General features: G+C 40.7%; 1 pseudogene; it reads left to right on the top strand.

The window, feature by feature from the left end:
- The first annotated feature begins 29,309 nt into the window (after window positions 1-29,309).
- Window positions 29,310-96,536, top strand: LOC101544045 (40S ribosomal protein S3a-like; annotated as a pseudogene).
- The last annotated feature ends 47,643 nt before the right edge of the window (window positions 96,537-144,179 follow it).

Genomic DNA, 144,179 nt, shown 5'->3' with positions numbered 1-144,179 from the left:
GAGTACAAAGTCAAAAGTAATCCCTGAGCACCACTGGGTGTGGCCTCAACTACAAAACAAAAATAATAAAAAATAGAGAACCTAGGAAATAATAAAGGTAAAGGACATACATCAAATCTGTAAATCATTATACAATAAATAGAGGAATGCAGAAAACAAGTGAGAAAACAGTTCTTTTTCACAGATTTCTTATTTATCAGAATTAATGTTGTTAGATTGACCATTCTACCTGAAGCATTGTACTGATTTAATATGATCTCCAGGGGCCAGAGTGATAGTACAGCGGGTAGAGCATTTGCCTTGCACACAGCTGACCCGGGTTCAATCCCCAGCGTCCCATATGGTTCCCCCAAGCATAGCCAGGAGTAATTCCTGAGCATCTCTGGGTGTGACCCAAAAAGAAAAAAATCTAATCTCCATAAAAAAAATATTGGCATTTTTCAAGGACATGGAACAAATAGTACTAAAATATGCATGGGAGTACAGAATAATCAAAGCTATTCTATAAGATGGTAGAAAGCACTGCAGTCCCTGACTTTAAATTACAGTGAAAGGCTATAATAATTAAAACAATGTGGTGTTGGAATAAAATCAGACATCTGGAATACTGGAATGTAATTGAAAGCCCAGAATCAAACCTTCCTATGTATGGTCTGTTCATTTATGATAAAACAAGTAGCTCAGGGAATCACTACTGTCAGAGCTCCGGGGATCATATGGGTGTCAAGGATCAAATCCCGTCCAGCTGGCTGCAAGGTAAGCAGCCTGCCCATTTTTATTTGCTGTTTAGAAAAGAAAACTCTTTAAAAAAAAGTGTTGGAAAAACTGGCTAACTATATTCTGATAATGAAATTGAAACTCTATCTTATGTAATACACAAAAATTAATTAAAATGGATTGAAGACTGGGCATTACAATCAAAACCATAAAGTGCATTTAAAAAAAAGGTTAAACACTTTATGATATTGTTAAGTCTTCAGTGACTCCATTTCATTGGAAAAGAAAATGATAGCAAAAAATACACAAATATGATTACATCAATGAAAACTTCTGTACAATAAAATAAACTACTAAGACTAAAAGACAGTCTCCTGAATGGAAGAAACTATTTGAGCACTATATATTTGACAAAGAGTAATTATTCAATGTATGTAAAGAACTCATAAAACTCAAAAACAATAAAACAAACACATTTTAAAAATGGGAGCAAAAGCTGAACAAACAGTTCTCCAAAAGGACCACACAGATGGCCTACAGACACATAAAAATGCTAATCATTGCTTATTATCAGAGAAATTCAATTTAAAATGGCAATGAGGCATCACTCCACACCAATGACGATGGCCTTATGAAAAAGGTGAGAAACAATAGGTGCTGGTTGTTCAGGTATGGATTAAAAGGAAGCCTCATTTACCATTGGTGTGAATGCATACTGGTCCAATTTCTATAAAAAACCGAAGACATTTCTTTAAAAAATCTAAAATAAAGTTACTATATAATCTAGCAGTTCCACTCCTCATCATGTTTGCAAAAACAAACAGCATTAATTAAAGATGATATATGTATCCCTGTGTTCTTTGGTGTGCTGTTTTGAAAATCCAGGCTCTGGAAACTCAACTGCCCAACTGCTAAGGGATAGATGAGTGGATAAATATGAGTTAGATGGATAACTAGATGGATAGATAATGGAACACTACTTAGCTATAAGAAAATATGAAATCTTACCTCATATTAAGTATGATGGAACTGGCAGGAGTCATTATATATTCAAATGGAAACCAGAAATTTAAAATAGATGATTTTGTTCATAGGTGGTACATAAATAAACATAATAAGAGATTGGACAATGTTTTTAGTCTTTCTTTTGGGGATCACACCCAGTGATGCACAAGGGTGTCTCCTGGCTCGTGCACTCAGGAATTACTCCTGGTGGTACACAAGGGACCATGTGGGATGCTGGGAATCAAACCCAGTTTGGCCGCTTGCAAGGCAAATGCCCTACCCGCTGTACTGTAGCTCTAGTCCTGAGATTGGACAATGATTAATGAGAGAAATCCTTTTGACTCTGACCACTGAACTGAAGTTCTCATGGTGAAATGGGTAGGGTTTTTCATAAGTTGAAAGGGTCCACTGGCTAGTGGATATTAATTTTGGTAACGGGTGTTATATGGTAACACTGTACCCTTGAAACACAATTATTAAGGTCTGGAGAACTAATTTGACCTCTATTAAAATATTTAAAGAATGAGTTTGTGTATTATACTAACACACAAACTCACAAACTCATTTGTGTTTATGTCATGGGAGAGAGTTGTTGGCTCTAAGACTAGAGAGCCAGGTTAGTCAGGGCAAGTTTATTGGTGAGAGGGATTAGTGAGTGAAGGGTGTGTGCCAGCATCAAGCTGGATTTGTACCTGTGGGATGGGGGTACTTGGTGTAGCTGCACAGTCAGCAAGAAAACCAGTACCTCCCCTCTGGTAGATCATTTGCTCTGTTCTGCATAATCACAGGGATATTTTCAAAGCTGAGATTTCTATTTCTGGGTGTTTGTCCCTGTTGCTTTCCTTGCAAAGCTCCCTGCCTGGTCTCTAAGGAAGTAAGTCTGATCTTGTTTCCCCTGGGAGGAGTTTGGATGCTGGATGCTTCCTTCTGAGTTAAGCCCAACCTTCAAGACAAACCTCAGGATTCAGTGTGCTCTTTGGTGTTTATTTTTTTATATCTCAATTATTTGAGACATTGCGGTCATAAGATGTTTAAAAAGCCAAGAGAAAGATCTATATCAGAACAAGTCAAAAAGTATGCCATCCAACCTTCACAAAATGTAAATTATTTAAATTATTACTATCTACAACTTGCATGTTACCCATTAATATAATCCCTCTAATCAGATTAATCTTTTCTGATCCAAATTTGTTTTCTACTATTTTCTACTGTTTATGTCCATTTTTTACTTAATGGTTTCTTCTAGCTGAATTCTCATTATTATTACTATTATTATTATTATTATTATTACCCATGACATATCTGTATATATATCATGTATATATATCATGGGTATATATATATATCATATATGTACCTATTTATATATACATTACAAGTATGAGCACAGGAACCTTAAGTTCAATATTATGCCTTAATTATTATCCTCCATATAAATATGGACATAAATTTTTGTATCACATTTTTTCTCACAGTTTTAAAAATTGTGAGTAGTAAGATATGAAGTCAAATTCATTACTTGTACGCATTGCCTGTTCTTTTCCATGCCTTCATCTATAATACCTTAACTACAGAGAAAAATTTGACCATTTTCCTCAGTGAAGGACTCTGATCAGTCCATTATGCCTGACCTGTAATAATCCTTGTTACACTATCCTATAGGATCTATAGCTTATGTAATTTGTACCCCCTCAACGGTTCACCACCTCATTGTGGCGAGAAGATGGTAAAGGTGCCAACCAGCAAAGAGTGAACCAACAGGTGCTACCCAGAGATGCAGGCAGATGCAGGGATGGACTCCTTGCATCGACTGTGTTGATGTGGCCAGCACTTTCTGTATGTGAGGAGCATGTCCATGCACAAGATATGTGGCATGTTTGTCAGCGTACAGATCATTACAACATGCCACCTGCATGGCAGAGCCTGACAAGCTACCTGTGGCGTATTTGATATGCCAAAAACAGTAACAAAAATGAGAAACAGTAACAAAAATGGGTCTCATTCCCCTGACCCTGGAAGAGCTCCCAATACGGCAGCACTGAGAAGGACAAGCCAGGAGAGGCTGCTAAAATCTGAAGGCCAAACTAGGCTGCCAAAAGGAAGAAGGACCAAAATGACTGTCTGCACTTTTAATGCATGTACGCTGGATTGGAAGCATTCATCGAGGACCTGATGGTGCAAGAACAGAGGATCAAGTACGACGTCATTGCATTGACAGAGAGGAGAAGACATTAATCACATCACGCTGCTTTCTACACTGGTGAAGAACTGTTCCTCAGAACATGTGACAGTAGAGACATTGGTGGTTTTGATGTTCTATCAACACAAACTTGACTATGAGCACTGATTCATTCGAATGCCTAACAGTCCAAATTGGATGCTTATGTTTGAATAGATGTGGCTCATTGCCAGCAGTTTCTATCTTCGTTGTCTACACACCAACATCCAACTACGACGAAGAAGAAATTGAGAAGTTCTACATGGAGCTGGAGAAATTCTATAAAAAAGACCACAACTTCTACAAGGTCATTGTTGGTGATTTTTTTATTTTATTGAATCACTGTGAGATAGTTACAAGCTTTTATGTTTGGGTTACAATCAATGATCAAACACCCATCCCTCCACCAGTGCACATTCCCCACCACCAATATCCTTGGTATACCCCCACTTTCCCACCCTCCCCTGCCTCCATGGCAGACAATATTCCCCATATTCTCTCTCTAGATCTACACAATGGAATATTATGCAGCTGTTATGAGAGATGAAGTCATGAAATTTGCTTATAAATGGATAGACATGGAGAGTATCATGCTAAGTGAAATGAGTCAGAAAGAGAGGGACAGACATAGAAGGACTGCACTCATTTGTGGAGTATAAAATAACATCACATGAGGCTGACAGCCACAGGCAGTAGATACAAGGGCCAGAAGGATTGCCCCATAACTTGAAGACTGCTTCATGAGCAGAGGGGAGAAGGCAGATGGAATTGAAAAGGGACCACCAAGAAAATGATGGCTGGAGGAATCAGTCGGGATGGAAGATGCATGCCAAAAGTAGATAATGGACCAAACACGTCAGTGTTTTTGTTGCAAGTCATTGTCTGTGATTTTAACATCAACATAGGACCAAGAAGGTTGCCTGAAGAAACCCACATCAGGACCCGAGGCCTAGAATGGAATGAACAGGGTGAGACTGTCTGAGTTCATCATGTTGACCAAGACTATCCATGGTAACTCGAAGTTCCAGAAGGCTGAATCTAAATATTGGACTGTAGGAGAACATGGGGTTTGTCCTTTTAGCCTTGCCACAAGGAGTTTAGGTTTAAGTGCTCCAAGTCACTCCCATTCCTTTGTTTATCTGTAAACTCTTCTCTGCACCCTCCTTCCCAACCAGTAAATCACCTTTTCTCTAATCAGATTCTGTTATCTTGTAAGATCAGATTCTTCTAAAGACTCTGAATTTGTATTGCAAGTTAGTGTCTTTTGCATAGTTTACCTTAAAGCAATGTCTTTTCTGTATGGACACAGGAAGACAGTTAATATTATGCTTGTAACTTGGGAGTTGATTGACTCCAATAATATTTACTCTTAGGCACCTGCTATCTTGACTCAGTTGCCCTTAGTTTCTAGCACCCCAAAAGCAGGGTCCCGACGAGGGACGGAATGGACCCAGAGCAAGCTGTGAGCTACCCTGGCATCGAAATGGGCCAGGCCAAAGCACCACAATACTCAACTTTAAGTTGAGGGCATGATCATGGACAAATGCTGTCATGATCCAAAGGTAACAAGAGTAGGACTCTGCTGAGGTTAGGAAAACTAGGAAAACTAGCCTAGCCTAAGGACTGTGGTCTGGAATGTATAGTGAGATGTCCTCAGGAAGAACCAAACTTTATATCTCTTACTGTGCTCGTACAGAATGACATTGCTAGAAATATTAGAAGTAGATTTACTATAATTATTTAAGTGGATTACTAGCTCACACCCTGACACACCCTTGTTTGGATTCCTACCCTTGAGCGGATCTCCTTAGATGAGATTTCCTTAGATGAAATTTTGTTAATCTCCTCAAGAAATGGTTTTACCCTTCTTTGTTGATTTGTTAATGTTCAATCCACCTTTGTGTCACCACCCTATGTAATTTTCCATATAAACTAAGACTGTGGGGCACTGAGGGGAGATAGAAGAGACAGGGAGACAGAAGAAGACAGAGGAGACAGAGGAAGAAGATAGGGGGAGAAGAAGAAGACAGAGGAAACAGAGGAAGAAGACAGAAGAGACAGAAGAAGACTCAGAAGCAGAGACAGAGCAGTCAGAAGAGACCAGAGGAGAGACTACAGAGACAGAGACAGAGACAGAGACAGAGAGACAGACAGAAGCAGGGGATACACTGAAGCAGAGTTCAAGGCAAAAGAAGTGAGAGTGACGGGGGTGAGAGATAGAAGCAGAACAGGAATGGAGATTGGAATAAACTGCAACTGATACCGACCAGCCTGGCACTTGTTCCTTCTTTCGCCTGCCTTGTCCTCACCACCAACCTCCTCGGGGTGGGGGAAGCGGCATGAGACTACCAAACATGGGCGGCGGGAGAGATAGAGCCCCGCCGGACCCTGCATTCCTCTTTTGTGTTTTTACACATTGGACATGGGAATCTCCCCGGGACAATCCACAATGAAATTGACCACATCATATTCAACTGACAGGTTTGCCTGACTGATTTCCAAAATTCCAAAAAGGACCACCATCTCCTTCATGTGAAATTCTACTTCACGGAGCGGGAAAAAAGGGCTACAAAGTTTAAGGAGAAAACTCCCAGAATGACCACCAACAGGAGCTCATTGGCACTATTGTGGCAATATGGGAAGATGCCATCATTGACAACATCGACGAGGAATACGATTGACTGGTTCAGCACCTCCATGATTGTGCAAGGAACATCGACAGAGAAAGCCACAAAAAGACACCTGTCTTTGGAAACCCTCAAGCCCATTCACCAATGTGGTTTAGCGTGAGCCTCAGGTAATCACAAGCTAACATCCAAGCTTGCAAAGCTGTGCAGAGAAGCGATAAAGGAAGACCTCAAAGAGAGAAGAGAGCAGTGTTGGCTGATGCGGCAGAGGCCAGGAAAAGTATTTGCAATGCCTTCCGGTCCTTTGCCAACTCTAAGACCAAGATGACTGCCCTCCAAAGTCCTGATGGATCTATCATATCTTCCAGAAAGGCAATGGAAAAGGTTATCCATGACTTCTACTTGGATCTCTTTTTCCATTTGCTCTTCTTTTGCTCTCAATGGAATGACATCTCCGAATGCAGCAGTTAGTGTATCTCGGTCGAGAACTCAACATGACAAACGACCTGGCATCTGAGCTGTGCAGGTGGAAGAGAGCAGCGTCAAACAACTTCAAGAGTGTCGAAGAAGTTGTTAAAGGACCAAGAACCTCCAGCTCTAGGCACATCTTTTCGACTCCACCATTCTCCCTGCACTAACATATGCTCAGAGACCTGGGCCCTATGAAAACAGGATAAGGACGCTATTTGGGTATCCCAAAGAGGAATCAAAAGAGCTATGTTTGAATTATCACATTTCACTCAGATGAGAGATGGGATCCAGCATTCTGACCTCCATCGATGATCGAGAATCAATGACGTTCTGTCATTTGCCAAGACATTGAAAATCAGATGGGCCGGAAACGTAATGTGATTTTGAGATGACCACTGGACTAGGGCTGTTACCAACTGGATTCCATGGCACGTCAAAAGAATGGCTGTCCTCCCACGTACAAGATAGTCTGGCTTCTTTGTCAAGGCCCTGAACAAACTGTTTGAGGCTCTTCATGTTTCTGGAGTGAACAGACACCCTTGGGCTACACTAGCATGTGACAGGGATGAATAAGATGTTACTGGCACCTGCTCGAGCTAATCGATGAGCAATGGGATGACAAGTGACTATTGATAAATGATGTAATTTGTGCATATTAAGTGAATTTTTGTACATTTGCCATTGAATTAGACCAATAGCTTGAAATGGGTTTGGAATCCTTCAAACTCTGTCTTCAATTGGCTAACCACCATGGCTAAAAGTTCTATAAATGGAGGCTTATTCTTTAAGCCGGTCTCCAGAAAATTGTTAAAAAGCAGTCATTTGCAGTCATTTTCAGATATTACTCTTTCCTTCATTAGAATTATAAACTAAAAATTGACTAGTGCCGTGAGTGTCAAAAAGTGTGACAAGCATATATGTGAGAAGAGTGAATAGGTAGATTTATTTTGGTTGCAGTGATCACAAAGTAGAAAACATGAGAGTAAAATATGTAATATATAAATTATTGCTGCTATTTTTCTATTATACTTTCATATGTCAAAAAGAGACCTAGAAAGGGCTAGTAAATTGGTCATAACCACTCAAGAACACAGAAATATAAATTTGAAAAAATTACATTACAAATATACTATTTGCAGTGCTATTTACAATATCCAAGATATGAAAACAACATAGGTGCCCAACAATACATATATATGTATGTATGTATGATATATGTATATATGATTTATGTATATACATACTGGGCTGGAGCAATAGCACAGTGGGTAGGGCATTTGCCTTGCATGTGACCCAGGTTAGATTCCTTTGTCCCTCTGGGAGAGCCCAGCAAGCTACCAAGAGTATCCCGCCCACGCGGCAGAGCCTGGCAAGACACCCGTGGCATATTGGATATGTCAAAAACAGTAACAAGTCTCACAATGGAGACATTACTGGTACCTGTTTGAGCAAGTCGATGAACAATGGGATGACAGTGATACAGTGATATACATACTAAGTGGAACATACTAAGCTGTAGGAAAAGATGAAATCTGGTGTTTAGCTACAAATTGGGTATCATGTTAAATGAAGTGATAAGAAAGGCAAATATTTTACTGATACGTGTAATATAAAGAAAAAACTGACAAGTGTCAATGTTTAATGAAATAAACCCTTAACTCTATCAAGAGAACTGAGTTTACTGAGTTGGGCATAGGGGCAGGGTAATTAAGAGTGAGTTGGGGCCAGAGAGGTAGTACAGCAGGTAATGTGTTAGCCTTACAAGCTGCTGACCGGGTTCAATCCCTGGTATTTCACCAGGAGTGATTCCTCAGGATAGAGCCAGAAGTAGTCCTTGAACAGAACCAGGTGTGGCCCAAAATACAAAAGCAAAGACAGAAGACAAAAACAACAGAAAAATGAGGAAGTGGAAGAAAAGAGAAGTAGGCAGAGTGATGGAGACATATTGGTACTTTTGTGATGAGTGAGGTGCACTCATATTTTATGATTTGAATATAAATATTAGTACTGTTGTTAGTCATGTTTCACAATAAATTGGACTGTGATTTTCGAGAAAGTTGATGGCAGAGATCAAGCCAAGTGGCTTGAATTTTATATGTAAAAAGGTTATGAGAGGGTCCAAAGGCATCTGTGGCTGCAAGTATCTTTGCACTGTACTGACTGGACACATCTTATTGGAGGTCGGTCCCGCAAATGCAGTCCGTGTTCTCACCTGTAATACACAGTAGAGTTGCCAGGGCCAGGGCCAGGTCTTCACCCCAGGTAGATTCCAGAGTTCAGGGTCTTCCATGAGTTATGGATTCTAGTTCCCACCATAAAGGGTGCCTGTCAACAAGGAATTCAGGGTGTTGGCACAGTCAGATGTATACAAAACATGTTCAGGTAAGTGAACACCCGCAAGTGTGAAGACTGTAGATTTATTAGTCACGGTGCGAAATATGCCTTGGTTGGCTGTTTTTGAGCCGAATGGCAGAATGGTTAGAATAACAGAGTACATGTGTAATACACATTTAGTCTAAATGAAATTGTACTCTTAGGATTAGATCAGATTGCTTTGACCAAAACAAGAAATGAAGCTGTCAGAGCCATTACATATGTTTATCTATAAAAATAAGCCCTGCCTGAGTGGCCAGTACCTCGGCCAGGAGATGAACATTCAGCATGCTTTGGCTTTTGATTTTGTCTTCAATTCTGTATTCTCAAAGATAGAATGCACGCTCGCTTATGACATTTGTAAATAAAAAAAAATACTGAATGTAAGGACCTAGAATTAGATTTTAGAAAGAGTATTTCTCAATATTCATGATATTTGGGATCTATATATCAGAGCACTATGTCCGGATGCTCAGATTCCAATGGAGAGCTACTTATAGAGGAAACTTAGGAAATGTGACAAATACAAATGTAAATTAGCTGTCAATCATATTAAAATGGATTTTAAAGAAGAATTTATCTGCTTTAAAGGAGAGTAAAGATGATCCTTCTGCTAAATGATTTGAGAGTATAATTGGCTGATGAGGGTGTAGAGAAACAGTAATAAAAGGGAAGTGCATTTAATTCTAGCTTGTCACTTCCAGCTTTACAAATTGGTTTATTCCAAATGAATACTCACATTTTTCAAAAATTAAATTACCTTGTGTTTTTTTTAATTTATTTCATTTTTTTTTCACTCTCAGTCTATTTATGTGACCCTTAAGTCTAACAGCCAGTAGGCAAAACTGAAAATACGAGTCTCCTGTGTATGTTTTAAAGGTCTGTTAAAGTAGACCATCATATTTAATGAAATTGCATTACATTGTCATCAACTTGCAAAGCTGGTGAAGCATTTGGGCCTGGTGTGTCTTACTGAGATAAACGTTTACTTGTTTGGATAGGTTGGGTATCCTATTTCCATCATGACCTTTGTAACCACCAGTCTCAGCTCACCTCCCCTCCCCCTTGAGAAATCTTAACAAGTTTCTCATCACCACAGAGAGCAATTAGCAGCCTATAGTCAGCTGTGCTACCACACACACCTGGGACCCTCAGGCTCTTGTTCTTCAGATCAACCAGCCTGGTCCAGAGAAAGACCATGCCTGGCTTTCAACTGTGTGCAGACAAAACTGGGGTAGGTATGACTGTTTCGAATTCCTAGGAGGGAAAGATTGAGATGTAAACATTGATCTAGGTTAGGCATGTTAGTTAAAATGCAGAATTTTAACTGACTGGGGTCCTCGGATAGACTATAGTATCTTTACCTGGAAACATGACAAAATACACACTCTCAGGTTCCAGTGATGGAACTGATGAGAATCTAGAAGGATGGAGTCCGTGGGTCTGTGTTTCATTAAGCCCTCAAATGACCATGATATAGCTTAGATTTGAGCCCTGGTCTAGTGCACAAAGAGAGTAATGAGTCCAGTATAGTGTTACTGGGATTGAGTCTCAGTTCTACCCCCGTGACCTGTGTGGCCTGGAGCAGACACCTAACTTCTGAGTCTAAGATTTTATATATGTAAATGAAGATAATTAAACTCCCTGGGCAGGTTGCTATTGAGTGCATTCTCTGTTGTGTTAAATCCATTTCATGGAAGATTATGCCTTGGAAGTAAAGTGGGATGTTAAAATGGAAATTTTCCTGCCTTGATGTCATGAGAAACAACCAGATGATAGCTATCCCACACCGAAGCCAGCACTATATAAACATTTCAAGAAGTAGAATAAGAAAATCAAAAACAATACCTCAAACTTCTTGCCATATCAAAATCTAAAATGGTTGAGCTGGAGAAGTAACGCTGGTTTAAAGAAATGTGTTGCTATGCTTCTAGTCCCAGTGAGGGGGCTTCTCAGGGAACAGATATATGTCCCTTGCAATTGGGAAGCTCTCTTGGTGGTTACTCAAATTTGAAGGGCAGGCTCTGAAACCATGTTGAGATAGCTTGCACACCCCTGCTTATTCTTACAGTAAAAATTGGGAGGAATCAGATATAGCTCAGATAGGTGGTGGATAATAATATCCAGCCATTTTCCTGGAGGAGAGATGGACCCAGCACAAAAAGCTGGAGGCCAACAAAATTTTCCAGGAAGGATGCAGGGAACCAGAGAAACATACTATGATAAAGTTTATATTGCCAGGTTGGGAGAGGAGCATGACATGTGGGCAAGGAATTTGAAATATGCCCATAAGAGAAATAATTTGTTTCAGATATCTGCCAGGATGAATGGGAAGTAAGATTACAGTAATGCCAACTGAGTAAAAGCCCTTTCCTTGGTAGGAGTGATAATGCTAGGTTTAGGATATATGTAAGATAATCTTTCCCAGCACCACATGCTCACCAGTTCCACTTGCCCGAATTCAGTATCCCTGAGTGTGTAGCCCTTAACGGCCCCCAAACAGCCTCAATGAACCTTAGTAGCCTCAATGAACCTTAGCACTACAGGGCCTGCACAACACCACACCCCTAACCCTAGAACTGACCTCTAGCCCAATTGGTCGAGTATCATTCAGAGTCACTCCACCAAAAAGTACATTCCTTTCTCCATCATTCTCACTTCTTTCAGTTCTTATATTGGAGGAGGTAATAAGGAGATTGAAAGCTGGATATCGGAGAGGGAAGACACCATAGATAGAGAAATAGAAAACCAAAGGTAAACTTTTTCACTTTTCATGCTATAGGAGTGACAGAAGTAAAGGAAATTGAGTGGTAAGTCAAATTTGCAGTTTTGGTTAATATTTTTCTAAGAATCCTAACTTCTATACGGAGAGTCTTTTGTTTGTTTGTTTGTTTTGTTTTGACTGAACAACTCTCACAATGGGATGGAGAGATAGTATCACTATCTCTGGATAGTGAGAGAGATAGTTGGATAGTGGAGAGATAGTTCTATCACTAGAAACTCATATGGTCCCCCAAGCACCATCAGTGATCCCTGAGTACAGAGCCAGGATTAAACCCTGAGTACTGTTGGATGTGATCCCCAAAAAACAACAAGAAAAAGAGAACCCCATATTATCAACTAAACATGAGCACCTAAAGTCGGTCTTAGTATTACCTATCATCAAAAGTAAACTTGGGAACAGAGAAGCCAGGCCTTCTGGTGAACATCGCGGCCAGAGAATGCTCCGGACCCGAGACGGGGCCAGGAACACCGGGGATCCAGACGGAGGAGGTACAGCCAGCACACCTTTTCCAGATGGAGCCCCGGCGACACTGAGCAGCAACTAACACGGCTCCGGGACGCGGGACTGGGACAGCTCCAAACCGGGGGGGTGGGGGGGGCACTGGAATGGGGCAGTGCCAGCCCAGCCTCCAGGTTGCCCCGGCTGCCGGAAGTCACACCCTCGACCCACCCTCAGTGCCATCTTGCCACATTCAACAGAGAAGCCGGGCCTTTTGGTGAGCAACACGACCAGAGAATGTTCCGGACCCGAGACAGGGCCAGCAACACCGGGGATCCAGACGGAGGAGGTACAGCCAGCACACCTTCTCCAGATGAAGCCCCAGCGACACTGAACAGCAACTAACACAGCTCCGGGACGCGGGACTGGGACAACTCCGAACCATGCGGCCAGTAACATGGCCGTGCGACCTTTTCTAAAAACTGAAAACATACAATCTTTTAATGGAAAACTAATTATCAAATGCTTCCTTGGTAGTAGGGCTGTCTTTCTTGGTGGGAAACTCCAACAACAATAGTGAGTTTTGTGTTGAAATATGGAACGTAATGAAGGTAAAGAGAAAATGAAGTGAAATTCATCAGTTATAGAGTTGGCGGGGGCAGGGGGTATACTGGGGCGTTTGGTGGTGGAATATGGGCACTGGTGAATGGATGGGTGTTTGAATATTGTATAACTGAGACATAAACCTGAGAACTTTGTAAGTTTCCACATGGTGATTCAATAAAAATTAAAAAAAAAAAAGTAAATTTGACCTTTCAAGTTTTCTCTGGTGAAGCGAAGATCATGGTCTTGAAAACTTTTAGAGGGGCACGCATCAATCGTGAAAGAAAATTTACGTGAATGATGATGTCACATTTTTAGTGTGAATGCAGTGCATTCACTTTCACACATGCTTGCAGATAGTCAGAGGTTCTATCTATATAGAGCCAGATTTTATAGGTTAAATATAAAGATGGGTCTATCAAATAGAATGTTTTAATAAAGGAATTCTGAAAGCTCACAAATGCATAGAATGAGAGTACTACAATATTTGCTTGACTCAGTAAGATCAGAGACCAGCTTAGGGAGAGGTGGTTATGGGACTAACCATCTTGTACCATGCCTTGGGTACCGTCATGCCAAAGCCTTGGTGAGTGGCACCTTTGTCACTAGAGCTGTGTGTGTTCTGCAGAACCATCATTATGCCCCTAAAAATGGTCCTCAATGTAACACTCCCATTTAAAGTCCAAATCCCTCAGTACGATAGAAAACTCCGCTTCCCTTTAGAAACTATTCTAGTTTGGAGTCAACATGAGCACCAACACACTGACTTACTAGCCACATATAATTTCCCATACATGTCTTTGAAAAATTGGATCTTCTTATTACTATATCTTGATTAGATCCAATCTCTGAGGCTACACAGAACAAAGCTGACTTCTATGTTATATGGAAGCTTCTTCAGAAATGAAGAAAGCCAGTGTCTGCAGTAGCTTCTTATGTGAATTACTCTTTATTCCTAACTCCTCCAAGTTTGCATTGTCCATCTTAAATTAGAGGCAATGACACAGCCAGATGGCTTTGATATTCCTCTTTAGACGAGAAAGGTGAGACCCAGAGAGAATATTGCCAAGTCTGAACCCTCACAGTTAGTCAAAGGAATAATAAGCTCTGCTCCTTCCAAATGGCTGGGTGTGGACTTTCCCATCAGGCCATTCTCCCTCCAGGAACAGACACAGACAGAGCATCTCTGTTGCTTGGTTGAGAGGAAATAATTTCCCTCAGTTTTCACATTTGTGTTTTTTATTTATGTGTGTGTCTGATTTCAGCATGATCACATTGATGCTGTACTAAACAAGCTGGCCCTCAACCTCAAGAATACATTTCACAGATGTTAGGTAACTTTCTCAAAAACAAACAAAGGGCAGCATGCCATTTAGTGATAATGGCTGGGCAGGTGATGTAGCCAGTAGAGCCAGGGGACACTCCAGCTACAAGGAATCGCCATTTTCATCACAGGAAATACAGTTACACTAATGTTTGGTGACTTAGTTATAGTGACTGTCACTCAAAGATGTATAGATGCACTGCTCTGTTTTACTTACAACATTAAAACATGGAAAAAGTTGAGAGGAGAAATTTGTATTGGCTGATGGAGTATTTCTGAAGACCCACCTTGTAACTGTCACTCTTTAGGTGTTACTGTAATGCAAATTTACATTGGATCCTCCCGGTAATGCTCAAAAGTCATCCCTGAGAAGCTCACAGAGCTACATGCTTATGTCATAAAGCTAACAGTTGGCAGAGGTAATGTGCACGGAAAGAACCCAGCTTCAAGCCCCTCTCACTGTCTGTTTTCATTGCCTAGAATTGCATAACCATATGATCCAGAATTAACTATTCAGTCGGCATAAATGGATTATTATTTCAGAGGTTTTATTTTGTTTTTGCTTTTTGGATCATACCTGGCAATGCTCAGGGATTACTCCTGGATCTGCACTCAGGTATCACTCCTGATAGTGCTCAGGGGACTGTATGGGATGCTGGGAATCGAACTCAGGTCAGCCAGTCAGCCACATGCAAGGCAAATGCCCTACCCACTGTGCTATTGCTCCAGACCCTATTATCTCAGAGTTCTTGATGTTCAGGAATCTAGGTATCTGGTGTTTTAAGCACAAGATACCACAGGAGAATGCAAGGGTACATCTCCCTAGGTCTAAGCTGGCCTGGAATTTCTCTCTTAAGTGTATGAACTTAATCCTGGATTCCCCCCACCCCTCCAGACCCCATCACCCTTTTCTTTCTAGAGTGTTCCTTCTGGTGCACCGCTCCCTTAAGCTGCTTGAGTTTCTTCACAGCATGTTGCTGGTTTTGAATAAAGTTTGCATGTTTTTTTAAAGTCTGTTATTTGTTCTCTTTTATTAAAAAATTAGATTCTGGCCTTCACAAATGGAACAGGGGCAGAGAAGTCTAGCTTATAGGTGTAGGGTGGATTGAGAGTTCCTGATCATTGGTCTTGTTACTATTTTTTCTTTGATTTACCCTTCCAGGGTTTATCCCACTGGATATGCGGGTTCATGTACCAGGTGTTTACTGCCGTGGGACATAGACTTTGTTCTGGCTGCCCAACTTGGCAGAAGCTGGAGCCCTCGCAGACGTGTACCTAGAAGAGAAGTCCTGGGCAGGGGAGAGGGAATTCTGTATCCCAGGGTTGTATTACATTGGACCCTTTTTTCAATCCCCTAACAGACTGAGTAACTCAGTTGATATTTGGGCTCTGAATATTGGGCTGTGAAAGAACAGCAGAGTGGGAAGGTCTTGAGCAGGGACTGCTGTCTTACCTGCAGTGTTCAGCTAATACTGAAAATCCTGGCATTAGGTCCCCCACTCTATTGTCTTTTCTGTTGTTCATTGTGGTGATATCTTTTCTTCAGGCCCAGAAAAGGGTTTCCTTAGCTGCTCATTCTTTTGCAGCTTGCATCACATTGTTGGAGCAGCTGTTTTGGTTAAGAACAAAGACATGAGTCTATGTCCCCAAAAGTTCTAGAAATCAGAAATTAGAGAGAGAAAGGGAATAAGAAAGCAACACCTCCGACTCTGTCACCACTATCCACCCCCAAGGACTCTCTTCCCAGTACATGAGCTCATGTATCTCATGTACTTCCTCATAACAATCTTCATCATCTCCTTTCAATCTTTTCATTCCCAGCTCCCTCAATCACTACATTAACCATCACCCAGAGCCTCGGGAGAGTGGGGGTGAGGGGAGGTCATGTATGCTTAGGATTTTTTTTCTTTTTGGGTCACACTCAGCAATGCACAGGGGTCACTCAGAAATTACTCCTGGCAATGCTTAGGGGACCATATAGGATGCTGGGAATCAAACCTGGGTCAGCTGCGTGCAAGGCAAACACCCTACCGCTGTGCTAGCCCCAGGATTTTTTTTTTTCACTTGTTGAAGTAAGTATTTCCCAGGAACAGGTAGGTTCTGGATACTATGCTGGTTCTTCACCTAAAGTCCTCAGTCCTGGGTAAAGTCCTAGGATTCAGCTCTTTAGAATTGATGTCCTCATGGCTGGAGTCACAGACGTAAGACCGTGTCCGTGGAAAATGTCATAACCTGAATTAAAGGAGAGAGAAAGACCTATGAAGGCCCAGGAAAGGATGTGTCATTGTCCTTGGGGCGAGGGGTTGAGAGGATTAAGGAGGGCTCTCTGGGGTGGGGGGTGGGGGATCAAGGAGGTCTCTCTTTTGTGTGTCAATTTGCAGAAGATATGGGAGCTGGAGGACAGAGAAGTCCTGGGGGAATGAGACGGGGGAGAAAGTAGGAATTTTTCTAAAAACAAGACAGTTTGGTTAATACTTGAAGTTTTTCTTTTTTCAATAAATGTTCATTGTCTTTAATTATTGGAACGCCCCCTCAGTCTACAGAAATGAGAGAGATATTAAGAACTCATTTACAATGTTCATGTCACTCTGCCCTTGTTCTTGTGTTTCCATAGCATTTTGGAGGGAAATCAGAAAGACTCGATAAGGATTGTTAACCAGACACAAGTTTAGACAGAAGTTTGACATTCTGTGCGCTTGATGAAATCAAAGGCACTCTGAGAAATGTTTGGGTTAATCCTTGGTGTTTCAAACAGATTTAAAAAAAAAAACATACAGGACTGAACACAGTGATAAATGGAAACAATAGGGCATGGGTTCCCTCTCTGCTGATCCATATCCAAATTGCTATAAAAATGGTAATGTATGTATTTATAATTAACATATGAACCATAAATCATCTCAGAGCTAAATTATTAAAACAACAAAATGGCCATATCTCTATTAGGGATGAAAATTTATTTGTGGGAATGTTAGGGAATCAAAAGTAGACCTGCTGAGACAAACTTCCCTGGTCTTTTCTCATTAACATGGACAGAGAGATAAGATAGTCTTCTTGTAACCCTTACTACCGTTGGTTGATGAACTTGGGACAGTTTAAGCATTCACTCAGATTGGGTGTAAAAAATGTGATGAGCCCTAAACACAGTAAAGAGCAGAAATCTGACAGCATGACTGTGTGACCAACAGGAAATGCCATCATTTCATCCTTCAGACAAATTCTGAGTTTCCTGGTATCTTGGCATCTGTCCTTAGGAGAATAGGATTACAGATGTGCAAGGTCCATTTCCTTAGATCTTGCTCCCCAGATAATAGTGCCTGCGTTATCTAGAGGACTATCATAAAGGAGAATTTATTTCAGGACCCTTGCTATTGATGGGAAGACCTTATCGTGGAGCTGGGGTTCCACAGTATTGCAATGAGAGGGCCTGAAATTCCCCAGGAAGGCAGGGAAGCTGGAGACTGAAAAAGTGAAGTACTCAGTGGATCTGTACCAGGAACTCTTCTTGTCTAGAGCAGCTGGATGGACCCACATCACTTTGGAACTGTAGCCAAGAGTCCCATCTTCTCCATGGACGATTGCTGGCCACCACCTATGTCTTATACCTGAGTGCTTTGGCAGGACATCCTTTCCTGCACCTTTGGAAAATTAAATCTCATGGTGCTCAAACAAGGAATAATCCTCCAAAGACAGATTATTTGAAATGTAAGAAGGTATTTAGAAAATAAAAACATACCAATCACATGCACATTTGTGTGTAGGTGACATCAGTGCCTGCCTCTTATATATTTACTGTCTTCTTTTCTATTCTTAAATTCAAACAAAGATTTTATTTATAAGGAAAGGGGTAGAAAACCACAGTAGGAAGGGGTCCACTGAGCAGGATGACCTTTTATTCATTGATTGACTTAATGTATCCTCACAACTGGCATGCAGACATGTGGGTCATGATTATATTGTACAGTGTCTTAAGTAAAGCAGGGTTTGGATTCAAGTTTCATGAAACTGATAGTCATCAATCTTATGCAAGCACATTCATACACAGGTAGGCATACATATTCCTATAATACAGGCACATGCACATATAGACACAGACATTCATATACACACATTCACACATAGATACACAGGCACACAGTCACCCCTTGTTGTACATACAGAAAAAAATAAAGATATTCACATATACATTGACACATACAAACATACAGATTTTTAATTTTGTTTTTTATTTTAATTTTGTTCAGGTCTCTGTATTCCTTTTGCTCTCCATACCCTATTTCCCTGCTTACTGGGGTAGGATCATCTCCCCTAAGCCTCTGTCACACTTGATCAAGCAGAATTTATTGAAAGGCTTTGTATCCAGAGAGAAAAGATGGAGCTGAGATTCTGCACTCTAATTTTCACTTTCAATCTTTGAATATTTTTTAAAGTATGCTTATAGGGCCAGCGATATAGCTCAGTGAACTAGAACACTTGCTTTTCATGCAGGAATCCTGGATTCCATCTTTAGTATGGAATGGTGCCCTGAGCACTGCTGGGACAGATATAAGAGCACCAAGTCAGGAGTAATCCCTAAGCATTGTTAGGTATAAGTTAAAAATCAACCAAACAAACTAACAAAAGCAAGATGATAGCTTCAGTATCTTTTAAGAGGTTGTAGCCTGTACCCTGCTAATAGAAAGAGTATCAGAAAGAAGATAAACCCAAAAATTCTGAGTATCCATATGCAGCAGTTATGTTTTGGGACATATCACCAAGTTTTTGTTTTGGGAATATCACCTATATATATCAAGAGACAGCTATACCCTCATTTTTCCCCACTAAAGAAATCAAGATTACAGACATTCGATGTTTTGGTCAAGTTAACATTGCAAAGAGTTAAAAAGTGACCATAGGGACCACCTTTGTCCAATGTTGGGGCAGCAGGAATACCTTTGCAACTACCCTTTGAGCTGTGGTCAGAATCAAAGTCAAATGAGCTCATGTGGGTAAGTTTCTTTAAGAATCCCAAAGGAGGGGCTGGGGCGATAGCACAGCGGGTAGGATGTTTGCCTTGCATGAAGTCAATCCGGGTTCGATTCCCAGCATCCCATACGGTCCCCTGAGCATCTCCAGGAGTTAATTCCTGAGTGCATGAGCCAGGATGCACCCTGTGCATCGCCGGGTATGATCCAAAAAGCCAAAAGAAAAAAAAAAAGAATCCCAAAGGATCATAACAATGTCACATTTGACTTCTATATGTTTGGGGGTCACCGAGAGTGTTGGTGGATTTCGTTACATATACCCACAAATATTTTGATGAAGAATAAATCAATGATTGGCATCAATGGCCAATCTCATAGAATAAGAGGAGGTGGAAAGGGAAAACAGTTCAGTGTCTGTAGGTGTAAACAGGTCAGAAACCACTATGTTAAAGAAAGTGCAGTGCTAATTTTTGAAAAGGGGAAATGGCAGCGCACTAATTATTATGCACATCACTAGCCTTGGGAAAATTCAAATTATATAAAGACTAAAGTATATATCAGCTTCCCCAAGATAAACAGAAAAATAGAACTAAATCTATCATGTCTAGGTACAGATATAGCTGCATTCATAACATTATCAAAACACGTGGTGTGTTCATATGTATAAGACTAATTGTTAATTCCAGAAGTTAAAGTTCAACAATTCTGTTTACTTAGTTGAAATAATGTGAAGTGTAAGAATACCAAGTAATAGCTATGAAGAGGTCCTTTGCAAGTGACCAAGAGAAGCAACCTAATATCCAGGAAGTGGACCAGGATGGCTAACTGTGATTACGCTTTTCCTTATTTATGTTACTGATGAAGTTCAAGTCTCTGCCATTCGTGTTGCCTCCCATAGACAGTAGCTTCTATATAGCAATTGAATGTTGCTTTCAGTCTTATTCTCCTTCAAGAGCTTATGAGTCATGACACAGAAAAAGATGATGGATGTGCTTGCTTTGACTGTTGGGGTAGCACTGTGCCTGGGAGCAGCCCTCTCATGCAGATGGTGTTTTACATTCTCATGTGCTGCTCATTCCTCTCTGGGTGCTTTATTTTCTTTAAAGTGCCCCTCCCTACACTCTCTAGGAGGAGAACGTGGTAAGAATCTGTGATGGAGAAATGATGAGGTTCAGGACCCCTGAGATAGGTGTTGCCTTAGTCTATGGGAAAATCCATATCCCCTAGAGACCCATAATCTTTTCTCTTCACACCAATCACCTTCTCTTAGATGAGATGGTCTGTCTGGGAAATCTGAATGATGCTTTCTTCCCTGCCAGTGAATTTTGTGCTCAGGCTGTTGGAAGATTTCCTAGCATTGCTGGTGGTATCAATTTATGCCAGCCCCTGCTACCCTCTAATTATTTGAGCCCACTCTATCCTTGTCAGGGTTATTTCTTAGACTTAATTATTCTTTTAGTTTATCTCTATGCTTTCGATAAAAATGATCTTAGGGTAAAAGGATTACAAAACCAAAAACTTATTATAAGAATAGGCAAAATGCTCATCGTTCAATTAAAAAGAAGACTTGGTACTTAAATGACAAAAGACAAGTTGATCCATACATGCTCCTGTTTTAGCTTGGAAAACACAATCAAAACTAACAGTAGCGATGATGTTCCATTTGCTGACATAGATGGTTCAATAGAGGAAAGAGTGCACATGTTTGGGCAGGGCTGGGAGACTTCAGGGTAAGAACAGAGTGATTGTTGAGGTGCATTCTTGCAGGACTTCCTGTGTCCCCAGTGGGGACCTACATCTTTCAGATAAGGAATAGGTGATGGTCTTGCAACATTTTAATAAGAATGCTGATGTCATAATAATTTTGAAATATATTTCATTTCTAGTAAACTAGGGGCACATTGGAGTTGTCAAGTTACCAAGCACCTATTTTGCAATGAGCACTTCTCAGGTATGCCAACAAGAGGGTGGGAATGAGAAAAAGGTGGCTGATGCTAGTAAAATGTGTGGGCTTGATCAGACATCAGTTCCTCTTGTTTTCATTTTTCTCCAGAGGGGAATAAGTTCCACATTTTTGACATTTTATTGTGTGTGCCTTCGTGTACCGAGCACAAAGTGTGTCCACCCATAGCTACACACGTCCTTGTGCTATTTTAATAGAATTGTAGAAATAGCTTAGAATGTTTTTAATTTGCTTTCCCCTAATGACAAAGAATGTTAAACATATTTCCATGTGTTTATTTGTGATCCATGTATTCTTCCTTGGAAAATATTTCTCCATGTCTTTTCCCATTTGCTAATCATTGATTTGTCTCTGTTGATTTTGAGTCTTCTTCCTGTTGATTGCTGGTTTTGTAAATTAGAAATATTTTCTTTAAGTCTGTAGTATTATTTTTGAATCTACAAAACTGTTTATTTTTCTGCAGCACTGTCATCTCGTTGTCCATCAATTTGCTCGAGCGGGCATGAGTAACGTCTTACAATCCAGAACCATTTCTATGTAGGCATTTCTGACCTCAGGATAAAGGAACCAAGATCCCCCAAGCATCTGTTAATTTCCCCTAACTTGTGCTTTCCTTCTTAAATATCTGTTAGGACTGGAATGATAGCACAGCAGGTAGAGTATTTGTCTTGCAGCCGACCTGGGTTCGAATTCCTCCGTCCCTCTTGGAGAGCCTGGCAAGCCACTGAGAGTATCCTGCCCACACGGCAGAGCCTGGAAAGCTACCCATGGTATATTTAATATGCCAAAAACAGTAACAACAAGGCTCACAATGGAGCCCTTCCCATACAGAACATTCTACAACGTCGAGCGCCACCAGCATTCATAAAGGTTATGCAAGTGAGGGTCACTGAGCTTACATTTCCATGCATCAGCTTCATGTTTCAGCTTCTGCCTAAAAGTCTCTTAAACTCTTCTAAAGCAGCAGGACAGAGACCAGATCATGGGGTCAGAGGGAAACAGTCAGTTCCCCTACAGACCAAACTGGAGATACAGACAAGTGCAGCGTGAAAAGTGTTTTTAGTTTATCTCTCTTGCTACAAGGAGGCATCAGAGGAAAGAGCTTGGAAGCCCTGCAAGCCAAGGCTCAGATCCAGCCTCTGTGACTGATCCAGTAGCTGTGTGATGTTGAATGTGTTCCTGTTCCTCCCTGAGTCTTAGTCTCCTCATCTGTAACGTGGTACGCTGATGGATCAAGTAGGATGACAAGCAAAGAGGAATGGTCAAAGAGGAATGCCCGTTCCTCTTCTTTCAGCTATGTGCTTCTTTCTTCCCCTTCCATTCACTTGAAATCTAAGACAGACAGATCAGACCCTTCCTGCATCCCAGTATCTCACCAGAAGACATCAGTTTTCTTCTTAACTCAGCACGCTTTCTCTGAACACAAAGATGAAACCTGGCATGCTCCGTGAAAAATCATTTAATAAAGAGATTTATGAAGCCACACCTGGCTTGACTAGGGGCATGAGGAAAACTCCCACCACAGCTCTATCTGCATGGCTGGTGGTGCTTGAAATGGGAGAGCAAAGGCAAAGAGTGCCAGGGCAAAAGGTGCCAGGACAGAACTCAGGGTCTTAGCATGTGGTTCATCCCTTAAGCACTCTATCTGGACTTTATTTATAATTTATATGTAGTTTAAATCATTGAAAAATTTGCCCATGTTTTGGTGCCATGTCCTCCTATCCTTGGCTACAAATATTCTCTCTTATGTTTCCTTCTAAAAATTTTAGAGTTTTAAATACAAACATATGATAAATGTTCAGTTATTTTTGTGTAGGGGTTCACAGATTTTAATTTTAGAAATAACATTCTAATGAGTGGCAAGGATCCGAATGGGCAGACTTGGCAATGTTAGAGAAATAATGCAAATTTCAAAGATGAGAGATAAAGCAGGCAAGATGAGAATAACATGGGATAACTGGACATCCAACAAAACAGGACTGTGTTAGTAGTGGGGTGTATGTGCATACAAATAGGCATGTGAGCAATACCTACCAAATGCTCATGTCATGTGAATAGGAAATGCACATATACATAACTTTGTCTGTTTACATAGTGGCTTGATCACAGTTTTACAATTGTGTGCTAACGATCTCTTATCTTAATTCTTGTGATATTTTTAAACTTTAAAGAAAATATTTTATGGTTTGGAAATCTAGACATAAATAAAAATTTGTTTTGTTTAAAAAGACAAACTACTCATGAGGTGTTTGTAACATGCAAAAGTTCAGAGTAGTAATTTACAATATTTATTATTTTGTAGTTGTTAAAACAAGTTACCCCGGGCCGGAGCGATAGCACAGCAGGTAGTGCGTTTGCCTTGCATGCGGCCGACCCGGGTTTGATCCCCGGCATCCTATATGGTCCCCCAAGCACCGCCAGGAGTAATTCCTGAGTGCAAAGTCAGGAGTAACCCCTGAGCATCGCCTGGGTGTGACCCAAAAAGCAAAAAAAAAAAAAACAAAACAAGTTACCCATTCATTTCATAAAAGGAAAGGTCATATATGCCTGTTATGCACTAGTTTCTGAAAGCTGCTTTGGGCATTAAACAGTAGTGCCGTGTAATCTAGAAAACCAGGTTTTGAATCTTGCAGGGGAAGAACAATGGAGCTGCCAGCCATTGTTTTAGTGCTTTAGTGAAATTCCTTAAACATCATATGGATCCAAGGGTTTAGTGCCTTAGTGAAATGCCTTAAACATCGTATGGATCCAAGGGTTTCAGGTAGACAAAGTAAAAGGTATAAAGGGAAAGGCACAGATTCATATGTGACATAGAAGAGTACACTTAGAACAATGGGAAGGTGAGGGGGAGGTGCTGCCACGGCCATTTAGTATCTGGAGTTCCTGTCTGCCAGTGTGGACTGGAGCTACAGAGGACAGTGGCATCGCAGTGCCTGTATCCTCTGCTAATGGGTGGGTAACTTTGAAAATAAACAAAAATATTGCTAGAGGGTTGGCCTACAGAACTATGTTCACTAAGGGGGGATGGGTGGGAGGGGGCTTGGGGACATTGGCAAAGAATGTCTGGTGGTAGGTGTGGCACTGAAATATTGTATGTATAAAGCCCAGTCATTTGCAATATTGTGGTGCCTCCAATAGAAACTGGTAAATAAAATTACTACTTTTTTTTCAGTACACTTTTTAAGAATTTTCCATTTCTTCACTTACTGGACTTATATTTAGTGTTGGACTACAGCGATAGCACAGTGGGTAGGGTGTCTGCCTTGCACGTGGCCGACCTGGGTTCCATTTCTTCATCCCTCTTGGACAGCCCGGCAAGCTACCAAGAGTATCCTGCCCACACGGCAGAGCCTGGCAAGCTACCCTGATATATTCGATATGCCAAAAACAATAACAACAAATCTCACAATGGAGACATTACTGGTGTCCGCTTGAGCAAATCGATGAACAACGGGATGACAGTGCTACAATGAGGTGCTACATTTTGTGTTAATAATGCTTAAAGTTCTAGGCTGGGGATGCATTCTTTAAGCATTGTTTCTGGAAATGTTTAACCTAAACATGTGTGTCTTTCTGATATCAGCATTTTCTTTTCTAACTTTACGGGAAAACGCAAAACAAGCCATGAAACTGAGTCAGTTTAGACTTCAATTGTCCCTTACACTGGCCCACACCCTTTCTTCCCAGGACATTGAAACAGAGATGTTTGAGATGTTTAATCATTTCTGTCTTTTTGATGGTGTGGGTTTGGATAATATGAGCATCATTCATGGGTATCTTGGGCAATTATTTGGGGATAATTGCACTAATTTTACTTTATAGACTTTTTTTAGCTTCATTTGAGAGGTGATCTGAATGCTTTTTTTTTGATATGAGCATTTGAATTCACTGTGAAATTAATGAATGCAGAAACAGTTGTGTGGGGGGGTGTGCACACTTGTGTGTATGTGTTTGTGTGTGTGTGTGAGATAGAGAGAAAGAGAATATCTATTTCTTTTGTGCACAAAGTTCTATACTTCACTCTGTTCAAAAGAGGGGAAATTGTTTTCAAATACAATTATGACTTCTCTGCTGTTTATAATTACTTTCTATTGTTTTATTTATTTAATTTATTTAGTTAGTGAGTTTGTCTAGGGACCACACCCACCAGTGCTCAGGGCTAATTCTTGGCTATGTGCTCAGGAGTAACCCCTGGCAGTGTTCAGGGGACAGTAGAGGTCAAATCAGATTCAGCCTCAAGCAGGATAAACAACTTACCCCTCTCCCCCTGGACTATCTCTTTAATCCCAACTTCATTGTTTTATTTAAATGCAACTCTTCAAGTAGGAAGTTCTTCCTAATCTATCCCTTGCCTGTCCTCCTCTCCCCTCCCTTCCTCTCCCCTTCTCTCATCTCTTCCCTTCCCTTCCCTCCCCTCCCCATTTTTATCTACTCTCTCCCCTTCACTCCCTTCCCATTCACTTCCCTTTGCCCCTTCTCCCCTCTCTTCCCTATGCCTCTCCCCCCTCTCTCCCCTCCCCTCCCCTTCCCTTTCTTTCCCTACCTTCCTCCCCCCTTCCCTTCCTTTCCTTCTATTCCCCTTCCCTTCCCATTTTCCTACCATTCCCTTCCCTTTCCATGTCTCTTCACTTCCCATTTCCCTTTCCTTTCTATCAGTTTTTAGGTAGGATGACACATATGGTAAATATTTACTACAGGGTAACTCAGTATTGCATAAACATGTGTATCAATTTTGTCTATTATTTCTGTATCTTTATTTTTTCCATTTGATTATTGAACAAGAAATTACTGAATGATGTGATGTATTTTGCTCTGTCTTCAATGAACCTGTGATGAAAATCACTCTATGGATTTCTGTGCCACCTGTGCTTGTCAGGGGGGCTCCCTTAGGCCACAGCTATGGGTTTGGAAGAACATGCATGACATTCAGACTACAGTCCCTTACAACATATGACGATGAGTTTACAGGACTGTTTTCTAAGGCTGTGCATCAGTGCTCCCCTATTGGAATTGTGCACACCCTCAGTTCTGTACTGAGGAAAAAACAGCTACAATACACGATAAACCTCTTTCTCACGTTTTCTAGCTGTTAGGGGAGGAGAAGTTTCTGGAATTGTGTGTGTGGAACATTTATAGAGGCTTGAGAAATTTTTCCAAGAGTTAGACAACTTTCACATCCTTTGCTGTGGACTGAATGTTTGTGTGTTCTTAGAGCATTTGCTGAAATCTAACCTTATGCCATGACACCGCCATAGGCCGTAGTGCCTGGCCTGTGTGTGGGGTGGGATGGGGTGCAGTGGGAAGTTAGGGTAGGGGGTTGTGATGGGCTCAGAAGCCTGCAAGTTGGGATCATGTCCTTTCAAATGGGACCCATGAGAGTTAACCACATGAAAATACAACAAGAAGTTGAAAACCTAGAAGAGGGTCTTCTGTGACCACTGAGCAGCCCGATCTCCTGCTTCAGCTCCCAGGATAGTGAAAGATGCACGTTTGCTGTCAATTGGTTCCCAGACTGTGGGGTTGTGCTGCCAGTTTAAAGAGGACCATATGTGTGTGTCAGGACACATTTCCTGGCACATAGTTTTAACGTTCTGAAATTAAAGCATGACCTACTAAAGAAGAAAAAAAACTCCTATTTATCTTATATGCTTTCTAAGTGGACTGGCCAGTGTCAATACAAAATTATTGATTAATAGACAATAACTGTTTAATGATTAATGGGTTAAATAAGTGTCTGTTGCTAAGTGCTTAACTGGGTATCATGGAGGAAAATTACTAAATTGTAACATTTGCCAATTTCTATAGTGTAAATACTCACTGGTTTCAATAAACCAATGTGATGTCAACTGGCTCATGAAATTCGCATGAATTTTCATTGCTGTTTATGAAATATGGCAATCGTTCTTGTGCACCAGCTGTGCAGGAAATCATGGGATGTTTGTCGCTATCCTGTGTACTCAGATGCACACAGTAAAATCAGCACATGTGGTCACATCCAGGAAGGCTTGCAGAGACTTGTAGGAGCAGTCTTATTGGTTGCTCTGCTAGACTTCAGTTCCTTCCCTGCAGGAGTTAGTTATCCTACCATGGTCCCTTGCAATATTTCATCTCTGGGCTGTTTTTCACAAGTGTCGCAATTTCATATAAAATTCTAACTATTTCACTGCTTGGAAAAGGATGTTCTGCCTTTAAGATTTTTTTTTTTCAGAACGCTGTGTTTCCTGAAGGCTAATCTCTCAACACCTGGCTCAAGGTCACGGCCATAAGCCAGAATGAGAGAGGCACGCTTGTCCTTCTAGGGTATTCCTCTTGGCAAACAAGGGTGAGGGATATCCAGCAAAGCTAGGAGCAAAATTTGGAGTCAGTGACTCTGCACTGAGCTAGGGGCAGGGGACATGAGAACTCAAGGCATGGAGGTGTCTGATGCCAGGCAAGAGTGCAGTGAGAGCTGTGTCTGGGTGGCAGGGGTTCTGAGTGCAGAGGGGAATTGCTAGGTAAGGCCTCCATGAGCTCTGACAGTGATGCTTGTGGCCACTGACATTGAGTGAAGGAAGAGGGATGCTTCTCAGCTAGGAAGGTGTCTGGTCAGCTCTACCTCCAGCCATTTACCTGAGTCACCACTCCGTCCCTTCTGTACTTTGGTAACATACCTATCCCCCTCTTCCAGTCCCACCTAGAATCCCTTGAAGAAATTTGTACAGTCTCTTCACAGGGGCATCAGATTTCTCCAAGTCTCATTTGCAAGGTCTGGGCTTCTTGCCAGGGCCAGTACAGCTGGGGGTTCGACGTCTGCCACTCTCCCTGTTGCAGGCAAATCACCATCCTGAGTCAGGACTTGCCCTTCTTCTGCCTGTGTCTGCCGTGCCTGCTGCAGAGAATGCTCCAGCCCTGCGGGTGACTGGGCTAGCCCCATCAGCATCCTCGGCCATGGCAGGCCGCCTCTCCAATCCCCCTTACATCAGACCTCTGCCTGGACTCAGTCGTCAGTGCCTGTCTGCTGAGAATTGGGGGCTCTCTGTCCTCCCACTGAACCTACAGTCTACTGAGAAATCATCAAGACTGTTGGAGACATACCATCCATGGGGGGGGGGGGGGGGGAGGAAGGTAGGGAAGCTTGAAAACATACCAAGCCTCTGTCTTGGAGACTCAGAGAGGAATGGTTGTTTTGAATTAAAATAACATGTTTCAGTGCCTGGGATTTGGTCAGGAATGTTTGATATTAGAAAGGAAAAAAAATTAAAAGGAGCTTTGTGTAGTGAAGTGTTTAGGCTAGGTGGTATGTGTGCATGCCATGTGCACATATGTGTGTGCATGCCACGTGCACATATGTGTGTGTGTTTGTGTGAGTATATGCACACATTTGGTGTGTGTGTGTGTGTGTGTATTGTCTATGCGTGTGGGTTTGGGGTGTGTGTTTTCTTTTTTCTTTTTTCCTTTCATAGGAATGGCTGACAATCAAATTACTTGGAAGCATTTTCAAATTGACTTTCATCTCCGCTCATAGAAATGAGCCATTTAAGGCTTTTGTAGCTATTACTGATTCTGCCATTTCAAAGGGAGGACGCGTAACTCAGAAAGAAAGTCACGATCATACAACGGAGTGAAGAGAGAGTTAATCTAATTTTCTGCCTATCCTTGTGGCCTCCCTTGCCCTCTGTCCCTGGTGCAGAGAGCTCGTGGAAGAGAAAGTAGTGTGGGAGTCCAGAGCTCCTGCACTGACTCAGAGGTCACCCCACCTTCTGGGAAGGAATGGGGTTCCGGTTCCTGATTCAGCTTGGGTCCTCGTGAGATGGGGAAACCTAGGGAGTGACTGTTCCCACCATGGCCAGTGATATGATGGCCATTCTTCAGTTGGAAAGTTCTAGAAGCCCTGGGCTGCTGGCAGAGCCATTCCCAGCCATCATCAGTCTTTACAGAGAGATGGCATTTTGGAAAGCAGAAGATGCAGAAAGGACAGGTATGATGCTTGCTCAGGGGAAAGGGTGTGGAGAGAAGGAAGAGAGACTATGGGGTCTGGAGAGGACAGAGGTGCTTGCTGTGTCACATGAAGAGACACAGAACAAGTTTCTGAGAAGGATTACCACTACCTCAAACCACCCCCAAGAAGCCTACTTTTCATCATAAGAACTACCTCGGTGGTGTGTATTTGGGGTCCCCATCTGCAGATAACCCAGGGGAAAAGATGGTCCCTGAAACCCCCCTTATGACTCAGTGCCCCTGGCTGGTAGAACTTGCTCTTGTTGGGAGCCCCTTTTCCTCTGCAGAATCCTCTCCAGAGAGTCTTGTCTCCGTGGTGTCTGAGGGACATTCCCAGCACCTGTTATGATCTGTGGGGCTCATGGCCTCCTGGATCCATTCATTCTATCACCCAGGGATCACAGGTCATCAGTGAGCATCATCACTGAGCACTTTCTAGGAGGCACCCAGAGGCAGGGATTTTGTGTGGCATTTCCAACCCTAGACACAGGTAAAAATGCCCTGGCTATGTTGAGGGAGGTCCTCTGCTATCAGGTGGCAGACAGTGGGGACGCAGGAGAATGAGAAGCTTCCTGGACTGAAAGTAGCATAAACTCTTGAGGGGAGGAGAGCAATGTGAATATAAGACAGAGAAGAAGCTTGCCCTGCGGACATATTTGCTGGGTTTGTGTTTTCACTGCAGAGATAAGAGAGATGACCGTCATGCAGTGGCTCTGGCAGAGCAGTGGCCAGGGTTGGAGAGGGACAGGATATCTCCTTGGTTACTCCTTACATCAGGACACAGGGGCAAGGACATAATGGCAGGGACAACTCTGAGCCAGAACCTTAGGTGGGTCCACAGACAGAATATGATTGTGGGATTCTATTCAGAGAAATGAAAATACAAAGAGTATCCCAATGGGTTCTCTGGGTCAAGATGCCTTGTCTGGTGTCCTGCCAGCATGGACAGCAGAGAAAAAAGAGGTAGCCAAGATGGGAGTGGCCAAGAGGATGAGTGATAGCTGTGGCCAGGCTCTCACACATCTGTAGCTGTGTGCTGGTTGGTCATGCCAAACACACATTCATATCCAAGGGACAGGCGGAGGCCAGGCACCTCCACGTGGAATTGCATGAACAAGGCCAGGCCTATCCTGGTGTGGGCAGGACCACAATCTTGGGTGACACTCTAAGAGGGAAAGATTCTTTCCTGGAAAATCCCAAGGAAGTTCCATGAACGCTGTGGGCTGAATTAGGGAGAGGGTGGACCCAAGTGGGCATGGGTCAAAGCTGTGTCCTCAGACAGAGGAGATGTATAAATAGGACACATGATCCACAAATTGTCAGCAGAGAGATGACTTATTTGCAGCAGAACAGCATTTCCCCTTTGCCTGAGTCTGCTCCAAAGAGGGGGCACCTGGAGGGCTGAGAGGACTTTCAGGATGTAAGGTAGCTAGGAGTCTTCCCCATGGGTTATGGAACCTTCTTCCCACCCTCATGGAACCATGTGGAGTGCAGGCCAGGAGCTGGGGATAGGGCAGGAACCCAGCTGGTGTGCTCTCCTGAGTTACATAGAGTCCAGAAGACAGGTGATAAATACTCACGCGAAGTGACTCCAGACCATCATCAGTGCTCCAGAAAGAGTAAGCAGAGCAAGGACACAGCAGAATCATCCTGAACTGGGAGTTGGGATAGTGAAACAGACCCCATGGACTAACAGGAGCTGTTAATCAAAAAAAAAAAAAAAAAAAAAGCACATTCTAAGCCTCAGTAAAGGTCACTGCAAATGCCCTGGGGTAGGAAATGTCTGGAAGCACTTGCCCTGGTAGGCAGCTGGGAGGCTGAGCTCACATGGACACCACGGCACATCCAGGCCCTGAACTCTCTCCAGCTGTCTGCTTCTGCTCTCACCTGCCCCACTCCTAGAAGCTACACTGACTGCACAGATGGGGAGAGGTGGGTGGCATCTGCCATTCTCACACTCCCCACACTCAGCTGCCCTCCTGTGACTGACATCTATCTGCCAGTCTGTCTGTCTCGGTGAAAAGCACGGCTGTCAGACTATTTTCTTGTTTTTTTTTCTGGTGTCTATGGGACTCCCACTCTTCTTGAGGTCTTCCTTCCCACCACCCCTGGCCGAGAGCCTGCTCTTACTGTCTTGCTCCGAAATGTTGCCTCTCTGTGTTTTGGATCTTGTTCACCATCCAGGCGATGGCAAGGGAAAGGGGGTGGGGTATGGTCTTGAGGAATCAGCCTCCCCACCCTTCCTCCTAGATTCAGCTCAGGATCAGACTCTGACACCCCTTGCAGAGAACAGATCTGGGCTTGGCAAAGGTAGGAAGTGGGTTTCACAGCAGGTTTGTCCTGGGGCCACCTTGGTGGGAGCTGCCAAGATGCCCCAGAGCACTGGCAGCCCTGCAGGTGAGGAGCTGCCTCAGCTCCACCTGCGTCTCCACCCATCACTGTGATCTCAGGGAACCAGGGAGGGCTCCTGCCTGCCATGCAATGGCCTTACGGGGGGCTGTTTCTCTTTGTAGCCGAGGCATGCTGAGGTCAAGACCCCAGAGGAAACCCTCCTACTCCTGCCCTGAGAGTTGACTCTTCTAAAGACGCGGCATGATTGACTTTTTCTGGTGCTTGGGTGGGCAAAGACAGTTCCAAACAGAGACAAAAGGTATATCTGATGCAAGCACAGCCTGGCCACACATCAGCCCTGGTCCTGCCCTACAAACTGGCACCTTCTGGGCACATTGGATTCTGGTGGTCTGTAGAAGGCACCAAGGACCATCATCCTGGGAAGTCAAAGCCCACTGAGACTGAGGCCCCCCGAGCATCCCCCTGAGGGGCTGAGGCACAGCTGACACATCAGCAGCTCCCATGTCTGAACACATCGTTCCCTGCCAATCCTCCACTTCCAGCTCCAGCATGAAATTTATCAGCAAGTCGGGGGTGTGAAGGTGGGAACCTCCATCTCCAAGTCTCTACGGCAGTGTTCCATCCACCAGGGATGGTTCTGGATACATCCCCTGGCAGAATACTATTTTCTGAACTGAACACCTGCCTCCATGCAGCTCACTGCCAACTCTCTGATTCTCCCCTCGCAGCTCACTGCCAACTCTCTGATTCTCCCCTCGCCGACGAGGTCCTTCCCCGCAGTGTGCGGTTAGAGTTCTCCACATACATCCCGACATCCACGCTCATTGCCGGAAACACACTTGAGAGCCATCCGCTCTGCTGCCATAGCAGCCACAGCGCTCGGAGCTCTGAGACCACATCTGATTCCTAATGCTATTTCCTGTAAAATTCCTATTAATTGCATTATTTCTCTTGACTACTAGTCCCTGGAACATTCCGGTGGTAATATCATGAGCACACGTCCCAAGTCCCCTTGATTCACTGGCCTCTAGGCTAAGAAACAGGCCTGGACTAAGCTGCCCCTGTGCCTGCTAGATTGAGCAGCCCTGCCTGAGGGAATCTCATCTACGGCAGCACAACTGCCCGGCTCTGCAAAGGCCAAGTCTATTCGCTAAGCACCGCCATCCGGCTCCCAGGAAAGCAGTTTCTCAGTCGGCGTGGGTTAGTGAGGTCAGGGTAGATTCTAAACTTCAGCCTCCCCGGAGAGCTGTCTCAACTGCCCACTCTAATGAGCTCACACCACTCAGATTCTCTGATGAAAACTTTCCATCGCAGCACAGGGAGTGGCCTAGGAGGCTACCGTGGTGATACAGGAGGCAACCATTTTCCTCTGCTCTGGATATGATCCTGCTGACCTTCCACGTTGGTAATGAATCTGTGTCCTATATCCTTTCCTTTCCAGCACCACCAGTCCAGCATTCAAGGAATGATGTTTTTTGTGTGGGGTGGGGAGTACTAGGAGAAGTTGGTGTACAATCCAGCTCAAAGTTGGGAAACAGCCACGCCTGTGGCCATAGTCAGGGCAGGTATGTGCCTCAGTTGCACTCTTATAAATTCTCAAACTTTGCCCGTTAGTCTCTTGGTCCCTGTGTCATGGAGGTTCTGCCTTGTTCTGCCTCCACCTCCAAGAGACATCCTGAGGCCATTGTGGGGAAGAACATGTGAGGCAACCACTCAATCTACTAGGATTTTTCACATTCTGGAGTCTCCCCAGCATCCTCATCCATTCAGATTGTGACACTAACAAAATATTGTCTCCTCAAATCAAGGCACCATCTTCACCCTCTGAAGCTTGAAGAGGGTATAGAATCAATGTCCCTAAGCACATGTTTTACAACAGACCTTGGTGATCCAAGAACTACTTCCTGTTGGATCAGTGCTATGCAGGCCTAATAGGGGATGTCGGGTCAAGAATGACATCTGAATTCCCTGCACTGGATAATTGTCCAAACCACCACTCACACACACTTTTTTTCTTGTCTTCCTATGGGTGGGAGAGGGGGGCACACCCTATAGTGCTCAGGGTTTGTGCTTGATAGTGCTCAAGCACCCTCTTCACTGTACTATCACTCTGGCCTTCACTCATCAATTTTTATTTTTGGCACACAATGTGAACCTTAAATCTTATTCCTGAGTATGCAAATCCCCAGTGATGGCAAGATTCTAGGAAGTGAATTCCTTTATTTTATTTTGTTTACTTTTAATTGAATCACTGTGGGATACAGAGTTACAAAGCTTCCATGGATGGGTTTCCTCATACAATGATCCAACACCCATCCCTCCACCAGTGTACATTTCCCACCACAAATGTCCCCAGTATCCCTCCTGCCACCCCCACCACACGCCCCCCCCCACCTGCCTGTCTATATGGCAGGTACTTTTCTTCTTACTTTCTCTATACTTTGGGGCATTTTGGTTTGCAATACAAATAGGAAGCAAATTCTTCAAAAACGCCTTGCTGCTAGCTTTGGAACTCTGGGAACCTGTGAAAAAGAAGGCAGGCATCACATTTCACCTCTGTGCATCCCTGCCATCCCTCAGTTACTTCTCACAGCCATCCTTGACTTGCCCTGCCCCCTTCTCTCCTGGATACTGTCCTGGTGGCATGTTCTCCTAACCTGGTGATCATATCTCCTCTAATAAATCTCTGGCCTCACAGGCTTCTGCTCAGTGTGACCCATATAACCATTTCTGGATAAAGACTTTGCATAGGTTTTCTCTTCCAGGATTTTCGCCATCACCTCCATGCTCAAGTCATCCTCAGAGAGATCATCTTTGCCCTCCAATAGGAACAAGTGTCCATACTCTACTGGTCTGTTTCATTATCTTCCTTGCATTTACTGTAATTAATGACTGTGTTTTTTCTACCTGATCCTCCTACTATAAAGAGAGTGTTGGGAATCTTGCCTTGAGTTTCTGGATTCTTCCAGGTATGCTGGGACTCTGTGCATTTGAGGTCATGACATGTGGTGAGTTGGTAAGTCAGAGAGTAGGAGAGAGTTAAAACTCTTGCTGATTTTATGGGGGACACCTTCATCCCACAGAGCTCCATGATGTGATGAAAACAAGAAATAAGCTGTAAGTAAACAGCAGTTGTAGTAAAGATGTGCCACCAGACCATTGCTAATGACACACAGGATTGGAAGTTCATCTGAAAGGCAAAAGGGCTCTGAGTACTATCATAGTGTGGAAGACATGATGACCCACATTGAGCTCTCACCATTGGAACTTATTTATGATTTTCTAAGTAGCACTTGATCCCGCATTTCTTTGTCACAGATATTCCTCCTCCAGTGTGAGGTTGCCTCACCTTGGTCATGCATCCGATGCCATTAATGTCTTTGTTTGAGAATAAAGTATTGATTATTGGATCTGTGGTCCCAGTGGTGTTTAGGCTAAGGCAACACCACACTTAGGATGGGGTTGACATCAAAAGGACATATTTACACAAAGGGAAAACCTACAGAGTTAAGCTCAAAGTGTTAAGTTATTGTATTTCATGCAGAAAGCAAGTGAAATACTCCACAATGGGAATGGATATACTTCCTGGCCTCACCTGGTCTTCCAACTATGCTTTGTACTTCCATAGCTTTTAAGTAACATCAGGACAGTAGGCAGTTGAAATGATTTAATGAGAAAGAAGAGCAAAGCAAAAGTTATTCAACAGCCCTGAGCTCTGCCGAGATGGCTTGGGTATTCCCCAGAATAGCAAGGCCTGAGCAGTACTGCATTCTTAGGCCTTCACATCAACCAAATGGCCCTGTTGGCTGAAAAATCACCAGGAAGTGGTCCCACAGTGGCCTGAACACTACTCAAAAGTGTCCCCCACCCAACAAAAAGCCATTCACAAAATACTGATTACATTAAAGATACTTCCCAACAGAGTCACATGAGGATAAGCAAGTACATATTACGAGAAATTATTTCTCCTGGGATGTTTTTGTCAAGCAATAGAAAGGTGCCATATGAAAGATGATTACACTCCTTCAGAGCAACTTGCAGCAACTCTCTGAGCTCAGTGTGGAATTAGCCAAGTGCCCCAACCTTCCTGTGAAATGACTGTGTGGGCTTCAGAAGTGAGTGTTGGCGCAGGTTCAAGTCACCCCTAGGAGAAACTTAGTCGAGCCCAGGCCCCAGATCCTTCGCCTGCAATGTCTGGTCCAGCTCACACTTGCAAGATGAGTACCATGGTTAGTGCCTGTCCCTGCACAGTTTAACACCCATTCACAGAGGAGAGCAGCACACTTGGGTGTGGGCCCTGAGTCACCCATCTTACACCCACCACGAGGAGCAGCACACTGGGTGTAAGACCTACACAGTCCCGCTCCCCTGCACTGAAGAGCTACATCCCAGGTGTGGGGGCCTGCATACTCCAGCTCACACACCTACAGTGCTGACAAGCACACGGGGTATGGAGCATCTGCACAGATGACTTTGAAAAGGCAGCAATCTCATTAAGGACAGACCCAATGCATATTTGAACAGTACAATGCCGAGTGCACACAGCAATCATGGATGCTTTTTCAGGCTGTGAATCCCTTTCTGTCTAGCCACCTGGCGTCAGTGATGGATGCTGGAAATCCTTCAACCCTGCTCCCCACTTCAACTTTACTGCTAGGCCAAGATTCTACTCTGACCCTACAGGTCTTATGGTCAGGCTTGAACAATTGTTCCCAGGTGAGCCTCACCCTGACACCTGGCCATCGTCGATCCACTACAAGATGCTGAGGGACAGGGCCTTGGCATTAGTGGTGTTCGCTCCTTGGCTGCACCCCACAGCTCTGTACTCCAGCCCACTGCAGAGTCCCGCAGCCTTCTCTCCCCATACACCATGAATTAATTACCAAGTGTTATAAATGATAAATACTTAGCCCCATGCAAAGAAGAATGAGTCCAATTTATTTATAAGCTGCAATTGGGGAAAAGATGTGCCTAATACGTATCCCAGACTTATATCTATGCCGAAGCAAGTAGGCTGCCACCTCTCGAAGCACTTTACAATGTTATTTCAGGGAGTTAAAGAAAATGTGATGGAAAAATAGTCATGATGTTAAGCTAATGACTCCAAACAATAAAATAATATATATGCATGTTTAAAAAGATCAGGTTTTTAAAAATTGAGGCAGTGTTATTATCTAAATCCACGAGACCACCTTTTCCCCTAAGCATTGAAAAAATGTCTCCTTGGGAAGCTGCCATGCTATCATTCTTTTCCCATCTTGGAGGAGCTTTAGACTCACAGATTGGAGCAGGTATCCCAGATCTCAGGTATTTCCAACAGGAGTGCAGCCCACAAGCCTGCTTCCCGGGCTCACCCCATTTGGGGACCCAACATGGCAGGAAAATTGGGACTCAGAGTCTGGGGAGACATGGAAAATCCCAAGGGGTCATGATGAGTAAATCGAAAGGCAAGATAGGTGAGTCTCACTGTCTTCTGCTACCTTGAGCCCCAGTTCCCAAATCAGTCTCCACCTCACACATGCTACAAGCCCTGGTTAGCAGTGGCTTCTCTCTGTGTCTCTCTACTCCCAAGGAATAAGCCATGTCTTTACCCTCTACAGGATGGGATGCCTGACCAGGGCTGGAGCACAGCACAAGGACAAACCTTCCATCTCTGTCAGCTCAGGGGCAAAGCCAATCCTGGAGGCTGGGTTGTCAATAGTCAGGTTCCCATTACTCCATCTAATGGTTCTGAATTTCAGGTGCAGCAGAAGTGGCATCTCTGAGTCTCTCTCCCAGCCATGCAGATAATCATCTCCTCTTTGGGTATTACATGATCATGTTTTTTTGTACATGTGACTCCAATCTCCTTTCCTTTCAGGGACACCCACCAGATTTTATGAGAATCCCAGTTATCAGATTCATTTTTAAAAAAATTTTTTTATTGAGTCACCATGTGGAAAGTTACAAAGTTTTCAGGTTTAAGTCTCAGTTATACAATGCTCAAACACCCATCCCTTCACCAGTGCACATATTCCACCACCAAGAATCACAGTATAGCTCCACCCCGTCTCCCCACACCCCTAACCGTCCCCTGCACCCCTAGCCCCCCCACCCCTACCCCCCTCCACCTGTGTAACTGATAAATTTCACTTTACTTTCACTTTGATTGCATTCAATATTTCAACAAAACTCACTATTATTATTTGGAAAGCCTCCCCCCTAAAGTCGGACCTGCTGAAAAGGAAGCATTTGATAACTTGTTTTCCATTGTATCAGCTTCATTTTAATCTGGAGCACCTCTTTAAAGACCTCTTCTCGAAATACAGTTTAAATTAATGGGGATTCTGGACTCCTATAAGCTAATGAGGGCAGGACACAATTCTGACAATGATGCTTTCTGGGGAGGGGAATTTGGGCCACACCTGACAGCATTCAAAGATTACTCCTGGTGAGCTCAACAGATCACATGGAATTCTGTGGAGGGAATTCAGGTTGACCACATGCAGAGCAAACACTTTATTCACTACCTCTCCATCTCCCCCAAAGCATGTCTGATCAAACAGAGCTGTGTGAGCATGTGTCTATGTATGTGTACATACTCTGTGTGTCTATGTGCATGTATGTATATGTATGCCAATATTTTTTTGTCAAGTGTTTTTGTGTCTTTGTTTGTGCATACCCGATTGTCATTGTGTCCCTGTGTATGTCTGTGTATGTGTGCATGCATATTTGTGTGATAGTGTAATGTACATTCGTTTATGTATGTGTGTTTAGATGTGTATACACATATGGATATATGTGCATATGTGTCATAGTGTATGTATAAATCTCTATGTGTCTATGTATGCCTATGCATGTATATTTGTGTGCATCTTTGAATGTCTGTGTTAGTTATGTTTACGTGTGTGTGTGTATGTGTATGTGAGTGTGTGTCCTGCCCACCTTCCACTGGTATTTAGAACTGGCAACCTGATTTAGGAAGTGGGAGAGAGAGGTGAACTGCTAAACAGAGATGGGCGAGGAAGAGGTAGCAATTAGCAGCAATCACTAGCAGAGCTGCCCTAACTATGTGCCCCCGGGGCCTGATTATGCTCCAGGTGATGCTACAGCTTAATCCTTCTCTAAAATGAGAACCTACTGCAGCTTTGTTTTGACTATGGAGTCGATTCCGCCTCTCATCCCTTTCCCATGAGTGATCGTGTGGAGTCTACACTTTCAGGGAGTGTGGTCTGACCAGGGGAGCTTCCTGTGCTCTGTGTGAGACAGCTCTACTCTGGAAAGGATGCAGTAACTACCAACAAGACTGTCGTTCATGAAGTGTGGCTGACAGAAAGGACTCTGTGTGGATTCAGAGGTTTTGCCGTCTGCTCATCCCACATATCCGCTCTGAACTCAGATAGGGGCTTGTGGTACCTGTTTGCTGGGTGGTGTATGGAAGACTTAGGATTCTAGGAGAGTTGTGGAGAGTCTGTATCTCTGCATCTGAGAGGCAGCATAGCTCTGTGTTCTAGAGTAGTGTTTCTCAACCTTTTCCAGCCATAGCCCCCTAGTCCTATGCCGTGAGCCTTCAATTATGTAATTTTCTGCTTCTAGAACCATTTAAATATTCTGGGACCTATAGGTATCATATTGTGCCACTTGAGAAATGCTTCTCTAGACCACAGGACGAGGGTGGCACTGATAGCCACAAGGCTCTGGGCCAGGGTAACCCACGCTGAATGATCTCCATCTGTACTGACCTTGACCGTTCTTGTGGCTTTCACAGTCTGTGGGGACCAATTTACAGTTCAGGGCAGTGTGACTAGCACCCAACTAGAGGCAAGACCTGGGCATGCCCAGTGTGCAGAATCCTACTGCCCCAGCGCCATCATCATATCAGTCTTTGTCTCTAACTAGATACTGTCTTCATTATGTCAGGAACAATGTAAAGAAAAGAATCAGTCCAGACTACTCTTCACAAAGATGATGCAACCCTCCACCCCCACCCCACAGGATGAACTGAGATTATGGGTCAGCCCTCATTTAATAATCTGTACAATGTGAACTGAGGTGGGGAAAAAAGAACAGTCAGTGGTTTCTTCATTTAGGGAATTCAAGGACTTGAGGAACAGGAATAATGTTGCTTCTTTTTTATATATATTTTATTTTAATGAAAGGAGTTCACGATAGTTCATTCTGTCACCATTGTGAGTAACATCTCCATTGTGAGACTTGTTGTTACTGTTTTTGGCATATTGAATATGCCACGGGGAGCTTGCCAGGCTCTGCCGTGTGGGCAGGATACTCTTGGTAGCTTGCTGGGTTCTCTGAGAGGGACGGAGGAATCGAACCCAGATTGGCTGTGTGCAAGGCAAACACCCTACCCGCTGTGCTATCAGTCCAGCCCAATAGTTCATTACAGATAATATTCAAGCACCAATCTCACCATCGAGCACCTTCCCACCACAATAAGAGGTAAGTGTGTGAGGGTTGTTGTATTTCATTCTGAGCAGTTTAAGCTTGAATATAAGATAATACAAGCAAGAATGTTAGAAACCAAAATCCAACATGAGATTTCATTGGTAAAGAAGTGTACAGCACCCGGTCCAGACAAGGTCAGAATCTGCCACCAGTACTTGTCAATACACTGACTTGTCTCTTTACATGATACCGTCTGAATGCAAGGTTCTGTCACAATGTAAAAGCAGCAGAACTGTCCTGTTGTACAAGAAGAGAGACATCCATGATATTGGCAACTATTTCCTAACATATCTGTTGTCCATCGTATAAAAGTTATTCACTTGAGTCATCCTGAATAGGTTTTCATCCTGAATAGGTTTGGCAGAACACTAGACAAAGGACAACCAAACCATACAATCAAGCCAAGTTCTGAAAGGATTCAGCACAATTAACCATATCCACCCAGTGAACAAGCTCATTGAGGTTTCACAAGACCTCAAGATGCCATTCTGTCTAACATTCATTTTTGATTTAAAGAAGGCCTTCGATTCTGTTGAGACTGAAGTGGTCATCAAAGCCCTAGCCAGACAGGGTATTCAAACTCAGTACATCAGGATCCTTTGTGAGTTATATTATGAATTTACCACTAGGATCTCACCATACAAGGAAATGATCATTGACATAAAGAGAGATTTTAGCAAGGTGATTTCACTTTTCACATTTCATTGAAACTCTTCAGTGTCACCCTTGATAATGTCATGTGACGACTGGAATGGGAAGGAATGGGAGTGAGTGAAGATAGATCGTCGGCAACTACACCACCTCCTCTTCACTGATGACATCATTCTAATGACACCAAATATTAGTCAAGCGGTACAAATGCTGTGACTGTGAGTGTGGAAAGGTCAAATTGCAGCTGAATCTCACAAAGACAATGTTCATAAGAAATAGACTAGTTCCTGACATTCCATTTGCCCTCAATGAAACAAATATTTCTGAATGCAGCAGTTATGTGTACCTAGGTTGAGAACTCAACATGACAAATGACCTGACACCTGAACTGCACAGGAGGAAGAGAGCAGTGTTGAACTTCTTTAAGAGTTTCGAAGAAGTGGTTAAGAGGATGAAGAACCTCCAACTCTGGGCACATCTTTTCAACTCCACCACTCTTCCTGCACTAACATACCCTTCAGAGACCTGGGCCCTACGAAAACAGGATGAGAATGCTATTCAAGTATCCCAAAGAGCAATCAAAAGAGCTATGCATGGAGTATCATGTTTCATTCGAGTGAGAGAAGGAATCCGGAGTTCCGACCTCTGTGGACGATAAAGAATCAGGGACACTGTCTCATTTGCCAAGGCGTCGAAAATCAGATAGGCTGGACACGTAATGCGATTCAGAGATGACCGCTGGACTAGAGCTGTTGCTGACTGGATTCCACAGGACTTCAAAAGACCTGCTGGTTGCCCAACTACGAGGTGGTCAGACTTTTTTGTCAAGACACTGAATGAATGGTTTGAGTTTCTTTGTATTCCTGGAGCGAGCAGATGCCATTGAGCTACACTAGCACGTGACAGGGACGAATGGAGACATTACTCGTGCCCACTCAAACAAATTGACAAACAACAGGATGACAAGTGATACAAGTTATGTTAGAAACCAAACAAATGTGTGATGATTTTGATAAGTAAGTGAGGTAGATTAGAAGAGGCATTCCGGAAATTCTTCGGTGCTCTCTTCCAGGAGCTTTAGTTTATAGTCTCTGGATCTTGGCCATTGATAAGATTACATGGTGCTGGGAGCAGTTTGTGGGTGTGACTGCCAAACTACTGGAAAACTGGGGAGCTGGGAGGAGGAGGCCCAGTCCTGATCTGATTGGGCTTGGAGATCTTAGTCATAGGTTCCCAAGTACCTGGGTTTTCCTGCTTGTCCCCTTTCCAGAGAAGTTCATCTGGTTTGGAGTGAGGCTCGTCCCCTCTTGGGTGAGGTATTCTGAGTGAATTTTGCTTTTTTACTTCCACTTTCACTACAGAAATATCCAACATTTTTTTCCACCTTGGGATATATTCCCAGAAGTGGTATTGCAGGGTCATATGGAAGCTCAAATTCTAGTTTTTGAAGAACTGTCCATATTGTTTTCCAAAAAGGCTGGACCAGTTGGCATTCCCACCAACACTGGAAGAGCGTCTCTTTTCCCCCACAACCATGCCAGCACTGGTTGCTTTTGTTCTTTTGAATGTGTGCCAGTCTCTGTGGTGTGAGATGATATCTCACTGTTGTTTAGATTTGCATCTCCCTGATGACTAGCGATGTGGAACATTTTTTCATGTGCCTTTTGGCCATTTGTATTTCTTTTTTGAGGAAACCTGTTCATTTCTTCTCCCCATTTTTTGATGAGTGTGGAGGTTATTTTTATGCAATTCTATTAATGTCTTGTATATCCTAGATATTAATCCCTTATTGGATGGGTATTGGGTAAATATTCTTTCCCATTATGAGAGCTCTTTCTGCATTTTGATCACTGTTTCTTTTGAAGTGTAGAAGCTTCTTAGTTTGATGTAGCTCAGTAGAAATGACAACTGTACCTATATGTTCATTGCATCACTGTTCACAATAGCCAAAATCTGGAAACCTAGAACAGATGACTGGTTAAAGAAACTTTGGTACATCTACACAATGGAATACTATGCAGCTGTTAGGAGACATGAAGTCATGAATTTGCTTATAAGTGGATAGACATGGAGACTATCATGCTAAGTGAAATGAGTCCGAAAGAGAGGGACAGACATAGAAGGACAGAACTCATTTGTGGAGTATAGAATAACATAACATGAGACTGACACCCAAGGACAGTAGATACAAGGGACAGAAGGATTTCCCCATAGCTGGAAGACTGCTTCATGAGTGGAGGGGAGAAATCGTATGGAATAGAGAAGGGACCACTAAGAAAATGATGGCTGTAGGAGTCAGTTTGGATGGTAGATGCATGCCGAAAGTAGATAATGGACAAAACATGATGACCTCTCCGTGTCTGTGTTGCAAACCATAATGTCCAAAAGTAGAGAGAGAGTATGGGGAATATTGTCTGCCATGGAGGCAGGGGAGGGTGGGAAAGGGGAAAGAGGGGTATACCGGTGATATTGGTGGTGGGGAATGTGCACTGGTGGAGGGATGGGTGTTTGGTAATTGTGAGATTGTAACCCAAACATGAAAGCTTGTAACTATCTCACAGTGATTAAATAAAATTTTAAAAGAAGAAAGAAAAAAGAAATATCCAGCATTGAGCTATTAATGAGTGACTGCTTTTTTTCTAGGAACATACTAGATTTTCAGAGGGTTGGTTATCTCTTCTGAGAGAAATAGGAGAACTGTGTGATTCCTTGGTTCCTACCACTCTCTCTGGACCAATGGCAGGTAGATCACCCCCTCCCTCTGGGCACATTTTCCCAGCTATAGAGAAAAAGGGGTCTCTGTAATAGAGTAGCTGATTTTCATGAAGGATATAGAGGTTAATGGTTTCAACATTTGCTTGCTGCATGGAAGACCTAAAGAAAAATAAAATTAACATGCACAGTTAGGTACTATGTGGTAAGTTACACGTATGTTTGCTCATTAATCCTCATTGACACCAGATGCATAAATAATTTGATTCGTGTTTAATAGACATCAAATTCAGAAGCGGATCATTCCTTTGTCTTTAGCAAGGGGTGCTCCAAACAGATACTTAGCAAATAAGAAAAAGAAAGCAATATATTTAAAGCAAGACTCCAATGCTAAAGTATGTGTGTGGCATAGTTACCATTTAATTGTGAATATTAAGGAGTCGGGAGGCAGATTCAGTCCTGCCATGTACCACCTGTGCACATTTGGAATTCTGAACATGACTACTGTTTCCTTTATCTGTCGACATTAGTCTCCTAGGGCTGCTATAATAAATTACTCAAATTTATGAGGAATACATTTATTTTGCTGTTCTGGAAGTCATGACTCAGAATCATGGATTTTTTCTTAGGGATAGTCCCTCTGAAGACTCCAGAAGAGTAACATCCTACCTTTTCCAGCCCCAGGTGGAGGTCAGACATCCTTGTCATTCCTTGACTTGTGGCTACATCAATCAATTTCTGTCATTTATCATAGGACTGCCAATTTGGGTCTTCTTGTGGTCTTCTCTCTCTGAGTGCTTATTCCCTGTAAATTAATCACTTTACTGGAGTAGGGTTCTCTATTATCCAGTATGACTTAGCTGTACTAGATGGAAAAGACCCTATTTCCAGCCTCCGTCCATGCACAAGCATGAGAACTAAGTCTTGAACATGTCTTTTTGGTTGGATACAATTTCACCTCCAGTACCATTGATTATACTTCAGTAGAATTAGGTGAATTGTGGCTATTCTAGAACTGATGAGGTCGTGGATATAGGAACCATTTTGTATTTTGCATTCAGCCTCTTTACAGTAAATTTCTATTGCATGTTCTGCTCTGCAGTAGCACAAGGGATACACTATGTATCCCCTGCGAGTTCCCAAAAACCACCAGACAAAATTGCTTGCTACTGGCCACCACTAACAATGCTAACATCCAGCCTCCTTATTGGAGGGCTTCCCAATTTCCAGACTCAGGTGTGTCCAGGTTCCTCTGAACAGAACAGATGACACCCTCGATTAGTTTTTTTGTTGTTGTTCTTCATTTTTATTTTTGTTCTGGGCAACAACTAGCTTTGCACAGTACTTATTCTTATTTCTTCACTTAGGGACCACTCCTGCCAGGATTTGGGGTACAACATGTGGTGCCAGGGATCAAACTTAGGTCAGTTGCATGCAAGGTCAATACACTATCTTCTCTACTGTGTCTTCAGTTCTCTCTTATTTTGGTCATGGAAACACCAGGAGAACATTAAGCAGCTTGGAGAGTTCTATGTAGAAAGTGGTTCAAAGTCCAGGTTAGAGCTAGGATCAATATGTGAAACCTTCCACAAGGAGATGATCTCTTTTCAGGGGCAATTACTAGCACCCCAAAAACTATGACGCCTTAGGCCTATTTTATAATTGCTGGGACCCCTGACATTGCTTGCACTGGTCAACCTGGGTTCTATCTCTGGGAACTCTTTAAGGTATTAAGTCCCACTAGTGATTTTTGAGTGAAGAACTAGAAGAAAGTCCTGAGTATAGCCAGGTGTGGCCCAAACCCTTGCCCATTAAAGAACACACACAGCCAAAAACAATTTCTGGTTTTGAACAGGCACTAATGAACAAGAGAATATGTGTTCTGCAATACACACTCCCTGTGTCCTGAGATTTCCAGAGATTTTTTTCCCTTTTGCAGCTCAGAGGGCTCTTTTTCTGCAGGAAACTTATGTCCAAGAGCAAAGTATTGAGTTCAGAGGAAGACTAAGGAAGAGGATAGATGCAGAGGGCACTGAGGTAGGGTGAGGCCAGCTCCCAAGAGATGAGCATTAAAACTAATTGAAATGACTATTAACCAGAGAAAGTACATGAACTCAACTACAAAAAGCATAGGTGAAAAGCTGGAATGATAGCACAGTGAGTAGGGCATTTGCCTTGCATGCGGCCAACCTAGGTTTGATTCTTAGCATCTCATATGGTCCCCCAAGCACCACCAGGAATGATTACTGGGTGCACAGCCAGGAGTAACTCCTGAACATCGCCGGGTGTGCCCCAAAAAGCAAAAAAAAAGCATAGGTGAGATCTGGTCCCTGGCCATGACGTAGGGCGGCATGGTGAACACTTGATAGAGCCTAAGAAGAGGCCTCTTGTACCTGCCTTTAGGATGCTTGGAGTTTTATTAGAGAAATGAAATAGTGTTTGTGCCAAGTGCCTTATTCTTAGAGTAAAAGGTCCAGATGGGAACATAGTTTCTGCTTCCTGCTAGGCAGTAAACAAATGGGAAGCAGAGATGAAAGACTTTCACAGACTCAGTGGCTAGATGCTTTAGATCACAAACAAGATTTGCTTTCACCCAATAAAGTAGATTTATGTTGCCCCAGTGATGGTGTGGAAAGGGTAGATACCTGGAAGAGGGCACTGAGCAGGACAAATTATAACTGAGGACAGAGAAAGCAGCAGCTGTCATTCTATTGGCCTGGAGAAGATTCTCCATTAACATCACCAACCAAACAGGAGAGTGAGTAAGTGAATATCAATAAGAGATGTATGCTCCACTTAAAATCTATGGCCGTGCCCTAAACTAGTGTTCTTATAAGAGACAGAGAACAGCTTAATGAGTATGGAGACAGAGGTTGAAATGATGCAGCCAGAAGTGAAGGGCACCTGGGGCCACCTAAATTTGGCAGAGGTATTTTAGTCATCTCAGACTGCCATGACAAATTTCACAGACTTGGGGTGTGTTTTTAAGCATCAGCTACATATTTTGTACATTTCTGCAGTTTGGAAGTCCAAGATTAAGATTTTCTCCTGATTTGCATATAATGACTTTATGCTATGTGACAATATAATATTTATTGTCCACAGTAAAGTTCTGTTCATTTCTTATAAGCATACAATTTCAACAGTGTCAATACTATCATCTTGAGGATTATGAGTTTTTTGTTTTGTTTTGTTTTAGGGTCAAACCCAGTGGTGCTTGGGGTTTACTCCTCTCACTGCACTAGGATATAACTCCTGGCCATGCTCTGGGGACTCTATGGGGTGTCTGGGATTAAACCATGTTGGTCGTATACAAGCATCCTACTTGCTGTATTATCTCTCTGGATTGTGGCTTTCATAAATTTTTGGCCCTGGACTATGACTTTCATGTGTGTGGTTTTTATCTTTTAATTTAACTTTTTAGAGTTTTAGACACCATGATTTATAACACTGTTAATTATAGGGTTTCACACATGCAATCTTCCAATTCCACATCCCACACCAAATGTTTCCCTGCCCCCAATCTACCTCCTCTTGACTTCGCTGTGGCAAGGTCAGTTTTGTAAACCAGTTCTAAGACCTTCTTGTGACTGGCCATTTATTTTCTTACTATGATTATTTATATTCTCTATACAATAGAAATCATTATATATCTGTCCTACTGATTTCCTTCACTCAATATACTCTTCAAATCCATCCATGTAGTTGCAAATTGCATGATTTTATATTTTCTTATAACCAAGAAACCCTCTTTTTGTTTGTTTGTTTTGGTGTCTGTATACCATCATTTTTTTATTTAGTCATTTTTTTCTTGGACACTGTGGAGAACACCATTAGTTTTTAATAAGATTCTCCCCTTGAGTTAATCAAAAGATCATGGTTTGTGATACTGTACTTTAGACTGTGGTCACTATTGTTGTGAGGAAACCCACTTGGGTAACTTCCGGGTACTCCATTAGTAGTATTTTGATACAAGTCACAGTACAGGACCATAGCCACCCATGTCACTTCAGTCTTCTTCAGCTCTTTCAAGTTCAATATACTGTATGTCTTCTCCAATCCTGGAAAGGAGAGGGAATGAATGAGAGGAGGTGACAGAGGGTGGTGTTAACTTCAACAAGCAGAGACATGAATTCTAATTAGTCATCTCCTGGGTGAACTTACTCATTTTGTGGAACTATTGCCAAATTCACAAAGTTGTATTTTTTTAAAAAAAAAAAACATAGGAAGAATATTAAAGTTAAGGCTGCCAGGAAATAATTTGTGTAATTTCTAAAACCCTAGTCTTTCCTGACACTTGGAATATGCCTCATTTTCCTACTATATTTATAATCATTTTATTTTATAATCATCATTTCAAGAAAGCAAAAAAAAATGATGTCATTGTCCTAATGGAAATAGAAAAGTGTGGCTGGAGTGATAGCGCAGCCAGGAGGGTGTTTGCCTTCCACGAGGCTGACCCGGGTTCGATTCCTCTGCCCCTCTTGGAGAGCCTGGCAAGCTACCAAGAGTATCTTACCTGCATGGCAGAACCTGGCAAGCTACCCATGGTGTATTTGATAAGCCAAAAACAGTAACAAGTCTCATGATGGAGACATTACTGGTGCCCGCTTGAGCAATAGGATGACAATGACAGTGACAGTGACTTTATCTACGTCCCCTGATATTCTTTTCTCCTGGTGGTTACCCATATGAATATCTTGTCCCTGTCAATGGCAGTCTCCCTGTAAGATCATTTAGAAGGAAAGCTCAGATTGCATCTCTCCTTGCTAAACAGGGAAACCATGGGCAGACAGTGAACTCTCAAAAGCTTTCCTTTCTCATCATGAAAGAAAAGTGACCTTCATGTCAATTTTGTTGGAGCTCTGCAATAAAGTTGGGGAAGTATTGCATGTATTGTGGAGAGCTAAACAAGCAAGTATGACTTGAAGGACAGATTCAGGATGAACTTTATCTTTTTACCTTCCACATATTTAAAAAGTTATTGAGCATACACATCTCATTGTCTGGCTTTGTTGGACACTCTTAGACCTCCAATATTCAAGTCAGAAGCACAGTTTAACTTAAGTAGCTAGAGAACTCAAGATAACGCATGGCATTTTTTTCCCCACGATAATGTAGGTCTGGTTTAGATATAGAGATCACCTCCTCACCTTCATAAGTGAAGTTTGCTGGAACCTAAAAGTACCACTTAGAGGGATAGTCCCCTCTTCTCACCTACCCTGGCTCTGCTCCCCATATAGGCATGTGCTGCTGCATGTAGATATTACACAACTAGGGTTATAGAAGTTTTACTTTTGTATATTTAACTTTCAATTTTTATTTTTATTTAGGGACCATGATTGATACTGCTAAAGAGAAAGCTTTGGCATACAATGTTCAATGCCGTCATACACACCACAGGCATAGCCATGTCCTTTGACCTATGTCTCACGGGCCCCTCTTCCCTCCCATTAACTTTGGCTTGCATTTAATTCAAGAATGGGTAATATTTATCATACCATGGGGTATCACAATCTCACTGAATTGACAGTTTCCGCTAATGACACAGTCCTGCCATGGTCTCTGGTACTAAATTTGATTGATTCCATGTTTCCATGTTTTCCAATCTTCAGCTATTTCCTGGTTTTCCCTGTTTGAGACTGGATTTGGTCCTTGGGTGAAGTGGAGGAGTCCTGGGTGGTAGTTAGAAATGCAGACTCACAGACTATATCTCTATCTACTGAGTCCAAATTTGCATTTTAACCAGATCCCCTGGAGTTCTTTTGTGTATATTAAGGTCTGAGAAGCAGGCAACTAACTAACCCATGTCAACTAGGGCAGAGGCCATGCTCTTCATGTTTTGCATTCCTAAATTGAATTTTTTATTATTATTATTATTCTGCACCTTCCTTGCTGCAATCTGTGTCCTGAAACACATTATAAAGTGCTCGAAAAGCACAGAAGCACAAATCCTGGTGTTTCATCCTCACTGAGCAATTTGCAGGCCCAGAATATACCAGCTGAGAAATGTCTCCTTGCACTCTGAGAGCAATGGAAAGCTGGTGACCCGCTGTGCTTAACTGACCCGGAAATGGCTTTGCACTTCATTTTAATTTGCTATGGGTGGCAACTGTGCTCTTTTTCTGGAGAGACAACAACAACCCCCTGCCCTGGTGAGGGCTGCAGCTGCAATGATTGCAGAGACAGCTAATGGGGGAGGGCTAGAGGGCCGGCACCTTCATCCTGCACAAAGGGAGGAAGCCTGGCCACTGTCTCTGCAGATGCTGTGTCCCCATAAAGCAGAACTGTGGGACTCTAGGGTCTCTTGTGAGCAAGGTACCTTCGGGCTAGGTTCCTAGAAGTGAGGACCCTGCACTGAGACTGTGGAAGAGACTCAAATAAGAATAAATTATTTTATTTTACTGATTCATCATGAGATATAGTTACAAGTCTTCATGTTTGGGTTACAATCACACAATGATCAAACACCCATCCCTCCACCAGTGCACATTCCCCACCACCAATATCCCCAGTATACCCCCCCTTTCCCACCCTCCCACTGCCTTCATGGCAGACAATATTCCCCATACTCTCTCTTTACTTTTAGATATTATGGTTTGCAATACAGACACTGAGATGTCATCATGTTTGGTCCTTTATCTACTTTTGGCACACAGCTCCCATCCCGACCGATTCCTCCAACCATCATTTTCTTAGTGATCCCTTCTCTATTCCTGCTGCCTTCTCCCAGCTGACTAATGAGGCAGGCTTCTAACTATGGAACAATCTCCCTGACTCTTATATTTACTGTCCTTAGGTGTCGGTCTCGTGTTATTTTATATTTCACAAATGAGTGCAGTCCTTCTATATCTGTCCCTCTCTTTCTGACTCATTTCATATAGCATGATACTCTCCATGTCTACCTACTTATAAGAAAATGTCATGACTTCATCTCTCCTGACAGCTGCATAGTATTCCACTGTGTAGATGTACCAAAGTTTCTTTAACCAGTTGTCTGTTCTTGGGCACTTGGGTTGTTTCCAGATTTTTGCTAGTGTGAACAGTGCTGCAATGAATATACATGTGCAGATATCGTTTCTACTGTGCTTTTTTGCACCTTTGAGATATATTCCCAGAAGTAGTATTGCAGGGTATATGGAAGCTCAATTTCTAGTTTTTGAAGGACTGTCCATATTGTTTTCCAGAAAGGCTGGACCAGTCTGCATTCCCACCAACAGTGAAAGAGCATCATTTTCTCCACATCCACGCCAGCATTGGTTTTGTTCTTTTGAGTGTGTGTCATTGTTGTTTTTTTTTTTTTGTATCTCCCTGATGACTAGTGATGTGGAACATTTATTTTTTAATTTTTAAATTTAATTTAATTTTATTTTATTTTTAATTTTGTATTAGGTGGTGAAGAGTGGGCACTGGTGGAGGGATGTGGAGCATATTTTCATGTGCCTTTTGGCCAGTTGTATTTCTTTTTTGAGTAAGATTTAGTTCATTTTTTCTCATCCCAAATAAGAATATTTTTAACTTATGTGAATTAATTCTCTTCTACAATACAATCAAACCAAGATCAAGTAGTGAAGGGTTTAAAGGACAACTCCAGGTGCCTTTGAACTGCACATCTCTTCCTGAGGCTTGTCTCTCTTGTCTCCATGGTCTGTCTGTCTCTATGGTTTCCTCACACTAAAGTACCTGTTCTCATTCAGATTCCTGGGAGTCCCTGCCCTATGGAGTCTAGCTTATTTCCCAGTCCAAGCAGCCTCTTCAAAGGGCCTCAGGGTTTGAGGTTGGAAGCAGCTGTCTTTCAGGAGATAGAGCCATAGGCACCATGACCCTGGTCTGAATGTGCTTCTCTAGCTGGGCTGTGCATTCCTCTGTCTGAGTTGCCATATGCAGAAACCCTGACCCATTTTCAAGGCTGTTCAGGGCAGCACCAATAACAAAAGCCCAGGAAGCAATGAAGCACCTCTGTCTTTGATGTGGATGTCATTATGGAAATATTAAACACTGCCAAAGCTTAGCAAGTACTTCCTCCCTGTAGTGCTGTGTTAGCCACTAAATTGTGTATTTACTCATTTAATCCTAGAGAAGTGCTATCACTGCCCTTTAAACCCCACAGATAAACACGCCACACAATGCAGAAACACAAAAGAGTTGCACATACCTCTTATGGTGGCAGAGGCAGGAGGAAGTATTTTGAGCCCCTGAGTGGCCTCTATCTAGATCATGATCATAATCCAATAGATAAATAATTGAGGCAATAAATTTCTTTTTACCTGCATATCTTGGAGAAGTCTATGGTGAACAGTGGCAATTTGATCTTCAGTTGCTAGACTGTTTTGTTTGTAAACTACACTCAGCACTGCTCAGATATTACTCCTGACAGAGTGCTCAGGGATCACTTCTAGCAGTGCTTATAGGACCATATGGAGTATGTGGGAGGCAATACAGGTCAGTTACATGCAAGACAAATACTTGCTCTACTGTGTCTCAGGCCCCAAGACTAGTATTTTTGAGCCTTCTCCCACCGTGAAAGCATACTCATGTCTTGGAGAAGAGACTTTGAAGAAGAAGCATCTCTTCTTAGAAGAGATGGATCCCACTTTCAAACTGCAGCAATGAAAAGGTTCCAAGCACCCAGAAGGTTCCATTACTCCCAAAACTCTAAGATAGACTTTATGCATATATCCTGTCTATTGTATAGGTAATAAAACATTATGAACTAGGAAACACTATGAACTAGGAAAGGAGAGTTTTCTGCTTGTCCCGAGAGTGAGCTGACCATTGAGGCCTGCTAACTTCTTCCTCCATATTATTCATAACCATGAGTTTACCTACCTATTGGACAAAAGATAGAGGCCCTGGGGCAGAGAAGACCTCTAAAGGACAGCAGTTCCAACAAGATTAAAAGTCAGGGTACCCATCTGACCTTGACCTAGAGCTGTCAGTTAGGATCAGAGATCAGGGCAGGTGTATGACTTTGACCCATGGCTGTCAGTGAGAATGAGCAGTCAGACCAAATATCTGACCTTTACTTGGAGCTGCTAGGTGGAGACCTTGCTAGACAAAACCCTTTGAGGTGTGTAAGTACACAGTGGATCTGCTCCTGCAGTTAGAACTTAATTGAGATGCTGATACACATCATATCCAGAAATGCTCTAGTTCTCTGAAACTTTAGGCTAGTATTATGGAAATTTTGGAGTGGCTGGTGCATTTGTTGTATTTGTTGTATTTAAATACTGTTGTATTTGTCCTGGAGGCCCACGACACTCCCTGGGATAGACAAATATATGGAGAAAGGTTTGGCTCTATTATCCAATAGAGTTCCATGTTCTTTCTAAGGGACAGAGATCCTTTGGAAGGATTGGGAGACCCATCATACCACCCTCCCATGTTGCAGGGGTGCTGCAGGGAAGGTGGCATTGGGCTTGGGTTGTGTGGTTCTGGAGGAGGATCCAGGGAGATCTCTAGACTTGTTGGCTGGGGAGACTCCTCACTCTGTGCCTGTGGTCACATGCTCTTCACTCAGTAGGGGAAAGAGTGCTTCCCACCACACTGTAGATAGAGTGTAGTATTCAGTTGATAGAGCTCTCCTCCCTTAGTAGATATGCCCTAGAGCTGGGGAGCTGGCAGGAGGGAAGGCTTGACCCTAGAGGAGCACGGAGTGATGGAAGAAACCAATGAGCATTCAATCTGCAGAGTTGGGGGGTGGATAAAAGAAGTGAAATTGAAATACAGTTACCAAAGTCAAAGCAAGGTTTCTTACTAATCAAGAAAACCTCCTGCTGGACATCAACAGGAAAAAAATGTATGATAGTTTCATTTCCAAGTAAGCTCAAAGCCAAGAAGGTGCTCTGGAATTTGTGCTAGAGGAAAACATGCCATGAGGTCTGATTGTATCATTGGTTAAGAGATACTGGGATACTGTCAAACAACCACATGGAATGAGTAGGAAGATTGGGATGAAGGAAGGATGCCCTCCAGGCTACAGGTCAAGGATACTGGGGAAGAAAATGAGCCTGCACTGGTAGAAGTAGCTGGGCATTAAGATGAATATGGGTGTTTGTAGGGAGATGTGGTTCATTGTATGATATATTGGGTCATGCCTAGGAGTATGACTCCTCAATGGGTTAAAAGTCAGTTTACACAAAAGGTGGTGTGCCCTGGGTTGTATGTTCAGAAAGCGTGATGGAGGTAGATATGTACAGAGAAAGACTATTAGTTTGCTAAACAGGGGCATGCATGAAGTAATGTGGCTGTCAATTGGGCGGGGCTGGTCAAAACTATGATATTGTGTCTGGGCAGTGTGATGGAGGTGGGTGTGGCCAAGGCTGCATATCTGGGCTGTGTAATAGTGGTAGATGTGGTCAGGGATGTGCTATGGGAAGTGTGGTGAAGATGGACAGGTATACAGTTAGTTCTGAGATGTGATGGAGCTAGGTGTGCCCAGGGCGAGTAGGTCTGGTAGTGTAATGGGAATGGGCCTGCACAGGTTTAGTCTGATGTGGTACCTGGAATAATACTGGAGCAAGTACCACCTCCCCCCTTGCCACAGTGGTCTTTGTTGATGTTCCTAGTGATGGGATGGATTTTAGAATGATCATCAGAAGTAGAAAGCAAATAAGCAGAGAAACTAGAGGACAGGAGGCTGCTAGAGGCTCTCCAGTGAGGACATCTAATGGGATGATGACACTATGTCTTAAAACTAGCAAAAACTGCTTTAACTGCAGCCACAGAGATACCCATGCAACAGAGCACCAGAAGCCCTTCTGCCTCCCACATGACTAATATATCTGGAATACACTAAACATTATCTATAAGTACAACATGAGAGATCAGTAATTTCACAAGAGCTATCATTTTTAGCTACATGATATTGCTCCCTCAATTTCTATGCTTGACCTGTGTGATTCCAATTTGATCCCCATAAGAACCCTTTAGGGAGCTATCAGTATTCCCATTTCAGAGCTGAGGGTGCTGTGCTGACTTCCAAAGAGTGTGACTTTGCCAGGGTCACTCAGCTACCCAGAAGCAAGAGTGAAATTTAAACACATCCTTACCTATCTTCAGAACCTCTTAGTACTATAGTATTGTGTTTTGTGAAAAGCAACTTAAAGGATGTTTTTGTTTTGTTTTGTATTTTTTGTATTTTTAATTTTGTATTTTTGCAATTTTTTGCTTTCTTTTTTATTGAATACAGTGAGATAGAAGATTACAAAGCTGTTCATGATTGTGTTTTAGTCATATATGTTTTATTCCGACACCCTGTTTACTTTTCCAGCACCAGTGTTCACTGTTTCCCTTTCATCTCCTCAAGCCACCCTCCATCCCTGCCTGCCTCTATGGCAGGCACCTCTCTTCTCTCTCATTCTCTCTATTATTTTAGGCATTATGGCTTGAAATACAGGTGCTGAAAGGTTATTATGTATATTCCTTTACCTACTTTTAGCTCTCAGTTCTTGTCCAGATGCAGCGCTATCATTTCCAACTATTATTGTCATGATGGACCTTCCTCTATCTTAACTACCTGCCACCCTTCACATCCTTGTGGTAATTCCCAACCATTGACCAGTCTTCTTCTTCTTGGCCCTTTTTTCCTGGCCTTGGATATTTGTTTCATGCTGTTATATATATAATATATATATATATACATGTATATCACTGTATCACTGTGGGCACCAGTAACGTCTCCATTGTGAGACTTGTTGTTACTGTTTTTGGCATATTCAATATGCCATGGGTAGCTTGCCAGGCTCTACCATGCGGGCAGGATACTCTTGGTAGCTTGTCGGGCTCTCTAAGAGGGATGGAGGAATTGAACTCTGGCCATCCACGTGGAAGGCAAATGCCCTACTTACCAATAGCTGTGCTATTGCTCCAGCCCATATATATACACATATGTGTGTATATATATGTATATATATTGTGTATATATATGTATATATATACATACATTTAAAGGACCTTTATGTATAACACTATCAGCCCTTCAGTGAGTTTGACTCATTGATTTCTTACACAGGTACATGGTGTACAGATATTTCGCTCAGAGCAGAACCTGGAATAATCGTCTCTATACACGGTGCATGTTTGCTCTTCTATAGTCTTTGCAGCAGAGAACATTGGTGCTTTACCATAGAAATTTTCACTTTCTCCCTAGTGAAAAAAACTCCAATGTCTCAGTAATCTCATTTCCCCTCAGTGAAAAGCCTCTTTCCTCAGTATCTATGAAGTGAGGCCTGTCCAGGTGATGAGATTTTTGGCTGCTGCTATTAACAGAAGAGAAAGACCCTGATCCCAGGGGAAAAAAACCCACTTCTCCTTCCTGCTTCTTCTTGTCTTCCTGAACATGAGTGGAGTTGACAAAATGTGAATTAAAGCTTTTGTCCTTTGGGGTCCCACATCACTTGCCCTGGCAAGCAGAGAGAGAAGAGGCTGCATTCCCACTCTTCAGGGTAACCACCAAGGCCTGGACCCCCCTCCCCTCACTTCTTCCACGGGGAGGTGAACTTGTGCCTCATTCAGTCATTAGAATGCTGACTTTTCTATCAAATGGCACAGAACCGGTTACAACATGTTCCCCTTATGACAGGAAGATGAAGAATGATGTCTCAGATGAACAACTCACACATTCTCCTAGCCCCTGAGTGTGAGCTCGGTGGGCCATGAGGGGCAGAGAGAATTCACTGATCACCCAATCCTACCTCTACCCAAAGAAAACCTCTTTCCCTCAGGACTTTGAGAAGGGTCATGATGGTGACAGTTTGAAAGCTTGCCAGTTGGGCTCTCCCTCTGCTGCTGCGCTTCTCTCCCTCTCTGTGGACTTGACAACTATTAGAAAATTTGAGGAGACTGTTCCAAACATTAATTACAGTCTCTCTCTCTCATCCCAGCTTCTGTGATCATCGCTTATTCTCCACCCCTTTCCCAACTTCCCTATTTTCTCACAGATGCCACCCACTTGCCTCATTCATGTAGAATGATCTCAATGTATTCTTCCCTGGCACCACCACCCCTGTGAGGAAGGACTGGCATCTCATCATGTCCTTCTCCCGAGCACCTTCTCAGAACACCTCTGGCTCAGGGGTCTGTGGTAACAGTAGATATAGATGAAAGACATTTATCTCGCCACTTCTTTGGGACAGACCCACCCCTCAGATAGGAGTTCCAGAGGAGTTCTCTGGGACACTTCTCAGGAGACAAGTGCTTCCAATCAGCCACCTACTCCACTTTTCTGTCACCGTTTTCTCCCCAAGTGTCAGTAGGTTGAGAACATGTGTAAACCAGCCTCTCCTGAGCAAGACAATGTCATTTGAGCAGTCTGATGTCTTCCTGCATTGGCTTTCCAGGCCAGCAGAGCTTGGACAAACAGGAAGGCTTGGGAACTGATTATAATGACATTCTCTTTTTGAATCATACTGATCATAGGGAAATGGATTCTTTAAGTTTCATTGGGTTAAATCTCTTTGACTATAGATTGTTGGCAGTAACACATGTTCTAAGAATTTGTCCAAACTGGAGCGAGGTGATGGTAGTAAGTGCCCACGTAGTTCTGTTCCTGGAGTGATCTGCAAGGGGTTTGATTTCTCACTTCCTCGAGGCCCTGGCGTTGCTTCCTCCTCCCTTTTCTCTTTCTCTGTGCCCTTGCTTCTCCTCCACTTCTCTGAATGTGAATGTACTGGGAGTTCTCACTAAGAAGTCATCAGAAATTCACTGGGAACTCTGGTAGGTAAATGGACCAACACTCTTCTTTTTATTATTTATTTATTTATTTAATTGAATCACCATGTGAAAAGTTACAAAGCTTTCAGGCTTAGGTCTCAGTAACACAATGCTCGAACACTCATCCCTTCACCAGTGCACATATTCCACCACCAAGACCCACAGTAAACCTTCCCTCCATCTCCCCACCCCCCAGCCCCCCACCCTGCCTGTGTAGCTGATAAATTTCATTTTACTTTGATTACATTCAATATTTCAACAAAAAACTCACTATTATTGTTTGGAGTTTCCCCCGTCAAAGTCGGACCTGCTGGAAAAGAAGCATTTGACCATTTTTTTTCCATTGCTGAGAATGAAGAGATATGAGGTTGTGTGGCCACACTAGCTGCCGCAAGATTTTGGAATTCTGTTTTTTAGTAACTAAGTCCAGAGAAAATTCTGCCAGAAGTTGCATCATTGCAAGCTCGTACCTCTCTGCTACTTTATATTCCAAATATGAGTGCAATCTTTCTATGTCTGTCTCTTTCTTTCTGACTCATTTCACTTAACATGATACTTTCCATGTTGATCCCTTATATGCAAATTTCATGACTTCATTTTTTCTAACAGCCACATAGTATTCCATTGTGTAGATGTACCAAAGTTTCTTTAACCAGTCATCTGTTTTGGGCACTCCGTTTTTTTCCAGATTGTGGCTACTGTAAACAGTGCTGCAATGAACATAGAAATGCGGATGTCATTTCTACTATACCTTTTTGCCTCTCTGGGATATATTCCCAGGAGTGGTATTGCCCTTTTGGAAAACAATAGGGATGATTCTCAAAAAATTAGAAATTGAGCTCCCATTTGACACTCTTCTTGATGGTTTTACAAAGGAGCTTGTAAATCTAACCAGATCTGATGAGAGAGAGAAAGAAAATAAATAGGTCTGAAGGTATCAGAACAAAGTCTGCGTATAGGTACGAAACTTCATATGCTTTGCCCTCTCACTCCAGCTTCCAGTGGGCTCTGGAACCTGTTTCCTAACAAGTTTCCTGGGCTATCATAACTGGACCACGAGTGCAGAGAGCATGGCTCCAACTACCTGCACTTATGACAGTTTCCTAGGGAGATATGGGTCTTATTCATGTGTGAACCCCCCCACCCCGGAAGGTCTGGCACCTTTACTGTACAGCCTAGCAAGCAAACAGAGGGTTTTTTTTCTTTGAGTAGGGTCTGGGCTACGTCTGTAAGCTGTTGTTAGTGGCTGGAGATGAAGTTTTGTAGATTTGACAAATTTTCACCATTCACTTAGGACACATAGTTTATGTGCTTGACAGAAGTTGCCCAAGTCCCTGCTGAGGGGGACCCTATAGAACATTTCTTGGAGGACGACATATAAACCTGAAATGGCCCAGCAGGCAGACCTGCTGTTCCCAGTCCTGATCTGACACAGTTGAAATTATTCTCATCATGTGCTTCCTCTGGAAAAAAAGAGGACCATAAATCATGTGCATGTCAGTCTTTTTCAGGGTCATTTGGGCCCTGAGGTAACTGGGCTCTCTGTGTGAATTCACAGACACCATGAGTGACCTGCTTACCTGCAGCCTTCTTTCCTGTAATCTCTCTTCTCCAGAATTTTCAGGCTGTGAACAAGAGACACAAATTCTGTTCAGGAAGAGTGTGTGTACAAAAATACACATTGTGAGACATCACGATTATAAGCTAAATCATACAATGAACACCCAGGCTTGTAAGACTCAACACTCTCTAGCCTTGTCTGTGAGGCTTTGAATTAAAGCAAAGAATTAAGTAAAATTGGAGGTATGGCATCATGGCTTGTATATGGTTAACACACAGAATCCTAGAATAGCTGCTTTACCATAATGAAGCTGAGCTATAAGAGTTGGAACAATTACTGCTTAAGATTTTGGTACCAGGAAGATTGTATGAAGTGAGATGGAAGATCACTAACACCCAGCTAGGCTTGGGGGCTTGGGGTCAGGGTGTGTGTGTGTGTGTGTGTGTGTGTGTGTGTGTGTGTGTGTGTGTGTGTGTGGCAGTATGGCTACTGGATACTTGCTCTGTGAGTCCTTACCTGACTCAGTTTAGAGAACAGTTATGGGATTTCCTAGTATTTCTTCAGATGAAGTCATGCCAAGGCAAATGTGAAATTCATGTTATGCTCAAATTGTTCTCTAATTTATCAATCATGTTGGAACGAATTTGCATTTTTGAAACAAGGACTATGGTAAAATAGGTTGTGTGTGTGTCCTAGCTATCTGGGGACAGCCCCAAATAATGAGTCTGATCATTTTTTACTAATTCCCTTGCTTTACTCTCAAAATACTCTCCTTCCAACCCAGGGATTCTTAGGCCACTCTGTTTTGGGGGGTGAGGTACTGAGGACATAATATACTGCTTGAAAAGTACTTACTTAAATAAAAATACTTACCTAAAAAAAAACTTTCCTGGAACTAGGGCTGCAAGGGTAGAAATTCTTCTCACAACATGTATTAAGGAGAGAAGATATTGTTATTATCCTTCCTCTGTCATAATTCTTAATCTATTAATTCCTCTCTTCTTAACTCCCAGTTCTCTCTCCTCCAGCCCAAAGTCAGATACACCTGCTTTCAGACAGTCATTGTTTTAGCATAGTCATTATTGAAAATTATTATCTTGTATAGTATTACTTCCAGCTGGAGCGATAGAGCAGGAGGTAGGGCGTTCGCCTTTCACGCAGCCGACCCATGTTCGATTTCTCCACCCCTCTCGGAGAGCCAGGTAAGCTACCGACAGTATGGGGCCCGCATGGCAGAGCCTGGCAAGCTTTCCGTGGAGTATTGGATATGCCAAAACCAGTAACAACAAGTCTCACAATGAGAGATGGTACTGGTGCCCGCTGGAGCAAATCGATGAGCAATGGGATGACAGTGACAGTGACTAGTATTACTTCTGGAAAATAAGTTTATTTCTCTCTGAGACAGCTAAGTGTTCTTCAAGTCTGATAGTATCTATTTCAAAATCTAAAAATCTCATAATATTCTCCTAACAATGTATGCCTTTTGAGTTGTTTAAGTTTTGTATGCAGAAGGTCACTGGAATGCTTGACAAAATAGAGACAAATGGACACATTCATGGGGATTCAAGCGATATAGAGAATTTAGAGAATTTTTCTTTTAATAAAAACAAAACTTCTGGGTACTGATAGTATAGGGACTAAAGCACTTTCCTTGCATGCAGCTGATGTAGTTAAAATCCTGAAGCTGCATATGATCCTCTAAGCATTAACAAGAGTGATCCCTGAACACTGTTGATTATGGCCCAACTCTTCCCCCCATAAAACACCCACATGGTGCTATTTTAAGGTGGGTGTTCCATGGTCCAAGCAAAGGGAAATACTGCTTTATGCACTCTCTTAGTCCTCTCAAAGAGTGCCTGACTAAGAATGTTTAGTTAAGTTCTGAAAGTATCGGTTACTCCTTCAAACCTTGCGAATATTTAGAAATTCAATGAGGGTATTTATTTTAGGGGAGATAGCAGAAAGAAAACTTATGCTTATTAACATTAAACACAAGCAAGCAAACAAGCAAAACTGCTCTCAATTCTTTGAGCCTTGGCTATCTCATCCGTAAAAGTGGCCTATAAAATTCATGACTCTTAGGATTATTGTAAAAACTAAAGGAAACTCTAGCAGCTATCCAATCTGGCAAAGCACTTATTTAGTGTATAGCTAATGTAACCTATTAGTGGTTCAGCTATCCTTGTAGGTTTAAAGACCAAAGTAGTCACTGGTCTACCTGCTCCTACCTGCTCCTACCTACCCTATGGACCCTGAGCATAGAGATGCATGATGGGAATGGGGTCCATGTTGGTGCTGATCAGAGAATCATTTGGAGCCAGGTGGAAGAACAGACTGACTAGAGACCCCCATATACATTTCTGACCTGATCTGCAGGTGCTTGAGATATACTCTTCAGATATAAATACTTCACTATATTTTTGTCAGTGGTGCAAACAGCGACACAAATTGACTCTGAGAAAGTGGGACAGAGAGTCAAAGGCGACTTCTGCAAATGCATCAGAGGGAAATGCACTTCTGTTGAAAGAAAAAATATATCCAATAAGTTAGGGAAGACAGAGCCGAAACCTATAGCCTTGGTAAACCTAAGGTTTATTTTATTTTATTTTTTTTATGATCAGGAATTGCTGGGGGAAGAAACACTTGATCATTTTTATATTTGGAAAAAAAGCAGATGAGCAAGGAGCGTAATGAATTATGACTCCATGGAATCAACCTCAGTGAGATGGAATGGCACAGGTGGAAAACCAGTCTAGTGGAGTAGGCAAGGCAGAAATCTTCAGCCACAAGTTCTGCACATCTTTGCTTGCTGATCAGAGGATTTCAGTGACTTTGTCTTTAAGACAAATATAGCAAAAAAAAAAAATTACTATACCCCTCTCCCACCACCCCCCATATGCACACACACATACACACAAAATCTGCTGCTGCTTATTGGGCTAGAAACATTCTCAATTATTTATTTCTATCTTTGCTCTATCTTGGTCAGGCTGTCCTATGGCCAGTCATGTTCTTCTCTCCACTGCCTGGAGGTAAGAAAACACTGTTCCAAGTTGTGAGTAACTGGGAAAACAGGATGTGTTATTCCTGGATTAAAGACTTTTTTCCTAAGAGTGGTGGTGAGGCAAATTTGATTGGTTCTACAATACAAGAGGGCAGCTTTGTGGCAAAATAATATGTATCATGCGGAGAGTGATCCAGGGACAAAATCATATGAGAGATAGATGTTCAAGAACAAGAAATGGGTCAACAAGTACAAAATACTGTAGGATTTTATCATTCCTGGGCATTATTTTTCTAGATATGCTTTCTGCAATGCATACCTCATAGGACCATGGAATTTTAAAAGCAACTATAATCACATTCAGAGTGCTTCCACTCACAATACAGATTAGCCTGCCCAAGGAATTTGGTGCCCCAGGACACTCCTGTTTGTGCTGCTGATCAGCCCTGAGAGTTCTGTTTTACGTCATTCGCATTACAAGTCAGGAATATGGAGAAAGGCTATCACCCAGACAAGGTAAATCAGTAGGAGCTTTGGAAATGTGCAGATATAATATGTCCGAGGGGAGCTGAAACAAGCCATTAATTTTCAGAATTGCTGGCAACTGTTTCTGAACATCCACAAAGGGAGGCAGAGAAATTGTAACTTGCACAAGAACAAGAGAATTTAAGTCTTTCTCTTTCTGAGTATGACATTCATTGCTCTTCTTTTGCCCTATCTGTGCTCTGATTCTGAGGATTCTTTCCATACTTAGAATCTAGCCAAGTATTTTTACATATCAGGACTCTTCATATCAAAGAAATAATTCAAGCTTACTGATTTTGCTGATATAGATATTACTTATTACTCACAATCTAGTCTGTTCAGCAGAAAATCTGATTAATATTAGTTTTATTTTGACTTTTCTTGTTAATGTATGCATGCAATTGACTAATGTGAATTTATTTTTTGTTTTTCATATTAGGGACTGAACCAAGATCTTACACATACCAGACATGTGCTTGACCCTTGAACAATATTCCCAGGTCTGGAAACGTTCTTGTTTGTTTTTGTTTACTTGTTTGTTTCTTTGTGGGCACCTGCCCACCAATGCTCAACAGTTACTGAGTATTTATGGCTGTGTACTGAGGAATTATACCTGGCAGAGCTTGGGGGACCATCTGGGGTGCCAGGGATCAAACCTGGGTTGGCAACATATAAGGCCTATTGGGTGTTCTATTCTGGCAATATTTCCTTCCAGGAAATATTTTTAATTTCCAAACAAGGACAATGACTATTTTCTACTCTTCCTACCGTTAGACATATATGATCCATTCACTATAATGAGCACTCTGGTCATGCATATTTTTATTTTGTTATTTATGGCCCAATTTGTGAACAAAGTTTCTGTGCCCCAATGACGTTCAGAGATCAGTTTAACATATTCCACAATGGCAGTGAGTATGGCAACCAAGATCCTGTAAGCTATCAATATCTTGAGAAAAAGGGGGGTCACCATTCAAGGGAATTTTAGTTTTAATGGAGATCATGCCTGAGTATGATAAACTACATCAGATAAGGGCTTACTAAGGCAGATTGCACAGACAAGCGAGAAGCTTACACAAGTCCGTTTCTAGATCATTTCCCAACACACATTATACTTCTTGGCGGTCTCTGCCCTGAGGTTACTCAAAGAATCATTCTAAGAGTGCATTTTGGGAGGAGGGAAATTCATGCCCCTAAGCATTGTGATCTGATCCCAGTATCTTTTTTTTTCTTCTTGATAAATTGCTTATCTCCATATAACTGGCCCTTCTGACATTCAGATCAGCAATTTCCGTATACTATTTGATTCCCAAGAGATCACAGAAGAATATGGTCAAGGGAAAGATTCATTTCAGGGAAGATAGTAAGAATTTATTTTATTAGCATAGAAAAAAAGAAAAGAAAAAAACTAGAGCCCAGACTTCTTGGGTTGCTGGTCCACCATTGAGTTTTTTCCAGGCCTGGAACAGCAGTCTGAATGCCCTTATCTAACACAAACCTTGTGGGTAGAGATCCTGCATGACACACCCACCATCAGCAGCTACTCCTGAGTGTGTGCTGACCTTTCAGAGCACCTGCCAAGGAAGCGGCATATACTGAATAAGTTACAGGCTCTGCACTCACACGTATATTCCTGAGTTGCAGACTCTCATGCCGTAGGATGGTGAACAGTGACAGGACCTTTGACACCTGCTCTCACCTCCTGCTCTTTTTCTTCCTCCTGGGGAAGCCCTGTCCCTCTGTCTCAGTAGAGGTCACTCTGAATATGTGTGTGTGTGTGTGTGTGTGTGTGTGTGTGTGTGTGAGAGAGAGAGAGAGAGAGAGAGAGAGAGAGAGAGAGATTGAGATAGAGATTGTATGCACCTAGTAACAGATAAAACATTAATGAATCCTGAATTTCCAGAAATCTTCTGTTTGGAACTCAATATATCCTGACTGCGAACACCACTTCAAACCTACAATCAATTCATTACAGGTCTTTGAAACAAGAAATGTAATATTATGTGATATTAAATGTTGTGATATGTCATGGTTTCTTTTCTTTAAAAAAGTTTAAACAAATTCTATACATTTTAATAAAGTTTAAATATAAAGAGTTGATACTTCATTTTCACCTTATTGAAACATAAATCTACCCAAGGCACAGTAGAAAATACAACATAGAATTTAAAGATGTATCTACAACAAAATTAAACTGTAGAACTCTCTTTCTGACACCTAACACACACTACTTTGTAAAATTTCAACATTTTTAACTTTAAATTTTTTCCAAAGGGATTTCCAAATTCTATGATAAAAGGGAATGCAAATATTTGGATAAGTTTTCTTAAATGTCTGCGGTGCTGCTCTTCACAAGAAACATATACTCAAATGACTGAATGTAAAATATAATGGATTTTCCATAACACAAATGACAATGGCACAGCACTGCATTTCTATCAAAATGTGTAATTTTTTAAAAAAATTCATTAATCCAAGTGTTGGAGATGACCCGGTACTCTCTCCAGCAGGAACATGGACTGTGTAATCACTTTTGGAAATAATTGGTATTTTCTTTAGGCTAAATGCACACCTACTATATCACCTACCATGTCACCTACATTGTCTTGCCATCTGTTTTCCAAGGACAATGCAGTATATGTATATGCCAAAACCTATGCATGAATGTTTATAGCAACTTTATCTATAATTACTTTAACTTGATTACAATCCAAATATCAAACAATAAAGGGACAATCAAAAGTAATCTCTCTGTAGATGGGAGTACTATTGGGTTAGGGTAAGGCATTGGTTATTCATAGACACACAGCAAGATTTTGTCTCTAAGCAATTATGCTGTATTCAAAAAGCCAGGCAATATATTTTCCATTTGTATTAAGCTTAATGGATGAAAATTCAACTAAATGAACGAGTGTTTGGTTGGAATGGAGAGGGTGATGAGAGAGTAGGGGCAGAGGTGGGGTGAAGGACGTGGTCACAATGCTGATTGTAACAATGACTTTACAAGTGTACACACGTTAAAATTGCTCAAATGTACACTTTAGGTATGTGAGTTGAATTCTATGTCAATTATCCCTTAATAAAGCCATTTAAAATTTCCTAAAAAGGGAGATTTCCTGTTGTCACAAACAGCACTAATGTGTGGTTCAAGTCCATTAGCAGGATGACACCTCATAATGAAAGGTTTTTGGTTTTTAGTTATAATATTCTACATTTCAAGGAGGGAAAGGACACAGCATTTTTACATATTCCTGGTATGAGTGCTAAATGGACCACATTCTCGGGAGGGCAATTTGGCAAAGTCATCCAAACCTTACAAATGGTCACAGTCTTATTGTAGCTAACACCTGCTAGGATTGCAGCCTCTTGAGATAACAGAGGTGCACACACATATGCATTTTCAAAATGATCTGAAAGATAGTTCAAAGCAGTGAAAGTAGAAAGCTACCTAGTGCTCCACACTGAGGGGTGAGTTTAATAAATGAGCTTGTTGTTTATTCTCTTCTTAATCTCTCTGTCTCTCACACACACAACTTTTGAAAGACATGACACCAAGATTTCTTAAAAAATAAAAATCATATTTTTAATTATATTTACAATGTATTTTGAGACTACTTGCATCAGTAACCAAAAAAAAATTCTTTTTCTCACGATTTCATTGTATATATAGACAAGTAATTTTCTCATTGTTTTAACTACTTTAAATAGTGCATAAATAAGAATACATATAGACTTTATTATATGCATACTCAAATGCAAATATTGTCCATGCAGCAAGAATATAGCCATCTATAGAAGGAAGTCTAAGCAGAGTTTATGAGTTAAAGTGTATATTTCTTTATATAACATAAATATTTGGTCTCCGAAATTTTTCTGCCAGTACACTTACACTCCACTATCCTGAATTCATATATTCCATCCAATAGCATATATTATCAACAGATATTGTCAATAGCTACCAGTACTAATGTCTATAATCTGATAGGTTAAAATGGATTTAGTCATTGGTATAGACATCATTTCATTAAGTTTTAGTTTGGTGAATGCATGAAAGACTTGTCCTAACTGTCCCGTGGTCTGCCTGACTGATGGATTTTGTTTTGTTTGTTTCATTTTGCCTGGGTGTCTTTCCTAAACAAAAAGGATACCTCAGATGGTCCTTGTAATCCTGGTGATGCTACGGATCTATACTTATCCCTTCAGCACCAGGAGTTGGTTAAGGACTCAGAAAAGCTATCATCAGAGGTAGACCCATAAAGTAAGGAGTTTGGGGCTGGAGCAATAGCACAGGCTGGCAGGGCGTTTGCCTTGCACGCGGCTGACCCAGGTTTGATTCCCAGAATCCCATATGGTCCCCCAAGCACTGCCAAGGGTAATCCCTGAGTGCAGAGTCAGGAGTACTACTGTGCATAGGCGGGTGTGACCCCAATAAACAACAAAAGAGTTCATATAGTCCTTGTAATCATCAACTAAAGATTAAATCCTTAAATAAACAAACAAAAAAGTTTTTATTTTATTTAAGATTAAACCCTTAAATAAACAAACAAAAAAAAAGAGTTCATATAGTCCTTGTAATCATCAACTAAAGATTAAATCCTTCATATCTCTCAAACTCTTGTGTGAAGGGTGACTTCTCTTACCCTGTGATAACTTATAGAAAATTTCAAAAAAAAATTTGTTGAACAATTTTTTTTCCTGCCAGATGGATTAACTACGGTTGTAATGGATGAAAGTGATTCCTAATCAGAAAAAAGCACCAGAGATGAGTAGAGCTGGGGAGTGGCGACCAAGCTGTTGATGTTAGAATTCCTGGATCCAGCCATGCCTGAAATCAGACCATTCCACATCACCTAAGTCAAATGAGTTCTTCCTTTTTGAGTGAGTAGAACTTGGGCCTTTAGACTTTTATCAAATATCCTCTTAGCATTTTAAAAAGTGTTCCTGTGTTTTCTTCCTGACTACTTGTAAGAAATGGCCCCTTATTTCCAATTTCCTTAACAAAACAAAATCAACCTTAGTTCTACAAAAAAAATAAGGCTTTTCTGGGTCTTGCAAAACCAATCCTCTTAATTTTTATCAGAAATCTACTTTTATTAGAAGCAAATTAGAGGAAAATAAGTCAAAATAAAAGAATATTATATTATTTATTAGCTTGAAGGCCTAAGTAGCTAAAAGAGTGAGAACAAATTTAAACATATTCCAAAAACTTTTACTTGGTTTTTTGAATCTGAGTGAAGAATGAAACTCTTCCAGCAGCAAAGACATGCTTATGTGTATGAGCAACCTTGAAGTATCTGACCTTCATTCCTATCCAGGTCAAACCTGGGACCAGTTGGTGGCCGCGCCAGCCAAAAAAGAGCATATGCAATATGAATTAGGTGGTTAGTCAGCTTCGAAGACATTCAGGACTCTCCCAGGCTAGATCTGCAGCCAGACGAGATAGCCAAGTGTTCCTGAGACAGGAATGGGCAGCCAGCTCCCCCTAGTAGGCCGGCAGCTCCATACTCCACCAGCTGTGGCTGCCATGTGGCTATCTATGTCCGTGCCAGGCTGCAGGAGGCTGCAAGATGAGCCCTGGCTAAATGTGACTCCAAGGACACATCCTTGCAGCGTGACTGCAAACAATCCTCTCACACCAAGTTTCTCAGGTATGATGCTGCAGACATATGTTGTGTGCATAGGCACACACACACGCACATGCACACACACACACGTCCACACATTTCCTCAAACAGTTCATGGCTGCTGGTACTCAAGGGAGAGAGATGGTGTTTATGTCCACAGAGAAGGAGATAATGTTCTCCTGTGGGGGACCAAGGTGCTCCACCTTGACATTCTAGGAGAACAATGGCCTAATGCAGGTCCTGGCTGACAGCCAATTCTTCCTGGCCTGGGGGGCTGCTGGAATAGAAGTTACTCTGATCCCATTTGGATGCAGCCAGACAATGAGCTATGCATTTCCTCTTTTGAAAAAGATTTCCAGAAACTCTGCAGCTGGTGCCATTGACACCCGGAGCCGAGTCTGACTCTTACTGAACCATTTCTACCAGAATTCGTCTTTAGTGATAGCATGGTGGGGGGATGCAGTCGTCAGACTACTCAGTGGAAAATAAATTTTATAAAGCACATGCTGTACGGAGAGACCATATGAAGGCTGGGTGAATATATGACAAATACAAACAGGTCTGATTTTCTCATCCTGGCCTCATTTCTGTCCCTTCATTGTTCTGTGTCCTCCCTCTGTGTTGTCACCAGGAAGCATGTCTCTCTCATCTTCAATTACTAGAGACCAGGCACTCCAATCAGTTTCACCCTACAGATCTTTGGGTGGGCTCTAAGTGTTTAGTTGTTAACCTTTAGTGTGAAAAGACAAATTTTGAAAATACGTCATGGAGGGGAGAGAACACTGATATTGATTCACGAATTTAAAATCATTGCCATTGGGGCTAAGGAGATAGCCTTAGTGATAAGAGCACATGATTAACATGGATGAGGCACTGACTTTAACTCTTGCACCTTCAACATTCTCCAAGCACCACCGTGGTAGTCCTGGAGGCCCCCAAACACCAAACTGTCATGCCTACACTGTTATCCTTAGCATACTGGTAATGGTAACTATAAAAATTAATGAATAAAGAAATAACTCCAAGGTTCTTTTCTTTCAACTTCTATCATATTATTGGTATTTACCCAAAATAGAGCTGGAGCGATAGCACAGCGGTAGGGTGTTTGCCTTGCATGCAGCCAACCCGGGTTCAATTCCTCCACCCCTGTCGGAGAGCCTGGCAAGCTACCAAGAGTATCTCGCCCACTCAGCAGAGCCTGGCAAGCTACCCTGGCGTATACGATATGCCAAACACAGTAACAACAAATCTCACAATGGAGACATTACTGGTGCCCATTCGAACAAATTGATGAGCAACGGGATGACAGTGACAGTGATCCAAAATAAGGTTCTCCTGCACTCATTTGTAGAATATAAAATAGCATAACATAACATGAGACTGACACCCAAGGACAGTGGACACAAGGGCCAGAAAGATTGCTCCATATTTGGAAGCCTGCCTCATGAGTGGGGGGGCGGGGGAGAAGGCAGCTGGAATAGAGAAGGGACCACTAAGAAAACGATGGTTGGACGGATCAGTCAGGACTGGGGATGTATACTGAAAGTAGATAAAGGACTAAACATGCTAACATCTCCCTATCTGTATTGCAAGCCATAATGTCCAAAAGTAGAGAGAGAAATTTTCTGCAATGGAGGTAAGGGGAAGGTTGGAATAGAGGGGCATACTGGAGACATTGGTGGTGGAGAAGGTGCACTGATGGAGGGATGAGTGTTCGATCATTGTATGATTGAAACTCAAACATGAAAGCTTGTAACTGTATCTCACGATGATTCAATAAAAAAAAATTAAAAAATAAGTTCCTTTACACACCGATAGCTAAGTCTGAATCACATCAAAATAAAGACACATGAAGTTGGAGAGATAGTAAAACAGGTTAAGGCATTTGCTTTGAATCTGGCTGACCTGGATTTCATCCTTGACACTTCATATTGTCTTAGGGCCCCACTGGAAGTGACCACTGAATATAGAGCCAGGAGTAAGCCTTGAGAACTTCCAGGTATGGCCCCAAAGCAAATAAATACAATTAAAAATAAAGACACATACAAATTAAGTGTCTCACTTTTTGAAATCCTGATTTTTGTTGTAAATATTCTACTCCAGTTTGGGCACTTGTTCTTATGAATCTGTTGTTAAGAATTTTTTTTGTTACAAGAACATCACTGAATATAATAACACATAACTTAATGGTTTATATTGCTATAAACCTTGTCTGTCTATGTATCTATCTTCATAATCTATACTCTTGTATATCTATCATATACATTCATATGGACTGGAGCAATAGCACAATGGGTAGGACGTTTGCCTTGCACACGGCCAACCAGGGTTCAATTCCTCCAACCTTCTCGGAGAGCCTGGCAAACTACTGAGAGTATCTTGCCCACATGGAAGAGCCTGGCAAGCTCCCCATGGTGTATTCGATATGCCAAAAACAGTAAGAAGTCTCACAATGAGACGTTACCAGTGCCCGCTCTAGCAACTTGATGAGCAATGGGACAACAGTGCTACAGTGCTACCCGTACAAAACATGCAACTGCATCTGATGCCTGTTCTACATCCCTCTGACCCCAATCTCACCCCGCTTGCTCTGAGATGGGAGAGGACTGAAGATCCTAAAGATGAGGGGTAAGAGCTCAGTTTGATTTAAGGTGACATACCCCATGGACACTGACAAGACTTGTCTCCGCTCCCTTGCTGTGGGGAGCGTTTTCATCACCTTTCTTATGGTTAGGAGACTTGAAATTCTGGCAGAGAGAAAAAATCCAGAGAAAAATGTCAATTAATTCCAAATAAAGGGAATTAAAATATATATTCTTACTATAGGACAGGATGAGATGCAAAATCACAAATACTGGAAACCATGCATCAGCCTCGAGTGTACTTTCCTTTAATGGTACACACGGTCAAGATGGCAGTCCTCAACAAACATTAACTAAAATAGCAGCTTTTGCATTATGTATTGTATGTATCATATATGACTGTATTAGACAACTTGCATGTGATACATCAAAGTCTCTTGGTCCGATTTCTTACTCAACAATGAATGCATGAGTGAAAGCGCATTTATGTCTCATGTAAAATCCATTTGATGGAACCTTGTATTCTGAAGAGCCAGGTTATGACTTTGTTCCTCAGGGATGCTCGCCTTCTGCAGATAGAGGACAGTGAGGAATGTGGAGACCACCCTTCACTACTGGGAGGTAGAGGCCAGTAAACAATCTTCCATTGACTGAGAAGACAAGTTTGAGATACCATTAACGTGCATCTTTAGAAATTTTCTCAGACTGAGCACCACTTACCCATAGTAGTGGCCAACTCAAAATATGTCCCTATTGTGTTCTTTCCCCTGTCCCCCTTTCCTACTCCACATAGCCCTCTATGGTTCCTTCAGGTGACTTTCAAAATAAATTACCTAAATGTGTTTAGGACTGGAGCGACAACACAGCGGGTAGGGCGTTTGCCTTGCATGCAGCTGACCCAGGTTCAATTCCTCTGTTCCTCTTGGAGAGCTCAGAAAGCTACTAAGAGTTTCCGGCCTGCACAGCAGAACCTGGCAAGCTACCCATGGTGTATTATATATGCCAAAAACCAGTAACAACAAGTCTCACAGTGGAGATGTTACTGGTGCCCACTGGAGCAAATCGATGAACAGTGGGACAACAGTGCTACAGTGCTACAGTGCAGTTTTTTTTTTTTTTAAAAAAAAACAAGAAAGTACAATATTCTCTGAACACAGAGGATGCCCCAGTAATAATGTCCCTCCCAGGGTTTACAGCAACATCACTCTGAAGATGGCCAGGTTGGGGGGCATCTTGTGTGGGTTTTCTGCATGGATTCCCCAGGGACTTTAGTTCTTGAGTTAACATTAGTTCTTCCAGCGAATTTCCACCCCCCACCACTGTTTGTTCATTATCTACTCAGTGCAACCAAATTCATCTTTTGTGGCTTCAAATTTCAGCCTCTTTACTGACATTCACTCTGTGCCATGGAAGAACTGCTTATGCTGCCCTGAGAAAGCAACAGGTTTTCTGACTTTGCGCTTCCTGGAATGTGAGCATACAACTAATATCTTCACAAGGGGTGTGGGGAAAATATCACTGTATTACTGTATCATTGTCATCACATTGTTCATTGATTTGCTTGAGCGGGCATCAGTAATGTCTCGATTCGTCCTAGCCCTGAGATTTTAGAAGCCTTTCCTTACTCTTCTTTCCCAATGATAGAGGCTCTTTCGGGGCCAGAAGAATGAGACCTGTCATTGTTACTGGATTTGGTATATTGAGTACGCCCCGGGAAGCTTGCCAGTCTCTTTTGTGAGGAAGGGATACTCTCAGCAGCTTGCTTGGTTCCCCGAGAGGGATGGAGAATGTATATCAGAAAATACAAGCAAGTATGTTAAAACTAAACACATTTGTGCTGTTTTAGGCACATCAGTGGGTTAGACTATAAGATGTCTCGTGGCCACAAAGCTTCCAGGGTGGTTTGTTTTTTATAGTCTGCATTTTGGCCATTGATGGGATTACATAGCATGGGGAGCAGTTTGTGGGTGTGGCTGCCAAGCTACTGAAAAACACAGAGTCTGGGTGGAGGAGCCCAGTCCTGGTCCAAGCAGGCTGGAGACCTCAGTCCCAGGTCCTGCATGCCTGAGTTCTTTTGCCAGTTCCTCCATGCATGAGTTTTGTCCGAGCGTGTAGAGAGTGGCCTTGAGCTTGGCTGTGGCTGGGTTCCAGAGGTTTTTCGGTTGCCAGCACTCTGCTTGGGGCAGGGAGGGAAACTCAACCTGCCCTCATTCAAGGGGCCCGGTGGAGAAAGCCTGGCCTGGGAGTAGGAGATTCTGCATCAATCTCTCATCAATCTCTTCCGGGAGCTTTGTTTTATATAGTCTCTGGATCTTGGCCGTTGATGGGATTACATGGCGCCAGGGGCAGTTTGTGGGTGTGACTGCCAAACTACTGGAAAATGTGGGGAAGATAAAATCATACAAATATGTTAAAGCACTTAGCAAGAGTAATTTTCTGGGGGACACACCCATTGGTTCTCAGGCTTATTCCTGGCATTGTAGTGAGGTCTCACTGCAGGGAACTATACAGGGTACTGGGGAGAAGACCTGAGTCAGCCACATGCAGTGCAAGCACCTGACCCGCTACACTATCACTCCTGCCCAGAAACAGTAATGTTTAATCCTGATATTCATTATCCCTTATTCATGCTCCAGGGAAACAGTTTTTCTTTTTTTTTCTTTTTCTTTTTTTTGCAGATTCATTAATAATACTGTTCATGAAGTTTTAAATCATAATTAAATGTGAAACAGTAAAGCTCTCAATCATAGGTACTTGGAGGCCCAAAATTGTCTCCACCTCGCAGTTGATAATGATAATATTAATAGCAAGTATGCCAATTACTTGTTAGAACCTATATTATATAAAGCACTTCTATATCTCTTAATTTAGTTTCAACTTCATCACATTGACTCTGAGTCCAAAAAAAAAAAAAATTAGGAAGAAGAACCATGACAACATAGCAAGCAGGACTGGTATAGAGGTAAAGGGAATTGAAATAAATAACTTTTGCATTTTTGATTTCACAGCAATTATGGGACAAAATTTAGCACAGGATTGTGCAAGCAGGAATCTCAGCCATTTTTCAAATTTAGAGAGGCTGTGAATGACAGTGACCAAAAAATGGAGCAATGAGAAGGAAAGCTTATGGACTCAAATTAAGAATAATAATATAATAAATGGAATTAGAAGGCCACAATCAAGCAGGAAAGAATCACATAGCTATTAAAAAAAACTGGGGGTTGCATATTGAAAGCCTCTTCACAGGCAATGGATGTTTAGCTGATGAGGCAGGAAATAATCTACTTCTCTTTATCTTGGTGACATAATGTACCACCTCAGCTGAGTCACCATAATGCTGTGGACCCTGGAACACAATATCCACCTTTGATCTTTATGTAGCAGTGTAGGATACAACTTAGTAAGAATTTGAACTTGAAAGATGCCTCATCTAGTCAGAGGGACTGTGAGAACTCTTCTACTGATACTGTAGCCAAACGTTGGCTAAAGCTACAGGCTGGAAGGATAAGTAATCTATCGTCAATTAAATCTGTGCTCTTGATCAAGATACTTAGCTTCTCTGAGCATTGGTGTTCTTATTTTAATGACTTAAATGGTATTAGTCTTCTGCTTGTCCAAGGATTTTCATTAAAATAAAATAAAGAAATATATGAAAACCTCTGGATGTATAGTGGGTAGGGCGTTTGCCATGCATGTGGCCAAGCTGGGTTTGATTCCTTTGTCCCTCTCAGAGAGCCCAGCATGCTATGGAGAGTATCCCGCCCACATGGAAGAGCCTGGCAAGCTCCCCGTGCCATATTTGATATGCCAAAAAACAGTAACAACAAGACTCACTTGGAGACATTACTGGCATCCGCTCAAGTAAATCTATGAGCCATGGGATGCAGTGATACAGTGATCTTGAGTATTGCCAATATTATTTTGATGTATGTAATATTGATCACCTTAAAGACAATTAATATTTATTTAATTATTTGTGTTTATTCTAAGATTGAGGAACAGAGAAATCTAGGGGGAGGAGCACTGTGAAGAGATTGTGTTTAGCCTCAAACATGCTCTGGGTCAGTCAGTGCTAAGATGGGACAGGGAAGAGTTGATGTGGGCAGAAGCAGATTTAGAGGCAGAAAAATGAAGAAGCAACCGAATTGAGCAGAGGACACGTGGAGACAAGCACACAGAAACCAGCACTGCTCTGTGACCAGTACCCATACTCAGTATATGAGAAACAGATAGAGAATATCTGCTACCTAATAATGATGAGGCAACCTTAAAAATATCAGAGGGGGTTCAAAGAGATAGTACAGCAGGTAAGTACTCTTACCCTATGGACGATGACCCCCAGGTTTGATCCCCAGAACCACAGATGGTATCCAAAGCCTCATCAGTAGTGATCCCTTTATGCAGAGTCAGGAGTAAGTCTTGAACATGACTGAATGCTTACCGCCGAAAATAAAACGAAACAAATCACAAAACTGTGGAAGTCCCCCAAGACAGCTTTTCTAGAGCTGATAAAATATTATGCAGAAGAGATACTACGGACAAGTCACGTAAGAGTCATTTGTTGACTAAACATTAGAAATTGTTAATTGAATTTTATTTTTTTAACTTCACCTGGTGGTTTTGCTGGCTGACAACACTTAAAAACACACAAAAAAATGCTAAATATTCTCTTAAGGCAATTTAGAATATGAAAGAATGGTCAGGTTTGAAAAATGCCTTAAAATTATGTTATCTTATATCTTTTATTTTGTTGATGTTATGTATCATATTGATTGCTTTGTGAAAGCTGAGCTCTCTTTGTATCTTTGTGTTATTAGTGGATTGTCAATATTAGCAGATCAAATCTAACAGCACATTGATAGCCTTCTCAATGTGCTATTAGATTTGATTTGCCAATATTGAGGATTTTTGTTCATTAGGCCTATTAGTCTTTTCTTATAGTATTCTTTTTTCTTGTTTGTTTAGCTAATAATAGGATGATGGGGACCTCAAAGATGAGTTTTGAAATCCTTTCTCCTGTTCTACTGTTTGGAAGAGTTTAAGAAAAATTGGTATTAATTCTCCTTGAAGTCTTGACTAGAATTCACTGAGACAAGCTTTGAATCCATCTAAAATTATTTTTCAATGGTTTAAATGGTTTCAATGGTGACACTGTCACTGTCACTGTCATCCCGTTGCTCATCAATTTGTTTGAGTGGGCACCAGTAACGTCTCTCATTGTGAGACTTATTGTTACTGTTTTTGGCATATCCAATATGCTACGGGTAGCTTGCCAGGCTCTTCTGTGCGGGTGCAATACTCTGGGTAGTTTGCCGGGCTCTCTGAGAGGGGCAGAGGAATTGAACACGGGTCGGCTGAGTGAAAGTTAAAAGCCCCAGGGGGAGGGTGGGAAACGGGGGTTATACCTGGGATATTGGTGGTGGGGAATGTGCAGTGGTGGAGGGATGGGTGTTTGATTATTGTGAGATTGTAACCCAAACATGAAAGCTTGTAACTATTTCACAGTGATTCAATAAAATTTTTTAAAAAAATTAAAAAAAAAATAAAGGCGAAAGCTATTGCTCCAGCCCCATGGTTTAAAATGGCAGTGCTAAATTTACCTGTTGCATTGTGTTATTATATAGAATTAACCGGTCACTTGGCAGACAAGACTCCTGATAAAGTAGCCTGAATCCAATTGTTTTCTGAAAATCTTCAATATCAAATAGATGCTTTCATAGAGACAAAAAGATCCACAGGAGAAGGACATTAAACAGAAGAATTAATTGGAACTAAAAAGAACAAGTGCACTATCTATAGCAGTATTCTGAAGTGTGTGTTTCATTTCAAGCATAGGAAGTACACGTAGTCTCAGTAGTATGTTGAGGAAGGTAATTGTATCTTTCTGAATAGCCTTGGAAAATACCTACCCCCCTCCCCAACTTCCCCACCTCATTGAAATATATTCCTGGAAGGTCACTCTCCTGGGAAGCTTCCTTCAACATTTTAAAATTTCAATTAGTAGAACCAATAAGAAGCCTTTACCCAGGAATAGACTCCTATCTAAATTAATAAAATTAGTCTAACGAGGAGGTTCCTGCAGTCCCCAAACTAGGTCTTGTCTCACCCAATCAGCAATGGACATCCCTTCTGTTGCCAAGACTCCAAACTCGGAATTCAGGAAAACACGTTTTTGATTCTATTCTGAATCATAGTGTGAAATTATAAATATTCCTTCATCTTTGTGCTAGTGATGGGAGAAAACTCAACTCAACTTGGGGGTAAGTTTTTTGGGGTGTGAGTTGTGGTGTAGAGTGATACAGATTATGCTTTCTTTCAAGTTCCTAAGGGGTTAGGAAAACCTCCACATCTCTTCTGATGTTCTGCTTAATGGAAAACCACTATCCTTCCCTGAATCCTTTCTTCTTCTTCACATTCAGTTGGTAAAATGAATGTGTTTGGGAATGTTTCTGAGTGGTGGTGAGGCTCTGAGATGCCCGATACATGTGGTGCTATGGAAATCAGAGTCATCTTCAAGGGCACAAAAGATTAACAAGGCTCACCACTGAGAAAGTGCTGCCCATCGTAGACTCAGTACTTTTTAAGAATCCATTTCCTCTTCCTCCACTTTCTCCAGTCCACAGGGCATTAGACCAGAGCGGAGGTTCCATGGAAAACAGAGGGTTGTCCCCTGAGCACTTGAAGAGACGTGGTCCTGGATTCTCTGTCCAGCTGTTCAAGACAGGGCTTTGGAGCAGCAAGGACTATCCACACATCCAGCAAAGGCTCTAGTTCAAGGTTTGATTTCCCTCTGCTCCATCCGGCACTTTCTCATTTATTTGGCTTCCCTGGTTGAAGAGAAGCAAACCCGTTGTGATGTTACACATCTGTGCAGCTCCCTGTATGGGTTCGGGTACTTTCCTTTTTTAAAACCTAGGAATGTCGTCCACTGCACACACATCTCGGTCAGAGGCCAGAACGCGCCAGCCTTTCCTGCATTTACAGGCTCTCACAGGCTGAGACAGAAGCACTCCCAGATCTGTTCCCTCCCACGCTTTTTAATTTAAGAACCCCAGGCGATCAGCGTGGGGGTGACAAATGGCAGTGGCTTTACTGCTGTTGGTATTCTGAGGTCAGGATGTGGTTGGAGCCAGAAGCCCAGGGATGAAGTATAGCATTAAAAATAATAAAGATTAAAAATATGTAGCCTCCCAAGTCAGCAGAGCAGAGCTAACAACCCCATATAAAGAAGCTTCGTGTGGGATGCGCCTGTGTCTGGGAGGCAGGAGCAGAGCATGCAGCCACTATAAATCTTCTTTCTGCACCCACTGCAGAACCACAGCCTGGAGGGATGCAGACAGCAGAGGAGGGATGAGGGTGCTGAGGTGGGGGGTAGAGAATGTATGTCTGTGCGTGTATGTATGAAAGAGAGAGTGAAAGAGAGAGAGGGAGAAAGAGACAGAGAAAAAGAGAGGGAGAGGTGGGGCAGAAGAGAAAAGAGAGAAGACTGTGGCGGGGGTGTGTGAGAGAATGTGTAAGTGTATGTGAGCTTGTGTGTGTGTGTGTGTGTTTAAATATGTGAGAGGGAGAGAGAGTCACAAAGAGCAAAAGAGAGGTGAGACCGATACAAATAAAGAGACAAGAGACAGAAAAGCACAGAAATAGAGAAGGGAGAGAGAGAAAGAGAGGCAGAAGGGCAGAGTAGAGATGGATGGAGGGAGGGAGGAGAGACAGCAGAAGCAGAGAGACAGGATCCCGGAGGGCTGGTGAGGGCAAGCAGGGTAGTCACAGACTGATCTGAGTAGGGATGAAACAGCATTAACTGCTCTCTTATGTAACCTGAAATGGCAGTTCTGCTTTCCTGATTTCAGTAGTCTGTGTGTTTATCTTTTAAAATTACATTTCATGTAAATCAAGGTTCCTCAATATGTATGATTTTTTGGTTTTCATGTAGGAATCTCTAGTGAACTTCCTTATTCCTCCTTCTCTTCTCTTTTCGATATCACTTGCTCTCTCTTTCTTTTTCTCCTTCTCCCATCTCTTTATCTTTCCCTCATATCTCTTTCATAGACCATATACAATGAGCTCTCTTCTCTGCAACTTCAGCTATCAAACAGTTTTCAGGCAACAACTTGCTTCTTTAAGGGTGGAAATCTAGCTACAGATTCTACGAATTACACACACGTATTAAACAACTGTGTGTGTCTGTATGTTAGTTTACATATTAGATGCTCTGAGGGGTGGGCTGGCGTTGCTAAGAATTAAGAGCTAGTTTGTAGTATTTAAGGTGCTCTTATTAGAATGGGGTGAGGGCAGAGTTAAGGTGGAGTTAAGACGCATTCTATTCACATGACTGTGTGAATAGGGAAAAAATGCACGGAAAGTTTAAAAAGTCACATAATCAAGGGAGATGATGTGGAGCTTGAAAGGCTAAGAAATCAGCATCCCATTGTGTGACTCTATCTTGTACAGGGAGCAGGGAGCATGAGCTGACCAGGTCTCTAGGCTCACCGTGATGGGAATTCTACAGGGACCTGCAATCATGTGTACCCCACTGGTGCTCCTGATGAATGCTTATTAAATTCATTCATTCATTGCAGAGTCAAGTAAATAATTAAAAGAACAGCACTTTAGTTTTCAAATTCTCAGAGGGACAAGGGTTAGAATGTTACCTTCATCATAATTAATTCTGGAAAATAAATTATTGTGCCTTCAAGGAGCTGTCCCCGGCGCTAATATTCCGCACAGACTTTCCTTTGCTAAGCAAAAGGAAACCCCTGCTTTCTCGGCAATGCTCTCGCAAAGTGGTGGTCAGGGGAAGGCAGAGAGAAGGACAGCTGCCCAGCTCCCTGCTGCATCCTGACTATCATTTGTATTCCCTCAATTTACTAATCTTCAGCTGCTGGTTATAAAAGAAACTTCTGGATGGAATTGTAAAGATTAAAGGATGTGACATAAAAGGCCTGTTAGAGTGGCATCCCACACTTAGATCTTGGTTAGTCTATCACTAAAGGGTCTTCAAACTCTCCATACAATGAGTCATTGTAACTCTATAATTTAAGTAGTATCATAAATGTATCTGCTGGGAGTCAGGGATAACCAGTTGTTGCTGATAGTAAGCTCCTTGCAGACAGGAAGGAGGCAGAGTACTCCACTGAGCAGGGCAGAGATCCCTTTGTTGTGGTTCTTTGTTATGGGTCTTTCCCCCACCAGTTTTATAAATATTTTTTTGTAGTGTAAATAGACGTAAAGATTTTCTTGATATGTCTTGGTTTTAGTTACCATTTTTCATTAACTTATAACACAGTTTTATGATGAAAACCAGCTATTCCTAACAAATTTCAGTCTCTATTCTTACACGTCCTGAGAGGCAGTGACCTTATTCTTACTGTTTGCTATAAAACACAGGGCCTGACTCAGGTGTGAAATGATAAGTATGAATATTTATAAAACTTAAGATAAAGTCCATATGACCCAGTGATTTCACTTCTTGGCATCTACACCAAAACACAAAAACATTCGTTCTAAAAGATACATGCAAGTTTATGCTCATTGCAGCACTTGATATAATGGCCAGAAAATGAAAACATATGAATCAAAAATAAAATCGATAAAGAAGCTATGGCATATATAAACAATATAATACAATGTAGCAATAACAAAAGATGGAATCTTGTTGTTTGCATCTATTTGGACAGAAATGAACGATATAACGTTAAGGGAAAAAAGTCAGAGAGGGAAAAATACCACATGATCCCACTCATCTGTGGCATAGAGATAGGTAACATAAAGGAATACTCAATCTCAGAATGTTATGGGTATTTTTAGTGGAATGTTTTTGGTTATTTTTTCTTGAGGGTGATCAAAATGTTATAGACTTTTAATTATGGAAGGTGCTCTAGAGTGCAGTGAATAAGTGTTCTTAGTTATGATATCAACAATAAAATTATTAAAGAAATAAGAAATCACAGAGATTTCATGAAGTTTGTCCTTTTAATTCTTCTTAATGGGTGACTCAAGACTGGTTTCTTGGATGGTTTTCAACACAAGTCTGCTAGAGAGTGAATGAAAGGATAGGTGGATAGGCAAGATGGGCAGATGGGTGCTTTACTTTTGATTTATGATGGCAAAAATATATTGGAGGAGGCTATTCAAGGCTCCAATTTGGCAAAAGACTTCCAAGGAGAATCAGACAAGATTTATAGATAAGTCTTTGTAGGGAACAGTAATGTGAGTCCAAATTTATATTTTCAGAACATAAGAAATTCAAGGGTATCCAGGGCTGGAGAGATAGCACAGCAGGTAGAGCATTTGCTTTGCACGTGGCTGACCCAAGTTTGATTCCCAGCATCCCATATGGTCACTGAGCACCACTGAGAGTAATTCTTGAATGCATGAGCCAGGAGTAACCCCTGTGCATCGCCAGGTGTGACCCAAAAAGCAAAGAAATTCAAGGGGATCCAGGACAAGGAGGAGCCTAGGTTTTTGGATGTTAGGGACTGAACTGCCCCCCAAATTCCTATCTTGAAGTCCTAATCTCCAATACCTCAGACTATGATTGCATTCAGAGATAAAGTCTTTGCAAAGGTAATTAAATTTAAATGAGGTTGTTAGGATGAGATCTGATCCAATAAGAGGGCTGTCCTTATAAGGGAAAGAAATTGGGATCCAAAGAGAGATACTAGGGATGCATCGAGGGAAGGTCCCTTGAGGATACATGTTCTCTCTCTCTCTCTCTACTCCAAGGAGAGAGTCTCAGGAGAAACGCAGCCTGCACACAGCCTGATCTCAGACTCCTAGCCTGCAGGACTGTAAGAGATACATGTGCTGAAGCCTCCCTGTTCTGTGGTATTTATCCCAGCAGTCAGAGCTGGCTGAGACAGTGGGGAGTGGAGGAGCAGGGACAGAGGTGCACATATATGTACCAGATGCACATGAAAGACCCAGCAGCATGGTTCTCTGAGTTAGTTCTGCCCATGCCTGACAGGTGATGATGACTTGTATTTTACACTTAAAAAAAAAGCATTTAAATAAATGAAATAGGAGAGGCAGAAACTATGAAAGGGTGATTTCTAGTGTGAGTACAACGTTGGTTTCCAGCTGAGATTTCAATCCAGGAGGTATCACTCAAGGGAAATGCCCCAGAAAGGCAGGCACGAGTGGCCATGCTGTGGAGACATTTGTAGGAGAGGCTATGTCATATAGGGAGGCTGGAATGTCTTCAGGATTGCAACCTTTCAGGTGGCATCTGTCCCTGTGTGGGGGGACTTGGAAGGATAAAGCTGCTGAAGTCAGCTACATAACTGCCTTCAGCCCTTCTTGCAATAGGAGAGCTTATGGCTGTCTGGATGCAATCAATCCCTGTCTGAACAGCCCCTAATGGCCTCCAGGCTGCTCATTCTTGATCCTCTAAGCACCCTGCCCTGTGCCCTAGGGATCAGACAGGGGCAGCCTGCTGGAGGGATGGTAGTACAGCCAGTCTCTCCTCTCGGGAGCCATGAGGAGACAGCCGCCCCTCCCTCCTGGAAACCTCCAGACCTGCAGGCTGCATGCCTGCCAGAATAAAATGCCAGCCCAGTGCCAGGTGCCACAGCTCAGGCCCTGCAATTTGCACAGGGGTAGTCGAGATATTTCAGGCACCCAAGGTGCTTGTAATTTCAGAGTGAAGGGGAAAATATAAATGCCTTCAGCATCTCCTCCCACTCAGCCTCAGATTCCAGGGCAATGCAGGATGAACTTTCCATCAAGGTGACATTGGTTTAAAATAGAAAAAAAATGGCACTGATTCTTTTAAAGGCTGGACAGAGAATGGGAGGATCCAGGAGATAGCTCAACTCCCTTTCCTTTCCAGGTATTTGCAGAGGCCAGCCAGCAACATATCTTCCAGAACTTCACTCTCAGCTCCTTGGGTCCTGATGGGATGCAGATTTCTAAGGGTAGTTCTGGAACACAACTGGGCTTTCCCACAAGCTTCCCTAAGTCAGGGTGACAACTTTGTCCCAGGGCACTGTTTTCCAGTACAGTCTTGGGGCTGTGTCCTGTAGGCTCCAGCATTCAGTGAGGTCAATAGGGGCTGTAGTCCATAGTCAAGGGTAGCAGCTGTGTTCCCAAGTGACAGCTTTGGTGGTGGTCAACAGTCAGTGTTGATGTCTGGTAGACTTGACTCAATTGTGTTGTACAGGAAAGAGGGTCTTCTGTTAGCAGTCCCTTAAGCAGTTAGGGCTGTTTAATAATAAATAATTATTTGGGCCTGACCTCTGAATAACCCCACTTGCCCTGGAAAAGAAGCCTCCTGATTTCTTAGTCGGGTTGTTCTTGCTCAGAAGATCACAGGAATCAAGGTTTAATGAGGGCTTTGGGGAGGCAAGGGGAATAGTTTGCATGTCCAGTCCCAGAGTAGAAGCAGAGTATAACCAATCAGGACACAATTCTAAGTTATATGTCAAGTGATTTTCATGGACATTCTATCCCAGGCCAGGATGATAACAGCTGCGATCATGAGTGAAAAATATTCCAAAGACTCTGAATTTCACCATGGAAAGAAATGTTCTGTTGCCTTTTACTTTCTCTCCAAAATGTTTCTGTTATGGTAGCTTGAATTAGAGAATAGAGAAAAATATTAATTCCTAGTTGAATGCTACAACTTTGTAAACTTGAAAATTGAGGAGTCTGGAATCTTCTCACCTCTGAGAGCTAAGAGCTGTTTCTTAGCTAAGCTAAGAAACAGAAGCTTCTAAGAAATGTGTCCTCAGACAAATGTATGTGCAAAAAGCAAGACTCCATAACCAAGCAAATGTGGCTAGGTCCCAGACCCATCTTATTCTATGGAAGTTCTTGGTGTAAGAGAGCATAAAGTGTGGTCATATTTGCCATAATGTTAAACCTTCACAAAATCTTTTCAATGGAGATGGACTATGATTCCTATGTCTAAATGAACTTTGCAAAGGTGGACTATTCAATCACTTTCCCAAGAGCCAGTAGCTAAAAAAATTAGGTTAAGACTTGAATAAACTGTTCTGGTATTTAAAGGCATTCTTTCTTTAGAAAGAACATGCTTCACACTATTCACAATAGTCAGATTCTGGAAACAACCTTAGTTCCTGAGAGCAGACGACAGGTTGAAGAAACTTTGGTATATCTACACAATGGAATACTATGCAGATGTTAGGAAGGATGAAGTCATGAAAATTTCTTATAAGTGGATGGACATGGAGAATATTATACTAAGTGAAATGAGTCAGAAAGAGAGGGACAGACATAAAATAGCTGTACTCATTTGTGGAATATAAAATACCATAATATGATATTGACACCTAAGAACAAGGGTCAGGAATACTGTTCCGTAATTGGAAGCCTGCCTCATGAGCTGAGGGAGAAGGCAGATGGAACCGAGAAAGGATCACTAAGTCAGTGATGTTTAGAGGGATTGCTCAGAATGGGAGACTTGTGCTGAAATTAGATGAAGGACCAAACATGATGGCCTCTCAGTATCTGTATTGCAAACTATAATTCCCATAAGTATAGAGAGGAAACTGTCTGCTACAGAGGCAGAGGGAGGGATGGGATGGAAGGATACTGGGGACATTGATGGTGGAAAATGTACACTGTGGAGGGATGGGTGTTTGATCACTGTATGATTGAAACTCAAACACGAAAGCTTTGCAACGGTATCTGATAGTGATTCAATAAAATATAATTTAAAAAGTGCTTCATCTCTTTGTAGACCTATTGCCGTGTATAATCATATTCTAACTCTATTGAGGCTTCTACTCTCTCCAACACACAAGGAAACTTGCTTCAAATAAGAAGCAAATGGAACACAAGGTTTGCTGAATTAAAACATAGAGTTTGTTTTGTAAAGGTCTCTCCTAAAGACAGATTTCTTTTTTATATTTTAAATATTCATGGACTCCAGTACCCATTTAAGACAGAAAATGAAAATGAAACTGATGAAATTTTCAGAAAGGTAAATGGAAACTTCATGAAACCTGTAGGGAGAATTCTATTTTTGGATCTGGTTGTAGAAATTACATGGTGTGTAGTGATGGGCACCCTATGACATTGGAAGCAATGCAAAGCACAAAGTTAAGAAACATGCTCTTACAAATTATTGTTTCTCAAAGTTCTTTTCCAAAGAGTTAATAGTGTCAAACCTCACATTCACTGTGTATTTGGCAAATACTTGAGGATATAAATGTCATTAATTCAATTGAGAAAATTTGTGTCTGCTGAATACACACCAAAATTTCTTTTTTTTTATTTGCACTTTCCTTTCTTTTCTTCTTTCTTTTTTTTTAACATTTTATTGAATCACCATGAGATAGTTGCAAGCTTTCATGTTTGGGTTACAATTACACAACGATCACACACCCATCCCTTGACGAGTGCACATTCCCCACCACCAATATCACTGGTATACCCCACCTCCCATCCTCCCCCTGCCTCCATGACAGAAAATATTCCCTATACTCTCTCTCTACTTTTGGGCATTATGGTTTGCAATACAGAAACTGAGAGGTTATCATGTTTGGTCCATTATCTACTTTCAGCATATATCTCCCATCCTGACTGATTCCTCCAGCCATCATTTTCTTAGTGATCCCTTCTCTATTCCATACGCTTTCTCCCCTCCACTTATGAGGCAGGCTTCAACTATGGAGAATCTTCCTGGCCCTTGTAGCTACTGTCCTTGGGTGTCAGCCTCATGTGATGTTATTTTATATTCTACAAATAAGTACAGTCCTTCTATGTCTGTCCCTCTCTTTCTGACTTAATTCACTTAGCATCATACTCTCCATGTCTATCCATTTATAAGCAAATTTCATGACTTCATGTCTCCTAACAGCTGCATACTTCTCCATTGTGTAGATATACCAAAGTTTCTTTAACTAGTCATCTGTTCTAGGGCACTTAGGTTGTTTCCAGATTTTAGCTATTATGAACAGGGCTGCAATGAACATATAAGTACAGATGTCATTTCTACTGTGCTTTTTGCACCCTCAAGATATATTCCCAGAAATGGAATTGTGGATTCGTATGGAAGCTCAATTTCTAGATTTTGAAGGATTGTCCATATTGTTTTCTAGAAAGGCTAGACCAGTCAGCATTCCCATCAACAGTGAGCATTCATTTTTCCCCACATCCATGACAGCACTAGTTGCTTTTGTTCTTTTGAATGTGTGCCAGTCTCTGTTATGTGAGATGATATTTCATTGTTGTTTTTATTTGCATCTCCCTGATGGCTAGTGATGCGGAGCATTTTTTCATGTGCCTTTTGGCCATTTGTATTTTTTTTTTTGAGGAAGCTTCTGTTCATTTCTCCTCCCCATTTTTTTTATGGGGTTGGAGGTTTTTTCCTTATACAATTCTACTAGTGTCTTGTATATCCTGGATATTAATCCCTTAACAGATGGGTATTGGGTAAATATTCTTTCTCATTCTGTGGGCTCTTTCTGTATTTTGGTCACTGTTTCTTTTGAAGTGCAGAAGCTTCTTAGTTTGATGTAGTCCCATTTGTTTATGTTTGCTTCCATTTGCATAGTCAGTGGTGTTTCATCCTTAAAGATGTTTTTAGCTTCAATGTCATGAAGAGTTTTGCCTACATTTTCCTCTATGTAGTTTATGGATTCATGTCTGATATTGAGATCTTTAATCCACTTTGATCTTTTTTTTTACACACCAAAATTTCAAAAGCTCCTTGTATATAGTACTTCTTTATAACCAACAATAATATGCAGGAATTCCTTTTATCTCCTTAGGTAGAAGGCTAGGTTTTAGTGTTCTTTATCATATGACAACAGTATACAATCATTTCATAAATGACTTTCACATAGTGAACAACCCAAACACGCATGATCACCTTGGACATTTTATGAGATATTAGTGTTTGACTAGAGAAATAAGACAGTGGACAGTATGCTTTCTTTGCATGAGTTAGACCCAAGATTCAATTCCAGTACCCCATATGTTCCCCTAAGACTCATGAAGAGTCACCCCTTGAATTCAGAGCAAGGTGTCAAATATGAGCATTACTTGGTATGGCCAAACCCCTTAACACTCTGGCATTACGAGAAAGAAAGGAAGGAAGAAGAGAAGAGAAAGAAGAAAAGAAAGAAAGAAAGAAAGAAAGAAAGAAAGAAAGAAAGAAAGAAAGAAAGAAAGAAAGAAAGAAAGAAAGAAAGAAAGAAAGAAAGAAAGAAAGGAGGGAGGGAGGAAAAAAGGAAGGAAGGAAGGAAGGAAGGAAGGAAGGAAGGAAGGAAGGAAGGAAGGAAGGAAGGAAGGAAGGAAGGAAGGAAGGAAGGAAGGAAGGAAGGAAGGAAGGAAGGAAGGAAGGAAAAGACAGAAAGAGAGAGTGAGGAAAAGGCAGAAGACAGTGGAAGGATATGAGGCTAGGAATAGTTTCTGGTCTTGCCTAACCATGCACAATTTTTCAGTGACAGGGGTTGGAATTTCTTTCTAATTAAATGCATTGCCCTTCTAATAATGTGAGATTCTGTTAACAATGTTAAGAAGAAAATGGAGGCTGGTTTTAACAAAGGACACTCTTTCTTTCTTTCTTTCTTTCTTTCTTTCTTTCTTTCTTTCTTTCTTTCTTCTTCTTTCTTTCTTTCTTTCTTTCTTTTCTTTCTTTCTCTCTTTCTTTGTTTTTCCATTCTCTCTCTTTAATTTTTTTCTTCTCTCTAGTGCTCCAAGCAGTGCAAAGAAGGCCAGGGATTATGTGGTGCTAGGTGTCAAGCCAGAATCAGTGTTATGCAAAGCAGGTGCCTTAACCCATGTACTGTCTCTCTGGTCCTCTCCTCCTTCTTGGCACGGGAACATGTTTGTAATGGCTGAGCCCCAGTAATTATCAGTAGACAGAGAGAGGAAAAAAGTTCTCATATCAGAGACATCAACCCTAAAATCCTTATGCATTTATGCATTGGAACCAAGGTTGAGTTACCACTCCACTGTAACATTCTAATTATGCACAACTCGATATACAAGCACAGGAACAAAGAATTGCAGCAAACTCTATAGCCTCTACACTGTTTTTATTACCAACAGCTAAACCTGTTCCTCATTGGTGTTTCTATCTGCACCTGTACTGCTTAGAAATAGGGTCAGAGCAGTGGTCACCTTGTAAAGAAAATCCTTGTCTCTACACAGGTCAGAAAACAGGACATAGCAGGCATTTCATCAGCTAGCTCCTGGGGGAGCTGGCCATGAAAGGAGAAACTGATTGCATGGCACAGGTGAGCCTTTGTTGAGTTGTTCTAACATAGATAAATAGGAACACTGATATTGTTAAAGGCTTGGTGAAGTAACTATCATTCCAGAAACTTATTGAGCAATAACCAAGGCAAAGTAGCTGTATTTTAATTAAAGACTCAGAACAATCAAAGACAATCAGGATCTTCTTTCCCTGGAGCACAGACAACTCTCAATGGCTCTCAGCTGCAAGTCTGAAAACTCATAGTGGGGACAGGAACAGACATGCATGGAGAGGAGTGGCTGTCCCAAACAGGCCAGGACAGGTGTACCCTCAGGGCCTACCCCAATTCTTCCATAATACTTTTGTGCTGTGCTTCTCAGTCCCCTTGTCTTATACCCTGACCTGACATATTCCATTCTTCTGGAACTTGCTCACTCAGCACACTCAACCAAGACCCTTTGACCTGATTCAAGAAATAGATGAGCAAATCTAACTATACATGAGTCCTTTGCCAGAGTGACAAATGATCAGTAGACTGTTGTTAGTGTGACTCTACACAGATACCTGGAAAACCCACATCTTGTCACTGATCCTCAGTTTACTAAACTGGAAAATAGGGATAATATTTTCTTTCTCTATTTATATCATTTCTAGGATCAAGTGAGACGATAATAAAGGAATTATAATCCATATAAACTTCAACACAAAGATTTTTGGATTGGTGTATTTCTTCCTAAATTAGTACTATATAAGGACTAAACACATCTTTTTAGAGGGTTTGAAGATAGCTCTTTGTGTGTTTAGAATGACTGATGCCAACACTACAATGTTAGAGAACTCTGGGTCACGTGAAGTAATACAGTACAGTGCCTTCATTTTTACATATGGGGAAACTGAGGCTAAAGGGAGCCAAGACCTGTCCTAGGACACATCTCCTGACAGACGGGAAGAGCTTAGTTTCCTTCTGAGAGCCTGATCTCAGTGCTGGGCACTGGTCATGCATAAATAAGACATCATGCCCTTCCCTAAATACGCAGTCCTCGTGCCATCATGCCATCGTCCAGGTCAGTCATCTTGGCAGAGAAGGGGATTGTGTCTGTAAAATCAAGCACTATTTTAAATCAACAAATGTGGTGTTAAAATATTTAAAAGAGGATAAAAATTCAAGGAAAGAACAGTGAATGGACCAGACTCTTGCCTATGATGATAAATATGACTTTAATATAGTCTTGGTAAAACAAAGCATGTATGGTTAGAATTTAGAAAGCCAGAATGATGAAGATAGTATCTTGAAAGCAGGGAGAGAGACAGACAAATAGACAGACAGACAGACAGAGACAGACATAGACAAAGACAGAGAGAGCACTCCAAGACAGGACTCTAAACCAACATGTGACAGAAGACGACCTATTTTGTGGTGCTGAAAAAGATGCCTAAGAGAAAGAGGCCATCAAGGGCTGTACGGGATGAGGGAACAGACCAGCAGGCCCTGGCCGGCTAATGACTAACTGCATTCAAGTTTCAAGAGTAAGGAAAGAGACTGATAGTGGGCTTTGATCTAAATTGAGGTAGGTTAGGGAAGGTCAGAAAAGTGAGCTGATGGAGGGAGCCAAAGGGTGGGGCCACTGAGTCACTGATATGGATGGGACCAGAACAGAAAAACACTGTAGAGAATGATGTGACTCTGGTAGTGATGCAGCCCTGGTAGCCATGTAGGGAGGATGTTCAGAATCACTGTATCACTGTCATCCCATTGCGCATCAATTTGTTTAAGCAGGCACCAATAACATCTTTATTGTGAGACTTGTTGTTACTGTTTTTGGCATATCGAATACGCCAGGTTAGCTTGCTGGGCTCTCCAAGAGGGGCAGAGGAACTTCATAACCATAAAAATTTATTTTAAATTCATGGAAATAAGATGTTAGACTTATGTCTATAGATGCAGTGGATCTCTGAAACAAACTGAAAGCTGCATTTTACGGTAGCACTGTTGTCCTGCTGTTCATCAATTTGCTCAAATGGTCACCAGTAACATCTCCATTGTGAGACTTGTTGTTACTGTCTTTGGCATATCTGATACACCACTTTGTTGCTTGCCAGGCTCTGCTGTGTGGGCAGGATATTTTCAGTAGCTTGCTGGGCTCTCCAAGAGGAACGGAGGAATTGAACCCGTGCCGGCCGCGTGCAAGGCAAACGCCCTACCTGCTGTGCTATCTCTCCAGTTCACATTTTACTATCTCTTCCTAATGTCTCTCCTGCTATACTTAAAATTTGTGTTCTCAGTTGCCAAATTTATAGTGAAGAAGTTACGTTGCAGATGCTGCTGCAGAGAACAGGCAACGATAAGAGTTCCCTTTCCCATATTTAAATAAAAGTCATACCCTGCGATGCTGGATTGGGAGTATAGGTGAGCCTGACCTGCCTCTTCTGGCCTGTGTGTTGGGGGCTAGTAGGGCACCGGGACACACCTGGTGTTTTGCACTGAGACTACCCTCAGTGGTACAGAGTCGGGAGGATCCTATGGTGCGGGGGATCAAACTCAAAGACTTTTATGCGCTCTGACTGTGTTTTACCACTTTATCTCTCTGAACGGCAGAGCTCATTTCCTTATGCCCAAAATTTGCAAACCAATTTAGAGGATATTAAACCATGGATCTTAGTGAGCCATCTTCTCGATGGATATTCTTGGTTTTTCTCAATGAGCAATAGAATTGGGGTGATGGGAACTTATACAATTCCCTACATTCTTAACAAGGAACTGAACTGTTCTACCATATACTCTCAACTATGGATCCTGTGTATGAGGCCAGAGTGCATAATCAAGGAAGTCCTGAATCTTTAGGATGATGGTAGAGGTATAAGTGAACTTCTATTGACTTGAAGCAGTTTGTCTTCTGTCACTAAAGCAATTCTAATCAGGCAGGAGGCAAGAAAATAAATGTTACATGTACTACATTGGCAAGGGTATTCCAAAGAGCAAATAAATCTTGAGACTTGGTACCTTTGGGAGAAAGGTTACCTGTTAAACAAACCCTGAGAGATGAGGCATATATTGAAAGGTAAAACTTCAACTATGGCTCCTGTTCATGCACACTTTATTTATTTTTATGCTATTTATTTATTCTGAGTATTATGCATTTCAAATATGTATTCTACCACTGAACTACATCCCTGCCTATCATACACACTTATTTTCTCATCTATTTTAAAGCAGTTTGCATCTTAATAAGCAACCATTATGGTTCAGTCACTTTAACTTCCCTGAATTTCTGTTCTGACTATAATGGCTATGGCATTTACTTGTTTTAACATAGTAGTTGATATAATATCAGAATAATTGAGAGGGCTTACTATTGTGTGTGTGTATACACACACACACATACATATATAGCTTATAGCACTATGCTCTAGAAACTGGATTTAATAAACAACATATTTAAAATAGTCACTTTCATAAAAATGTTTTTCTGGGATGTTTATTTCTGTTGGAGCTTCTCATGTGTGGCACAAGGGCCCCGTGGACCACTCCCAGCAATTCTCAGCCAATCAAGCTGGTTATGGACCAAAGGATGCTAGAACCCATGGATGAAGAGCTACTCAGGCTTGTGTTTCCAGAAACTATGAGGGTCGTCCTGGCAGTTCTCAGGGTCCTCTAGGACCATTGGGTGATGTTCAAAAGACCATTCGGTGTTAAGGCTTGAATCTGGGTCAAGTGGTTGCAAAGTTATGATCTAACCTTTGGGCTATCTTTTCAGGTCCCCCAAAGTTCAATATTGAATAAAATTTCTTAGATTATTTTTGTTCCCTGTATCTCTCCTAAATCAGGAATGGTATTGATTTTTATATTTCTTAGTTATTTGTCTTTGAACTGTAAAACTAGTAGTTGTTACCAACTTTCTGAAGAATTACTATCTACTTAATCTGGTCAATACTAAATAAAATGATGACTATAAGACCCTTAGCTGGACATCAGAGTGAAGTATATTCAAATTTTACATTTGTCTATATAGGCCTAATTATAAATCCATAATCTGTTCAAATTTCAGTTTTTCAAAATATTAGATGTAGAAGGAAAAATTATACCTTTAATTGAAGATAACTACACCAATAACAGTAATGATGAAATCAAAGACATAACAAAAGAAAGTGAGTAAATTGTGGAACTATTGCATAAGATACTGTTTCTTTGAAGTGGTCAAAATGTTCACTCCAATTCAATGTTCATTGTAAATATTTAATAAAAGACTTGAATGAATGAATGCAGAATTAATCAGAAGATCTTATAAGTGGGTAGATATTGGGTGCAGCCATCTAAGGTGAGATTATGTCCCTCACTAAGTTATTAGCTATCCTGCTTATCTGAACAGAAATGTATTTATTGTCCTCCAGAACTAGAACCTTATTTTTACCAAGCATACTAAGATATGTATATTTAGTCTAAATGTATGTGATTTTCTTGACAACTGTCTAGCTACCCACTCCAAAATAACAATCTATTGGGTACATAAAACCCAATTTATGTGTTAGGTATTACACAATACAGTGGAATAAGGTAGAAAATTGCAAAATTCACTTTGTAAATAAGAAGACAGATAATGTTAAAAAGAACAAGAAAATGCTATTATCACATAAACTCTTTTAAAAAGGAAATATTTTTTTGGAAGTAGCAGTTCTAATAATTCATTCCTAACATTGGCAATAACTTTTACTTTCTGTCAAATTTCCAATAATGTAATCACTGTAAGTCTATAGTTTTATCCAGCTAGCATTAATTTACATAACTATTGGTCAATATCTCAAAACTGAGAGGTGTTTGTAAAACTATTTATATTATTGGAGAAACTTTAAAAGTTTGTAGTTGCTGACCAATTGTTCTCACATTAACTCTTAGATCACTTACTTGAATTTATCCTAAGTATAAAGCTTAAATTGCTATTTTGCAGATTAGCAACCTTTACTTCATGTTCGCACATTCAAAAGTATTTAAGTGACTTCTTCATTTTCTTTTTTGTCATAATGGATAAAAACTCTTCATCATAATATAAAATCAGTGACAGGAATGGAGAACACATTGCAGTTGTAGGACAGAGTCTGTAACATCACTGAGAGTATGAAGAAAGCATGTGTCTATACTAGAATGGAACACTATTCAGCAACATTTGAATTTTAATGAGTCAATACAGCATAGAGGCCATACATAACACTTTGTATGTGTATCAGGGGTGTTGGCTATGACAGGGGCACACAGGAGGTGAAGGAGAATGGTGGAGGAGCACCAAGTCTGTCCCTTCCTGATGTTAGCTTTATTGAGACTGTGAATGCCACGTTGAGATCCTAAACAGAGAGCTAGTTTGTGCTTGGCCAGAGATGTCCTCAGCAGTGTCATGGAGTAGATGACCTAGGAATGGAATTTAAGACAGATCTGTCTTGGAACAACACCTGTGAGGTTTCAAAGCAGAAACATGGGTAGAGAGAAATTGGCAGCTGGGGAGCTGTGGGGGAATTCACCTGAGCAGCACTAATCCTGAAATAGCCTTAAGGTTTTCTTTGTGATGATAGAGAACTGGTTCTTGGCTGTCCTGCAATGAGCAGAAATTAATGTGAATGATCCTTCTCCCGGCCTCCTCATGGAATGATTTTGAACAAGACAGCTTTTCTCAATGAAGGGCAAAATCTAGAGAGGGACTTCTGAACGCCAACACCAGCACACAAAAGGAGGGGAACTGGTATTAAACTCTGAAGCAAGGACTTTGAAGGAGTACTTCCCACATAGTTATGACATCATTTATAGAAAAAGGTAAATAACGGGATTTAATGTGCTCACCATTAGTAGTCCTAGTATCTATTATTTATTGAATATCTTATGTCATCTACCCACTATAAAAACCCATCAGTGGATTTCAATTAATTGTTAAATTTTTATTATTGTCATTTCATTGTAGAATTGTATGTTTCAGAAGTGAATCATTATAAACTATCATCTCTATATACAATAAAAATTTCAACACTGAAAATGTATTTCTATCTTTTACCATACAATGAAAGAGCCTGACAAGCTCCCCTTGGCATATTAGATATGCCAAATGCAGTAACAATAACAGTCTCGTTTCCCTGATCCTGAAAAGAGCCTCCAATTGTTGGGAGAGATAATTAAGCAGAGGCTGCTAAAATCTCAGGGCTGGGACAAATGGAAATGTTACTGGCTCCCACTCCAGGAAATTGTTGAACAATGGGATGACAGTGACAGTGATACAGTGATACCATACAACTTATCCCTTTTGTATGATCTGGCTATACTTTTTCCTTCTTGTGACCTGGACTTTTATCTTGGAGTTCTAAAATTTTATTTTCATCTCATTTAGTTATTTTGTTATTTTATTTTTCTATGAGCAAGCCATGTTTTTGTCTATATTGCACTAACATACTATCCTCGAGATCCTTCCTTGCCATTTGAAATGACAGTAATTTACTTTTTATAGTAGTTTTTCTTTTTTCTTTTTTATGCTTTTTGTGTCACACCTGGTGATGCACAGGGGTCACTCCTGGCTTTGCACTCAGGAATTACCCCTGACAGTGCTCAGGGGACCATATGGGATACTGGGAATCAAACACGGGTTGGCCACAAGCAAGACAAATGCCCTACCCACTGTGCTATTGCTCCAGACCGTATAATAGTTTTTCATTGTGCATATAGTATGTCTTCTTAGTCTAGTTATAAACACTGGTTACTTCCTCTTCTTGATTATAGTAAATGTTTCACTGAACATGGGAATGCACATATCTCTTCAAATTAGTAGTTTTGCATTCTGCAGGTAAACACTCAGAAATAGAATAACTAGATTATCTATAATTCTCATTTTCAATCTTTTGAGAAAACTCCACGGGGATTTCAGTAAGTATACTTCCAATTTATATTCTCACCAACAATGAGCAATAGTTCCTTTCTCTCCACGTTTTTCCCAACATTTTGTCATTTATTGGTTTTTACTTATGACATTTTAATAAGAAAAGAAAAATCTTCAGTCTTCCATTGATGTCCTACACATGGTCTCCACGTACACCAACAGCCTCTTTTCCCTCATGGAAACCTTCTCACTATGTATCTAAATGCTACTCTCACACACTCCCTGTTTCTGAGTAGAATATTGTTCTCCTCTCTGTGCCCACTGAACTCCTATTATTCCACATGACAGCACTAGTTTAAAACAAATACTGCAGTGCTTTGCGTGTGGGAAACCCAGGTCCAGTCCCCAGCACCATGTGATCCCTTGTACAGTGCTCTTGGAGAAACCTCTAAGAACCATTGGGTGTGACTTCCTAAACAAGCAAAAATACCTTACATAACTAATATACTAAAAATGATGCTGAAAATTTTGTGCATTGTGAATGGCCAAACTTCCTTGATCTCATGTCTGCAAGTGTCTCCTTCAACTTGTTATGGAAGGGATTTCCTACTGATCTATAAAATTATCAAATTAAAACCCTTATATTCTCGTACTTTAATCTTTGGGAGCATGCATACAATTCAAATAAAGTGCTCAATTTTTGCAAGGATAAATTGGAGTGTTGTGTAACAAATTAATTCAATGACATGAGAAATGCAAAAGAAAAATTGATTTTAATTTTAGAGGAATAATTTTCCATTGAAGCAATAGCACAGTGGGTAGGGCATTTGCTTTGCACATGGCTGAACCTGATGACTCGATTCCTCTGTGTCTCTCGGAGAGCCCGGCAAGCTACCGAGAGTATCCTGCCTAGAAGGCAGAACCTGGCAAGCTCCCCATGGCATATTCGATATGCCAAAAACAGTAACAACAAGTCTCACAATGGACATGTTACTGGTGCCCATTTGAGCAAGTTAATGAACAACAGGATGACAGTGATACAGTGCTACAGATGGATAATGTTGAAGAAAATATGCCTTTGTCCCCTTCGGCTCTCCAAGCGACACCATGTTGGTAGGCCTTACACAAGGGCCTTACGAAAGGCGGCAAAAAGGAGCCTAGGAGAAAGTGGTTGATCCATTTTCTAAGAAAGAATGGTATGACGTGAAAGTACCTGCAATGTTTAATATAAGAAATATTGGGAAACACATGACACTACAACCAAAGCAACCAAAATTGCATCCAATGGCCTCATGTGACACGTATTCAAAGTGAGCCTTACTGATCTGCAGAAGAATTAAGTTACTTTTAGGAAATTCAAGCTTATTATGCAGGATATTCAGGTTAAAACCTGCTGGACAAACTTCCATGGCATGGACCAAACCCATGACAAAATGTGTTCAAAGGGCATGATCAAACAATGTCAGTTTGACATGGTCAAACAATGTCAGAGCATGTTTAAGCCTCCTGTTGATGTCAAGACTACTGATGATTGTTTGCTTCGTCTATTCTGTGTTTATTTCACTAAGAAGTGCAATAATCAAATTAGAAAAAAGATGATAGAGATCATGACTCGAGAGGTGCAGATAAATGACTTAAAGGAGGTGGTTAATAAATTGATTCCAGATAGCATTGGGAAAGACATAGAAAAGTATTGCCAGTCTTTTGATCTACTCCAGGATGTCTTTCTTAGAAAAGTAAAAATGCTGAAAAAAACCTAAGTTTGAATTTGGAAAACTCATGGAGCTTCATGGTGAAGGTAGCAGTTCTGGAAAAACTTCTGGGGATGAGACAGGCACTAAAGTTGAAGAGGCTGATGGGTATGAACCACCAGTCCAAGAATCTGTTTAAAATTCAGATGTTCATTGGTAACAAATGAAAGTTTTATTTCTGCTGGTGTAAAAAAAGAAGAAAAAAAGAAAATATGCCTTTGTGATATCCAAGTACTATATCTGACCTGTGTCCAAATATAGGTATGGGACTGGATAAACATATTCAATGGTCATGAGAACTTAGTACAGAATCCTGCAAGTTATCAAGCAAGAAGATAAAATCTCACAGAGAAGATTGAATGCTGGAGATTTGACCGTGTCCTCCAAACCTCAGGTTGTAGCTCCAATGCCAATACTACTGAATGTGGTGAAATTTGGATGTAGGATCTATAATGTTGTTATACTTTAAAATTCATATAAGTTAAAGTACAAATGCAATCTGGCAATTGTAATTGTAATTGGTGCCCCATAATAAAAAGGATTTTTGACACACAGAGAGAATGCGCACAAATGGAAGGACCCAATTAGATCTCTTCTGCAAGACAAGGGAAAAAGAGAAAACTTAGGTCTCTATGCAGTTCACATGTTGATCTTTACCTTTCAGTCTTCAGAAATGTGGAAAATAAATTTCTGCTGTTGAAACTCCCAGTTTTTCTAAGTTCTAAGACCTGGGCATCGAGTGTTAAGGAACCCTGGAGGAATGATTCTTTAATAAATTAGAATGACCAGCATTCTAACATTGCTAAAGAACTGAAAATCTTCCATTCTGTTAACAATAAGTTTCATTTTCTTGTGATAAAATTTCCAGAGAATTAATGATAAACAATTTACCACACTTGGAAAATGAAGCCAACTCTGGAGGAGATGTTCCAGTGCACAGAAGAGATAAGACAAGACTGTCATTTAAACCTATGTGGGGCTATTAAAAATCCTTTTTGCTGAGATAATGCAAGAGATCTAGTTATGGATGGGATTGGAGATACACAGTCTCCAAGTAGACAATGGATATTCCTGAGAAAGAACAACTTCTCAAAAACAGGCAGAAAGGCAAATGGATGAACAAAACAGGCAATCAATGGGAGGCAGAAGGAAAGGAGTATGGGGATCTAGAGAATCTTAAAGTGAGGTGTCAGACAGAGTCAGAGAGTTAAGGTCATCTTAGCTGAAGAATTCAATTTCTTTTATGAAGTCCCAGGGATTCCATTTGTTTATAGAGGTTGCTGCTGATAAAGTTAAGATGGAGGAAACATCAGCAGTGCGTATTTCAACGCACAAAAATGCACATATCAAGGGCTGGACGATAGTATAGCTGGTAGGGTACTTGACTTCCAGATGACCAACCCCTTGCCTTCAATTCTGGGCACCACATATTTTCTTCTGAGCTCCACCAAGAGTGGTGGCTGAGCAAAGAGACAACACTGCCAGGTGGATCAAAATACAATAAAATTTTTTAGTACATATGAATAAAATAATTGTTTTTGATACCAACAGCATCCAATTAACTATAATTAATTATGTACCAGATAATATTACAAAGGCTTAATTCATAGCCTACAGGTCAGGGTATCAGTTCAGCAGTGGAACACTTGCTTTTCATGTGTGAGTCCCCTGGGTTTGGGTCCTGACACTAATCCTGAAACAAATAAATCAATATCTTATTTTATTTAATTTGCCAAGTAAATGAATGGGATCAGCTTATTTTAATTTTTCAGATTTTAAAATAAATTAAAATACTAGAAATATAGTGTAAAGATGGAGGTGTAAGTCTTTTTAATTTCCGGCACCATTTGGTCCTCTGAGTATTGCTGGGTGCAGCACTAGTGGCTATTTCTTTTTATTTTTTTTTATTATTTAAATTTTATTGAATCACTGCAAGATAGTTACAAGCTTTCACGTTTGGGTTACAATGTCACAATGACCAAACACCCATCCCTCCACCAGTGCACATTCCCTACCACCAATATCCCCGGTATACACCCCCATTCCCCCTGCCTCCATGGCAGACAATATTCTCCATACTCTCTCTCTACTTTTGGGCATTATGGCTTGCAACACAGACACTGACAGTTTTGGTCAATTATCTAATTTTTGCACACATCTCCCATCCCTACTGACTCCTCCAGCCACCATTTTCTTAGTGATCCCTTCTCTATTCCATCCGCCTTCTCCCTTCCGCTCATGAAGGAGTCTTTCAGCTATGGGGCAATCCCCCTGGCCCTTGAATCTACTGCCCTTGGGTGTCAGCCTCATGTAATGTTATTCTATATTCCACAAATGAGTGCAGTCCTTATATGTTTGTCTCTCTCTTTCTGACTTATTTCACTTAGCATAACACTCTCCATGTCTATCCATTTATAAGCAAGTTTAATGACTTCATCTCTCCTAACAGCTGCATAGTATTCCATTGTGTAGATGTACCAAAGTTTCTTTAACAAGTCATCTGTTCTAGGGCACATGGGTAGTTTCCATATTATGGCTATTGTGAACAGTGCTGCAATGAATATATAGGTACAGATGTCATTTCTACTGTGCTCATTTGCATCCTTGGGATATATTCCCAGAAGTGGTATTGTGGGGTCATATGGAAGCTCAATTTCTAGTTTTTGAAGGATTGTCCATATAATTTTCCAGAAAGGATGGACCATTCCCACCAACAATGAAAGAGTGTCCCTATTTCCCCACATCCATGCCAGCACTGGTTATTTTTCTCTTTTGAATGTGTGCCGGTCTCTGTGGTGTGAGATGATAACTCACTATTGTTTTGATTTTCATCTCCCTGATGACTAGTGATGTGGAGCATTTATTCATGTTGTTTTGGCCATTAGTATTTCTTTTTTGAGAAAACTTCTGTTCATTTCTCCTCCCCATTTTTTGATGGGGTTGGCGGTTTTTTTCTTATACAATTCTTCTAGTGTCTTGTATATCCTGGATATTAATCCCTTATAAGATGGGTATTTGTAAATATTCTTTCCCATTCTGTGGGCTCTCTCTGTATTTTGGTCACTGTTTCTTTTGAAGTGCAGAAGCTTCTTAATTTGATGTAGTCCCATTTGTTTATGTTTGTTTCCATTTGCTTGGTTGGTGGTGTTTCATCCTTAAATATGATTTTTGTTTCAATGTCATGGATGGTTCTACCTACATTTTCCTCCATGTACTTTATGTATTCATGTCTGATATTGAGGTCTTTAATTCACTTTGATATGACTTCTGTGCCTGGCATTAGACAGAGGCCTGAGTTCATTTTTTCCAGTTAGCTATCCAGTTTTGCCAGCTCCACTTGTTGAAGAGGTTTTCCTTGTTCCACTTCACATTTCTTGTTCCTTTGTCCAAGATTAAGTTGCCATATATTTGGGAGTCTGTGATAGCATATTTAACTCTGTTCCATTGGTCTGCAGGTCTGTTTTTAGCACAATACCATGCTGTTTCAATTACTACTGCTTTTTAGTAGAGTTTGAAGTTGATGAAGGTGATGCCACCCATCTTCTTTTTCCCAAGGATTGCTTCAGCTATTCATGGAGGATTATTGTTACATATGAATTTCAGGAGTGTTTTCTCTATTTCTTTGAAAAATGTCATGGATATCCTGATAGGGTCTGCATTGGACTTGTATAGTTTTTTGGGGCAGTATTGTTTTTTTGATCATGCTAATTCTCCCTATCCATGATTAGGGGATTTCTCTCCATTTCCTAGTGTCCTCCTTTATTTCTTGGATTAGTGTTTTGTAATTTTCTTTGTATAGGTCCTTCACCTCTTTTGTTAAGCTGATTTCAAGGTACTTGATTTTGTGAGGTATTATTGTGAACAGGATTGTTTTTTTAATGTCTCTGTCTTCTCTTTCATTATATGTATATATGAAAGCCATGGACTTTTGGGTGGTGATTTTGTAGCCTGTCACTTTTGCTATATTGACTTATTGTTTCTAGGAGCTTTTCTATAGTCTTTAGAGTTTTCTAACTATAGTATCATATCGTCTGCAAATAGTGATAGCTTGACCTCTTCCTTTCCTGTCTGTATGCCCTTGATATCTTTTTCTTGTCTAACAGCTATGGCCAGGACTTCCAGTACTATATTGAATAGGAGTGGCAAAAGTGGGCAACCTTGTCTTGTGCCCAATCTTAGAGTGAAGGCTTTTAGTTTTTCTCCATTGAGAATGATACTTGCTGTGGGCTTGTGGTAGATGGCTTTGGTTATGTTGAGGAAAGTTTCTTCCATGCCCATTTTGCTAAGAGTTTTCATCATAAATGGGTGCTGGATCTTGTCAAATGCTTTATCTGAATCTATAAGTATAATCACATGGTTTTTATTATTGCTTTTATTGATATGATGAATTTTGTTGATTGACTTGCAAATGTTAAACCATACTTGCATCCCTGGGATGAATCTTACTTGGTCATGGTGTATGATCTTTTTGATGAATCATTGGATTCTGTTTGCTTATATTTTGTTGAGGATCTTTGCATCTGTGTTCATCATGAATATTGGTCTGTAATTCTCTTTCTTTGTAGTATCTTTTTCTGCTTTGGTACCAGGGTGATATTTGCTTCATATAAACTGTTTGGAAGTGTTTTTGATATTAAAATCTCCTGGAGAAGCTTAAAGAGGATTGGGAGTAATTCCTCTTTAAAGGTTAGGAAGAATTCACTAGTGAATCCATCTGGACTAGGACTTTTGTGCTTGGGGAGATTTTACTACTGTTTTCAATTTCCTTGATGGTGATAGTTCTGTTCAGTTATTCCAGGTCTTCTTGATTCAGCCTTGTAAGTCTATAGGAATCTAGGAATTTATCCATTTCCTTGAGGTTTTCCTGTTTTGTGGCATAAACATTCTCAAAGTAATCTCTGGGGATCCTTTGAATTTCTGTAATTTCTGTTGTAATGTCACCTTTTTCATTTCTAATTCAGTTTATCAGGGTTTTCTCTCTATTTTTTTGTGAATCTTGCTAGAGGTTTATTGATATTGTTTATTTTCTCAAAGAACGAGCTCTTGGTTTCATTGATCTTTTGGATTGTTTTTTGGGTTTCCATTTCATTAATTTCTGCTTTAAGTTTTATTATTTACTTCCTCCTGTTTGGATTGAGCTTCTTTTGTTGGTCATTCTCCAAGCTGTGAAGTTAAGTTGCTTCTATGGGCTCGCTCCTCCTTCCTGATGAATGCTTGTAGAGCTATAAACTTTCCTCTTAACACAGATTTTGCTGTGTCCCATAAGTTTTGGTAACTTGTGTCCTTGTTTTCGTTCATTTCCAGAAATCTTTTGATTTCCTCTTTGGTTTCCTTTCTAAGCCACTCGTTGTCCAATAGTGAGCTGTTTAATTTCCAGGTGTTTGATTTTGTTTTCTGTTTGTGTGTGTGATTTACTTCTAATTTCAGTGCATAGTGGTCTGAGAAGATCGTTGATACAATCACTATCTTCTTAACTTTATGGAGGTATGTTTTGTGGCTCAGCATGTGGTCTGTCTTGGAGAATGTTCCATGCACACTTGAGAAGAATGCATATTCAGCTTTTTGAGGATGAAGTGTCCTGTATATATTTACTAAGTCCATTTCTTCCATTTTTCCCCTCAGATGAAGTATGTCCTTGCTAAGCTTGAGTCTAGTTGATCTATCAAGAGGTGATAAGGCAGTGCTGACGTCTCCCACTAGTGTTGTGTTGCTATTGATGTCTTTCTTCAAGTCTATGAGTAGTTGTTTTAAGTACTTTGCTGGTCCCTCATTAGGTGCTTATATATTTAGTATTGTTAGTTCTTTTTGTTGTACAGATCCCTTTATCAATAAGAAATGCCCTTCACTGTCTCTTGTGACCTTCTTCAGTCTGAAATCAATGTGGTCTGATACTAAGATGGCTACACCAGCTTTTTTATGGGAGTTGTTCACCTGTACGATTGTTTTCCAGCCTTTGACTTTGAGCCTGTGTTTGCTCTGATTGTTGAGATGTGTTTCTTGCAGGCAGCAAAATGTTGGGTTCAATTTTCTAATCCATCCTGCAACTCTGTGTCTTTTAATTGGTGCGTTGAGCCCATTGACATTGCGAGAGATTATTTTTATGGGGTTTTGTCCCATTTTTCTGCTAAAATTTGGTGTATTTGAGGAGCCTGTCTTGACTTAAAGTAGCCTGTTCAGTTGTTCTTGTAACCATGGTTTTAAGTCTATGAAGTTCCTGAACTGTTGTTTATCTGTGAAACTGTATGTTGTTCCTTCTGTTATGAATGAGAGTCTAGCCAGGTAAAGTATTTTTTGGTGAGGCATTTATTTCATTGAGTTTTTTCACTATCTCCCACCACTGTTTTCGGGCCATGAGGGTTTCATCAAACAAGTTGGCTGTGAATCTTAAGGATGCTCTTTTATAGGCAATTTCTTTCTTTGATCCTGCTGCTTTCAGGATTTTGTCTCTATCTAAGGTTTTGGTCATTTTGATCAGGATGTGTCTTGGGGTATTTCTATTTGGATTTCTTCTAGCTGGTACCCTTTGGGTAGAGGCCATTTCAACATGACCCAAGTAATACTGCATCCTTGAACCCTCGCATTGACCCACTGACCTGGGTGACCTGACTGAGGATAGCTGAGAGCTGTCCTTGGATTACTGAGCTTTGCCAGGAGATTACCTGAAAAATTTGTTAATTTGAAATGTGACATAGCTTCTGCAAGGTTAATCCAACAGACTGATCTAAATGTAGAAAGCATAAGCAGAAATTTCTCTTATAAGTAGGGGATAAAAGGAAAACTGGTTATATACCTCCAAATATGTAAAAACCTGCTTTTATTAGTGTAGAAATAGGATAATTTTATTTATTTATTTATTCATTTATAGAATCACCGTGAGAGATACTGTTACAAAGCTTTCATGTTTGAGTTTCAGTCATACAATAATCAAACACCCACACCTCAACCAATGCACATTTTCCACCACCAATGTCCTCAGTTTCTTCCCCCCATCCCAACTGTCCCCCTGCCTTTCTTTATAGCAGACAATTTCTCCCATAATCTCTCTCTACTTTTGGGCATTATGGTTGCAATATAGATACTGAGAGGTTATCACATTTGGTCCTTTATCTACTTTCAGCACACATCTCCCATCCTGAACAATCCCTCCAACTATCAGTGACTTCGTGATCCCTTCTCTATTCCAGTTGCCTTCTCCTCCAACTCATGAGGCAGACTTCCAATTATGGAGCAATATTCCTGCCCCTTGTATCTACTGTCATTGGGAGTCTATCTCATATTATGTTATTTTATATTTCACAAATGAGTGTAGTAATTCTATTTCTGTCCTCTCTTTCTGACTCATTTTAGTCAGCATGATACTCTCCATGACCATCCACTGATAAGCAAGTTCTATGACTTCATCTTTCCTAACAGCTGCATAATATTCTATTGTGTAGATGTACCAAAATTTCTTTAACCAGTTGTCTACTCCCAGGCACTCGGGTTATCTCCAGATTCTGGCTATTGTGAACAGTGCTGCAATGAACATACAGGTGCAATGTCATTTCTTTTTTTTTTTTTGCTTTTTGGGTCACACCCAGAGATGCTCAGGGGTCACTCCTGGCTCTGCACTCAGGAATTACCCCTGGCCATGCTCAGGGGACCATATGGGATGCTGGGAATCGAACCCGGGTCGGCCGCGTGCAAGGCAAACACCCTACCAGCGGTGCTATCGCTCCAGCCCCGCAGATGTCATTTCTACTGTGCTCTTTGCACCCTCAGGATATAGTCCAATAAGTGGTATTGTGGGGTCATGTGAAAGCTCAATTTCTAGTTTTTAAAGGAATACCCATATTGTTTTCCAAAAAGGCTGGACCAGTTGGCATTTTTACCAACAATGAAAGAGAGTCCCTTCTCCCCACATCCGCACCAGCACTGGTTTTCCTTGTTCTTTTTGATGTGTGCCAGTCTCTGTGGTGTGAGATGTATCTCATTGTTATTTTGATTTGCATCTCTCTGATTAGTAATGTAGAGAATTTTTTTCATGTGCCTTTTGGCCATTTGTATTTCTTTTCAAAGGAAGCTTCTGTCCATTTCTTCTCCCCATTTTTGATGCAATTGGAGATTTTTTTCTTGTATAATTCTACAGTGTCTTGTATATCCAAAACAGGAAAATTTAAGCAAAAAGGTTGGGATTACAATAACTTTGAAAACTGCACCTTGGAATCCGGGGGAGTCCATGATGTACCACAGGGTCATGCAAGAGAATCTAGGACTCCGCTCTTTCCACACCCAACCCATTGCATCTAGAGCATCTGCATTTCCATTTGCTCCAATGTATATTAGTGTCACATGTACAATTTCATTTATAAACAGACAATGTGATGGCTAAGAAAAGAAAGACCACTGAAATGAAAGACCATTAATTTCTGTTCTAGTCAGGTGATTGGGTGAGGAAAAAAATCTTCTGGCAGCAAGGGTGTCATGATGCCTGGAACAGCAGGTCTTTCCAAATAGCTTTGCCACCTGGGTGCCTGACTGCTTTTGAATGCTCTCTCTTTGCACGAAGTAGCACTCCCTCCTTGCTCTGGGAGAATCACTTAGAAGTCCTCATAATCCGCAGGGGATGTGTTAAAACTGGAAGGTCTACACCCATTCCAGGAGTTTGAGGTTCAGTGTCTCTTCCCTGCTGTGTTTAGTCTTTTACCAGCGACCTCTACTACGGCAGGGAGCTCTGGGTCAAAGGAGTGACCTCTAGCTACAGGTCCAAGAGTTCATGCTGACTGTGGGGTCAGGCCACTCCTTACGTCCCTGATCCACCAGCCACGGAAAGAAACCCGCTGATTCACTGCCTGAGTTGTTTCCCTTCCCATCCTTTCAAGATAAGGGCTGTGAAGAATGAGCGGGCAGACATGCTCTCTGCTCCCACCGGAAGTCCTGATTCAGCTGTTCCTGCTGACTCCAGCAGAAACCCCGAGAGTGGGAGAAGGGGAGGGCAGCCGTGGGCAGTCTTCTCTCCCCCCACCCCCGCTACGGATGAGCTCTTTACACCCGTCATCCTAGTGGGTCCCCACTGCTGAGTAGGGTTACCTGGGCATGCACCCCTTCACAGATGGACCGCCGAGTGCCCTCAGGGGTAGATCCCTACAGTGCTGATCAGGCTGTCTTCCGTTCCCATGGTGATTCCCACAGAGCCCCACACAGACTGGCTTTCACCTCCTCCCATTCTCTGTAACCTCCATTAAGTAGGAACAAAAGATGAATACGCAGAAGCTATTTAATGAACTCAGCTGGTGTGCAGGGCTTTCAGCTCTTCGCTGTAGCAGGTCTGGGGTTGAGAAGCAGCTGCCTCTCAGGCTCTTAAAGTCCTACAGCTGGGCTGTCCCTGACACATCCCTCCTTTTGTCAGATACCACATCCAGCAAATGCTGCTGAGATGCTTTCTGGTTTGGGGGAAGACCCCCTTGCCCTAAATTCTGCGTGCAACACACCTACAAGAGAAATGAATAGGATGTCAAAGGAAGGAGGGAATGACTGCAACCCCCCTCCCCCTCTCCCAACACAGGGAAGGGAACCCATGATGGAGAGCATGAGAGTATGTGGAGATCTGGTTTTCCTTTCAACTTGGTGCAAGGCTCATGAGAAAGTCTTGTGCTTTCCACCTGTGAAATGGAGTGAACAGGGGGTTACCAAACAAACAAAAAAAACTGACAAAGATTAAAACCAGAAATTGGAGACACTCTCTTGAGTAGAGAATGTGAGAGGTAGATATCCTGTTACACTGTGTTTTATGAGCTCACAACCACTTTTCTCTAGAAATTTTTTCTCATTCCTTTCCCATCCTGACTCAAAGATTTCTGACAGAAGAAGTCCTGGCCAGTTTCTTTGGTCTTTGATGCAATTGTATTCCGTCTCATTTTCCTGGTCTGTCCTTCAGGACCTTCACCTGCCAACCTGAGCAGCAGATCATCCACATGAGCATGGTGTCACCCACAACTGTTCTACCCGAGTCTGGATGACATCACTATTTACTGACCAAACCAGAAAAACTCATTATGCATACCTGTCTCACCTGAACTTGGGGGTCACCCACACTTACTCACCTGAGTTGCAGGGTCATCACACAAATATCGGGGCACTATGCTTTTTTGAAATGATACTGCAGGAACTTCTTAAACTTCTGTGGCACTCTGTTTAGGAGCAGACTAGGCATGTTTTCCAGTGAGTATCCCCTGAGAATTGACAGAGAATCAGAAAGCCTGTCTTTCCGGAATTGTTTGGATGATTGAGAAAAGTTGCAAGAAATGCAAAATAAACCCAAGAAACCCACAAAACCACACAAACAAAAAACACCCTACTGAAATAGAGGTGAAGTAGGAGAAACAGAAGAAAATCAATTAAATATTAGAGCAGAAGCCCAATAACAGATGAGACTTGATGTTCTCCAGCCCTGGTACAGATGGACCCACCCTAAGATTTTCAATGCCTTCTACCCTGGGTTGAAACTCACATCCATGTCTGCAGGGCATGTGATTTAAGGGACGCCTTGAGCCTCCCATAGAGATATGTTTGAGATAAAGTTACATATGCCAGGTCCAAGCACATACATGGACTATATAACTTATCAGTGTTCTCCTTTTCCTCTTTTACTGAGATAGACTTGGAAAAAAAATTGCCCACTCCTGGACTTTTCCAAGGTCCTCATAAAATATCCACTTTAAATCAGTTCTGTGTTTTTGCCATCAACCTGTTTTCATGTCTTCTTGGGAGCCCTACTGTTTGGCAGGGATGGAGAAGTTCCTGGAGCTGTGGAAATCTTGGGTCTTTCTCAGAACAAAAGAAGTAGACATTTCCCAAGTGAAAACTAGATACTGTAGAGAAGGGAGGCATGACCAGAGTAAGATGGGCAGCACTGGCACCAAATCCCCTGCTGGAGGAAAATAACAGAGGAGGGAAGTCACAGTAAGTATGAGGCAAACGCAGAAAGATTTCTATGCTTTATCCCTAGAAGTTTCAACTCCTGCCCATAAGGCTCAGATTCAAGGATTCTGTATGGACCTAAATGTGTGAAGTGAGCGCATCTATCAAAAGGTTTGACCTGCTCATCTGCCCTATTAATTTGTGCCTAGAAGACATGTACCCTAGGATTAATAGTTGGGTATTTTTTTGGTTTGTTATTGTTTTTCAATTACATTTTTGTTGAGATAACTTTGGTTTATTTTAAGGGTTTATTTTATATTTCTTATCTCATTAACTTTCAGTGTTAGCATACCACTACCACTAGTCCACAGTCCCCATCCCTTTGGTAAACTTCTTATCACCTGGGTACACTCATTGTATGGCCAGAATTTAAGAATGTGCTTACTATAGATGCTGTCAATTTCTATGCTTGTTTTTTATATATGAGTGAGATCATCTGGTATTTGTTCTTATAACTTATTTAATTTAGCATAACGTCCTATATTTCCATGCTGACGCAAAATTTAAGATTTTATCTTTTGAATAAACAGTATTCTACTGTGTTTATGGACTATATTATCTCAACTACTGGTCTGATGGGCACTTGTGTTTTTTCCAAATCATGACCATTATGACTAGTCTACAATAAATATAGATATTTGCAAATATTTTTGCAACTATATTTTTGTGCTCTTTGGACATAAATCAAGCAACGGGATTATATCTATAGGTCTGTTTTGAATTTTTCCATAAATCTATGTCTTATTTTCTATTCAACACAAGATTTATTTTCCATTCAACATTGTATGAGGATTTCTTTTCAACACCCCGTTACTAGCACTTGCTGTTTCTGACTCCTTTGATGTAGGTCATTCTTACAAGTATGAGTATATTGTGATACCTCTTTACTTTTTTGATTTATGTTTATGATACTAAATGACAATGGGCATTTTAATGTTGCTACTGGCCATATACATGTTCTCCTTGGCTCAGCACATCTCACAATTTTTATTATGTTTTTAAATTTTATATTATTTTATGTCTTAGCACAGTAGGTGAGGCATTTGTCTTGCATGTGGCTGACCTGGGTTCGAGTCCTCTGTCCCTCTCGGAGAGCCTGGCAAGCTACTGAGAGTATCTCGTCCGCACAGCAGATCCTGGCAAACTACCCATTCAACATGCCAAAAACAGTAACAATAATTCTCTATATTATTCAAGTTTGGTATAGATTTGCTGTGATTTCATAAAAATGAAAACACAGGTTGTCTTTCCTAGACTGTCTAAATCCCCTCTTGAATTATTTTTAGTTACAACTCAAATACCTATTACTTTTTAATTGCAATGCAACTTTACATTTTCTGAAATAGGGTCATTTGTTGAGTGGAAGCAATGAGAATAAGAACAAGGGCTATTCTTGCATCAATGGGGTACACGAACACATCACTATTGCCCAAGGATGCTTTGCTTGAATAGCTTGCCATTCTGTTCTCATTTTATCCATCAGATCTGAAGCTGTTGAACAATGATGACTTTTACGGTTCCTCATAGAAGGACTTAAAATAGATAAGGTATGCTACTTACAATGTAAGTGTATGATCTGTGTAAAATCACATGGCACAAAGGAAAGGTGAAAGAAAAGAAATGAAATGTTCACATTTTCCTTGCACTTTAGATTAAATTCAGATATCCTTTCTGACAGAATGGAAATAGACACTGCTCCTTAATCCACTCTTAAGTTACTAATTACTAGATGTTAATTCCTCCGAAGGTGGATGTGCTTATTTTTATGTTGGAGTGCATTTAAGATTCAATCTAAATTTAACAAACACTAACTTCTTTTCAAGTTCATTTCTAGTTCAATTGAACTCATTTACAGGAAGGACACAAAGGATGCAGAGCATCCCTAGCCCCATTACTAACCTTAATCTTCAGATCCTTTGCTTTCTTCCAATCCATTCTTCTCTCTGAATACTCTCCCTTAATCCACACTCACCATGGGTGCTCCAGAGGGTAGGCAGAGACTAATCAATGAATACCAGAAAGGTGCCCATGTACCACACAAGCAGGGTTTCAGGCACATGTGTTCGCACGTGTATTTTCTCTGCTCAGTGGATTTACTTCCACCAGTCCCATGCCTGGAACTCTCAGCACTTTAATGTTCTTGAGGTGAATAATCTTTTTGCTGGAACTGAATTCTAGGATCTGGCTAAGTGTTCGAGTGCTTCAGAGAGTCATCCCATTTCCCAGTGGTTTCTCTTTAAATCACATTAGGAGCAGGATCTGAGACCACCGGGAGTGCAAAGACACTTTTGAGGAAGGCCAAATATCAGGGCAAATGACAGCTGCCCTCCTCCTTAATCTGAACCTAGGTCCTCTGATCAGATTATTGATCTTTTAAAATACCCAGAATTATTCCACAATGAAATCTATATATGCTAAATTAGTCAATGGAATTTAGCATGAAGCAAACTAAACTGCACATATATTATTTTCATCTTTGAGAGGCATCCGCATGGCACAGCATAATGGTAGGCTGTGTGGAGGCAGAAGTCTCAGCAAACGTCACTTGCTGCTTCTTAGCTGAATGCACAGCAGGCACATTACATAAGGTTTCCAAGCCTTAGTTTCTTCACCTGTAAACATAGCAATATTGCCCTCTCCCAGGACTGTCTGAAGATGACATGAGTGCTCAGCAAGACTTGATTTGTGGTGAATGTTAATGCGTAGAAGCTCTTATTGTTATGAAGTGCAATTGAAGGGTTCTCTTTCAAGACCAGGAAATGAGTGTGAGTCTAAGCTTCCCCACATATAGATCCGTGAAGAATGCTTTCTAGCTATTCTCAGTAGACAGGAGTAAAGTGCATACAGTTAGAAATGAGATAAAGTAAGTGACTCATTGTTCTAAATCTTTTATTTCCTCGCTAGTCATATGGAGTAGCTTTCCCATATGACAGTGTTGTTAGGAGGATGTATTGAGGTAGAAGGTAAAAAAATATTAAGCAGAGACTATATTATACTTTTGTGACTTTCATTGACTGCTCAGAGGTCTAAGCACAGATGTCTCTGGCTCAGTGAACCTGGCTCTAGGCTAAGCCAAGAGAAGGAAAAGAGAAAGGAAAAGAAATGGTTTTGTTGATCTAAGATTCACAGGCTGAAAAAGGTATGGTGATGAGTCTTTTGGTTTACTTGTTTGATACATGAACAGTTTGATATTGGCTTCTGATTTTGTTTCTAAATGTAAAAATGCTTGCTGAGATTATAAATATGGAATTAGACGGTCATGATGTGGCAGCCCAAATAAGTATTTTGACATCAGGGAATAGGTAAGACTTAGGTAAAAAAAGTCACTATGTCTACTATGTCTCTGTTTATGTTTTATATATATGTATATATGTATATATATGTGTGTATATATATATATATATATTTGCTTTTTGGGTCACACCTGGCAATGCAGAGGGGTTACTCCTGGCTCATGCACTCAGGAATCACCCCTGGTGGTTGTCAGAGGACCATATGGGATGCTGGGAATCAACCCGGGGTCTGCCATGTGCAAGGCAAATGCCCTACCTGCTGTACTATTGCTCCAGCCCCTATATTCTATAAAATTTTTAAGGGACCTCATATTATCTATTTTACAAATTGGAGGTGAGGTGTGCTCTGCAGAAACTGATATCTAAAGGCATTAGCTACAAAAAGCACTTATTACTATAACCTGAAAAAAATATGTTTTTCTACTCCACCCATAAGACATGCTTTAGCTCAGCAGCCTGATCTCGAAGATTACAATCCTTAGAGAAGAGCACGGATCTTTACCACCTGCTTTCTGGACAGAGAGATGAAGAAGGGAAGTCAGAGCTCACGGCTCACAGGATGTATGCTAGGATTTCCCTTTACCTCTTTCCAGTAGGTCTGCTGACAGCAGCTATTCAACTCTTCACCAGTTCCTATAACTCATAAAATACTCCTTGCTCCTTATTCTACTTTTCTTTTGTCTCTACTTATAAAACAGTGTATTCTGCTTTTATCTATTGTGGTTTCCTTCTCCTTTTTTTCCCACTTGATATAACATATATATGGTGGTAACCTCCTTAAAAGTTTAGAAGTAGCTGTTCACATGACCAACTAAAGCTTGCATATGCAAATGTATGTGTATTTGTGCCTGTATGAATTGTGTACATTCACATAATATGTGTGAATGTATACACAAGCACATGTATATGTGCATGCACTTGTTTTTATATAAATATGTACATATATGCATGTGTGTGCATTGTTTGCAATGTATATGTGAATATACATATCGGTATTTACATATGTACATCTGTATGCATGCATGTTTACAGGTGAGTAGGATGTATGATTTATCCTTGTGTATTTTTTAACCTCCTATTTAATTTATACATCTGTCATTAAAATGCTGCTTCTAACTTTTAGCCAAATGTCACTTTCCCTGCTGCTATGGGCCAAAGTTTAATCTGATAACAATGCCGTCCATTTGGTCTCTCTGATATTTTGTTTGTCCTTCAGACAAAGCATTCATGACAGCTCATGCAATCATTTACTTGTCTAACTCTGTGACTTAAATGTGAGTTTCAAAAGTAGGGGCCAAGTCTGGCTAATTTTTGCCTCTAAAGCAATTACAACAATATCTGGGGCATAGTGGACTTCAATGTAATGAATAAAATAATTAATAAATGAAGCTAATAAAATTACTATATAAATAATACATGGAGAGAAAACATTACTGGTAGACCATTTACTCTAGTGTATGCACATAATTAACGCAAAGACATAATTACTACATGTTAGCACAAGATAGGCTGTACATCAGAAAATGATGTGGTTCAATGTCAAATTTGGGTGCTCATAAATTTCCATCCTGTGTATGCCATAAAAATGTGCTAAGATTTTCTGTGTTTATAGACATATTTGAAATCTGTCTTCACCAGGGCCCCTTGGAGGTGGTGGGTTGAGTTTCCCTCCCTGTCCCAAGCAGAGCCCTGACAGCCAAACACCTCCGGAACCCAGCCACATCCATGCTCAAGGCCCCTCTCCTTATGGTCAGATGAGTCTCAGCATGAAGGAACCACGAGAGGAACCCAGATGTGCATGACCCAGGGCTGAGAATTCCAAGCCTGCTCGGATCAGGACTGGGCTGGCCTCTTCCGCCCAGATCCCCCATTTTCCAGTAGCTAGGCAGTCACACCCAGAAACTGCCCTGGTGCTGTGTAATCCCATCAACGGCCAACATCCAGAAACTGTAAAACCAAGCTCCCGGAAGCATTTTATAGCCTAGTTCTCCCTCTGAAAGAACCTGGCAAGCTACCGAGACTTTCCTGCCCACATGGGAGAGTCTGGCAAGCTCCCCGTGGCATATTTATATGCAAAACAAGTAACAATGATGGGTCTCATTCCCCTGACCCTGAGAGAGCCTGCAGTGTAGCACTGTTGGGAAGGATGAATAAAGAGAGGTTTCTAAAATCTCAGGGCTAGGATGAATGGAGACGTTACTGAGACTACTGGAGAAAATCGATGATCAATGGGATGATGATGATGATGATGTTAATGATGATTGGTATACAGGAAATAACAAATCGTGTCAAGTCTGATGATTCTTAGAGATGTGTATATTATGTAATTACTACCAGAACAATCCTCTACCCCCACATGCAGTCACAAAGAACTTGTCTTGCTTGTGTTTCTCCCTAAGAGATCAGGCATTAAAGTGACATATTAAGTAACATGCAATATTATTGCTAAGAAAACATTTAGCATGTTATTAAAGTTTGAGGATAGATGATTTGAATTATGGCATTACTTCTTCAGTTAGTAATAAACTGTGCACATAACTTCCCTTCAAAAATAAAAAAATACATATAAAGATAAGGATATACCAAAGATAAAAATAAGCCATACAAAGATAAGGGATGCAAGAACCTCTCTAGAGAAGTTACCCATTATTGATTTATCCCAGAAACGCTTGCTGAATGTCCACTAGCTTGTAAGCCCTATGTTAGATGATTGGAACAAAACCAATGGCCATGTAAAAACAATCAGTTTAGAAAGCACTTGATAGTTGGTTGTCCCAAAACAGAGGAGTGGCATAGGCGTAGAAGCTAGATAAGACTTCATGAAACTAGGGAGACTCGACTGAGGTCTCCTGAGCCTGATTATAAAGCTTATTAGGCCACATGGGAGAAAAAAGTACGTAAAAGTAAGACCACATGATGGCTATAGGAATCTCCCAGCAATGTAGCATGATGGGGGAAGTGGCGAGGGGGGATTAAGAACTGCGAAGATGGTGGTAAGGGTAGGGAACTTAATCATGGAAATGACTTTCAGGGAAGACACTTTGCTAGCGCCTGTATGGGTCAGGAGCTACTGGGAATTTTTTTTAGCAAGAGAACACTATCAAGTATACAAGTATTCAAGCTGATTCCTGATGCTCTGTGGGAGATGGAAGAGATAAAAGGGCACAAAGCAGCAGGTATCAAAAAATGACCAACTCAGGGAAGAAGCCCACTGGTGTCTTAATTGACCTCACATCTAGATCACTAGTACTACCTTCTGGGATAAGTAACCTTGAGTTTAAGGGAGTAGGCAGAATCGAAAAAAATCGAGCTGCCTGAATTTTGGAAGAGCACTTTATAAAATAACTGAGACAGGAAGAATTGGTGTGATAAGTATAGATGTCATTGTCACTGTCACTGTCATCTCGTTGCTCATCGATTTGTTCGACCGGGCACCGGTAACGTCTCTCATTGTGAGACTGATTGTTACTGTTTTTAGCATATCCAATACGCCACGGGTTGCTTGCCAGGCTCTGCCGTGTGGACGCGATACTCTCAGTAGCTTGCCCGGCTCTCCGAGAGGGGTGGAAGAATCGAACACGGATCGGCCACATGAAAGGCGAACGACCTACCACTGTGCTATCATTCCAGCCCAAGTATAGATGTAAATTAATAAATGTATAATAGTAATATATATGTATATGAATATACATATACACATTTCTACATATTGTACACTATGTAGTAAGAGACATACACACTTGCAAATGAATTGACATATCTTTAGTCCTTTGTACTGTCTTAGAATAGCTATGACTATATCTATGCCAAGAAAACATACTGTTTTCAAATACAGTTTTAATTTCCAAACAGCCCTTTAAATATAATGAAAGTGAGGAGAGAATATGGTGGCGGCATGACAGCAGGCATGAGAACTGGCAGAGAGGTGGCAGCTCTCATTGCTTGGAACAGCAGGATCTCTGGCGTCATAAAATTTGTGCATTAATGACCATAAGTGTGCTTTAATGGTGATTCAATAAAAGAATAAATTTTAAAAAATACAAAAAAACTGTGCTTTAAGTATTTTCTCTCAAAAAGAGTGGCTTTAAGTGGAACCAAACCGGCCCCTGTGGCAGAGCACTGGCCAGAGTAGAACTCGTGAAGATGGCAGTGGTACCCATGCAAGCTCCAAAGCTAATGGAGCTACAAGAGCTGCAGCATCTCTCCGTGCTGTGGGAAATGGCCCCATGGCAGCAAAAGTTCAGCATGAATGAATAGGGCTCTTCGGGTCCAGTTTGGCACTACCACAGAGCACGGGTCCTGAACTTGAGGGGAGTGCCTGGATTCCCTCTATGAACACCAGCTCAGCAACTCACCAGCATCCCCACCGTCATTTCTTCCTTGGACCAGCCCTCACCTACAGTGCCACCCACAGCATATTATGGAGTAAATCTCCCTGAGCACCGACTGTCTGGAGATCGAGAGGATTGGTGTCTAAGGCCCATCCAGACGGCCCAAGTCACAGATGGTAGCAGTCCTAGCCCCAGCACTGGTCCCTGTCAGGTCCAAGGCTGCCTCCACCACTAGGGTCTGCCACCAGTGGTCAACCTGGACATGGGCGTGAGGGCGTCAGCATCCTCATGGTGCCCTCGGCCTTCCTGATATCCCCAGTTTACTGCTATGTCTCTGGCCAGACTCCAATAACTCATGACCAAGTTATTTGAGAAACTAAACTGCTAAAAGTTAGATTGTGGGAGCCACGCCTACAGACCAACCTCTTGCTCAGCCATGTAAGCTCAACTACTGGCCTTGCTCCAGAGACTCATAAATGAATCCTCGAAAGATCAAAAGCCACAGATAATCTCAGACTCCCACAAGGCTGAACAGACAGGAATAGACTGGCATGGGGTGGGGGAGGGGATCGCCTGGTGGCTGCTCAAGCAGAGATCCTGGTAGCCGCTTGCCCCCACAATCTCAACTGCCACCATGCCCCAGCCAGACTCCACCATGTTAGGATGGGTCTCATCGAGATATTAGTCTGCTGGAAATTCGAGAGTGTGAGTTTTGTCCCTGAAATCTCCAGGTGTTTTTTGGTATTGAGATGAAATTGGTTACCTCCCACCACTTCCCTATACTCCTGGAAACATTGTCGGTCACCCCATGAACTAACTCTAGCACCACTGTGTAAGCTATTCTACTGACCTTGCTTCAGAGACCCATAAATAAATTTCAAAAGAGATCAAAAGTCACAGCTGATCTTTCACCTGTGGAAGACTCAACCGACCAGGGCAGGTGGGTTTGCCTAGTGCCCACCCAAGCAGAATCTCTGGCAGCTGCTTGCTTCTACAATTCAAATTTAACTCCAGGCCCCTGGCTAAACTCCACTGTCTTGGGATGGGCCTCAGTGAAATATTAATCTTATGAAAGTTTGGGTATGCAGATTTTGTGACTGAAATCTCCAGGCTTTCTCAGGGTCAAGATGAGATGGGCTACCTTCCACTCCCCTCCACACACACTTTCCTGTACCTCTAGAAGCCCTGGCAGTCACATACACACCCCAAAGGTTCAGCCCAGTTAAAAGCCACTCCAGGGGCTGGAGTGATAGCACAGCAGGTAGGGCATTTGCCTTGCACACAGCCGACCGGGTTCAATTACCAGCATCCCATATGGCCCCTGAGCACTGCCAGGGGTAATTCCTGAGTGCAGAGCCAGGAGTGAACCCTGGACAGTGCCGGGTGTGACCACCCCCCCAAAAAAAGCAAAAAAAAAATCTACTTCAGGTGTACCTTCCCAATAAAAATACTGAATTTCCTGAACAAACACGATGAGTTCTATTGCACCTGTATTGCAAACCACAATGCATGAAAGGAAAGAGATAGAGGGGGAGAGAGAGAAAGAGAGAGAGAATAAAGATGCCTCCAATAGAGGGAGGAATGGGGATATGGAGGTATGGAAGGATGGTGGCAGAGAAACTGGGGACATTGGTTCTGGGAAATGCACACTGGTTGAGTGTTGAGTGTTGGGACATTGTAGGACTGAAACCCAATCATAAATGGCTTTATAATGGTCTATTTCATGGTTTTCCAATAAAAACTTTTTTTAAGTAATGGAAGACTTGCTAATTACAGTTCACAAAGTCCTTTAATGTAATAGAATAAAGTAAGTTCTCTGCCTTTATTTCCTAAGTTAGCTCATATATTAAATATTGGAAGTAAGTTAACTTCATCTAAGGGTAGCCAAGCATTATTTAAGGTTAAATGATTTTCTAAGGTAACACAAAAGTATAAACCACTTATGTAGGGCAATACCCACCTGGATTACTCTGGAATAATTATCCTCCTACTCCAGCCAATTGGTACTTAGTTTGTGTTCTGATTTCTGATTCATGACAAACTTCACAGATCATTTACACTAGAATCATCACTTTCCAGGCAGAGAGCTTAGACCTGGGAGGAGATGCAACTTGTCCTAGGTCATGCAGGTTGTCAAGGGATGCCTGGAGCCCGTCCCAAGAATTCTGCTCACTAACTAGTGCTTTTTTCCATTGCCACATAACCTACCTCACTATGATATGCAATTAAAAAATGAATGCATAGGTGCTTTTAAACACACAAAAAGAAATATTTGAACCAGACCATAAAAGAAGAAAATTCCAAAGTCACTGCATAAAAAGTTGCGTTCTACCTCATATAATTATTTATTAATAAAATGAGAAAAAATCCTGAGGCATAGCTGTGAACTTTGGATTCATAACACTTCTGAGGTCTGTGAGCTAACTGCAATTTCAGGGAAAAATGTAATGTGTGTGTATACTTCGGGTATATGTTTATAAGTGCATTTACTTCTGGGAAGTTAATTTATAGGTTTTATCAATTTTTAAGGAAATGTACCTAAAATGACAGGCAACACTAAAACCTGGAAGCTTTCAGACCAACAGAGAACCACTGATGGAATAATGTAATTTTTGATAGTGATGGTTTTGACAAACAAGTTGAGTTTTAATTTGGACTGAAAGAAAATGTGGAGGAAAATGTGAAAATGGACTTTTAGGACACTTTATGCATTTATGAACAGCCATTCAGGAGTTCGAGGCTTGGGGAACTAAAAGCCTCTTTCACTCATCTGTGGTATACTTGGTTGTGATAGATGTTCACACTTACCTGTTCAATTGTCCATTTGGTGCCTGAACTGCTTACACAGCTGTATGTATCTCTGTGCACATTGAAAAAAATGATTATACAACTGTGATTTACCAAGTTGTACACAATAGAGTTGTTCTAGAGATTAAATGTTCCAACACCAAACCCACGATGAGTGTGACCTTCCCTCCACCAAGGTCCCAAGTTTCCCAACCACCACCCCAACCTGCCCACTTGCAGGCACCAACTGATTTACTTTATATTGACTGTTACAATAAAAAATGCAAAAGGAATAAACTATAAAAATAGAAGTGAATGTATGATCATTATTCTATCTCAGGATGATATTACTAAATTCATTATCTGATAATCGACTGTGCTGATTAGTGCTAGTTGAATCTTCTGTGTTTTTTTTTTTTGGTTCATTCAGGCTTGTGGTCTTCTATGCTTCTTTACTATCAGATTTTCTATGATACTACTGGGCTTACTATACTATGAAATTTTGAGATGTTGTATGGCTGAAAAGCATTGTAGTATAAGGAGCTATAGATATGGAACAATTTGATGGCTTAGCAGTTTGTTGAAGTTCAGTTATGTTGCTGTGACCATGTGTGAGAGGCTGTCAGGATTGACTGTGGGCTGCTGTGCCTTCAGGAAGAAAGGGGGATATACCTGCTCCCATCTGAGAAGGTCCTAGAGCTCTCAGCCAGGACCAGTCTACCATGAAGATTCATCAGTATCACATTTGTTTGATGATACTGTCCAGTTCTCCTCCTCCTCCTCCTCCTCCTCCTCCTCCTCCTCCTTTTCCTCCTTCTCCTCCTCCTCCTCCTCCTCCTCCTCCTCCTCCTCCTCCTCCTCCTCCTCCTCCTCCTCCTCCTCCTCCTCCTCCTCCTCCTCCTCTTCTTCTTCTTCTTCTTCTTCTTCTTCTTCTTCTTCTTCTTCTTCTTCTTCTTCTTCTTCTTCTTCTTCTTCTTCTTCTTCTTCTTCTTCTTCTTCTTCTTCTTCTTCTTCTTCTTCTTCTTCTTCTTCTTCTTCTTCTTCTTCTTCTTCTTCTTCTGTCTGGGTTTGTATAAAAGTATGCCACTGGTATATTTTTCTTGCCTAACTGCTATGGCCAGTACTTCCAGTACTATATTGAATAGAAGTGCGATAGCCAGGAACCTTGTCTTGTGCCAGATCTTAGAGGGAAGGCTTTTAGTTATTCCCTATTGTGAATGGTCCTTGGCATGGGCGTGTGCTAAGCAGTTTTAACTCTTTTGATATAGGAAACGAAGAAGTCAAGCTATCACTATTTGCAGATGATATGATACTATACTTAGAAAACCCTAAAGACTTTGCAGAAAAGCTTTTTTTCTGCATAGTAAAGTGGCAGGCTACAAAATCAACACCAAAATGTCCATGGCTTTCCTATATACATATAATGAAAGAGAAGAAAGAGACATTAAAAACAATCCTGTTCTGGCCTATCCGCAGCTGCAAGAGTGTGAATCCAGACCCAGCAAAACCTCTTTCGGCATGGGCAACTCCTCGCAGAATGTCTCCAGCCTGAGAACTAAGCCTCGGCCGGGTGCCCGCCCGGGAGGGGAAAGGTATTTCTCTCTCTCGCCTCTTTCTCTCCGGGGATGAAGGGCGCGGTGTCTGCCATATTATGATGACCACAGATTGGGTTTTCAAGCCTGTAATGATCCAATATCTGGAAGAAATCTCCCTGGACTTAGTTGTTGAAGTACAGAAATTCAAAACTGTGCGGCTGAAGTAGCGGCCGCGCGACCTCATTTGTCTTCACAGTAGGTCTGAATCTAGTGGGGTACTCCTAGCAACAATAGTGAGGTTTGTGTTGAAATATTGAATGTAACCAAAGTAAACAGAAAATAAAATGAAACTTATCAGTTACAAGGCGGGGGGTCGGGGGGCGGGATTGGAGGTGTACTGTGTTTTTTTTTTTTTGGTGGTGGTATATGGGCACTGGTGAAGGGATGGCTGTTTCAGCATTGTATAACTGAGACCTAAGCCTGAAAACATTGTAATCTTCCATATGGTGATTTAATAAAATGAAATTTTTATTAAAAAAAAAAAACAATCCTGTTCAGAATAGTACCTCAGAAAATCAAGTACCTGGGAATCAACTTAATTAAAGACGTGGAGGACTTATACAAGGAAAATTCAAAACACTACTTCAAGAAACAAAAGAGGACACTAGGAAATTGAGATACATCCCTTGCTCATAGATAGGGAGTATCAAAATTATCAAAACAGCAATAGTCCCCAAAGCACTATACACATTTTTTTGATTTTTTTTAATTGAATCACCGTGAGATAGTTACAAGCTTTTATGTTTGGGTTACAATCTCACAATGATCAAATTATTCAGATTTAATGCAGTCCCTATTATGATGCCCGTGACATTTTCCAAAGAAATAGACAAACACTCCTGAAATTCATATGGAACAATAAGCCTCCATGAATAGCTAAAGCAATCCTCGGGAAAAAGAAGATGGGTGGTGCCAACTTCCCTGACTTCAAACTGTACTACAAAGCAGTAGTAATTAAAACAACATGGTATTGAGCTAAAAACAGACCTGCAGACCAATGGAACAGAGTTGAATATCCTGTCACAAACCCCAAGTATATAGCCACTTAATCTTTGTCAAAGGAGGGAGAAATGAGAAGTGGAATAAGGAAAGCTTCTTCAACAAGTGGTGCTGGGAAAACTGGATAGATACCTGCAAAAAATGAACTCAGACCTCTGTCTAATGCCAGGCACAGAAGTCATATCAAAGTGGATTAAAGACCTCAATATCAGACATGAATATATAAAGTACATGGAGGAAAATGTAGGTAGAACCATCCATGACATTGAAACTAAACGCATCTTTAAGGATGAAACATCACCAACCAAGCAAATGGAAACAAACATAAACAAATGGGACTACATCAAACTAAGAAGCTTCTGCACTTCAAAAGAAACAGTGACCAAAATAAGGAGAGAGGCCACAGAATGGGAAGGAATATTTACCAATACCTATCTGATAAGGGATTAATATCCAGGATATACAAGACACTAGTAGAATTGTATAAGAAAAAAACCTCCAACCCCATCAAAAAATGGGGAGGAGAAATGAATAGAAGCTTCTTCAAAAGAGAAATACAAATGGCCAAAAGGCACATGAGAAAATGCTCCACATTGCTAATCATCACTGTATTCCTATTGTTCATCGATTTACTCAAGCGGGTGCCAGTAACGTCTCCATTTGTACCAGCCCTGAGATTTTAGCAGCCTCTCCTTACTCGTTTTACAAAATGGTTTGAGGCTCTTTTCAAGGTCAGGGGAATGAGACCTGTCATTTTTACTATATTTAGCATATTGGATATGCCACATGGAGCTTGCCAGGCTCTTTCATGTGGGCGGGATACTCTCTGTAGCTTGTCACTCTCTCCAAGAGTCATATACATGATGTGTCCAGGAATATGTTCACTCATGCATGAGGCTTGGACTGAGCATGTGGAAAGCAGCCTGGAGCGTGGCGGTGGTGGGGTAGTGGAAGTCAGCTGCCAGGGCTGGGTCGCTTGGGGGTTGAAAGGGCTCTCACCTGTCTCCCTCTGGGCCACATCTGGTGTGGAGTCTGGTGGCATGGTTATGAGGCCTCATTTTATGCTCCCTTCCAGGAGAAGGAGCTGTGAGTTCTGGAGGGTGACCGAAAAGGAGATTATCTGGCACCAGCAGGAGGTGGCTTATGGTTGTGATTGCCTGGCTCATCAGAGATTGAGGCAAACAGGCAGAGGATCTCTATTCCCAGGTCCCATTGAGCCCAGGGAGATGCAAATCAAAATAACAATGAGATATCATCTCACACCACAGAGACTGGCACACATTCAAAAGAACAAAAGCAACCAGTGCTGGCATGGATGTGGGGAAAAGGGACACTCTTTCACTGTTGGTAGGAACAACAACTGGTCCAGCCTTTCTTGGAAACAATATAAACAGTCCTTCAAAAACTAGAAATTGAGCTTCCATATGACCCCACAATACCACTTCTGGGAATATATCCTGAGGGTGCAAAAAAGCAGAGTATAAATGAAATCTGCACCTATATATTCATTGCAGCACTGTTCACAATAGCCAGAATCTGGAAACAAGCTGAGTGCCTGAGAACAGACAACTGGTTAAAGAAATTTTTGTACTTCTACAAAATGGAATATTATGCAGCTGTTAAGACAGATGAAGTCATTAAATTTGCTTATCAGTGGGTGGTCATGGAGAGTATCTTGCTGAGTGGAATGAATCAGAAAGATAGGGACAGATAAAGAAGGACAGACTCATTTGTGGAATATAAAATAGCATAATATGAGATGTACACCCAACGACAGTAGACACAAAGGCCAGGAGTATTTCTCCATTGTTGGAAGCCTGTCTCATGAGCTGGGGAAGAAGGCAGCTGGAATAAAGCAGGGATCACTAAGTCAATGATGGTTGGAGGATTCATTTGGGATGGGAGATATGTGCTGAAAGTAGACAAAGGACCAAACAGGGTAAGCTCTCAGTATCTGTATTGCAGACCATAATGCCCAAAAGTAGAGAGAAAGTATGGGGGAAATTGTCTAACATGAATTGGGGAGGATTGGAAGGGGGGAGTATACTGAGAACATTGGTGTTGGGGAATGTGCACCAGTGGAGGGATGGGTGTATGTATGATCATTGCTTGATTGAAACTCCAACATGAAAGCTTGTAACTGTATCTCACGGTGATTCAATAAGTAAAAGGGGGGGAAAAAAAAGAAGAAAAGAAACTATGCCACTGACTCCCAACAGTTTCGTAAAGACTGCAGGATTTTACCCTTCATGGTTCTGGAATCTTCTTGTTTTCTTCCTTTTCTCTCTTTCTTCGTAACTCCCTCCACCATTTCCTTCCTTCCTTCCTCTCCTTCCTTCCTTCCTTCCTTCCTTCCTTCCTTCCTTCCTTCCTTCCTTCTTCCTTCCTTTCTCTCCCTGTCTCTTCTCTTCTTTCTTTCTTTCTTTCTTTCTTTCTTTCTTCTTTCTTTCTTTCTTTCTTTCTTTCTTCTTTCTTTCTTTCTTTCTTTCTTTCTTTCTTTCTTTCTTTCTTCTTTCTCTCTCTTTCTTTCTTTCTTTCTTTCTTTCTTTCTTTCTTTCTTCTTCTCTTTCTTTCTTCTTTCTTTCTTTCTTTCTTCTTCTTTCTCTCTCCTCTTTCTTTCTTTCTTTCTTTCTTTCTCTTCTTTCTTTCTTTCTTTCTTTCTTTCTTTCTTCTTTCTTTCTTTCTTTCTTTCTTCTTCTTCCTTCCTTCCTTCCTTCTTCCTCCTCCCTCCCTCCCTCCCTCTCTCTCTCTTTCTTTCTTTCTTTCTTTCTTTCTTTCTTTCTTTCTTTCTTTCTTTCTTTCTTTCTTTCTTTCTTTCTTTCTTTCTTTCTTTCTTCTTTCTTTCTCTTTCTCCTTCCTTCCTTCCTTCCTTCCTTCCTTCCTTCCTTCCTTTCTTCCTTCCTTCTTCCTTTTTCTGTACACTTCTTTTTTTCACCCTTTCTCTACAGTATCCAAACTAAAATTCTGCACCTATTTTTCCTGACTCTCTCCTCCAGTATATATATGATGTGTCTTTATCATGACAATCATCTTTCAGGATCTTCTGTCCTATAAACTTTTGTCCTTCCCCATCCTCAAATTACACGATTGCTTGACTCCAAACAGATAAAGGCTGATAACAGAGACAAGTTCTGACAAGCTCAAAATAGTCCTGCTTTTCCTATAATAATACATTCTGTAAAAATTTTAAAGCCCAACAAATTATTTTGACTCATATCAACTGAAGACTCAGTGCTTCTTTTTTCATATGTTATATTTAACTCATGACTTTTCTCTTATGTCTCATATTCATAGTTAGTTTTTATGAGAAAAATTAAGCATTGTAAGTTATAAATATTATATTTTATTATGTAAGTAATTTTATTTTATTATATAAAAAACTGACAATCACAGCAGAGCCTGGCAAGCTATCCGTGGCATATTCGATATTCCAAAAACAGTAACAATAACAGCTCTCATTTCCCTGACCCTGAAAGAGCCTCTTAGAGGCTGCTAAAATCTCAGTGCTGGGATGAATGGAAACGTTACTGATGCCCACTCAAGTAAATCGATGAACAACGGAATAACAGTAATACAGTGATGTGAAAAAAGGAAAATCCCTGTATTATCAGTAATACAGGGATCCAGAATATAGGTATACTTTACTGAAGAATCCTTGCTGAGTACAAGTATGGAAGAATCCCTTTCAATGCCTCCTGTATTCCAAAGGGGAGGGAGGGAGGTAGAGAGAGAGAGAGAGAGAGAGATAGAGAGAGAGAGAGAGAGAGAGAAAGGGTTGGCCACAAAGGCAAGCTGGGGGGTGGCAGGAGGGAAACTGGAACATTGGTGGTGGGAAATGTACACTGGTGAAATGACACATGTGGGAACATTATATGACTGAAACTTAACCATGAGATAGACAGTTGCAAGACAATCTTGCAACTGTCTATCTCATGGTGACTCAATTAAGAACAACAACAAAAAATCCCAGTGCTCTATAACAAGTTTTCAAAACCAGCTGATAAAAAATGCAGGGAAAACAACTTATAAGTCTGGTGTGGTACTCTGGCAGTGCATTACTACTGTTAAAATTGTACTTTATTCCTATGAGAAAAAATGAGATTAGAAAAACTTTAGGAGAGAGAAAAATATCCGTAGGTTTGTTAAATTTCTATAGTATCACTCACCTACTTCTACTACTATTTAATCCAATATTTTCCTCAACTTTTGTTTTATTACTACGTCCTTACTAAATTCATATATTCTCCAAATTCTCTTCTAACAAAATAGCATGTCAGGAGAATGTTTAGAAGATCTAGAACTGGTTTAATAGAGAGACATTTTGTATTGCTCAGAATCCATTCACCTGAGCAGAGTCAAGTGTGACCTAACTCACTATAGTAATGTTTTTGGTAAATGGCACTTTATTTACTTATTCATTTATTTTAATTAGTATATTACTAATTAAAAGTTATAAATGTTTATATTAGGGCTACAATATGACCACTCCATGGTTGCCAACAGAGTTCTAGAATCACTTTATCTCAATCCATTGAGCACATTAAAATATGAGGATTTTCATACATGTATTCTATACCAACATTTAAGTATCACACTATTAAATGCTTAATTTTAATTATTCATTTATTTATTGATTTTGGGGTCACACCTGGCGACACACAGGGGTTACTCCTGGCTCTGCACTCAAGAATCACTTCTGGTGGCCCTCTGGGCACCATATGGGATACTCGAAATAGAACCCGGGTTGGCTGCATACAAAGCAAACACCCTACCTGCTGTGCTATTGCTCCAACCCCTTACTAAATATTTTAATAATTTAATGTAAATAAATCTTATTAGGTTAATTTGAAAATGGTGGTCTTTATTTAAATTCAATATATTGCTTTTCCTGTGATTGTGGTTTGATAGTATATTGCTAATCCCAAATGAAATTACATTGTAATTTTTCAAAGAAAGCCCAACTTAGTGTTTTATTTAATGCAAAATATTAGGGCATATCTATTAAATTCAAAATTTAATCAGTAGATTAAATAGGTTTATCAGTAGAGTACATACCTTGCATGTGTAAGATCCTGGTATTTTAATACCTGATATTACAGTAAGAGATAAAAGTTAACACTTTAGATTAAATTCTTATGGTTTTAAAATATTTAGTTCACAATAAAATAAAAACAAGATGAAATGATATAAACTTTTTACTTACTTTGCTCATTTGTGAAAAAGATAACAGTTTTCACATGAAAGTAAATCCTTTAAATTATTGTGTGCAACGGACAAATGTACAAATTGATGACATACAAGTCTCAGTCACATTGTTTATTGTTTATTTCACCTACAACACAATGTATTTCTAGTTAGCCATGATCATAATAAAAAAGGTTATGGAATAAAAAAGTTCAAAATTTGTTTTTCATGTGGTGAGTATGCACATTCTTTATCTTTGTGTTATTATCTTATCTTTGTTCACAATGATTTTTATCCCCTTGTGTGTTTGTATTCTCTTTTTTCAGAATGAAGAGATTCTAAAAAGAATTTAGGTAACAGAATAAAAGTGTGTTTTTTTTCTTTCTGCATCTTGGGTCATACCTGACCGTGCTGAAGGCTCACTTCTGGTTCTGCATTCAGAGATCACTCCTGGCAGAGCTCAGGGGACCATACTGGGTGCTGGGGATTGAATCCAGGTTGACTGTGTGCAAGACAAGTACCCAATCAGATGTATTATCTCTCCAGCCCTTAAAAGTGAACTCATATCTTCATTCTATTTGCTGAGAATGAAGCAAAAGTAGTATATTAAAATGTGTATGTGTATACAGTCACATATGAACAGACATATTCACACACTCACACTCACATATAGACAGTTATATCCTCACACACAGATACTCTCACACTGTTCATTCTCCGAGACAGTTATATACTCTCTCACTCAAACACAAAGTCACACACCAACACACATATTTAGTCACACATATTCTCTCTCTCATGCCTTCTCATGCACTCTCAGATACACTCATACTCAGCTTTTTCATCCCAACTTATTTTTATTATTGTTATTATACTATTGAGATTATTTTGGTAATCACATTTGATATTTTCCAGGCCTTATTTTCCGTTATATATTTCCTGTACATAAATTGCTAAGTGTTCTTTTAGACTTCTACGTCAAGACAACTGTGATATAACTATGAGATTAAGATAACTATAACAAGACATATAACATTGAGGGCAAACCACCAATGGCTTCTTGCTAATTTAATGTATATTGTTTTAATGCTGTGCAATTATATGAATTTGAGTCTGTACTTAGGTTTGAGAAATGTCCTTGAGTATGTTCTGCAAAAGATTATTTATTTAAGATGTGAAGGAACTAAATTAGTTAATAACCATAATTAGGATTAAAGAATAATTTTTATTTGTAAAAAACTGCTTAAAAGGAAAAATATTCAGTTTCCTCATTTTTATATTAAAAAGAAGTAAACCTCCCTAAATGGCTTTACAGACTGGAAAGCACAGGTGGGTTAAATGTGACCTTACTGTTGAGGTGACAAATCATTGTCACACCCCCACTGGTGTCTGGACACTGGGAATAAGAATCTGACTTCTTTACTACCATGGGGACTTTGACTGTTATTTACATTTGCTGTTGTTTCTACATGTACGTTGTACACAACGTTAGCAGAAGTAGTACTGAACGTCCCCCCACACACACATACACAGCATTTCAGCCCCCAGGTGGGGTTTCTATTTTAGAAGCCAAGTGATATAGTTATAGATTTAAAAGAAATGGGTGTGAGGTTTCTAGATGCCATGAATTGGGGAAGTACAGAGCTTTGCAAGGAAGAAAAAGAGCCCACAACTCTTGTGACTTAAAGCAGTGCATAAAAATGAAGCTGTGAATTTGGTTTCTTTGCTCAGAGAAAACAGGCAAAGAGAGTTAGAAAATGCATGCAATAGGGGAGAAATGTCCAAATCTATAAAAGTTTGCTTTAAAGTTGGATCAAATCAATCTAGTCCTGGAGACTTACAGGATGCTTGTCTGAGAGCAAAAAAAGTATTTGATCTTTTTTTGCGTATGTTCCTATGCAGTGCTTCAACCATTTTCCCTATCTGCTTGATAAAACATCACAGAAATCTGATTGCACTGTTATTTTGTTCACATGCAGGTCTATGATATTCCTACAATCACAGCCTTTTTGCATAACTTAAATACAGAGTTTTGCAATAGTAAGTGCTCAGTAAGTATTTACGTACGGTCAAAGGATTGAATTCAAATTTCGCCTTTTTGAGGTCAAAAGGTAACAAAAGTGTATTTAAATTCTGACACTTTGAGTGTTTGAATTTACTAGTCTGAAATTTTTGAGGGGGAGTAATAATGCTGATGAGAGGAGATAGTGGAGTCAAAAGTAATTAAACTAAATATGGAGGACACCTCAAAATTATGATCACATATCCAGCATATGCAACCTTAATTATAGAGATATTGAAGATGATCTACCTAGATCACTTGAAATAGCATACCTCTTCAAAATATGACAAAAATATCATATTAGTTTTCTAATTTACTTTCATTATCAATATTTTATATCCAATATTCTTATTGTTCAGCCCCCATTCCTACTCTGAAAAAAATTCAGTTTGATTCAGAGAAAGCAATATTCTGGGTACACACGGAACTCTATTAAGGAGTTGTGTTTGGGTTTTGTGCAGGTGTGGTGTAAGAATAGAGCTCAGTCTTACATATGGGATAATACAGCTTTGTTGGAAACTTCCTATCTCCCTGCATCTCAGAAACTGTTTCTCAACTGCTTCTCCCATTGCTAAAAGAAAAAAAGAAAAAGAAAACCTCAATAATCTATCTATTTAAGAAAGCCTCTTCACCATGTGGTCTCTATGAGAAGGTTTAACCTCCATAAGGTTTAAACTCAGAAGGCATAGGACCTTGAAAATTGGATTAAAAATTGGATCATGATCTTAGACTTGGGTCACAAAGGTTTGATTTCATTCCTCACACTTTTAGCACTCCTCAACTCTAGACATTCTTATTTTGAGAAAAAATTTCTTAAATGTTTCATTCTGCCAGTGCATATTGCATTGACTACATCTTAATACATTTAGAAAAGAATGAAAGAATGAAAGGTATTACAAAAAGAACTGAGTAGAATATACTTTTGTGGAGAAGAGCCAGAGGAAGAGAGGTGCTCAGAAACACCAGGGGTGGGTGTTTTCTTCTTGTAGATTTCAACCAGTGCTTTGTATATCCTTGATACTAATCCATTATCAGGTGGTTGGTGAATATCCTTTCCCATTCTGTAGAGTGTCTTTATATTCTGGTCACTGTTTCTTTTGAGGTGCAGAAGCTTCTTAGTTTAAGATAGTCCCATTTGTTTATCTTTGTTTCCACTTGCTTGGTCAGTAGAGTTTCATCTTTGAAGATATTCTTATCTTCAATGTTGTGAAGGTTTGCCGACCTTTTCTTCGATGTACCTTATGGATTCTGGTCTGATGTTGAGATCTTTAATCCATTTTGATCTGACTTTTGTGCATGGAGTTAGGTAGAGGTCTGAGCCCATATTTTTTTTGCATGTAGCTGTCCAGTTTTGCCAGCACAATTTGTTACAAAGACTTTCCTTGCTCCACTTCACATTTCTTGCTCCCTTATCAAAGATTAGATAATCATATATTTGAGGGTGTGTGTAAGGATACTCAACCCCATTCCATTGGTCTGCGACTCTTTGTTCCAATACCATGCTGTTTTAATTATTACTGCTTTGTAGTAGAGTCTGAGGTTGGGGAAGGTAATGCCTCCCATCTTTTTTTCCCCCAGGAATTGCTTTGGCTACTGGTGGGGGCTTGTTGTTCCATATGAATTTCAGGGTTGTTTGATCAATTTCTTTGAAGAATGTCATGTGTATCCTTATAAAGTTCGCATTAAATCTGTATAATGCTTTGGGGAGTATTGCCATTTTGACAATGTTAATCCTCCCAATTCATGAGCAGAGGATGTTTTTCCATTTCCTTGTGTCCTCTAATTTCTTGAAGTAGCGTTTTGTAGTTTTCTTTGTATAGGTCCTTTACCTCCTTAGTTAAATTGATTCCGAGGTATTTGATTTTCTGAGGCATGATTATGAACTGAATTGCTTTTTTAATATTGCTTTCTCTCTCATTATTTGCTTATAGGAAAGCTATGGACTTCTGGATATTGATTTTATAGCTTGTGACTTTACTATGCAAGTCTGCTGTTTCTAGGAGCTTCTTGGTAGAGGCTTTAGGGTTCTCTAAGTATAGTATCATATCATCTGCAAATAGTGAGAGCTTTATTTCTTTCTTTCTTATCTGAATGCCCTTAAAATATTTTTCTTGCCTAACTACTAGTATTATATTGAATAGAAGTGGTGAGAGTGGGCATCCTTATCCTGTCCCCGAACTTAGAGGGAAAGCTCTTAGTTTTTCCCCATTGAGAATAATGCTTGCCATAGGCTTGTGGTAGATGGCTCTTATTATATTGAGGAAAATTCCTTCAGTACACATTTTGGTTAGTTTTCAGTATAAATGGGCGCTGGATCTTGTCAAATGCTTTCTCTCCATCTATTGATATGGTCATATGATTTTTATCTTTTCTTTTATTGATATGATGAATTATGTTCATAGACTTCCTAATGTTAAACCATCCTTGCATCCCTGGAATGAATCCCACTTGATCATGGTGTATGATCTTTTTGATGAGTTGTTATATTCTATTTGCTAATATTTTGTTAAGGATATTTGCATCTGTGTTCATCAGGGCTATCAGTCTTTTTTTTTTGTGGTGTCTCTATTTGCTTTTAGTATTAGGGTGATATGTGCCTGGTAGAAACTATTTGGGAGTGTTTCTGTTTCTTCAACTTACTGGAAAAACTTGAGAAGAACTGGCAACAGGTCCTCTTTAAATGTTTGGAAGAATTCTCTAGTGAATCCATCTGGACCTGGGCTTTTGTTTGCGGGAAGACTTTTGATTACAGTTTCAATTTCTTTGATAGTAATAGGTCTATTCAGATATTCCAAGTCTTCTTGGTTCAGTCTTGGGAGATTGTAGGAATCAAGGAATTAATCCATTTCTTTTAGGTTCTCTTGTTTTGTGGCATACAGACTTTCAAAGTAGTCTCTGATGATCTTTTGAATTTCTTTGGTTTCTGTTGTGATATCCATTTTTTCATTTCTGATTCTATTTATTAGGGTTTTCTCTCTCTTTCTTTGTGAGTCTTGCTAGTGGTTTATCAATCTTGTTTATTTTTCTCAAAGAACCAGCTCTTGGTTTCATTGATCTTTCAAGTTGTTTTTTGGGTTTCCATGTCATTAATTTCTGCTCTAAGTTTTATTATCTCTTTCCTTCTGCCTGGCTTGGGCTCCTTTTTTTGGTCCTTTTCTAGGATCTTGAGCTGTGAAGTCAAGTTATTTTATGTTGGTCCTTTCTTCCTTCCTGAGAAATGCTTGCAGAGCTGTAAATTTTCCCCTTAATATGGCTTTGCTGTGTCCCACAGGTTCTGGTAGCTCCTGTCTTCATTCTCATTTGTTTCCAAGTATCTTTTGATTTTTCCTTTATTTATTGGCTGACCCACTTGTTGTTCAACATTTAGTTGTTTAGTCTCAAGGTGTTTGATTTGATTCTCCATGTCTGTGTGTGATCGACTTCTATCTTCAGTGCATCATGGTCTGAAAAGATAGTTGATACAATTTCCATCTTCCTGAATCTATTGAGGTAAGTTTTGCAACCTAGCACGTGGTCTATCTTGAAAATATTCCGTGTGCACTAGGATAGAATGTGTATTTGTTTTTTGTGGGGATGGAAGGCTCTGTGTATACCTATTAACCCTCTCTCTTCTATGTCTTCCTTCAAAGCCAGTACTTCCTTACTGAGTTTTAATCTTGCTGAGATATCCTGAGGTGATAAGGCAGTATTCAAGTCTCCAACTACTATTGTGTTATACCAATGTCCTTCTTGAAGTCTATTATCTGTCATATTTAGCATTTAGCATTAGGTGCATATATGTTTAAGGGTATGATTTCTTCCTGTTGTACATATACCTTGAATATTAAAAATGGCCTTTGCTGTCACTTCTAATCTTTTACAGCTTTAAATCTATGTTGTCGGATACTAGTATGGCCACCCCAGCTTTTTTGAGGGAGACTTTTGCTTGCAGGATTGTTTTCCATCCTAGAAGAAAATATCCAATCCCATTAGAAAATGGGGCGATCAATTGAACAGAAACTTTCTCAAAGAAGAAATTTGAATGGCAAATAGACACATGAAAAAATGCTCCTCATCACTAATCATCAGGGAGATGCAGATCAAAACAACAGTGAGATATCATCGCATATCACAGAGACTAACACACATCCAAAAGAACAAAAGCAACCAGTGTTTGTGGGATAGGGGGACAAGGGGACTCTTCTTCACTGCTGATGGGAATGGCGACTGCCTCAGCCCTTTTGGAAAACAATATGAATGCTTCTCAAAAAAATTAGAAATTGAGCTCCCATTTGACCCATCATATAATACCACATCTGGGAATATATCCCAGAGATACAAAAAATTACAATAAAAATGACATCTGCACTTGTATGTTTATTGCAGCACTATTTACAATAGCCAATCTGGAAAAAACCTGAGTGCCCTAGAACAGATAACTAGTTAAAGAAACTTTGGTACATCTATACAAGGGAATACTATGCAGTTGTTAGAAAATATGAAATCATGAAATTTGTATATTAATGAATCGACATGGAGAGTATCATGCTAAGTGAAATGAGTCCAAGAGAGAGGGACAGACATAGAATGACTGCACTCATTTGTGCACTATAAAGTAACAGAATGGGAGACTAACACCCAAAGATAGTAGAGATAAGGGTCAGGAGGATCACTCCATGGTTTGGAAGCCAGCCTCACATGCTGGGGGAAAAGGCAGCTGAGATAGAGAAGGGACCACCAAGTAAACGATGCTTGGAGGGCTCTCTTAGGATGGGAAATGTGTACTGAAAGTAGACTGTGGATGGGACATGATGGCCACTTAGTACCTATATTGCAAACCATAACACCAGAAGAAGAGAGAGAGTGTAAAAGGAAATGTTCCTGCCACAGAGGCAGGGTGGGGATGGGGATATATGGTGGGAGGGATAATGTGAACATTGGTGGTGGAGAATGGACACTGGTGAAGGAATGGGTACTCGGTCATTGTATGACTGAAACATAATCACAAACTTTGTAAGTCTGCAACTGCACCTCACAGTGATTCATTAAAATAAAGGAAATATATATATATACAGAAAAGAAAAAAATACAAAAGGAAGTTCCAGGGGAGTCTCCAATGAATCTTGGCCCACCTAGATGACAAGTTCAATATGAAGATTAAGAGAATACAGTGCTGCTTGGGGCCTTTGCTGATGGAGACTACCCAGGCTACCCTAGAAGAGTTTAGGGGCCTTCGGGTCACACCTGATAGTGCTTTGAGAACCATGTGGTGTTGGGAATTGATTCCGGGGTAGGCTGCATGCAAAACATACAATTTCACTGGAACTAAGTGGAATGTACTTTAAAATTTAATATTCTCTGATATTTAGGACATATAACTGTTTAAGCAATATTTATAAAATTATATTTGAAGGTTAATTTTATATAAAGGTATAAATACATAATTATGAAAGAATAAGGGAGTAGGAGGCAATTGGAATACATTCATATAATATTTTCACATTATATTACATGTATGTCTTAAACAACCTGAAGCAAAAGATAAATATTATATTACCAAGAGCAACAACAACAACAAAAAACCAAAAGAAAATAGCTAGATGTTTAATATGGAAATTAAAAGCATGCACAGAAATATATTTAGCACAAAAGAACACTGTAATTAAATAAAAAAGAAACTCAAAGATGAGAATAAACAAGCAGAGCAGTATATGTAGCTCCAACCACTATTCTTAGTCATATTAGATGTAAGTAGACTAAATCAAAAACTCAATGAGAAAAGAATTAAGTTAATAAAATAAAAAAGAATATAAACCAGAGATCATCAAATTATGGCCTGCAGGAAAAAATGTGGTCTTCGGCCTGTTCATACAAGGACTTTTGACTTTTTGGTGCTGGAAGGAGATAGAATAAATATTTTGCATTTGAGATGAATATCTATTTTGCAGGCTAGGAAAGAATAAGATTAAATAAAGGTTTCTGGTTCTCTATTGTGTCTGTGAGATGGATTCTCACCCCTTTGTGGAACCAGAATTTGATCCTGTGGGCCCAGGAGAGAGAGAGAGAGAGATTAGAACCCAAAGTCAAACACAAACATTTTTTTAATCTTAAACTTTTAAACTTTCTCAGGACCTGTAATTTCATCCTTCTTTCTTATTTCTCCCTTAAGAAATAAGGGAGTGTATTCTTTCACTTTCCCTACATTGCAGTTTAGGATCAAAGCATTTTTTATTTGTTTGCTTTTTTTACCTAGACTGCTGGAGCAGAATTTGTTATAGGATGGATTGTACCTTGAGTCTCATCCATATCTTCTGTATCTGCCCACAGTTCACCATAAATCCATAAGTTTATTCTTAGCAATGTGAGGAGACAGAAATTAAATTATATATACTGAATAAAAATCTCATGTGTGTGCGTGTGTGTGTGTGTGTGTGTTCTGGTCCACTGCATTCTAAACACACTGTAAATGATTTTGGTCTACACATCTATGAACCAGATTTTACATATGGATACTAAGAATACATGATTCAAGCACGTGTGGAAACTACATTTTGAAGTTGTTTTTCTACTTTAAATATTGGAATGCTTGACTGGTCATTTTCCAGTTAAACACTTTCAAGTCTTATCACCACCACTTTGTTCATTAGTAAGAACATATAACACAGAGATTTAATCATCTTTCATAAAAAGTTTGTCATTTTTTCACCAAAGAATGATATTGAGCGTTGAAAATATCCAGAAAATTCTCCTGCTCTTAAGTGAATAGGTAAGGGAAGGCACATAGTTCCCACATATATAAACTGGGAAAATTTTATACATAGTTTTTATAATATTGTGAAAAATATCACTTTGTTATAATTTCTAAGTTGGCAAATACCACCCCCAGGTTTGAGTGTCTGTGTGTGTCTGAGAGAGAGAGAGAGAGAGAGAGAGAGAGAAGAGACAGAGAGAGAGAGAAGAGAGAAAGAATAGAAAAGTGCCTGCCATAGAGGCACATTGTGGGTCGGGGGGGGAGGGTGACAGAAGGGAAACTGAGGACATTGGTGCTAGGACATGTACACTGGTGGAGAGATGGGTGTTGAAACACTGTATTACTGAAACCTAATCATGAACAGCTTTGTAAGGGTAAATTTCAGTGTTTCAATTAAAAAATTTAAAATAAAACACTTTGAAATATAAAAGTCTACCTCGTAGAAGTTTATCAATTTAGAAAAAAATAAATAAATGCCCAATGTATAACATATGATTGTCTCCCACTAAGACAAACAATGATTTTGAAGATATATAAGATAGTAGGTATCAGGGACTTGAGCACAGCAGATAGGGTGTTTGCCTTGCACGTGGCTCACCTGGGTTTGATTCCCAGGATCCATATGGACACCACCCCCCACCCCTACCAGCACCTCCAGGAGCGATTCCTGAGTGCAGAGCCAGGAGCAATCCCGGTGCATTGCTGGGTATGACCCAAAAAGGAAAAAAAAATAGTAACTATACTCAGGAACATAATGAGGTAGAAATAACCATTTTAAATAAATATAAATCCTAAGAAATCCACAAGACCTGGCACCTGAGCTGCGCAGGAGTAAGAGAGCAACATGGAATGCCTTCAAGAGCATCAAAGAAGTTGTTAAGAGGACGAAGAACCTCTGGCTCGGGCCACATCTTTTCAACTCCACCGTTCTTTCTGAACTAACCTACACTTCAGAGACCTGGGTCCTATGAAAACAGGATGAGAACACTATTTGGGTCTCCCAATAAGGAATCGAAAGAGCTATGCTTGGAATATCACGTTTCACTCAAGTGAGAGAAGGAATCCGGAGTTCTGACCTCCATCGATGATTGAGAGTCAGGGATGCTGTCTTGTTTGCAAAGTCGTCGAAAATCAGATGGGCCAGACACGTAATTCAATTTGGATATGACCAACTGGACTAGAGCTGTTTCCAACTATATTCCATGGGACATCAAAAAAACTGGCTGCCCATCTACGAGATGGTCAGGCTTCTTCGTCAAGACCCTGCGTAAACAGTTTGAGGCTGTTCGTGATCCTGGAGCGAGCAGACAACCACTGGGCTACACTAGCATGAGACAGGGATGAATGGAGATGTTATTGGAGCCCGCTGGAGCAAATCAATGAGCAATGGGATGACAGACAATACAAGTGATAGTATAGAAAATGCTCCAGAATCATATCTCATTTGAGTTATTCAGTAATATAAACTTGTTTGCTTTTGTTTTTCAGAAGTGCCAATTTACCGTCTATTTTTACCCATGAAGTTCTTTCTGCTTTTCTGTCTGGGGGTCCCATATGGTCTACTTCTAAAGCACATTCTAGGCATAAGTGCTATAACTACTAAAGTCAGAGTTCGAAGTCATGCACTCATGATTGGAAAGTCCATTCATTTAGAAAAATTGCTGGATAATTTCCATTGAACTGGCTTTTAGTAGGTTGAAGATTATTTCAATGAAAAAATATTTAGATGATCTCTCTATGATCCAATGGAAGAATGATCATACATGGAATTAATGATGAAATGTTGTGTGATTAACCTTAGAAATTGAGCACTTGACAGTATATTATAAAGTAAGATTTTTCACAATATTATAAAAAACTTCATTTTTGCCATATTCTGAACACACAAGAGAGAGAGGAAGTTAAATCTGTGCTAAAATTTAAAGAAAATTTTCCTTGAGAAAATAGAATATGGGCTCAGTCACAGAGTACAGAGGGAATTTACTCAGAGAGAATAAGGAGGTTTCTAATTTGAGCTAATAGCCTGAATCAGAGATACACTGTAAGAGTAAATAGGCCTGATTAAAACTTGAGAATGAAAGTGGGGTTAGAAAATGTTAAGAGTGTAGACAGAGGAGAACATACAGGCTGTGCAAAACTGAGACATTGCTAAAAATTATGACCATTCATGTGGAAAACAACATTTTAGGGATATTATTGTAAAGATATTGTTCATAGAATATTAGAGTGACGTACAGAAGTAGAATAAATGGTCTACCATAAACTAGATAGCAACAAGAAGACTAGTAATAGGTACAGGAAGATAAAACTCCCTGTTTTTACTTTATATGATTTGCAGGATTTTGCAGGAGATTGAATTGGAGAATGAAACAGAGAGAACACACAAATCTCTGTAGTAGGATTGGAATCTTGTAGACTAAGTGAACAACATAACCAGAGAGAGTTCAGGAGACTGTGGAGGAAGTTAGAGAACTAGATTTGTTTATAATGTCACTGAGGGTAAAAGAAAAATAAATAGTTGGAAATTGTAGTAGGAAGTAGATTACATAAATGAAGAAATTATAGGAAAAAATAGCAAAATATCTTTTAAAGTAACTGAGATTTCTGAGAAAAAACTCACTTAAAGGTTATATCTCATTTGATGCTTTGTATCTATATCTTTTGCCCAGAAAATTAAATATGAGTTTGATCCCTGTTCTTGCAACCCATAAGACTTTAATGATTACATTGATATTTTTATATGCACATCAACAACAGCTGTTTATACCAGATCAAATGGGCTCTTATTTATTTATGATTTTCTCTTTGCATTTGGAAATTTTATGTGATACCTGCCTTTGATGTAATTTTCATTCTTTCAAGTTCTTCACAGCTATATAAACTGCCATTTCATCTTTTACATATATTTGGTGTCCTTGACATGGAGAAACTCTCAAATCAATACATATATTTTATTTCTGACTCCTAGTTAAATATTGTGCTAGGTACTAGGGATACAGAATAAATAAGTCAACTGTAAGAGTGGTTTAATAAAGGCAAACAACATAGGCAGTAGCCCATTAAAAATAGTGGACTAAAGCTATGGAGAGATAGAACATTGAATAATGTAATGATTTCCTAGCATGCAGCAATCCTGAGTTTGATCCCTGGCACCACATATAGTCTCCTGAGCGTAACTAAGAACGAATACTCAATGCAGAGCTAAGAATAATCCCTGAGCACCACCAAATGTGCTCCCAAAACTAAATTTACGAAAACATGACATTGGAATGTAAATCAATTAATACAAAAAATTGGGCTGGAGCGATAGCACAGTGTGTAGGGCATTTGCCTTACACGCTGCCGACCCAGGTTCAATTGCTCCACCCCTCTCGGAGTGTCTGGCAAGCTACTGAGAGTATCTAGCCCAAATGGCAGAGCTTGGCAAGCTCCCTGTGCCACATGCAAAAACAGTAACAGCAAGTTTCACAATGGAGACGTTACTGGTGTCCGCTTGAGCAAATTGATGAGCAATGGGATGACAGTGATACAGTGAATACAAAAACTTGGATTAAGAGAAAGTAAAACTTCCCATGAGAATAACATTTGATCTTGCATATAAAAGATGAATAAGTTATGAGAAAATTGCTTCAGGGAGGTAGAAAAATATGAATAAAGAATATGGAAGCATGAAATTACGTATATTTGCCTTTGTCTTATTATACATGTTTGCTATTGGTTCATATAGAGACCAAATCATCTTCTGGTGTATGAATCTGTGATATGCAACTGTTCAGTGGTCACTTTTGAGAGCTAGTCAGAAATGGTGTCATGTGGTTCTTTCAATTTACAAAGAGGATAAATCCAGCATTTCTAGAAAGATCTTTGTGTGCACTATCATTCAAACAGTGTCACTACTAAAATTCTTTCATCTGTAGTTTTCTTTATGTGAAAGAATAAAAATCATCTTAGGATGTGGGGGAATGGTTGAAACCTGGATCCACAAAGGAGAACTCTCATCCTTTCAGTTTTTTGGACACTTGGGAACCTTTGTTGCACCCAAACTGGAAGAACCTGAAAGCCACACATCACAATTGAACTGAATTGAATACCCACCAGAATATGGATTCAAAGTGATCTCTTAATAGCAGAGTAAATGTTGAACCAGCATTTGTGTCTTTTAATTTCTTCACGTGCCAAAATTTTCCAGTTCATTTCATACAAGTAATTGAGGCTATTGAGCCCCAGTAATTGTTTTTTTTTCCCCCACCCTGTAGTACTATGACTCTTTGAATACAGGATCAATCTGTCTTTCTTGACTTCATTGTGGTTGCTCTTGTACAAGAGATTAAGGTAATTTGGGAGCTGCAGCTGCCAACCTATTGTTTGAACTCATGGTCCACGTGGCTTCTTGAGGAATGTATAGAAGGGGCTTCTGTTACAGCAAGTGTTGGTTCCACCTTGACATCTGGCTGAATTCCTACTCAATTTAAAGCAGCTGCACTTATTCCTCTGTTCTAACGACTTTTCTTATTACCTGACAATCTATCTGAACTATCGACTCATTTCCGACCTGCCAGTTCTCTCACAAGTTATGGAAATGGTCTTCAAACTGCAGCTTCAGCATGTCCTCTTCCCTCCACCCCCCATTCTGCTGTCTGTGCATCACTAGAGTCTATCAATGAAAAGGGAGAGCTGTTGAGTATGCTGTGACACCCACATGCTGTGACTGTAAGAACACTATGCCATTGACTCACATAAAAACACCATGACTGTGGTGCTAAGGTTAAGAGTATTTGTCACTGTCCACATTGATGCTTTCGGACTCTAGTTTCAAAGTACAAGGAGAATCAGCCCCAATATTTTTAATGACCTATGTAATTCTCTTTTTTTCCCATTGTATTCTTGTTGTTCAAACACAAAGAAGCAAACATTTTTAAGAGTTTATCAATGCTTTAAAATCATGTTTTGTACTTTATATCATTTAGTGAGGTGAGGAGCATTCCCTTAGAAAGAGTTAGAGACTTCAGAAGCTTGGTTTCGCCTTTCTTTCATTTTTTTAATTGAGGCAAAATTGGCTTTTTATAGGTATATATGTTTTAGGGAAACAACTTTATAACTTTTCAAAATGCCTATTAGCGCATTATGCTTACAATACAGATACCAATGTCTCTATACCACATTAGATCCTAGACCCCTTCACATTTTTAGCAATCCCACACCTTGCCTTGGTTTACCTCATTTCTGTGGTCAAAATTTAGGGTTTAATATTTGTTTCGATTCTTTCATTCCCATGCCTTGTTTTTTAACATAACACAAATGACTGCAATCATCAAGTATTTATCTTTTGCATTAAATAGTCCTTCTAATTTATTTTCCTTAGGTTAGCCTGTCCCCTCCGCCATCTCAGTTCTCTTCATGTTGTCTCACAGAACAAGATTTCACCATTTTTACAGTTCAGTGGTATCCCTTTGAATGGATATGCTGTGCAAGCCAAATTTTATTCACTCACCTTTGTTAGGCATTAGGATTATCTCCACATAGTAGTAGTTCATGTAGTGTTGAACTGAACAGAAAAGAGTATATGGAGATTTAATTAATGTTTTGTTGTTCATGGAATTGATGCCTAGGAGTAGAATTGCTGGCTCATGTGGCAGTTCTATTTTTAAAATTTAAATATATATTATAAGTACTTTACATTGAGTACCCAAAGTGGATTTGAGGGATATGCTTTTTTCCGTCCTCATCAGCACCTGCTCTTGGTCTTCTTGATAGAGGTAATTCTCACAGGTATTTATGTGAGGTCATGTTAATTTGCATTTCTCTGATACTAAGTGATAATAAGAACTTTTTTATGTGCCTCTTGGTCATCTGCATATAAATTTTGGTAAATATTCTGTACAATTCTGTTCAATTCCTTATAGTTTTTCATAGGGTTTCTTCTTAGTTGTTGTATTTTGTGAGTTGCTTATATATTTCAGTAATGGGTTTTTGTCAAATATAAGGTGTGCAAACATTTTCTCCTATTTCTTAATGTACCTTAATGATAGTTTCTTTGCAGAAGCTTTTAAGTTTGACATAATCAATTTGATTATTTACTTCTGTTTCCCATAATTTTGAAGTTGAGTCTCCAGAGATACCAATAAAGCCAATATCATGGAATATCTTATCTACATTTTCTTAAATGTATTTTATGATTTAGGATATAACAATTAAATTTTTAACTCACTTTGAGTTCATACTTTTATGAGATAGCGGTAGGGCATTTGCCTTGCACGCAGCTGACCCGGGTTTGATTCCTCCGCCCCTCCCAGAGAACCCTGCAAGCTACTGAGAGTATTGCACCTGCATGGCAGAGCCTGGCAAGCTCCCCGTGGTGTATTTGATATGCCAAAAACAGTAACAATAAGTCTCACAATGAGAGATGTTACTAGTGCCCACTCAAACAAATCGATGAGCAATGGGATGACAGTGACAATGACAATGATTTTGTTGTTTATTTTTTTGCTTGGGGGCCATACCTAGAGTAATTATGGCTTACTCCTGGTAGTGTTCAGGGATAACTCTGAGTGGAACTTGTGTGACTATATGTGATGCCCAGGGTAAAAGCTAGGTTATCCTCATGTAATGTAAGCACCCTACTTATTACACTATCTCTCTGACCCTCATTTTCAAACTTTTACATGCTACTATCTTGTTTTCCCAAAACAATTTTTATTGAAGAGGCATTCTTTCTCCACTTTATATTCATAGTCCCTCTGTCATAATTTAACTGTCAGTATATGTGAATGTGTGTTTGGGGAAATCTCAAGTATATTTCATCAATCTGTGTCTATTTTTATTCCAATGTGATTTTTTTTTTTTGCTTTTTGGATCACACCCAGCGATGCACAGGGGTCACTCCAGGCTCTGCACTCAGAAATTACCCCTGGCCGTGCTCAGGGGATCATATGGGATGCTGGGAATCGAACCCGGGTCGGCCGCGTGCAAAGCAAACACCCTACCCGCTGTGCTATCACTCGAGCCCTCCAATGTGAAATTTTTATGACTATAACTTTGTAGTATAGTTTGAAGTGGGAAGGTGTGCCTTCATTATTATTCATTTTTATACGGATTTATTTGGCTTTATGGGGTTTTGTGGATTGATACATATTTTGGTAATTTTTGTTTTATTTCTTTCATGGATATCACTGGGATTTTGATAGAGATTACATTGAATCTGCATTATGTTTTAAGTATATAGGTTATTTTGATAATGTTAGTTTTTAATATGTGAAAATGAAATATTTTCCCATTTTCTGGTGTCTTCTGCTCCTTTGATAGTGATCAATTGATGCAAAGAAGGTTCATGAGACACTCAAAATACATTTATAATTAAAATTTCTCACCAAAACAAAAATAAAGAAATATACCTCAACAAATTAAAACGTATACTTAATGGGCCCACAGCTAACATTATACTTAATGGTGAAAAACTTAAAGCTTTTCTTCCAAGGTCAGTCACAAGATAAGTATATCTATACTCACAACTTCCATTTAACATAGAATTGAAACTTTACTCAAAATAATTAACTACAAAAATTAAACAAAAGGGATTCAAATTAAAAAAGAAAAAATAAAATTATCATTATTCTCATTTTACTGATAGTGTAGAAAATAACTATTAGAAGCAACACAAAAACAGCAGATTGAAAAAACAATATACAAAAAATGTTGCATTTCTATATAGCAATATGAAAGAAGAGAAAGAAATTAAGCAACCCCATTTGTAATTTTATAAACAATTGAGTCTTGAGCTTAACAAAAAAGAGAAAAGACTTGTACCTGAAGCCAACATTTCATCATCATCATCACCATCCCCATTGATGGTCAATTTTCTCAAGCTGTCTCAATAACATCTCAATTCATCCTAGTCCTGAGATTTTAGAAGTCTCTCTTTACTCGTCCTTCCCAACGGTGCCGCATTGGAGTCTTTTTCAAGATAAGAGGAATGAGAACCATCATTTTTACTGATTTTGGCATATAAATACGCCATGGAGAATTTGCCAGGCTCTCCCACTCGGGCAGGAAACTCTCCGTAGCTTGCCAGGTTCTCCAAGAGGAAGAACTAGGATATAAGATGTCATGAGTGGAGGGGAGAAGGCAGCTGGAATAGAGAAGGGATCACTAAGAAAATGATGGCTGGAGGAATCAGTTGGGATGGGAGATGTGTGCCAAAAGTAGATAATGGACCAAACATAATGGCCTCTCATTGTCTGTGTTGTAAACCATAGTGCCTCAAAGCAGAAAATATGAGGAATATTGTCTGCCATGGAGGCAGGGGGAGGGTGGGAAAGGGGGAGTATACCTGGGGGGATATTGGTGGTGGGTAATGTGTACTGGTGGAGGGATGGGTCTTTGATCATTGTGTGATTGTAACCCAAACATGGAAGCTTGAAATGGAATCTTGTAGCTATCTCATGGTGATTAAAAAAAGAAAAAAGATGTCATGTGTGAGGCTCCTCCGAATGTAAGGAGAGTGGCCTTGAGCATGGCTGTGGCTGGGTTCCGGAGGTATTCGGCTTTGGGAGCTCTGCTCAGGTCGGGGAGGGAAACTCAACCCACCCCCTCCAAGAGGCCCTGGTGAAGACATCCAGGTGCGGGGCAAGAGACTCTGCCTCATACATGAAGGAACCGGCAGAGGAACCCAGGTGTGTGGAACCCAGGTCTGAGATCTCCAAGCCTGCTTGGATCCAGACTGGGCCTCTTCTGCCCAGATCCCCCATTTCCTAGTAGCTAGGTGGTCACACCCAAAGACTGCCCCCAGCACCAGTGCAATCCCATCAATAGTCAACATCCAGAGACTATAAAACCAAGCTCCTGGAAGAGAGCAATGCGGAGTCTCTTGCCCCCGCGCCTGGCTATCTTCAGCGGGGCCCCTTGGAGGGGGTGGGTTGAGTTTCTCTCCCTGCCTTGAGCAGTGACCCAGCAGAAGAAGACCTCCAGAACCCAGCCACAGCCACAATCAAGGCCCCTCTCCATAGGTTCGGACGAAGCCAGCATTTATAGATAATAAATTCAACACCTTTTTTCCCCCATGAATTTGTTAGATTCCTCCTGATGGAACTGCTGCAGAAGGAATAGGGAAAATAAAAAAGAAAACAAGGACTAGAAAATAGAAGATTCAAACATACTTGGCCTGTGTTCATTATGTGAATGCTGAAGATTCACTAACATCCTATTGTTAAGAAAATTTAAGACTACATCTAAACTTCCCACACCTACTTCTGAATTAAAGAGAAAATAAATGAAAATACATAAGACTTTAAAAAATAAATATACTAATGATTTTATAATCATTGACAATATGTTGTTAAATAATAGTTTGATCTTTGATCTTAACTCCAGATCTTAACTAGTTAAAGGAAAAGCCAGCAAAACATGAATAACTTGAGAACAATTTTTTTTGCATAGAACCTTAATATTAAGCTTTCCATGTAGAATCATTTATGATTAAGTGACAGATTCAATCAAGAGAGGTATAAAAATTCAATGTGTTATTTCACTTCTTTTTGATAATGGTTTTAAATTTTTGTCTTTAGACTACTATTTAATTAACAGATACAGGTTAAAACAAAGACTAAATTTAAAAGCACAAACTTGAATTGTTTTAATATAACTTTTAACATGTCACATATATTTTTAGACCAACACTGATAATATGAAATCTTTAATTTCTTATTACTGATTTTAGTAATGAAACTATGGGTAGCCTCTGCCATGAATCATGACAAAATATTTCGTAGTAGTTGTGCTAGAATTCTGGATACATGAACACATCTCCATTTGGCATATTGTCAACTTCTGCCTATGGTTCTTATGGC

Source organism: Sorex araneus, chromosome X (assembly GCF_027595985.1).
Source record: "Sorex araneus isolate mSorAra2 chromosome X, mSorAra2.pri, whole genome shotgun sequence".
NCBI classification, from domain to species: domain Eukaryota; kingdom Metazoa; phylum Chordata; class Mammalia; order Eulipotyphla; family Soricidae; genus Sorex; species Sorex araneus.
This window is presented reverse-complemented; position numbering and strand designations above follow the sequence as displayed.